The 114,282-nt window shown below is 41.1% G+C and overlaps 1 protein-coding gene across 7 annotated transcripts; it reads left to right on the top strand.

Moving 5' to 3' along the window:
- The first annotated feature begins 35,431 nt into the window (after positions 1–35,431).
- Positions 35,432–101,799, top strand: HAPLN1 (hyaluronan and proteoglycan link protein 1). Of its 7 annotated transcripts, none has more exons than XM_030968867.1 (6): positions 35,432–35,560; positions 35,797–35,882; positions 65,158–65,283; positions 78,805–79,179; positions 89,618–89,920; positions 97,459–101,799. In XM_030968867.1, exons 3-6 carry the CDS (start codon positions 65,184–65,186, stop codon positions 97,746–97,748), a joined length of 1,068 nt encoding a protein of 355 aa, XP_030824727.1. In that variant the 5' UTR covers positions 35,432–35,560; positions 35,797–35,882; positions 65,158–65,183; the 3' UTR covers positions 97,749–101,799. The 7 variants fall into 7 exon arrangements, with proteins under 7 accessions (XP_030824727.1, XP_030824723.1, XP_030824725.1 ...); XM_030968863.1 differs by having other exon boundaries at positions 35,433–35,560; positions 35,797–35,980; XM_030968865.1 differs by lacking the exon at positions 35,432–35,560 and adding an exon at positions 35,612–35,644 and having other exon boundaries at positions 35,797–35,980.
- Positions 101,800–114,282: the final 12,483 nt, after the last annotated feature.

Genomic DNA, 114,282 nt, shown 5'->3' on the forward strand with positions numbered 1-114,282 from the left:
AAAAAAATAGAAATAATCAGAATTTGTGTCCCACTCACAAAAAGAAAAGTGCATTGCATGGTTATTTAAAGGCAACCACAGAGGAATGTGACTGCATCCAGTTTTGGCAAGAAGCCGGGATTAGCACAAGGGAGCAATTCTGCACTTCAAAGAAAGCTTTAAGTGATAACAGGTTAAACCCTCCTTTGTCTAATCAGTTATTTAAATACTACTAATTACCTGGGCTATTGCCTAGCTCAACACCTATCATTTGAGGGCCTTAAATCTTATAAAGTACGAAGGGTCATTTTGTACTCAGATCAGCAGTTTTTATGTGCTTGCAAGTTACATAAATGGACTCCAAGGAAAGCCCACAAGTTTGCAACTTCTACTCCTTAAGAAGGGGCTGCACACTGAATACCTAAACTGCACATTTATAAAATTACAATTTCATACTTTAAGGAAGCTGCAAGCTGGGGAAAGCAGCCTGAAGCCAGGAATGCATCAATTAAGGTGTGTAGTAGTAATGTTAATTGAAAGCTCTTATGCAGGAGGGCAGAAGGAAAGGACCTAATTGAGTGGCCATAAGGCCATGGCTGTAATTCTGCATTAGTCTTTTTGTGTGCCTCTTTGTCTCCCATCTGCACCTTTTGAGTCCCCTCTGCTGTACCTGTACATCTGCTCCTGCACCTGAGCAAATCTGGTTTATGGGATGTTCCTAATTTAAGAAAATAGCCCTTCTTCCTATGCATCCCACAATAACATTTGGTGACTGATAATTCTGTGTTCTAGCTCACCACATGAGGGTACAAGAAACTAGAAACCTGAAAAATAAAAAAAAAAAAAATAGTTAAGGTTTATTCACATATTGCTGATGCAAATCAGAGCCTAAGGAATGAGGAAGCAGAACTCTTATTAAGAAAGATTAAATACTTTTGTCATTTAATTCCAGTGTGGAGGAAACAGCTGGAGACTGAGTGCACTAGCACCAGTAACCACCTTTAATAAAAGCAGCAGGAAGATTTGGGTGGGGAACTGAGATTATTCCAGAGCCCTGGGGCTGTTTGCAGGAGCAGCCTCTCTCACAAGACAGGTGAGGAGGGAGACAGAAAGGTAAGACTAATAATTGTCTCTGTCCTTTTAGAATCAGCAACACATCCTTCTATTTTTGTCAGAGCCTCTTTACAGAAAATTCAGAAAGGTAAAAAATTTCATCTACAGCTGAGCCTTCCACGGAAGCCACAGAATTTTAAAGGATAATCCACCGGTGATGAGAAAGGCCTGAGAATGAAGAGGCAACAAAAGCTGCCAGGATAAGATTCAAAGACAAATTCCCAAACATCTGGAGATATGACTGCTCCCACATGATTCTATTATCATCACAAAGGTTTACAGTGATGTATCTCCAAAGACCTCTGCAAGGATGCAAGAGTGGATCACTCTTATATCCTGAGCTCCTAAAAATGGATGTGCCCAATTCCCTACAGTTTAGAGTTGGTATTTTATTCTTGCTATGAGGAAATTTCCCAATTTCCCTTCTGCCTATTCTGGCACCATATGCAACCAAATATTGATGACTAAAATACACTGCTGTTTGCAGCAGGTGGCAATGCCTGTCACAATGCCAGTGGCAGTAAAAATGGACCATGATGCGAGGAAAACTAAATACCTTGTAATATGTTCAGGGCAAAAATACAATTCAGATCATAAAAAATACTGGAAATCTATTCCAGCTGTATCCATACAGTATGTGAAGATCAGAGAGCTTTATGATGTAACCTTTGGCTGATGAATTTTGATTTAATTGGTTGTCTTCAACCAATTGGTTGAAGACAATAAAAGGACCTTCCTGCAGCAGCCTGTAATGAATTTCCACTCACTGCAATCACTGCCATAACCTTACCCTACTCACAAAAGAAATTCTTGGCCTGTGATGCCCCTTTGAACCAAAGAGCTGGGATTTTAAAGTTTTGTCTCCTACAGGGAGGGTTAAAAATGTAGCACTGAGTAGAGAATCCCACTAGCGCTTATTTATAAAGGATGTTTTGATTATTTCTAGATTTAAATTTGCTCAAAACCTTTGACAAGAGTTTTTTCTTGGGGATATTATGCTGGCTTTTCTGTGTTCTAAAACTTTTGTTTTCCTTCTATATCCACGTGGGAGTCTCATCTCTCCTCTCACAGGTGCGTGTGTTTCCACCTGTGTTCTATCTCTGCTTCCTACTTTGTCAATCACCAAAGAAGAATAAAATCAATCACCCAGCTGACCTGCTCAAAACTTTCCTCTTGAGCGTGAATGTGAGCCTGATTGTCATGGGGAATTTTCCCCACTCACCTGCAATTTACTTATTTTTTACTTATTTATTTTTAAGATACGCCTAAAGCTGGACCATGTTACAGTTAATGGGTGAAACTGCTTTGAAAGATCAAGTCAGAATTCGAAATTATATCAAATAAGAAGATTTTTTAAAAATCCAGGAAAGAATTCAGCTTGGCAGAGGACCCCAAATTCACAAATACCAAATGTGGGCAAAGCAACTACCGTGAGTCAAGTGGCAGAAAAGATCCCTGGGGTTATAGGCAGACCACAAATTTATAACTACGCTTTAAAATTATGTTTTATACTAACACTGCATTCTTTTGCAGAGGATGTAAAACCCAATTACTCTGCTCTAGAGTGATTAGTAAACTCTCAGATGGGATGCTGGCTGTTGTATCCTGCATTAAAGAAGAGTTAGACGCATCTCAGAGAGGGAACCACTGCACTGTGGCAGGGAAATACCTGTCTTGGGAGGTTTAAATAACTTCAGCTAATCTCAGTGCATGGAAACAGACTGTATCTCTCCTTGAGCTCCTTCTTCAGCCCTTTATAGACTTAAAATTACACATTCTAAATCTAGAAGGAGTAAAAGTAGAGAAAAAAAGCCGTGGCTCCACTGTTTCACGATAAGTCCTGGCAGATGCATCCTGTGGTGTTGAATTTTAACCTCTAAAACGTGGTTTCAGATGTGGCAAGCTAAGGGACTGCCTCTTGTGTCACCCTCCACAGCTGTAATTCATAGCAGTGGAGATGGTTCAAAGTAAATTTAAAATACCCACAGGCTGTCTCCTGCTGCAGTCAGAGAGCTCTGATGCCTTAATCCTCTAGGTAAGAAGCCAGCTTCCTCTATTTTTCCTCTCACTGGGGTGGGGTGGGTGCAAGCCTGGAGTGAATTGACTTTTCTTGCCTTCAGTGGGGACTGTGTGAGTTTTCTGACTGCTATGAAGAGGCCTTTTATAACTGTGATGGCTGAAGCATGCATTTATTTGGTGTTGGGGGAATTTTGTTCGCTAGGAATGTATAGCTGAGTTCCTGAGGAGCGCAGTTTATTGCATAAAATCTGAATAAACACACATTAAAAGCAGGGTGGTGTTCTGCATTCATTTAATTTTGCTGCACATTCTTAAGGCCCCTGAACTTGAAGGACATTTGGTCAGCCTTGGAGTACAATATGAGAATTAATTCATCATTCTTCAAGCGCTTTGATAATGAAGGTCATATTTTTCAAAAAAAAAAAAAAGAGAGAGCTCAAGCCATGGAGCGAAAAGTGACCTCACTTTGAGAAAAAAAAAAAAAAGCCAAACTCAGACTCAAAAAGTTAATCCAGAAATGTGATTGTTACCAATTAATTTCCTTATGACATTAACTGAAATAAGAGACTGGCTGTTCAAGTATCAACAAGAATGAGTGTTATTCTAGGCCATTATTCTCATCTTCTTGCAGAAGACTCAATCACAATGACAAATGTCCATTAACTGCTGCAAAAATCACATCACACTCTATCTGGAAAAGCAGATGACCTCTATATGCAGTTTAAACGAATTTATTCTCATCAGCTTTAATCAACTATCAAATTAGTTCATAATGTTTGGGATAGTATTACTGAACTCAGGGAAGCCGAGTTCACTGAACAGTGTCACATAATCATTACCTTCTGGAGCATAATGAAACCTGAGGTGCTGGGAAACAGCCCACAAAGGTGATAGAAGTCAATACTTTCTGCGCTAAAGAAACTATCACAAACACACAAATCTCTCCTTTTTCATCTGGAGCAAGATTTTGACTTGAAAAGGAACGCCAGAGGCTGGCTGTTTTCTGCCTTAGGTGGACCAGGGGAGCAACTTTGCATGTGCCTTCCCAGAGCAGGCAACACACCTGAGCTGTCAAGAGAGAACACTCAAATTTGACAGCTGAGTTTAGTGAAGGAGGATGCTTTTTCCTCATACAATTCAGCACAAGCAGGGTACAACCCATGCCAGCAAAGGCACAAAGAGCCCTCTCAGACAAGAGGTGAGATGAAACTTTTTCTTTTATGTAACTTGGTCTGAATTATAAGGTTTAAATTCAGATTCAGATCTGCTGGCTTAATTGTTCTGTGTAAGAAGAGAAACAACTGGGGACACACTAGGGAATCTTCCAGAAATAACATGTCAAAAGATGTCCCTGGGGCTGTGCTACCTTCTTGTGTTTTCTAAATTTTATTATTCAGAAGAACTGCTTTGAAAGCTTGTTGATTTGTTCCAGCAAGCCAAAAATTAGCAGTATTTCTTTGTGTCTAAGAGGCCAGTGTCAGACTCATTTTTAGGGTATAGCCAGAAATAGTAATAATTATAATAGTAATAATACTAATAGTAATACTACTAATATTTTACTCTGTGTGCAGCACAATATTTTATTTTAGCCCTAGCCAAGCCCATTGGAGCTGATTTTCCTGGGGCTGCTTTTCAGGGCACTCTGTGGCTGAGTGGCTCCTTAAAGCAAGCAGGGCTGGATCAGAGGGTAGGAAGTTTTACTCCACAGCACACCTTTCCCCATGGCCCTTTCTCCATGGACTGGAAACTCAGGAACACTGTCAAGGCATGATGATTTTTGCCACATTTCCTCTTGGAACGCCAGCTCGTGCTCAGATTTGAACTGAGGCGGAATGACGGGAGTTTGCTGAGCTTTTCCCTCATTCTTCCTCTCCTTGACACATCCACACTCCCAGCCACACGCCATTTGGAGGTGAAATATTTTTTCGTCCACGCAGGAAAGCAGGAAATGTTGGAAGAGTTTTCCCAAGCTGTCAATGGGGTGCACAGTACACCTGACACAAGCCCTGGCCTTGTGCGTTCGTCACGACACAAACGGCACCGGGTACCTCAGGGGACCCTCCTGGTATGTTCTAGTCCCCTCTGCCCAGAGATGAATTAGGGCATTTAAAGGAGAGCACAGAGGCTGCTTTCTGAGGCTCGGGCCTTAACTTTGTTCTTGGTCGCAGCTCAACTCACAGAAAGCATCATTCACACACGCACAGACACTCGCAGGCCCAGGTTTATGATTAATCCCACCGCAGTGTGCTCAATGCTCCCGTAACAAAAATGGTCCCTTTGTGGAAACCTGATGGATGGAACAAGGCGACAGTATATTCAGGGAGATTTTTTTTGACTACTAGGTAAAAAGTTCAAATTCAGCCCAAAAACTGAGGGATGACTCAAGTTTCGTGTTTGGACTTTCTGAAAATTTTCTCTGAAAACAGTGTGTGTGAGACAGTACACATGTACAGGAAAAAGTGATTACTGGAGATGAGGACGTAAAGAAGGAGCACATCCAGGAATTCCTAATGCACTTGCACTTCTGCTCATAACAGCACTGAAATGTCAGCATGTAATTATTATTTGCCTCCCTGATATCTCAGGGCAACATTCCCTTCAGCACCTCAATTTTGTTTTCTCTAAGCTTGAAGGTATGTTGGCACCAGCATTTGCCTAATTTGGTGCAGACAGGACATGGTACAGCGCAGGTTTACTATGCTGCAACAACAAATGAGGATTAAAAGCTGCAGGGCAGCACTGCATGAAGGCTCCAGTATTTCTCCTCCATTATAGGCCTTTCGGAAATGGATAATACAGGTATTTTGGTGGACATGCACATCTTTACCAGTCATTCCTCATATTGTGAACACTGCTAAGATAATTATTGTTGTGATTAATTAGCTGCTAAACCAAGATCACAGGCGTCAGTTCTTGAAGGAGGAGAAGAACAAAACAATGACAGGACAATTCACACTTTTCATACCTTTATGAACATATAAAGTGTCACTGAGAAAGAGTAAGTCAGAAAAGAAATGGAAAAGCAGAAAGAAGGCAAAACAACTGCATTGAAAGGTGCGTGGAAAGCACTCATGAAACGTTATTCTTCAGCAGAGGAACAATTACATGCACAAATAGTTTTTTTTAGTGTCAGTGGAAAGTCTGTTACTTCAGCAAAGCTGCAGCAGACACTGAAAATATATTTAACTAGTAAATAAGGTGCTTCATTCAGAGAAGAAGTGATTGCTAAACAGGAACAATATAGACTTGTCCCGAGACTCAATTTGTATGTTCTCTAAAAATAACAGGTTGAATTTCGTTAAGTTGCCCACAGAGCTCCTATAAATTCAGAGAAATGTCACGGAATGACATCAGTTTTATTATCTGAGCAGAAAGCAATTCTGTCAGTTGAGCTTGTGCTTTCTGAAACAATCAGACACTGACTTGTAATGGGCTGGCAGCAGACTCAGGCTCACCCCTCAGTGATCCTATTTAGTACCTGATTATGACAGCTTCAGTTTAGGCAGAAGACTGTGAGGATCACAGCCACGTCTTGCTGTTCTTATGCACAAGACAGGTCCTGTTGAATTCAGAGGAATGCTTGTACCTGGAAAGAGTGTAGAGCTCAATTCTCTTTGATTAGTGTCTCATAAACACACACAGCCAAACCAATCTCTCTTACAAGTGTATCCTTGCTCCTGTATGGATATCTCACTGATTTTTTTTTTTCAAGATGCCTGTGTGTGAAAAGCTGGTATGACTTAGCCTAGAGTAATCATAACCACCTTTATTTATTACACTTTTTATTCTGGGGCTGTCTGAAAGAAGTGCCACGTGTGGCTGTCTCGGGTGGCAATTCCGCAGTGCTGGTGATGCATTGGATCCCATGGGCTTTGCTGTCACTTCCTTCCAGGCTGAGCTGAGCTGAAATGACAACAAAAATCTGGGATTCTGCTGTGTCTGTGGGACCCTGCAATGCTGAGCTGATGCTACCCACAGCTGGCAGGATGAAACAGTGGCCTTGTGGCCATCAAGGACATTGTGTCACCTGCAATCCGAGCTGACACTTGGCTGTTCAAAAATAAGACCAAAAGAGGAAAGGGTGAAAAAAAACACCATATAAGGATATTTTTCACGATAATTGTTAAATACAGATTAACTTTCTGTCTGGCATAAAATCTGTAGATTTCTATCAATGCAATAAAGCTTGGATTAAAAGCCTTCAGGGTCTTCCTCTGACTTTGGCAATTTCGGGATGACCTTTATTCGAAATTATTGGGATCCCTAGAAACATCAGTGAGCAGCACACAAGAGTGTCTACAAGAGCTGCATGCTGTTCAGCTGCCTTTAAAGGGCTTCCAGTGGGCACTGAGATAAAACTTCAGAAGCCTGGAGACCTTCTGCAGGAGAGGTCACAGCCTTAAAGCGATGCTGAGGCTGCCGCTCCCCGGGAGAGGCAGGTGAGGATCACAGGAGATCAAAGGTTGTAACTTAGTGCCCAACCAACTTATCTACCTGAATTGTGTGTGGTTACTCCTTGACTCTTTAACTCTGCAAAGAGACTGCCATTTTTCATCTATCAAAGTCCCGGGTGCTTAGGCTTTGTCTCAATTAAATATCTATTCTCGTCAGTTTTACTCATCTATGATTTTCAGGGATTTTTTTTTTTTCTTTCAACTAGCAGAGGTTGAAAATATCATTTTGCTATTATACACACTGATGTGGATGACAATTTTTTACTCCCTACCATCAAAATGCATTAAGGAAACATAAAAGAAAAATTCACCATCTCTTTATCTCTGTGCATCTGCAGGAAGTTGAAAGAAAGTGATGAATGGCAAAACATAAGAGCAAGGGCTCCCAAAATGAAGAAAGTGGCATGATTAGGTTCTGTATTTTAAATTAGAAATAACTGCTCTGAATACATAAGTAATCAGACATACATTTATATCCTGGTTAGAATCTGAAGCTTTATTAATTGCAGTGGAATCACATACAAAATGAAGACTTCCTCCAAGAAAACCAGGCTCATTAAAAGAAAAACTTAATGTTTTATGGTAGTATTTTCCACATTAGAGTTCTGGCCATGGCTAAATCATCGTGGATAAACATACATATATTTAAACAGAGAAAGAATACACTCTTTTAGTCTAAAAACTGAGCCACAGAAAAACCACTAGACTGAATACTGATTATTCATATGAATCATTAGCCAAACAGAGGTGAGAACCCAAAATGTATGAGTTACTATTTCTATTTATAATGTTCAAGTTTACGTGGCATTTCTAAATGCCTTTTCTGTCACACCCAGTTTCTCCATGCTGTTAGAAATAGAGATGAAAATTAGATCAAAGGACAGTCTGTGCTGCTAGTACTCACCTAGTAAACATCCAGTCCCCTTTTCCTTTCAGTCATATCCTTTTTTTACACTAAATAAATCTGGGGTGACTCCTGTGTTTTTTACCATTTAGTTCATCACATGAATTCCACTGGAGGACGCAGCAAAATGAAGACAAACTCAGGATAAATATTCAGACAATCTGAATAAAGTACTGAATATCTAATATTTCACCCAAAAAAAAAAGTCTACATTTTATCACATTGTGAGAATACCCATAATTTACGTGTTCTGTCATCTACATTTTATGACACTATTCTGTATTCAAGAGAAACATGTACTTCTTATGACAAGTTATACAGTGTGATCATTGCAGTAGTTAATCTGTAGAAAAAATGAGCTAAAAATAACAGGCATGCTTGCTGAGCCATGTTAGCAATGAATGTGGGTTTTAACTTGAATCTTAAAGAAGTACAATATTTCTTCCTCATAATCCTGCCTGAAGTTTTGCAGAGCATGATTTGTTCTCCACTTACCACTTTTGCCATAGTCGGGATTTTTCCCCATTAAAAGTCCCTTCTAGTTTATCCAGGAACTTGAGAGAACCTTGACAACAAGGTTCATGAGGTTCATTTCTGCCTGCTCCATGAGGAAAGGCAGAAATAATAGAAAAGTTGAGCTCGCAATGACAACAAATCACTCATTAAGTGACAAACCAGATCTCCACTTCATTCACCCCTCTGCTGGTGTGGGTGTCTTTCTAAATAAAAAATGTGCATCACCGGTGTTCTCAGCAGCAGCAAACATTCTCCTACATAACAAAACTCCTCTCAGTTCGTGCTCGGGATATGCCCCTAACAAAAGCAATCTTAAAATGAGCCTTCTGTGGCTGATCCTTTTATTGTTTGCTACCCTCTGCTGGCTTTTTTCCTTTGTCACATCGAATTGAAGCTGCTGATTTTCACTGTGGGAGCCTTCCCATAAGGGTGGCTTACAAGGTTCACTAAATTCCATCTCCACTGGCATGGACAAGGACTTTCATGCAGATCACCAGTTTGGGCAAAAATTCTAAAACCCAAACACTGCCAGGAATGCAGAAATCAGACCTCCTCAGCTCTCCTATATGCAGTGAAAATTCATTGAGTCTGATGCTTAGATATAGCAACTATGCCTATTTTTCTGACTTCTTGAAAAATACAAAAAACCCCCCATAAATTTCCATGTGCCCTTGATCTCCACGTTCCTTTAAAACATTTTTTTTTTCATTCGTGATGTGTATGGATCTGAAGGAGGAGAAAAAAAAAAGTGAACATCTTATAGAAAATTAGGTAATCTTGACAGCAAACAGACCTTTCAATGCAAAACTGCAGGGGGGAAATATAGTTTGCAGCTGCAAATACATCACACTTGAAATCACAGGTAAAATCATTTCCCTGCACTGTATGGCTGTTCTCAGAAAATTGTGTTTAGCCCTGAGACTCTCATTATTGAGAAGAGTTGTAAATTTGAGAGAGGTCAGTGCAAAGCCACTGATATGATTAAAGTGGGCTGGAGGCTCTGACTTATGAAGGAAGATGAAAAGATCTAAATAAACATGGTCTGGCTGTGGAATGCTTTAAAGGCATCAAGATAACCATTAACAAATAGCTGAAGGATATGAAAAACTAAGCAGAGAAAAAAAGATATACCTCAGGTACCACAAAGGAGAATAACCAAAACTAATGAGATGAAAATTAAGCAAGGAATAATCTAAGCCAAGTGTCTGGATAAGCTCCTGGAAGTGGAATGCAGCATGCCATGGAGCACTCCCTCGGGTGTGATGAAAAACCTATGGGCTGAGACAAATAGAGCTGGAGAGTCAAAACTGGAGTGGTTGAACAAAGGGTTTAACCCTGCCTTTATAGAGAAGGAGGACAAAAAATGTACAAATTGGTCTTTTTCAGCTCTAATGTCTCTGAATTGCGGTGGAGGTACCCCAGCCATTAATGCCACTCTGTTGTGAATTAATCTGCTCGTGCCTGGCAGAGGAAGCACCATGGAGCCTGTGACTCAGGCTCACAGAAGTTCTGCGTCCATTGCAGCTGGGCAAAATGAGTCACGCCAAATTTTTCACTCACCAGTGTCCACAGAGGTTCTTCTTTGTAGGACTGTTCTCAGTTCATTCTTTCCCCTGTCTGAACCAGTACTGGGGATTGCCCTGACCCAGGTGCAGCATCTTCCACTCAGGGGTTACAGGTGGAGGAAGGTGAAGACCTGTGTTTTAATAAAGGGTCTGAGAGCAAGCCCTTCTCCCACACCCTTCCCTGAGGTCTCAGCTGTGTTCAAACAGCTCTGATATGGCACAGCTGCATAACCTGGGACCAGCCAGCTGTGAAAACAGCTGTGCTGCCAGAAATCCCTCTGGGAACCCCAACTGGGGCTGCCACCCTCGTCAGGAGCTGCCTTTCAGCTCAGACCTGTGTCCCTGGTCCTTGCAGGAGCAGGGGTGCTGGCAGCCTGGTGCCCAGCCTTCCTGCCTGCCACCCTGGGTGTTGGGATCTCTAGGTGGTCAGAGAGACCCCAAGAAAAGTTATAGAGTCTCTTTTCCTAGCCTGGCACTCGACGAAGGAGTCAGGGCTCTTCATTTCTTGGTCTCAAGGTTGTTTATTGTATCTTACCTATAAAAAATTTTCTCCTGCCCTGCCGAAGTCAGCTCAGCAGGACAGTTCCAGGCACTCTGCCTGCCCCGGGGAGGTGTTATCTTTTTATACTAAAAACTACGTGTACAATATTTACAGTGACTTCCCAATACCTGTCACCTGTGTTAGACAGTGAGCTTCTACTCTAGACAAATCCAAAAGTGCCACCATCACAGCAGAATATGGAGGCCAAGAAGAAGAAGAAGAAGGACTGGACACACCCAGATCCCTCCGTCTTGCCCCCTGAATCCCCATACCAAAAACCCTAAAATCTACTATTCACCCTGTGATAACTTTACTATCATTCTACTTAAACTGTTGTGGCCTGCAGATCTTCATCTAAGGTTGGTAACTTGCTCCATGGGTGATAATCAAACCCACAGGGGCATTCTGGGCTCTGTGCCAGGGTCTCTGAGGCCCCTGGCAGGGTCTGGGCTGCTCAGGACAGACAGAGGGATGTCCTGGCTCCTGGCACCTGAGACATCCCAAGGTGGTCACAGCCTGCTGGAGACACTGCGGCTGTGGGTAAGGTGTGTCCTTGGCAGGTGGCACAAGGCCTGGCCTTAATGGCTCCTGCCTTGCCGAGCATGCTGAAGCTCCCAGGGAAGGATGGAGACGTTTCTCAAGCAGAGAATTTCTCAAGACATTAATTCAGGCATAATTCTCAAGACGTAATTCAATCCTAATTCAATCCCTGTTCTACTTGTCACTTCAATGAAAACAATCGACAGAGGACTTGAGACTTTGGGGCCTTTGCACACAAATCCTCAGAGTTATGCTAAAGCTCAGCTTACAGTGTTTTCTGCGTGTTGTGCCCTCAGAAAATCCTGACCTAAGTGAATTGCCTAAGCTCAGGTGTGCACCCTGTTTTAGAGAGAGGACTTGACATTAACCTCACAGATCCCAACTCCCCAGTGGAGCCAGTGGACTTCCCTGTCTTTAAAATGAAAGACTGCCTTGATGTGAGCCTCAAAATGCTCCTCTCAGTCTCCTCATTATGTGCTGCGACTGTCAAATTAAATTTTTTGCAAACAGTGATGCGAGATGAATCTCGGTCTCCTTGTTGCAGTGACCCTTGGTGCTGTGATCAGAGAGATGCCCACACACTTTTTTACAGGATATCTGTTCTGAAAGCAGCATGCTTCCAGTGCAGAATCACAGAGCCAAAGGGGAAAGGGTAAGATGGCAATCTGCCAACTGGATTTAAAAAAAAAAAAAATCAACCCTTATCTATTATATACTGAAGTCATTATCTGTTTTACAGCTATAAAAAAAGTACATTAAAGTGTGCCAAGCTGCTCATAGCCAGGTCATGATTTGTTGGTGCCTGAGAGGCCAGCTCAGTGCAGCCTGGCAAGTGTTTAGGTCAGGGTGAAATACGACATCCGTACTCCCACTCAGGAGCTGGTACCAGCTCTGGATGATTTGCCAAATGAGGATCTATTTGCAAGGTTTTGGTTTTGACAGATGAATAGCCCATCCAAGGTTTTTCAGTGCTAGGCCCTCCAAGAGATTGCCCCATTTATGGTTGCTTTCTGCAACCCACAGGCATTTTAATCAGCTTTTACTGGCATTTTAATAAACCGGGTTTGCCTTTGGTATCTCAGACACTGAGATCTGCACACAACTTCAAAGCAGAAACAGGAGGAAAGAGAAAATGCAGAGCCCCACAAATTTCTCAGAGATGAAGTTATGCGCAATGAAACCATTCCAGAGTAAATGGCAGAATGAAAAGGTAATGAGATCCTGCAAACACCAACAAATTTATTAAAATTTTGCATCTTCAGTATGGATAAATATTTAAACTTCTGGTCCTCGTGCACCTAAGTCCACAAAGTCTGTTCCTCTCAGGCTGATCAGGCTCCAGATTATGCCTCTGTCTCTTGATTGTGACACTCTGAATGAAAGGTAGAAATCTTTGGAAAATAGAAAGCACCATTTAAATCAGAAAATACAATTCAACACTCTGTGGAAGCCCACAAGAAAGTACTTGGAAGTGCAGATGGATAGTGCAACACATGCATGAAATTAGGATTTCCCTCTATTCTTATAGGAAGTGGCCTGGTAATAAGAAAAATATTATATTTGTAGTGACACAGGGTCGTTTGCCATCAAATTGGAGCATTGAGGTCCTGCTGAAAGAACAAATTATCAAATACAAAAGACAGCTTTGCTGTGGTTTGTTTTGTTGTTTTGTTTTATTTTTAATTAAGAATTTCAAAGTATAAATAAGGATTAAGCCTCCTCCTACACTTTCTCTGGAGAACAACCAAGAGAGGGCTTTTTTCCATCTCTGTTTTCATTTGGAATTATTGGTAGATGGCCTGGTAAATAAACGGAAGTATATTCTCCCAGGAAAAAAATCACATCAAGTCCAGCGTATTAAATACCCCAGTTATACCAACAGAGTTAGAAAAAAAAGGGGAGAAAAGACTTCTCAGATGCAAATTTGGTTTTTATTTCAGGGAATCTGTATCGCTTCATCACACATGGTCAGTTTTAGCACTTTAACTCTTCTGACCCTCTCCCCATCCCACTGTGGGGAGTGCCTGAGCAGGTGGGCTGGGCTGAGCTCCTGGACAGGGTTAAACCAGGGCAGATGCTCAACCAGAGAGGTGTCAGACACAGCCCAGTGATTCCCTGCTTGCTACCAGGCCAATGTGAATGACCAAAGCCCTCTGAGTCCCAGCAGTACAACCAGGATTTGTGTCTGTCCCCCTGTCCATCCCTGAGACATGTCTGTCCACGGGGATGTGGGAGCAGTGACAATGAGTTGGGAAGGATGAAAGTTTGACAAGAAGGTCTCACAGATGTGTGTGCCTGGCAGAAAGATTTTTAAATGTAGAGTCTGATGAAGGAATAGAGATGGGAGCAAGTTTTGATACAGAAGAAAAGAATTGCTGAGCCAGTCTCACTGGCTAACCAAGGAGGCAAAGGGTGTGTTAGTTAGAAGGGGTTTTTATGGCTTAGAGCAAAGGGTAAACCCACCTCAAACAAGATGTTTTTACCAAGCAGAAAGAGAGCACAGGCAAACAAGGCAGCAAATGTGGCAAGTAGAAAAAAGGTCTCAGAATTTCCCACTGCAAGAAAACTGAAAAACAACTTCTAGCTTAAACTGTAATGTACTGACTGTTAGTGATTGGAGAGCAGTAACATGGATATGGTAATTACAGGAGTTATGATAGGCTGTAGATAATAGTTAAGGTGTAGATTGGTTCTGCTGTATGGAGATGCTCAGCAAAGAAAAGTCTATAATGCATTGTCGCCAAAAGAAAAGTCTATAATGCATTGTAACCAAACCCAAAGGGTCTCCAGGCCTGCCTGCAGCTGGAGCTGACAGCTGTGGGCACAGCTCTGTCACCCACAGCCCTGGGCTGCTGTAACACTTGGATGGAATAAACTGCATTTTGGAGAGCCCCTGCAGTCCCACATCCCGCATTTCAGCTCTTGCCCAGCCTCTGCCCCAGCCCAGACACAGACACCCTCTTCTGTCCCAGAGCCTGCAGCCGCCTCTCCCCAGCACACCAGGTGGCTCAGGGTGGTTTAACCCCTGCTGACAGCCCCAGGCCCCTCCATCCCACACCAGGAATGAGCTCCTGGCTTTCCCAGCAAGGCTGGCCAGCCTGGAGCTTCCCCTTCAGCCTTTTGGGATTTTTGGGACAGGGATGCAACCTTCACCTTTGTTTGGCCACCAGGGTCATCCCTGGGTGTCCCAGAGGTGACAGATGTCTCACCCTGCACAGGAACTGCAGGATGAAATCCATCCTGTCCATCCCATCCCACTGACCTGGGGGTGGTTGTCTCCAGCCAGATGTTGTCTCCAAGACTGATGTTGTCTCCACCCAAACCCTGAGCAGCCTGGTCCAGTGGGAAGCATCCCTGCTGATGGCAGAGGGAATTGGGACTGGATGTTCCTTGAGGTCCCTTCCAAGCCCTCAATGTTCCACGGCTCCGTGGCTCTGTGATTGAGTGCCTCTGCTTTCTGTGCCTGCTGTCACACCAAATCAATTAACGTCTTAATCACAGCATCAATAACTCAGCCACAGAACAAATGAGACCGCAGCATGTTTATTTCTCCCTCAGAAACAGAGATTAATAATAATTAAAATATTTCTTAATTGAGGGAAGAGTGATTTGGGGATGGAAGACTGTTAGTCTTCTTCTTAGAAACAGATGTACAGGAACTGTACAAACATATCCACTAAAACCATTAAATGGAAAAGACAGATCTGAATAAATACTGAACGATTTTTATCTTTAATTTACTGTATTTTGCATTATTTTGGGAGTTATTCCTCAATTTTTGCTAAGCAAACCTGCCTGAGTACTGCTCCAGATCCCCCTGGAATATTTGTATTAATGTCTGCCTCCAGAACAGCTGGACCAGGGCTACCACCAGCAGCATTCATCAATTGTTACTTAGGTTTCCTCACTTTATTTTTTTCCTGTGAGAGTCCACTCTTTACAATCTTTCACTTTTTTTTTGTAATTCATGGATCAAGAGAAACTTTAACTTTCACCCCATGTGAGGTGGTATTAATGTCATATATTTTCTAGTGCGTGGTAGTTTGGCACAGCTCAGTTACATATGTGGCTTTTCTCTTTCTTCCTTTTTTTTTGTCTCTAATCTCAATAGGTTTCCTCCACTCTGACACTTAAACTCTACTAATTTGCAATGGAATAAACTGGAAAAAACTCCACTTTTTACTATTTTTTAAATCACAGAAAAACAGCCTTCATATGTATATGAAGTAGTTACTTCATTTTAGGTCACTTGACTGACTTTTCTGAACATTAATTTTCCAATGCTGTAAATCTATTCTGACTCGGGGTCTGGCAGTACTTTTAACATCATCCTGACATGACAAATTCAAGATAATTGAATTTGTGGCAACAAACAGGAGCAGTTAGCATGATACCACATGTGTCAGCGCTGCCTTATCTGCCTAGGAGAGCTTCTGATCTTCAGATTACAGCAGTCCCCTCTCACTATTGACACAATTGCCTACCATGTACAATCATTTGTAAATTCTAACTCCACCCTTCCTTTGTCGAGGGTGCAAAACTGCTTGCTTAAAACACAAAAAAGAAGTCGATAACAAACTTGTCTCGGGGTTGATCGCTGATTTCTTTGGTCATTTTGAAACAAAAAGAATAAAAGCAGTTATATTTATTGAAGGGCCTTCAGGTACATTGTGGGCAGACCAAGTCCATCCAGGGCCTACACCCAGAAATGGACCATGGGTCACAGGTTTTCACACTTTTATAAGTTTGGTCCATTTGCATATTGGGGGTTAATCTAACAATTACAGCTTCAGCTAATGAAGTCATTTACCCCAAATTTGCCCACCCAACTCACTTTTGTTTAATTTCTGGGCCCTGAGGCAGTGAGGTGTCCTTGGTTGCCAGGCCTGGAGAGAATTGTTGTGTCTGCCCAAAATGGGACAGCAGCAGCTCACACTGAATTTGGAGTTCAGAGTTACACACTAAAGAACTGCAGGATAACAAATGTATTAAAAATATAAAAGCCAAAATCCTAAAGCATCACCTCCTGCAATGAAGCAGCTCCAAAGCCACATCCAGCTGAGGAGGAGGACTCAGTTCCCATGGGATGTGCAGCTTCCATCTCTCTTCCTTGCCAATACCTCCTGGGAAAGTAAAGATGCACAGATTCCAGGGGAAGAACAAAGTTCTCCTGTGCCAGGTGAAAAATTAATGTGGTTTTAGGCTGCCATCCCCACCATAATGGGATGCTCCTGAATTATACAGAAGGGAACAGTTCAAGTTCTGTCTCTCTACTGAATAACAATGATTGATTTACAAATTTATCTTTTGTCCTCAATATATAGGGAAACAATTCTGCCACACCTGTTCTCTACAAAATTATCCTTCCCACCTTGCTGACACAGGCCCCAGACTGAAATATTTGCTTCCTTTCAATGACCAATTCTTAATAACACAGACAGGACTGGATGAGCTTAAAGGTCTTTCCCAGCCTAAAAGAATGCATGATTTTATCCTATGAATTTTCCAAAGAATTAACTGTGTCCAGAAATACATCTTGAAGTGGGATGTGGAAGGTTTGAGCAGCAGAAATTTCCTTGCTCAAATCCGTCCCTCCACTACCTTGCCAAACATCCAGGTAACATGCTAAAAATAAAACATTATTAAGTTTGAAACTTAAGCATATACTAAGAAATAGCCCCAAATCAAGGGCTTATTAATGGAAAACATCATGCACCACACATCAAAATACCAAAAGATTCAGAAATTTGATGGCTGGGGATGGACATCCCTCACAAATATTCTGAAAGGCAGAATAAATGTTCCTTGTTGTCTCTAAATCTGACACCACTTTTTAATAGTGGTGAGAGCCTTGTTAAGGTGAATGTCCCCTGTATTTTCTGGGACACCACTGTAAAATAAAAAACAGCAGGAGAGGAGCTATTTCATGAAAATCTAAACAGGATGTGGAGAGTTAACAGGAAATGGGAGACAGCAGAGAGATTTAGCCCACAATGTCATTAGTCAAAATTCAGATCATCCTGATTTCTCTGCTCCAGAGGAAATAAAGACTTTTACCAAGACATTTACCATTTACCAAAAGTTTTATTTTAGGCCAATACCAGCTGTTCTGGTTTGCATTGATGTATTTTTCTTTGCATCTATATTTATTTTCCTCTTATAAATTAACAAAAAATAATAATTAATAAGAGAGGAGTGACTCATGAGCAGATGCCATTTTGGACATTAAAATCTCCTGAGAACACCAGAAATTTGGGAAGCAATTGCAAAGTCCTGACCAGGGTAGTGGCATTAACACCTTCAGCCTTCCTGAAAGGTTTTGCCATCTTTTCATTTCACTGAGCACCTCTCAGTTCTCCTGTGAGGAAAGGAAAGGGTCTCAGCTCCCTCTGTTGCTCCATCTTCTGGGGTTTTTTTTCCCCACTATGGCCACAATTCCTCTACACACTCAATAATTCAAACTTTTTCCATTGTTTCAAGCTCTCTCCATGTGAAAAATCCTCTGACACCTCAAATGATGTGCTTTGCACTTGAATCTTTATTTAAGACAGGATGACCTTAATATAAAGATTTTCTCTCACTTTTATTTATGATAGGGCTACGAGAGTTAATACTTGTTCAAGCTTTAAGCACTATTTTTATGTAATGAAAACAAGGCTATAAATAAAAATAAAACGAGCTGTCATTTCTCACCTTAAAAACCAAACAAAGGGTAGTCAGACACCAAGCTTGCGCACTTGCAGCATTTTCCCTGACATTCTGGAATTCCTGAAGCATTAAGAAAAGAAATAAAGATAATGCACAGCAGCAATGCTGGAATTTCAGCTTTGTTCTACACATTTTCCCTGATATAACCCAGCGAGTTCTTTGCTTCCTTGACCACCACGGCGCATCTGAGCAGATGTTCTCACTGAGTTTTTCCTCCTGTGAGGCACAGGCCTTCCTCCAGAGTGATCACAGCTAATTTATAACCCATCAAGGTGTATGAAAAATTCAGATGGTTCTTACCAGTGTTAAGCAAGCTTCCAAGAAGAAATACCTTTGGAATTCATCTGAGAACAGAGCTGGCATTATCTGATATTTCAGTGCCACGTTGCCAGCAGCTGTTTAATATTTTCATGTATGCCATTTGCCCTCAACAGAGCATTTGGCTTCCACTCTTCTGGTCTAATTACACAGGCTTTATATTTTGATTTTTTTTTAATATTTCAAGGTCAGTCATCTCTCGCATAGGATCTGTTCAGTCTGTTATTAAACTGATGCCACTTCAGTGCCTGTCTACAGAGGAAAACTACAACTGAGCCATTTCTAGTGCTGTAGCTGGCTTTCAAGTTGTTTCAAACAAAAAAAAAAAAAAATTCAAAGTATTTAATTTCTGTTAAATCACAGCTGTATTGAAGTCCAGCTACTGTGTGGAATATTGGAAATTGTAGAATTCTTCAAATCACCTTCCTCTTGTGACTGTGGGGACAAACCACTGTACCCAAACTCTGCCCTTCCTCTCCAAACCATCCCATGCTGCACAAATGACCAAACACCCACCAGGACAAACACCAGCACACAGAGGTTGCACCCAGACACCCAAGAGCCAGGAAAATTTTGTCCTTTTTCAATAAAACTGGAAAATAGAGGCAGATCCACATCTGTGCATGGGTGCCGCTGTTTTCATCAATGTTCTGACACTGCAATGCTTCTCTTTCCCAAAAAAAAAATACTGAAGCAGTTGGTGAGAGCAGACATGGGATTGTGTTAGCTGTGCTGAGAACACTCACCTGAGAGGTGTGAAAGCTTAATTATTTATTCAAAGCAGTAGGACTTCAATGGGAGACGTGAGCAGGCTCTTCTCCCTCCTCTTCCCTTGCTCTCCAGGGCAGGTTGCAATCATTGGTCAGGGAAATGCAGGAAATTTCACATCCTCCGGGAAATAAGAGAATTCCACTTGAGCATTTGCTCTACCCCAGCAGCACTTGGCATCTCCACCTGTTGACTTTAACCCACATTTCTTTCTTATTTTTGTAATTTCTTTCTTATTTGTAATTTCTTTTTTTTTTTTGTACTGTTGTCAAGAGTTACTTACAAATTTAAGCATTACTTACATTTTAGGCGTTACTGCCTAAAAATTTTAGGTTTTGTTTCTTCACATTGTCAGTAGGAAAGAAAAAGTTGTGGGGGGAGCAGATGTGTTCTGGAGGGTTTGTTTTGATTCTTACTACTTTTTTTTTTTTCTTTTAGTTACTGTTAATAAAATTTTCTTTATACCTTTTTAAAGTTTTAAACCTACTTTACCTTTCTCCTAATCCTATCTTCCTATCTCACAACAAAAAGTAAGTATATCAATAATTAACCAAAAATAAAACTCACCACACTCATCAACACACTAGTTGAGAATTAAAGAAAATCTTAAATTAACAAACCAAAAAGAGATCTTAAATTAACAGACCAAACAGACCAAAACCACTACACAAAATTAGTATTTGCACCCAGTTTTCAAACTAAAACCAGCACGTCTTCATAAAGTAATTTTGCAAGAGTGGAGCCTTTTCCTTCAGGGGAAGTGCAACAGATTATGGCTTCATTCACCATGACTTATTTTTTGCTCAAATTCCCACTTCAGAAGTCAAATTTAACCCTGCCACTGCTCATTCTTTTTCCACCTTCTCCCATTAAACCAACAAAAGCAGCAGATTTAGTAATCAAAAATTAATATCTGCTGACATATCTGCTATGGAATTTGCAATAAAAAATAATTTTTAACTGATACAGGATAGCCAAAAAGGAACCTTTGTAAACTCCATCTTATCTCCATGAAGCAGATGAACAACACAGGGCAATCAGTGCACGTTGTAAGTTCAGGTGTGAAAGTATGGGGGGGAAAATGGACCTGGTGTGAAAAATATCCTGAATAATTACAAAGCACAATCCCAGGAACAGCAGAAAAGGTCATGAATGATGCCTGCGAGAAGCCTCAATGCATTCAAACATTAAACACCATTTTTTCTTAACTGCAGTATGCAACAAGTGTTCTGTTCAACACTTCTTTGGGACACAAAACATTGGTGAAGTGCCTGGGGGAAGAGAAAGGTAGGGAGGGAAAAGGGTAAATTCAGCACTGTAACAGAACAGGGCTTGATATTTTCAAGGGAAATCAGCACAGAAGAGAAATGAGCCAGGAAAGTGACTGGGAAAGATTAAGGTTGGTGATCCAGAAAAGCCCACATATATTTGAAGTGAACGTCTGACCTGAGAGGGAGTAACTGCTCAAAGGAACAGAGCAGGGGGAAGGCAGGGGTGGGAAAATCCCTCTGACTGATTCTGAGATGCATCCTGTTGCTCATTATTAATTTCCAGCACGCCCATGCTGGGCGAACCTAAGCCAGCACCCAAAGTTGGCAAAGCTTCAAACATCACTGTCTGGAGTTTTCTCTTTGACATAAAGCAGGAACTTTAAGTGGATCTTGGAATTTCCAGGCACTTGTTGCAGAGCAAGGATGTCCACCCAGCTAGGCACAGACATGAGATGCTCCAGGTGCTGGGAGAACTTTAATTACAGAGTTCTCTCCAAACTAGAATTCCCTCTACAATGGCATACACAGCTTTTTTCTTTTTTTTTTTTGCTGGTTAACATGCCCAGCTCAGCAAAAGATGAGTCCTTGTGTGGGAAATAGTAAAGGTAAGAAGCTTTTTAGAAAGAGCAGAGACCTTAGAACTAGCTGCAGTTGAAAAGTCTGAAGGTAGAAAAAGTTACAACAGTATAGCAAGTAAGGACATCAAACAATAGCCTGAGTTTTATGACTGCAGAAAAATATGTTTAGTAAGATTTTAAGGTTTTAAGCTTAATAATGAAGTATTGTGTATCGTTAATAGAAAAAAGATGAGCATTGTGTGAAGTAAGTGTGTGTGTGCTTTTAGTGATTGGCTAGAACAATTGTCTGTAACCTTTAGCAAGATCCTATTGGCTAGAAAGCTTTTAAAATGCTCTGCAGCAAAGAAATCTTTGGTTGTTGCTGGCAGCACATGAGCTTTTGTCATCTTCCTATTGTCTCAGCCATGTAATAAAGCTGATTCTGCAATAAAAGCTCAAGGAACATCTCCAAGCACACTGCAGGGTGGCTGCACCTCCAAACCCTTCCACGCTCACAAATTCTGGCTCACTGCGAGCACAGACCTCCAGCTCCCATCCAGAGGTGCACATTTCCTTCCTGCCTCCCCTGGAATTTTTGGCAGTGTGCTGCTCCATGTGGGTTCACCCTGCTGGTGTCCCTCAGGAGAGAGCCACAGAGTTGAAATGGAGTGGGCAATCCTGCTCAGCAGCAATTCTGTCACCCGCTCCAAGGAAAATCACCTTCTGGCTGTTTGTCCATTGCTGGTTCTTGGCCGCTCCTTTCTGCCTCTGTCAGGGCTGGGGTTGAAGTGTTAGAGATGGTATTTGGTGTTCAGACTCAGATTTTTATTGTTTCCTATCTATATTACAATCCTACAAGTTGTGAGATTTACAGCATTTCACTAAAAAGCTACAAAAATGGCTAACTATCTTCCTATACAAGGTCTTTTAAGGAAAACCTGCCCAATTAAGAAATGACACCTAAATTATTTTTACTTTTAACACAATAACCAACCGCCTGTGGTCCACAATGAGGACTTTTTTATCCAATTACTCAAAACCACCCAAACCCATGGAGAAGGTAAAGCAAACCTCCATCTTAGCTCTATATTTATTGCTATTTTCTAAACGCTTAAACTCTAAGTTTTCCACGTTGTGATATCACACACTTCTATTCAAGCTCCACACCCACAATCCCAGTTCTGCCATTCCATTTTGGAAGTTTCTCCACAGCCTCAGGTCAATGCAGTATTCTCTTGGGGGTCAGCACAGAAAGCCCAAAATTCTCAGTATCCAACAAGAAAATAACACTCCTCTGTTGGTTTTCATGTGCAGCATCCAGACCTCTTTCACCTTTCCTTTTCCAAACCAAGCTGCTCTTAATTTCTCACCCTAATTTCTCACCTATAGACCATAAATTTCTCACCTATAGACCATAAATTTCTCACAGCAGATACTCAAGACCAGCTGATTCTGGAAGGATGAATATTTTCTCATACACAAAGATTTTAGCTACTGTGTTTAATTAAGTCAGTTTTTTTAACTAAGGTGTGAATTTGCTAAATTTTTTTTAAGTGCATTTGAAGCCATACTTTGGAGATTTTATTCAGACTGAATTTGTCTTGTTCTGTGAAAACTACTATGTTCATTTTCTTGTGAAATAAGTTCAATTTGCATCAATACCCTTTACAGGAAGTAAATCTGTGCGGGTCTCACAAAAAACATGGGAGCACCAATCTAATCTTAGCCAGCCCACACCAATTGCTCTTTTTGCCTTGAAATTGAGGCACCAAAATTACAGCATTTTATTTTATTCCATACTTAAAGATGACAACAGCAATTTGCTCGTCACCTTGAAAAAAAACCAACATTGTATGAGCAGGGGATATTTGATATAAGATTATGTGATAAAGCAAGTCCCAAGTCAGTGCTGTAGGTCCAAAAATAAAATACAGGTTAAATGTAGGTAGCTAAATTCAAATTCAGATGCCTATTAGATGGCAAATTCTACCTTCTCTACCTGCCCAAGCCCTCATTCTGACTTTCTGCTGCCTAATTCAAGCATTTGAATTTTCCCTCTCTGGATCACATCACAGAACTTGCCACTAAATCTATTCAGGGTGCATTTCACTGGTTGTGCACTCTCAGTTTACTGCGAATCATCATCAAATTGTGCACAGATAGATGTACTTTCCTCTGTATTTGTTGTTGTAGCTCTTTCAGGGTACTGCACAAGGAGCTAAGTGGCTTCAGAAGCAAAAATCTGGTTTTTAATGAGGAAATAATTAGGTAAATCTACAGAAAACATGGAAATCTTGAGATTATGTGTGCAAAAAACACAGAATTCTTTCACCGCTCTGGATCAGATCTGCCTATAAAATTTAATAATCCTGCTGCACCCAATGCCTCATAAACACTTCTTTTTTGAACAACATAATGTTCTGGTTCCCTAAAATGGAAATTAATAAAGAACTTCCTAAGAAACCTAGGATTTTTTATTTTTCTTTTTAATTAAGGCTCTTCCTTTGTAGTCCCCAACACTGGAAAGCTGCAACCAAGATCAGCAAAGTATTCTGACTAAAAGAGGCAGAAGAATTTTGGTTTATTGCTATATTCAAGGAATGTGGAGAAAATAAAATTCAATATCCAGAAATCTACTTCTTCCAGACTGAGTTTCTGCCAGGTGCATTGCACAGCTGCCCTAATCTGCAGGGCTGAAAATTCTCCTGGCAAGAAGAAAATAATGTAATAGTTAAATTATTCACTAAATACTTTAAAATACAACAATGCCGTCCTCATTGTTCATCCTTATTTTAAGAGTTTGTTGTAACCATAAAACTTTTTCGCTGCTGGAAAGAAGGATAATTCTTTTCACCCATTGTTTTGGTGGCGCTCTCTTGTCACAAAGGCCCCCTCAGAAAATTAAGACTCTAAAACAAATTGTTTAACCTCTCTTGGAATTACCCAATAATGCACAAAGAATTGGTAGCATGCGCAAAATTGGTAAAATGCACAAAAAGGTAATATTAGATCTACCCAAAATTAGTATATGATGCAGGAAAAAACTAAAGACAGGGGTTTTTTATTAATTGTGGCATTTTTCCACAGAATATTTAATTGGTGGGGACAGAAATACTGTCAGGTTCAAAAAAAGTTCACACACATATACATAGCAACTACTTTTAAAAGCACAAAAAACCCAAAAATGTTAAAGCTGGCTGTTTTAGGTATTTTAGGAAGGCATTTGGGTATTTATTTGTGATGCTATGAAAGCATTGCTGTGATTATTCACTGACACAAAATAGCATAAGAGCAACTTTTTTTTGTTTGTTTGTTTGGCTTGGGTGTTTTTTTTTTTTTTTTAAGTCTAAGCAGTTTTTTTTCCTACAGTTCATCCCCAGCTCAGCCAGTTATTTGCTGCTTGTGGTGAATGGTTCGTGGTGGAGCTCGAAAGGAGCAGAGACTCTGAAGATAGGAAACCATTTTTTTAAATACTCCAATCCTCTTTTTGGATCAGGGTGAGGGTCCCTGTGGCTGGAGCTCTACAGGGTTATAGCCTGAACTGCTATTTTAGTTTGTATCCTCCACAAGCGACACAACCCCTCTATTCATTCTGTGTTTTGGCCAGCAAGGCTTCATCAGCATTACTTTTAATTTTATTTTACCAGTTTTGATGTGTTTAACTCTGTTTCCTTTCTTCTAGATTCTCTGCAGAGCAATAATGTGCCTTTTAAAACAGATAAATTCTCGTGTTGCTAAGGACATACCTTCTGCATTTATTGCAAAAGTATGAGGAAGGCTGGGCTCAGCTGAAAGACTTTTACTATGTAGGACTTGATTTTTGTGGCATAGCTCACAACTGTAAAACTTCAGCATTCCAACAGCATTTGGTTCTCCTCATATGAATGGTTTCATAGATTATAACTCAGAATTTATGCAGGTGAAGTTAATTTCAGCACTGGTGAATAAGATTTTTTCTTCTCCCATTTAAATTGTTTTTCTTAAATAACCATCCTCATTTAAAAAGGAGAAATTCTCTGAATCTCTTTAAGGCTTCTTTTTCTAACTGTGCTCAGAAGACATATTTCCATATGAAAAGGTAAATCATCATTTTCTTATTACATTGATTTTCCACTTACTGTGACGGCAAAGATTTTTCAGTCTTCCTAAAAAAGAAAATAAAGAAGGATCAAAGTCAACACATTTTTATAACCTGATGAATATTTTCCACACTGAATCATTCAAGAAATTAAAACCAACAGCATTTAAAATCATGGTGAGAACACACCCCAGTGTACAACTGCTGCACTCCTGAACATTTAAATTCATTAAGCTCTTGGCAGCCCTATCCTATGTGTGCATATGTTTAATATATTTGTACTGACAGAGACTCCACTTCAAAATACTCCACCAGATAGGGATCACGAGATGGTATCAGAAGTGATTCACTGGGTCTTGTCACCAAGTCAGACGAGGTTTTCATCTCTTTTGACAATTTTTTTCCAAGAACGAGTAAACAGGAAATGAGAATAACTACATCCAGCTTTCCCTCAGCTACACTGATGGAAACCCTGCACAGAGGACAAGCAAAGTTATTTGTGTTGACCTATATGTATATATATATATATGTATATCTACTCAAATAATGAATTTTAATTCTAGCAAATCCCAAAATAAAAACCACCACGAAAGCCACACCTGCAGGTAGAAATACCGCTGTCAAAAACAAGGAGCATTCTATTACCACAGAAAATGTGTTAATGGGCTCAAAAGACAAAGTGACCGCTTCCTTTGCAGGGAATCATGCTATCCATCACTTCCAAGCAGCAGCACAATAAATTCCAACAGTAGGTATGGAATTGCCAGGACAGCTCATCACAACCCATCAAACTCCTTGGAGAAAATATTCCTGGATATCCAGGGCACAAAAACCTTAAGCAGAATTCAAGACAGCAATCAAAAAACGCCTTTTAAACTATGCAAATGGCAAAACCTCTAAGAAACCTTTCACAAGGTGTCTCTCATAAAATATTTTTCAGGTGTTAAGACCTCTCATTTGAGGCACATCCCATAAGAAAGCACAAAGCAGTACTCAAATAAGGAACTGATATCAGAGCTTCTCATGGTTATTAAAAGATATCCTAGCTGTAATTGAAGCCAGGGAGCTGCAATCAAGATGATCCTTATTAAAATAAACTAATGAGATTTGACAGAATATGAATTTAAGCCTAAATACCAACAATGTCACGCTGTCAGCAAATGAAATGTATTAACTGAAAACTGTTGCGTTTGATTTAAGGCCCTATCACACAAAACGAGAAAAGAGGTCACCCTAGGCCTTCGGGGAATCTGCTCTTACAGAAATTTTAATTTTGCTCACAACCCCTGGGAAGCAGAAATAATGAAGAGCCTTGCTCAGAGATGTAAGAGGTGCACCAGTCACACACTGACAGCGTTGCAGTTCACGTCTCCTCATCTCCCTACACGGAATACCCGGCTGAAAGAGCAGATAACTGGGACTAGTCAGCTCCTTTACTCATGCTGGAAATCCTGCTGCAGTGGGCCTGAGCAAGTGCTGATGATTTCCCCAAAATGAGTGGGACACCAAGCCTGTCTCTTGTTTCAGTCACATGCAGAAGGAATGGGGTTTGTGTGTTGCTACGTGTAATACAAGAGCTCCTTACAGAGCATGGAAGCTGTAAAATAAGGCACGGAGAGCCAGTGACTCTTTAAAGAAGTCTCTGGATCAGCTCCTGCTTGTAAATGCAGATGTCTGAGCCTTTTGGATGCAGTGGGAATGCCAAAAATATTCACCCATCCAAACCTCAGGCAGCATCCGTAAACCCAAGCAACCCCCTTTGTGATGGGGTTCCCAGGGGTTCTTGGAAGAGACAAGGATCTGACTCCATGTTTCAGAAGGCTTGATTTATTATTTTATGATATATATTACATTAAAACTATACTAAAAGAATAGAAGAGAAGGTTTCATCAGAAGGCTGGCTAAGAATAGAATAGGAAAGAATGATAACAAAGGTTTGTGGCTTGGACAGAGAGCCTGAGCCAGCTCAGTGTGATTGGCCATTGATTAGAAACAACCACATGAGACCAATCACAGATGCACCTGTTGCATTCCACAGCAGCAGATAACCATTGTTTACATTTTGTTCCTGAGGCCTCTCAGCTTCTCAGGAGGAAAAATCCTAAGGAAAGGATTTTCCATAAAAGATGCCTGCGACACCCCCTCACTAAGAAAAAGTGCCCCTAGAGCGTGTGGCAGTGTCAGTGCCAGCCATCCCTGGGCCAGCTGGCCTCAGAGTGTGAGCCTTGAGGGCTCTGCCTCTGGAAACCAGCTGGCTTTTGTGCCCTGGTGGCTGCTGGCTCCTGCCTGGGGTCCATGATCCAAACTCCTCCAAAGCTGAAATCCTTGGAGGCACCACAATCTGAGTGTAACCACGGCTCCCCACATTTCCACAGGGCTCAGAAAACACCACCCAGCACAGGAGAGGAGCCCTGCAAGCCCTGCAGGACCCTCCCAGGAGGTACAGAGAAAATATCCCTGGATATCCAGGACACAAAAACCTTAAGCAGAATTCAAGACAACAATCATAAAAAAAAAAAAAAAGCCTTTTAAACTATGCCAATGGCAAAACCTCTAAGAAACCTTTCACAAGGTGTCTCTCACAAAATATTTTTCAGGTGTTAAAACCTCTCATTTGAGGGACATCCCATAAGAAACCAGTAAAAGCAGTGCTCAAATGAGGAACTGATGTCAGAGCTTCTCATTGGTATTAAAAGATATCCTAGCTGTAATTGAAGCCAGGGAGCTGCAATCAAGATAATCCTTATTGTGTCTATTCTCATTTCTAGTGGCTTGGGCTGCCTTAGTTCAGTTATTAAAAGTGGTTTTTTTTCTTTCTGAATGGCTTGAAGGATGGTAGCACAGTCAGTTTAGCAGCATTTTATTCATGGTGGTCCAACGCTGAGTAGAAACCAGCTCTGTTTTCCATGTGAAAATGTCACTTCCTTGGAGTCACTTCTAAGCTTTGAGAGAGCCACAATTGCCTGAAATCATGTGGTTTGTGGTGTTAAACACCAAAAATCAGTCATGTTCATACAGACTGGAAAACGCCACCTACTCTGTGTGGGAGGGTACCTGTGATCTTTGTGGGATGATGCAGTCCCCACACATGGGGAATTCACTGATTTTCCAGCAGTCACAGTGGATATTCACTGATCCTGAGACTCAGCTGGCATTGCAGTCTATGTGTGGCTTTAAAAAAGGAGCAGTAAGGGCAAATCAAGTAATTTACAGGAACTGATTATTTTCTTTCAACTTACCTGAAAAATCAATGCTTAAGACTACAGAAAACAGAAGTTGGTAGTTTGCCTTTAAAAGTATCTTATCCACTACTGAGCCTGTTCAGTCCAAAGGTTGCCTTCAATATTTCCCTTTTATCGCTTCCTAAACCAGATTTCTGCTCTCTCATGGAATAAAACTCTCTCATTTCTGGGGTGTGCAGAGCCCAAACACTCATGAGACCTGTAAGAGCTGCAGAAAGTATGGTGAAAATGCAAAGTATTTTGCTAACTTGAGGGCTGGTGGCAGAAACTTTCCTGCTCCTGCTCCTACACTATTTAGTATAAATCCTTGATGCTCGTCATCTTCCTCCTTGGATTCTTGAGGATCACTCTCCATTTCTGCTCCACCAATTCACCCCCAGGGCCCATCAGGAAAACAGAAACCTAAAAATTAACATTTTGGGCTTGCAGGAGCAAAAGGAACAATCCTAGTCTGGCCCAGCTACTTGTCAGATGCAGAATCAACAGCAAAAGAATTCTCAGAAAAGCCTGGACTCGGGCCCAACAACAATGTGCTAATAAATCAAATCAGATTCCAGGGCAAGGCAGAGATAAGGCAGATCAGAAGACAAAAATCAATGAATATTCTGGAGAGGGCTGTGTAAAGATCGCGTGATGGAAGCGCCAAGTCAAAAAGTGTGTTTATATGAAAATCATTCTCCTGATACAATCAGGCAAGATGGAGACCGTGCAAATTCCTTCTGCAGAGCCCATCCATCCATCTCCAGAGAAAGTGATGTTAGGAGAGAGATAATCTGAATTTTTTTCCGTGAATTTTTTTTGTTGGTGTTCCATTTCTTAAGCCGTAGGAATGAGAATGCTGTGAAAAAGGAAAAGATTATGTAGACAGGAGTATTAAAGAGCCACAAATATCTCACTGAAACCTGACAACCAGTCTGAAGAAAACAACCTCATAGTGTAAAAAGCCCAACTTGTAAAAGAGAAGGAGAAAACTCTGTAGACTGAGAATCTATAAATAATCTCAAATGGAAAGCTGACTGTTCAGCTGGCATAAAATAATTTCCTTTCTTTTCAGTCAGTTTGGAAAACCAGTCCTTTCATATATTTTCTTTTGACTAAATAATTTTTGATGGGTGTTACTTTATTTGTCACCATATTTGTACCTCCCTTCTGTGTTTTTTTTTCCTTCTTTTCAGTAAAAAATTTGCATGAATGTGTAGGCTGGTTTCCAGAAAAAAAAAAATCATAAATAAAAAGAGTATGTTCTGCTGCCTTTTATTTTTTTCTCCTGCAGATTTCAGTAGCTTTATACCAGTGACTCATAGCGTCCACCCTGCTGAATTTTCCAAGCAGAGGAAGTGCATAACTCACATTTTTCATCATATTCTTAGCTTTTACCTCACATCTTCCTCAGTGGGATCAAGTGTGCTTCATTTCTGCTACCTGAATCCTTTCCTTTTCCTGGATTCAGAGTGAGCACCTCCCTGAAAATGAAATTCAGGGTGAGTGGCCGCAGGAAGGGTGAAGGAGGAGATGTCTGGGGTGCCTTGGGGACCAGCAGCAGATCCACCACTGGTCTGCAAGACGAGTGCAGGAGGAATAATTGTGAAACTTGAAGGCATCTGGCAATAAAAGAGGTGCTAAAAGCAGTTGCACAGAGAAAATGGACTGTGCATTTCATGTAGGACAATAATCTTCCTGCAGGAAGACGTGCCTGCCAACACCTGATTTTTCTGACAAACCCTAAATGCACCAAGCTGTCTCACTAAAGAAGTCTAATTTTTATATCAGTTGTGTATGTTTATGGTTTTATCTCCTTTTTGTCTTGCCCCCCCACAAAAAATCCTGATGGGCACCAACTGTGATTGGAAAATTTCTAAGAATTTCAGGGTGGCAGGACTTTTACAAGCTTTAAAAGCAAGTCCCTCAAGAAGTGAGCAATGTAAAATCAGATAAACCTGTTAAAAGCAAACCCCTGAAACTCTTCCTCCCCTGATTTTTTAGGTTCATTTGGAAGATTATGCTTTAGGTGCTGTTTTCCCAGTGTCCTTCTCCTCCAAGCCTGAAAAATAGCCAATTTTAAGTGGCAACTGTGGGAGTTTCCAAAATGTTTTTCCATTGTAGTCCAGTGCAACACGAATGACAAGACTTCCTTTGGCAGAGGATGCCATTTTTGCATCCATATTAAAAAGGAAAATTCAAATATCTTTCACAAAATGGTACTGAATGTTCGGTTTTGGTTTGTTTTTTTTTTTTTTTTGAGTTGTTGCTGTGGTCTGAGGTGCCAGGAATAATAATCAGCAGGCCTGTGAAGCTGCCTGTGGTGACAATGCTCCTAGGTAAAAGCAAACCCCATATCTATTCATCTTATCTGAGCTGGGTTTAAGCAAACAGCTTTCACTCTGCACCCTTTCATGGTCAGATACTGGGAGGGGAAGGAAAAAATCACACCTAAACTCTGCTTGGAAGAAAGGCAGTGAGCAACCCTGATCACTGTCATAGATATGGTTATTTAATGTTTCGGGATGTGCACGGAGCAGCACTCTGCACGTGGAGTGGCTCTTCAGCAGGAGTTAGCTCCACATCTCTCAAAAATCCCTCCACAGGGCTGACACTGAAACATCACCATCGAGATATGCAGATTAGGCCTCCAGAAGTGTCAGAACTATGTGAAATCAGGGGGTTTTGTTGGTTTTTTTTTAACCTCTGTTGAGTGCTAATCAGGCAGGTTCCTTTGAGACAGTGCAGCAGCTCGTGTCATGCTGAGCAGAGACTTTGGGTTTGACCCAAAACTCATGCAGAATTGCATTTCCCTCCTCAAACAAAGCTCATAATTAACATTCTGCTTGTTTTGAACCCTAACCCTTTGGTCAACAAAATGATAACACACATATTGCCCCAAAATGACATTTCTGAGCCCAGCATCTGGCTCAGCAGTGTTCAGTGGTGGGGGCCTGAAGGATGACTATGGAAAAGCCAGGAAAAAAAGAACTTCACACAGATCTATCCTCTTGGTATCCAGCAGCTCCATTAGCTGGTCTTCAAACCTCCACAGGGTGCTAGAATTAATTTTAAGATTTACAAGAAGGCTTTATTTTAAGACTCCGTGACGTTTCACCGTCTTAGTTACCTGAACCTGACTTATAACAGAAACCACACAGGTTCACTTTGCCGTTCCTTTCGGTTTACTCTGTCTAATAAACCAAAAAGAGAGCCTCTAAACCAAAAATAGGGCTCCTAAAAGCCTTGCTGACCCAAACCCCACAGCACAGGGTGTGGATGACCTGGAGTCTCTCAGCCCAAACCCGCTGCAAATAAAACAAGTAAACAACCCGAGGAAGAGCACCGGGGAAACAAACACCATGAAACATGAGTGAAAAAACTCGGCGAAATGCCCATTTCTGGTCACTTTCATGGCTCTCCCCGCGGCATCACGCCTCGTTGGGGAGGGACAGGGTGGGGACAGCGAGGCGAGAAGGGCCCCGAGGGCAGGAACGGGAGGGGGACGCTGTCCCAGCCCCTCTCACCCGGGTGTGCCCGGAGCTCTGTGCTGAGCCACCGCTGCCCGCATCCCACCCACATCCTACCCTGCATCCCGCATCCCAGCCCACATCCTGCATCCTGCCCTGCATCCAAATCCCGCATCCCGTCCTGCATCCTGCCCCGCGCACCGCCCTGCATCCTGGGCCTCCTCCCACATCCTGCCCCGCATCCCTCCCCGCATCCTGCTCTGCATCCCATATCTCATCCCACCCGGCATCCCTCCCTGAATCCCACATCCTGCCCCGCATCCGCATCCCACTCCTCATCCCGCATCCCATCCCGCATCCTGCTCCACATCCTGCCCCGCACACCGCCATGCATCCTGCCTCTCATCCCATATCCTGCCTCCTGCATCCTGCCTGCATCCCGCCCCACATCCTGCTCCCCGTCCCTCATCCCGCATCCTGCTTCCCATCCCATCCCACATGCTGCCCCGTATTCTGCCTCCGGCATCCTGCCTGCATCCATCTTCCCATCCCGCATCCCACATTGCGCTCCCCATCCTGCATCCCTCATCCTGCTCCCCATCCCACATCCTCTCCCGTATCCTGCCTCCCACATCCTGCCTGCATCCCGCTCCCCATCCTGCTCCTCATCCCACATCCCGCTCCCCATCCTGCTCCCCATCCCACACCCGCTCCCCATCCCACTCCCCATCCCGCATCCTGCATCCCGCATCCCGCATTCCACATCCCGCTCCCCATTCCACTCCCCATCCCGCATCCCGCCCTCGTCCCGCATCCCACATCCCTCATCCCGCTCCCCATCCCACATCCTGTCCCGTATCCTGCCTCCTGCATCCTCCCTGAATCCCGCTTCCCATCCCACATCCCGCATCCCGCACCCGCATCCCGCACCCGCATCCCGCACCCACATCCCTCATCCCGCTCCCCATCCCTCATCCCGCCCTCATCCCTCATCCCGCCCTCATCCCTCATCCCGCTCCCCATCCCGCTCCCCGTCCCGCATCCCGCTCCCCATCCCACATCCCGTATCCCGCTCCCCATCCCACATCCAGTATCCCGCTCCCCATCCCACATCCAGTATCCCGCTTCCCATCCCACATCCCGCCCTCACCCACCCGCCCGCAGGGCCCCCCCAGCCCCTCCGGCCCTCCCGCCCTGGCCCCGCCGCCGGAGCTGAGTTTTCTCGCCGTGCCCCATCAAAGCCCCCTCTGTCATTGAAATCCGAGCCCGCTTCCTCCGCGGCGGAGGCGGGGACGGACGGACGGACGGACGGGCGGACGGGTGGGCCGCGTTCCCGCCGCCCCGAAGAATCGCCCCTTTGTTCGGCCGGGAGGGGCCGGTGCCGCCCCAGCCGGGACTCCGCGCACCCCCTCGGCCCCTCGGAGGGCGGGCAGCCCCCGCCCGACCCCCGGGGTGCCCCAGCTCCGTGTCCCCGGGATGGGGACCCAGCCCCGGCCGTGTCTGAGCATCCTTGCTCGGTGCCCCCGGGATGGGGACCCAGCCCCGGCCGTGTCTGAGCATCCTTGGCTCAGTGCCCCCGGGATGGGGACCCAACCCCGGCTGTGTTTGAGCATCCTTGGCTCGGTGTTTCGGGGATGGGGACCCAACCCCCGGTTTTACCTCACATCTTCCCCAGTGGGATCAAGTGTGCTTCATTTCTGCTACCTGAATCCTTCCCTTTTCCTGTGTTCAGAGTGAGCACCTCCCTGAAAATGAAATTCAGGGTGAGCGGCCGCAGGAAGGGTGAAGGAGGAGATGTCTGGGGTGTCTTGGGGACCAGCAGCAGATCCACCACTGGTCTGCAAGACGAGTGCAGGAGGAATAATTGTGGAATTTGAAGACAGCTGGCAAAAAAAGAGGTGCTAAAAGCAGTTGCACAAAGAAAAGGAACTATGAATTTAATGTAGGACAATAATCATGGCCGTGTCCGAGCATCCTTGGCTCGGTGTCCCCGGGATGGAGACCCAACACCAGCCATGTCTGAGCATCCTTGGTCCCTAAACACCATCCCTGAGGCCACCTGCACCTCGATATTTCACTGCACAGAAGTGCATTGCATGCCTTTTGGTGTGTTTCCACCACCCCCGAATTTTATTAATAGCCCCAAACCGATACCCTGATCCTTCTTTGTGGGATTGTCGGGGTGTCCTGTGAAGCTGGGCTTCCATGATCCTTATGGTTCCTTTCCATGTCAGGACGCTGCATGATTCCAGACAGAGCCGTGTTTATTTGCCCGGGGTTTGTTTTATTTTCGTTTTCTTTTCCCTTCCAGTGGGCTCTGCTGGAAGGAGCCCGTGTCCCCTCTCAGATGTGCCTCGGCTCCGGGATGTGTCCGGCTCTGGCATTTCCTGGATTGATGGCCTGCAGCCTCTTTTGATGGCGAGGGCTGAGAGTTCTGACACCCACCACGATAAAAGCTGAGCAGGGTCCCGGCTGGAAAATGATGTTGGGGATTTGCAGTGGGTGTGACACGGCCACATTCTTCTGCTCAGCATCAGAGAAGGAGAGGGGGAAGGGGAAAGGATAAAATTCATCCACAGGACCAAGTTGGCTGGACCGCCTGTGCTTTTTAACCTAGCAAATTGGAGGGGTTAAGAACTCCACATTTATTTCCTGCTGGTGCTGGGAGATTTAGACATCAAGAACTTCATTTTTCTCTAACGGAGTAAAAACCAACACCTGTTTTACACAAGTGACATGATTTGAGCCCGAACTTGCCAACACGTAGCGCACCAACAAGGCTTGGCCTTTCCCCCCCACCCTGTTCCTTTCATCTGCTGCTGTTCGATTTGGGGCTTTGCTTTTGGTTGGTTGCTTTTTTTGATTTAGATACGTTCAGAGATGCAACACCATCCTCACCTTCTGCCTCCAGTAGTCAGGTGTAAGATTTGACTCTGTGTGTGCTTTTCATGCCTTGGCATTTAAGGGGTTAAAGCCACACGCTTTGTGGATTTTGGCAGATCCCTTTGGGGCTGCGTGTCTCACGATGTGTAGGGGACAGCAGCACAGAAATTTTTGGTGCTGGAGGAACACTTTGGCCTGGGGCGGCGTTCAGGAATTGCACAAAGTCTTGGGATTTAGGGATGCCAGGGCCCTGAGCAAGGTGTGTTCTGGTTTTGGGGTGTGATAAGAGAAGGTGGGTTTGTTTCCTGGGTTTATAACCCTGCTGGAAGTTGGGGGTGAAGGAAGAACAGGAGGGGATCCTGTTGGGTCCAGCTGCTCCCACCCCCGCGCAGCTTTCCTGCATCACTCCCTCGGATCAACGGGAGTGTGGGGGTTAAAAAAGGAAAAAAGGAGCGGGGGCTGGGACGCAAGTGGTCAGAAAAGTGTCATGTTTCTCACCCTAAATCCCTAAATTCAATGGTCTCTTCATGAGGAACACACTACCAACTTCTTTCTTCTCTGTCCCCTTTTTATTTTTTTTGTTTTAATTTTTTTTTAAGTCGCGCGTAGTTTTTAGCTCAGGACTTGCAGTGGAGTTTGAGAGAGGCTTTTTTAGGTGCGGATCTGGGCGGGCAGGACCCGAGGGGCGAGGACAGGGACCTGGAGGGAGAGAGGGCATCCTGCTGCTCCGGGCGTTTGGGTGTGTGCGAGCCGCAGGGAAAAAAACCGCGATCCTGCGGGTTTTATTTCCCCCCCTCTCATTCCTGGGAGCACGTTGGGCTGTAATTAAGACATCTTGGAGGCGTACTTAACTCATGACGTGTTGCTTTTCTTTTCCTCTCGGTGAGAAAGTGGCTCTCCCTTGCCTGGATCAGGTCCACAAAGAGACACTCGGGACATAGACACGGACCCACACACACACACAACTCTGACTTAAGGTGAGCACCAAAAACTTCCTCCTGCGCTTCTCTGCCCTCCGTTCCCAGCTGCTGGAGAGTCCTGAGAGCATCTCAACTCGCAGGGAGCTCCGCGCAAGGTAAAGGGGAGGAAAAAAAAAAAAAAAAAAGGGAAAAAACCAAACTTTTGGGAAAGTTTTTTTTCCACTGTTTTGCTGCTCCGAGTGGGATGGGGACCCGTCGAGCAGTGCCTGTGGCATCAGCTGCGGGGCTGCCTGCTCTGGAGGGGTTTTTGGGAGTTCTGATTTGGCAGCTGAGGAGGGTGAAAGGCGGATTGAAGCCGGCTAAACTTCAGCGTCTTTGACTTTTAAGCGCTCTGTGTTACCATGCAGGGATCATGTTGCAGGCTGCAGAAAGACAAAAAGTTCTGCTCTGTGGCTTCCTCCTGTGGGATTGTTCTCCTCACAGAGATTTGTCCTTTCCTTATTTTTTTTTTTTTGGTTGTTGTTGTTTATTTTTTGTTTGTTTGTTTTTTGTTTTGCTCTTTAAGTGTTTCTCCATCATTCAGATGCTTTTAGAAGTTTTCAGGGAAAAGGAGCATGGTAGACTGGAAAAAAAAAGTTTCAGGGGCTGGAAGCAGAATGTGCAGAAAGTTCTGCCCATCCAAAGTTAGAAGCAAGAGGGTTTTGATAAGATGTGATATGTTACATACTGATGTCATTTTTGGCTATTTATTGTCAAGGGAAGCCTGAATAAGGTTTGGCACAGGTTCCTGCACCATCTCCACTCCCTGATAAAATTGGGATGCCTCAGCTTTATCATTTTACAGATGTACATTTTACAGATGTAGCTTCACATGAGCTGGTCCAGGGCTCTGAGAGCTGCATCATTTTGCTGCCTGTTTATTTGGGGTCAAACCCATAGAGAGGTGCCATTCAGGACTTGTTTATTCATGGCAAAACTCCCTGTGTGGTAGGTTTAGATAGCAAGGGCTGGAGAGCTTTTTGTGTGTTTGAATCAAGGGGGTTTATTGCTGTTTGTGTATAATTAGTGAGGGTTTAATTGCTCCTGGGGCATAAAGGGCAGAAAGTGCTGCCATATATGTTGGTGCTCGGTGTCCTGGGGGTGATGAGCAGCAATGAATTTCTGTTTATATCTATTTCAATGCCTAATTGTGGGAAGAGGGAGCTCTGAAAAGAGCCCTGTTATTGTCAGGATTGTGTGTGATGTGGTAGATGACAGCACAGATGAATTTAGGTCGTGTGGATGTGGGCACAGACCCCCTCCATAAACACAGCTTCTAGGGACAGGTGGGGAAATACAGATCACAATCAGCAAAAAAATCATCACTGGCAGCTGTGAGGAAGGGATCTGCAGTGCCAAGGTGTGGCAAAACCCTCCTGTCACACACGCAGGCATGAGCTTTTCTAGTTTTCTTGGGGTTTTGGGTCTGCTGGGGCCACAAAACCTCAGCTCTGTAAAGCGCAGCTCAGCAAAGTTGTTCTGAGCGCATCACCTGGGACCCCAACCCTTACACACCTGCCAAGGGGAAAGGGAAGGAGGAAGAATGCAAGAGGGAACAAAAGAAATTAAAAACAAAAACCCAAAACAAAACAGTTTGTGATGGTTTTCAACACTTTAAAATGAAGTAGGATGGGAAAGATGTGGATGGAGAGGCAGCTTTTACAAGTTAAGCCCCGCTAAAAAATAAATGTAATAATGAAGACACTGCCAGTCCTCACTGAAATTTTGCCAAAAGGCCAGTGTTTGATGAGATTCCTGGATGTGTCAGCAGATTCCAATAGGAAAGAGGAAAAAAGGCCATCAGGGAGAAAAGTGTTGTCCCTGCCAGAGGCTCACAGCACAGCCCAGAGCAGAGCATCCTCTCATCCCAAACCCAGGGGCTTCAGCTCCTCCCCATGCCACTGAGCCTGGTTAAAACAACCCAAATACTAAGAAACAAAAGAAACCTTAAAAGCCAACGAAACAAAACCCTAGGGAACTTCAAAAGCTTGGGGCAGAGGGAGAAAAGTTTTCAGGGAAGGATGGAGGGTTTATGTTGCATTACACTTTGTAAAATTGGTAAGAAGTGTGTTTTCTACTGTATGTCCCCAATATTTATGATTTTTATGCTGATATGTGACTAAAAGGAATATTTTTGTCGCAGCTTGAGGCCAAAAGGACAGTTGTCAATACTTAATGAAGTCACTTAACATCTTTTTGCCCCTCAGCAAAAGATCTGGAACCAGTATGGACCACCCCTTGAAAGGTGTTCTGAGATCCTCAAGTAGAGGGAGAATTTTCAATTGCTTACATTTAAATACATTTAAAGTTTTCCAATTCACTGCAAGGATTAAGGTGCGAAAGCTGGAATTAATATTTTCTGCTTTTCATTTGCTTTTTTTCACTGAAGCAGCGCTCAAACCATTCCTGGAAGTTGAAATATTTAGCATTTCTGTTTCGTTGTAAACCTGACGGTGTATTTCGTTGCTCGAACTCTATGGAAATGAAAAATATTTTGTGGGGAATAGAAAAAAAAAAAAGTTATTTTCACATGACAAGCTGCTTCTGTTGCTGGTGAGGAAGTATTAGACATTCTGTCTCCTCTGGTAGGAACTGTAGCACACAGTGCTGCGCCTGAAAAGGCAGCTTGTAACTTGTAGGTAACAAAATGTTCTTTGGGGTAGGGGAAAAAAAAATTAAAAATAAAAAAAAAGCAAAATAAAAAAAAAAATTAAAAACTCTGAATATACTTAGGATTTCAATCAATGGTGTTTAAGGAGGATTAGAGGAAGCAGCTGGCTAAACAAATATTAGGTGTAGAGGGGATGCAGTGGTATAAATTAATAATGCAGCTCTTTATCTGCGGTATGAATGGGAGGTTTTGTGGAGATAAGGCGGCCCAAACGCGGTCGCTGGATGCCACCTAGTGGATATTGCCGAGTCTTTTGGCAGAATTTTCTTAAATTCTCAACATCTGTAACTAATTCAGGCGCAGTTTAACTGTAAGTGGTTAGTTTTATTCACGTTTACCATTAAAAACCAAAATCAGCTGGTAATTTGGGGGTAATTTTAAATTATATTTTTTTGGGGGAGGTTGTCTCTGTGTTTTGAGTGCCCATTAGATATGCCAAAAATCAGTTTGGCTTCTATTTATAAATTGCCACTAACATCTATTTGCAGAGACTTTTTAAACCACTCTGTCAAAAAAAAAAAAGCCACAAATTAACAATCAGTTTGATGTGCTGGGCTGTTAGTGTACAAGTGAGGAAATTTCTGCACAAATATTGTGTCAGGAGAAGCAAGGATTTCAAAGCTCCCTCCAAAAGTCCTTGATCACATAGGATGTGCTTTTCTTAATTCCCTTTGTGGTTTTTTCCCTGAATATTGTGTCAATGATAAGTATAGATGAAGAAATATATTATTTCTAATATTCTATGAAAGCTCATAAACTTTTTTTTTCACCAGCTTTTTTTTACACCTTCCTCAGGTGGAAGCTATGAGTCAGACACACTTATAGCTTAAATTGTCTTTTTTAATGGGAAAAGGAAAATTGTTTATTCAACCATTATAAAGATTGTTTATTCAGTGGCAGGTATTCAGGTGCTGTCAGTTCTCATAGCTGTAAAAATGATCCCATCCACGGCAAAGTTTTAGGCAGGCAAACATGCATCTGGATGTACTTTGTGATGGGATTTATGGAATCTGGCCAGCTCACAGGCTTCTACTTCCTCAGCTTGTTTTTTTTTAATGCCACCATCAACACTGCACATCACCCAAACGAGGTGAATGCATGGTTCTGATCCTACAAATTTAAAATAAGTGCCACAGTGGCTTATTGGAGCAAAAGAGTCATTATGGTACACGGCAAATTCAAGCTCCCTGTGCTTAACTTTCTCCTCGGTTTTCATCACTGAGCAGGAAATCAAATGGCAACGTCACACTCAGCAGAACAGACAATTCCTGCGCCCTTCTCGTTCTGTCAGCTTGGAAAACACTTTTTTTTTGTTTGTTTGCTTGTTTTGTTTAGATTAGGACAACGGGCTGGGTGTCTCAAACATGATCAATAGCTCAAAAAAAAATATTAAAAAAACCCCAAACATTTAAAACTTTTCCCAAGGCTCACATGAAATATTGCCACAGGAGGTTGTTAACAAAATGGTGAGTTAATGGCCAAAGCCTGCCTTCCCATTAATCAGGAAAAGTTTATGAATTACAGACTAGGAAGGCAAAATATCACAGCAGCAAATGAGCTAATTGGCTCAGTCCTGTGCTTCATAGGTGGCTTTACCCTTCCCTTCAGCTCTGCCCAGCCTGGTGCTGTGAATCACAAGGGAAAGAAACACAAACTTTATTAATCAGGGGCTCTGCAAGGCTCCTGGGACCAAGTTTTCCACTGGCACACAGAGCCACTGCCACTCCAGGGCACATCAGGGCAAAATCTGCATCATTAATGGCTTGGCATAGCAGAAAAAAAAAAAAAAAAAGGCGTGAGACAGAAGAATGTCCCTGGATAAATGTGTCTTGCTGCAAAAAATGTCATCTTGGCATTTGCCTCACTGCAGGAGACCATTATCTTGAGACATCTTTCCATTAATAACAGCTTCTAATTACCTTAAGCAAGGAAATATATCTAATGCAAGGAAAATGTGGGCCATTGGAGGCAGGTTAGAATGGAAATGGGCTTGTCAGAAATGTTTGGTGGTGAGAAACAAAAAGTTTCAAATTTCTCCAGTCCAAAAAGAAGGAAAAGTTAGAGACATGGAATTATTTGGGTTGGAAGGGGAACGTAAAGGTGATCTAGTTCCAGCTCCTCTGCCATGGGGTTTCTCAGAGATAGCTCAAATTTGGGTTTGATCAGTTTTGCTCGGGTGTATTAAGGAGTTTTTGCATGCCATATGTTAATTTGCATTACCTGATAATTCAGCTGGTACATAAATTGTGTCAACAAGTGAACCCTGCCATGGAGAATCCCTAAATTTACTGTGATTAACACTTTTTAATGCTCAGAATCCCTTTCCTGCAGTGCTGCCTGCACACAGGGAGAAGGGGCAGCCTGTGTGCATCCTCTGCTCTGGGAGATTCTGGTCCAGAAAAAACACAAATAATCAACATTTCTCACGTCAGTGACTGGGTGGAATCAATGGAAACTCAAACAGCCCTCATTGAATTAAACTTTTCATCTATTCGCATACACACATGGCTGATCAGGAAGCAGCTCATAAAGCCCCAAATCTGCTGAGATTTTATAGATGTGAGTACCTATAAGGTGATGTCAATAAAGCATTCAGCAAAGCTCTGCACATTTGCAAAGAGTAGAGGAACCAAGGCCTGCACCTATGGAAGAAGGACATGATTAGTGTAGGAAAAAAGAATTTTCATTGCCAAAATAACTTCCCAAACTCTCCAACTGAAAACTAACTACCCACCTATTCATTAACATGCTACACTCCAATTTATTTATGTGATTGCTGGTTGGGTTTGGTTGTTTTTTTTTTCCATACACTTATTTTTGGGCAAAAGAAAAAACCACCCCAAGCCACATAAAAATAACACTGCCTAGAGATAGGAAAAGCACAGTGAAAAATGTGAAAACACTGGAGTGTTGGGCCCAGTCAAAAGATTTATAAGAACCATATCAGAGAAAAATAATGTTACAGGATGTGTGGTGGTTTTCCTACTGAAATTTCAGTGATGCACACGAGGTGCAACTGCAGCAGACCATGGTGGTGGCACCACTTTCTGATCGTGCTGCTCATGGCCTGAGGTGGTTTGCTCAGCTTTTTTAACCCCCAAGGTGCTGCACGCACAGCAGGGAAGGTCTGGGATTTTAATTTCACGCTTAACCTGAAGGATTTATGCAAGCACTAATATTTTCAGAAAAGCTACATTTCTGGATATTCAAATATGTGAGGCAAAATGTCAAGTTTTGCTGAGTCTTTGTGACTTGTTTTTCTGATAGCTTTGATTTTATAGACCTAAAATATGTGCACAAAGCATGACTCAGCTTTTATCAGCACATCAGGCAGGCAGAGAGATCTTTTGGGTTGGATTGGGTTTTTCCAGCCGTTGCTGTATTTATTCCTTTTCTGGTTTCATTAGAACCCATTCACAAGTAAATAAACTTGGTGGTCCTGAAGTTCTTCTCCAAGTTAAGTCATTCTGGGAGCTGTGTAAATGCAGTGTCTGTGCTCGGTGCAGCCTGTGCCTGGTCACATTTATCATCCTGTGTCACTTTGCTGTGCTGTGGGGACTTGGTGGCCATCTCTGTGAGCCAAGATCCAAGAAAAAACAGCAAAGATGTTGATCTCCTAAAGATTTTCTAGATTTTGCCCAGCTGAAAAAGCAGATAAGGAGACCACTAATTCAGCTGTTGTTGCTGATGTAGAAAATATAGACAATTCTTGGGTTGTTGCTCCCAGTTTCCAGGCATTTCATCTGTTTTCTCCCCACGAGCAGGCCAAGAAAAACATGCAGATATTGCTTTTATTTTTTTAAATTTTTTCTTGCCAAAGCAACCCCCATAGCTGGCTCCATCTGCATTTTAATGTGAGCTCTGCTCTGATCAAACCAGACAAAAAGAAAAGCTTTCCAGCCCAGCAGGGCATTTCCCCAGCAGGACGGAAGAACAGCAGTGGCAAGTTTAACATCTTCATGCGGGAGCTGGGGAGATGTTTTCTTGGCAAAACTAGTGTGACATGTTTTCAAAAGTGGTTAGGAAATAAATGGCTCACTGTGACAATAGAGGCACGTTTCAAATGGGGTTTTGCCAGGGCTAGTCAGCATTGGTGCCCTCCAAGATTTTTCATTTTCTATTCCTTGGAAAAGGGAATAGAAAATATGCAAAGGTTTCTAGAAATATGCAAAGCGGGAAGAGACTGATTTTTTATTTCCTTTTAAGTTTTTTTTTTTTTTTTTTCTTTAAATGGTTTTGCCTGACTGGAGAAATAAAATAAATTTTTAAAAAAAAGAAAATAATGTTTTCACAAAACAAAATGGGGTAGACTGAGGCACCAATAGAACGACCTACAAAGATACTTTGGCACCTAAAAAAGCAGTAAAATATTTAACAAAATCTGAAGAGGAAAATGACAGTTCACACTTTGCGGCCCAAATCATAACTGTTCTTAAACAAAGTAATTCAAATTCAAGATCTCTGCAGGAACAGTTCACCCCAATCTCGCTTCAAAACTCATTTGGGCACTCAAAACTTAAAGATTACTTATTTTCAATCACATTCTGCACATCTGAGACAGAAGAGGCATCCTCACTTGTGAATGTTACTGTGCAGAGTGATCCATTTTGCATACCAAGCTGATAGAAATTTCAGATTTACTCCTTTTCAAGACCTATCAGGCAGCAAATTATGCAGAGAATTATGAGATAATGTCCCATAAATAGGACTTTTCCAAGGAATAATGGTTGCCTATAAAAAGTTAAACTGCCACACTTAGGGAAAACTCTCTAAGTGTCAAGAGAAAGCACAGACATTTATTTCCAGATCAGGAGACACAGATTCTGTCAAGCCATATTTCAGGAGTGACTTATTTCGGCTGCATCTGGTGATTGATAGAGATTCTTTTGTTTTATCTGAGGAACACTGGTTGATCTCTGCTACTGAATTATTGCAATTTTTTTTTTTGGACTTCAGCCTTTCCCTGACATGGTGCTGGGGAAATGTGGCTTTATTTCCAGCTGATTACGGCTTCCTGTAAATCTGTATTTGTTCCTGTGACTTTGCAGTGTGCAAAGCAGTGTGCAAAATAACCAGGCCAGACAATGACCTCCTTCCACACACAATGATATTCATCAACTCTTCATTATTATAACTTCAGAATTATGGAATAGAATGATGATTGACAAGTTTAATGCTTTTTTATATATATATATATATATATAAATCTCTGTGTGTGTGTGTATACATATATATATATATGTATGTATATATATTATACATGTATATATACATATCCATATCCATATATATATATGTATGTATGTATGTATGTATATATATGTAGCAACTTTACATTTGTATCAAGTTTACCACATAAAATAAAACAAAATCTTATGATTTTAAGTATAAAGATGGTGGCCACATGGTGGAGGGCAAGAGCTCACCCTGAAAAATACCTAAAGAGAGGGAGGTGGAGTTTCTTCTACACCAAACAGGCAATTTGACCTTTTTTTTCTTTTTCTTTGTGGATTTTTTTTTTTTTGTTGTTTCTTTGGGTTTTTTGTTTTGTGGGTTTTTTTTGTTTTCTTTTGTTTTGTGTCTGGCTTGAATATTCCCTAAAGCTCTATCTATTTTGGCTTTCTGTTTGTGCCACCTATGAGGAATGGCTCTTTTGCCCATGGATTCACACCCCCATTATCAGGGAAATTTATAGATGGAAGTTTGTTATCTGGAGGAAAACAAGAAGAAGGATACTCCTTTTGCAACTAAATATTTGCAGTTTCAGTTAAAATGTGCAGATAAAAAATGAGCAAAAGGACAAATTAAATGCTCTTCCAGTCAAGAGACATAACTTTTTATTCTCTTTTTATTCTCATAAATACTGCCACGAAAAAGGCAATTCTGATTCTCTGCAGGTACATAAACTCTTCCCAGACTTTAGTAAGGACAGCAGAACACACAGGAAATACAAGTGGGTTTATCTCAAGAAAAATTTGGTTCATGCTCCTCTGCCATGGAAGCTTAAATATGGCAGGTGGCCTAGAAAATATTAAAAAAAATTCTCATAACATTTTGTGGGTTTGTTTTATTAAGTCATCAGTTTTGAAGCCATAATATCAGATAAGAGCCCTGACTCCCAGTAGGAAAAGTCTTCTGGCCTTTGTGCTTGCAATGGAAAGCCCAAATATATGAACTGCAGGAGTAAACTGGGGAGAATGAAGAATAAAAAAAGGAGAAGATATTACAAAATGAGGCCAAAGGTCCAGTTTAGCTAGCTGTGTTTTCTAGAGCCTTTCAAGGAAAAAGGAAGGTAAAAATAGTGGGGGGAAAGCTAAATGTATCAAAATCCTTATATTGCTTTTTCATCCAACAAGAACAGAGGGGTGTGAGGGGGAAGCTCAGCTCTTCTGTGCATGGTAGTTTAAAAGTCTTATCAGAACTGTGTTTAACTGAAAGTAAGGAAGGAAAAAAGGCAGGACAGAATGCAGAAAACACAGGGCTCATTTTCAGAGTCCTCCATTTCCCGTCACCCAGCCCTTAATTGCTCCTGACTTTGACCTTTAGCGCAATTCTCCAGCCCTGAGATGATCATCTTCTCCAGACAGGCTCAGGGAGCTGTGGGTGCTTGATTCAGTGCTGGGAGAGCCTCCTGGGGTGCTGTATCTCATCCCAAAATCACCTGGGATAAATTCCAGGGAATGCTCTGCTGAGACAGTGAGGGATGAGCCAGCAGCAGGCTGTAGTGCTGGCCTTTGCTTCCCTTTTCCTGAAATGAAACCACAGAGAGGACAGCCAGAGGTGCACAGAATTGTGAATAAATCCCTGCTGCATCCCTCCAATGCAGTTTTATCATTCCTGCAGGAATTCTGGGGTGATTGCAACTCAGGCAGCTTTACTGAGAAGCTGAATCCCAGCACTTTGCTGCTGAAATCTTGTGGGAAATGGAAAGATGGGAACTTCCACAGACACAGGAGAGTTTGATGTGCAGCCTTGGGAGAAGCTTGGATTGATGTAAAAATAAAAGGACACAGAAATTAAGCAGAGAAATCATAAACTTATGTTTCTATAGTTGTAAGTAAGATTATGCCTTCAGTAAAAAACTGTATTAGGTAAGATGGTGAAAGTTTTTATAGTGCAGTAATGCAATTATACAGAGTAAGCTAAGAGTTTAGATGTTATAATAGAGGCATTTGTGTGTACCTGTAATAATACATAGTAGCCCATTGGATAAAAGTAGACACATTGCAGTAGAATTAAGAAAAATTGATAAGTTAGAAAAGCAAAACAAACTTTGTAGCAACTGTCCATTAGCTTAAAAAGTCAAATACTGTAACGAAGGATTTATGACCACTTTAAGCTATAGCCAGCTACTCGCTCTCTTAAATCTCACAGCCATTAAAACTGATATTTATCTGAGAAATAAATAATTTTTAACCCGACTGTAGTCTCATCCCTTCATTAAAAACAGTGATGATGATGATGATGATGATGATGATGATGATGATAATAATAATAATAATAATAATAATAATAATAATAATAATAATAATAATAATAATAATATCCCACTGCCACTCAGAACAACATTTCAATGCATAATGGAGAGCCCACAGAGGATTTCCAGGGATCATTATTGCCATCCTAACTCCTCCCTTTTCCAAGGAAAGAACTTGCTGTGCCAGCAGACAACATGGCACAGCATCATTTTGAGATCCAGGCACCTGAAAAACCAATATTAACTGTTGCCTTTTAACTATGTATTGCTTTTAATAGGAGAGAGAGGGTTGCTGAGTAGTTAGGACACTTTCCTGTATGGATATTTTACTGTTGCTGGTGGAGCATTGCTTCAGTCCCCTGCTCAGACCTAAATCCTTCTGTGACTTTGAATAAGTTGGAGGCTCTTAGTTCTCCATCTCTCCACCTACCAAAATGAGATGATAAAACTTCCCCTGCTCACAGGGATGGTGTGGGGACACAGATATTCCTGCAGGCAGCCTCAGCAGTTTATCTGGCACGTGTGAAATGTGTCTGTGCAGCCAGCTGGGTCAAGCAAGGCCAGTTTTGCCTTTCATCCCAGGGAAATGTTTATTTCTCACGGCATTGCCCCTTGTCCCATCCTCTTCCTGCAAGCCAGTCTGGTCCTGGCCACCTCCAATGGCTTTGGGAGGGATTATCAGGGAGGCATCCAGAGGAGCTGCATGGGAAGTGCATCTCTGTCATCAATCTCTGCTCACTTGGTACCACATCACTCTTTTTTTATATAAACTCACTTTTTTTTTTATTTCAAACTCGTGGTTTGTGAGCTTTGGTGAGATGCTGAGCCCCTGAGCCCAAAGCAGCAATTCCTTTAGAAAATGGAGTTTTGGGCTACCATCTTCAAATAGGCATTACTCCAAATTCAGGAGAGATGTCTGAGTGTTGCAGACTGCAGTGAAAGTGAATGGGAGTGAAATAAAAGGATCTAGGCTGCCTGAGAGTACTGGGAATCATCTAGGGGGAAAAAAAATAAATTCAACTTTCCAACTAGCTTCCAGGAAAAAATACAGATTATACAGGGAAGGTGTGGAAACAAAGAGAAAACCTACCTAAAATTCATGAAGATTGCCCCTTATAAATGACATATTTTAGTGAACAAAATTAAAACTTAAAAAAATGCATCTAATAATAGAAATTATATATGGAAATCAGTGCATCTTTTTGAATGCAAGGAAAACCCGCCTTATTCACTTTGCTGAAGATGTATGTGAATGCTGTGCACTTACTTTACCAAGATAAATAAATTTCTGCATGAGTCAAAGGAAAATAAAAAGCTGGTCAAAACGCCTTGAGCAATGAGGTTATTGTTCTTTCTGCAGAAGACAAAAAAGGCAGTTCTGGCTCCAGCTTTGTTGAAGACAGTCGTGCAGCTTTCCACTATTTACTTTTCTAAAGGTTAATACAGCAGCCTGAAAAATCTGGAGTAATTACAGTGAGGGCTATGTGTGCTAATGTCTTCTGACTCATTGACTCAGAGGCCAATAATATTTCGTTTGATTTTCTGACTTCATTTTCCTGTTAAAAGTATGGATAGCCTCTGAAATTATTGATTTATAGATCTGTAGGCATCATCTGAAGGATTTTAAGTACTTTTTATTCAAAGCAGGTAAAATTATTTCATGTGCTGGCCCCTTGCTCTGCTGATTTTTCTGTGGGTATGTGCTTGATAAAAGATATCACGAAGTAAAAATCACTTTTATTTATTGCAGGAGGAGATGCTACAGATTTTAGATAATTTGGGGTTTTCCAGATTTTGGCACGTGGGATTTTGGCACATTTCTGGCCTTGGTGATTCAGGAAAGCCAATGTGAACTTTGACATACAGCTTGGAAAAGATATTCCCCATGAAGGCATTAATTATGTTGCATTTAAACAGCAAATTGCTACACTTCTGACATTATATTTTCAGGCTTTAAAACAAATAGGAGCTGTGGGACTGTCTGAGAAATGGCAGAGTATTGCAGTGTCCTCCAGCAACCTTGCCGTAGCTCATCCTCAGGAGGATTCCTTCAGAACCATGAACATAATATGAGGCTCTTGCAAATTGCTTTTCATTCATTCCTGCATCTTAAATGCCAAAAGAGAGATGGCAGCCAGCATCAAGTAGTCTAAGTGGACTCAAAGTTAAAATTATATATATATATATATATATATATTTATATTTATATTTATATTTATATTTATATTTATATTTATATTTATATTTATATTTAGATTTAGATTTATAGATTTATAGATTTATAGATTTATATAGATTTATATAGATTCTGATTTATATACATATATAAATATATATAAATGTATATAAATATAAAATTGTATATAAATATAAATTTGTATATAAATATAACTATAATGGATAACTATAGAAATAAATATACCTATAATATACCTATAATATAAATATAAATATAAATATAAATATAAATATAAATATAAATATAAATATAAATATAAATATAAATATAAATATAAATATAGTTATTTATTTAAAATTAAACCTGGTGTTCTGAACACCTTCAGCAGCTACAAATCAAACAGAAATCTTGTGATTTTTTTTTTTTCCTGTACAAACCCACAATGCAGAGAACCATAAATACACATTTATATATTCAAGGAAAAGCCCAGCAAGGAACACTTGGGCCAGAAAACATTTCCAAGTGAGGATATTCCCCCCATCTACCTTGCAACTGCTGAAGGTGTTTCTTGAATTTGCAGCTGTGGATGACTCTTGTGAAGTTAATATCTTTGCTCCAGTGACCAGGAACCATAGACAGTGTTGCTTAACCTCTCATTTTGCCTGCTGAAAACTAAACAATATTTATCTTTGGCAGCACCCACTGCACTGTTTTGCCAGTGCTACAAAATTAAGTTACTTCTCCTTTCCTTTCTGATGGCCAGCAAAAGGAAAACTGGGCCTTGACAGCTTTATCCTTAAAATATTAAAATATTTAAAATATTAAAACCCAGAAGTCTCAAATAACTTTGCATACTTCCAAAATATTTTCATTAGTTTGGGGGTTTTTTGTTGTTTTTAATTTTTTTCCTCTGTGTGTTTTTTTGGCAGATTTGTTTTTCATACAGATTTGGTTTGAGAATTTTTTCAGGTTTTCATGGTTTTTTTCAGGTTTCAGCATTATCCCAGGTGTCTTAGGACATCTAGAGGAACAATTTGTAGATGTCCTGGTGGATGCCAGGTTATTAGATCTTATTCTCTTGTATCCTTAACATCCAAGCACAAGAAAGGAGAGTTTTGAGAATCTTTTCCAGCTTTGAATGTCCCTTTGAAAGGAGGGGAGCACACAGGTGGGAGGACAGTGCAAAATATTTACAACTTCTCATGAAGGCAAGGAGACCTGAGGAGAGGTTAAAAAAAATCATTTTGGCTGAAATTAAAAATAATTAAGAAATTATAGGTGCTTCACAGCTGCAGAAGTTTGAAGTGAGCAGGGAGAGGTTGGATCCTGGGCCATGGTCCTGGATTTATTTTTTTCTTTCCTGGGATTTTCTGCTTGCTCTGCCATGGAAGAGCAGGGAACTGCTCTGTGTCCCTCCCTGAGCTGAAAACAAATCTTATCCCCAGAAGAACAAGACAGAAAATAGATTCTTACAAAATTTTTTTGTTTTTTAAATAAATAAATAAATAATAAATAAGTGCTAGAATTTATTTATATAGAATTATAAAGAAAGAAATCAGCTGAAGTCCAAATATTGTTTCTGAATTCAGAGCGCATAGGGAAAATCTGAGTTGTAGTGGAGGTGCTATTTATAGCTTTTATGTTCAGAGTTTATAGTAGAAATGAGTTTATAATGGAAAGTATGTCAGGTTATGAGTGTGCCAGTGCCTTTTTTTCCCAACAAAATCTAATTTGAGACATTTAAACAGAGGTGCTTGGAGTGGAAGACTAGCATCAAAAGCTTTTCTCTTTTTTTCCTTCCTTTTCTGATGACCAACGTGAAATCCTTCATAAAATATGTGTGCCAGTCCTTTTATAGTAATAATGAGGGGAATCTCTGGGTTTTTAAATAGCATCTGATTTTAGAGCCTTTGAAATAAAGGTCACCCAGTACCTCAGACAAAAACTGTGAGGGAAGGAGCCACAGCACATCCCCAGTTCCTCTGATTTGGGCTTTTGCTCTCACTCCACAATGAGAACTGAGGTCCCAATCAGATGCCCAGAATTTGTTTTTCTCCTCTCCCCTCCAGCTCCTCACCCACATTCTTGTAGTTAAAAAAAACAAAAACAAAAAAACCTTTTCTTTTTTTGTTGCCAAAATTGCTGTCCCCTTCCCATGGCAGGGAAGGTGTCGCATTTCTGTAATCGATTTTCCCTATCTGGGACTCTGTGACTCCCTGAACCTGGAATGCCTCTGGTACCTCAAGGCAGGGATTGTCCCAGCCTGGCACCAGCAAAGATCAAAGCCAAATGCCTCAAGTTAGCCTGGAAGCGCCAGGGAAATGGTCCCTTGCATAAAACACACCCGTGGCTGCATCTCAAAAGATGAGTTGTATGAATCTGAGATTAAAACAGCAGGGCTCAAAGGCATTATTTCTATCTGGTGTAATCTTCTAGTGGCACGTTGGAGGTGAGAAATTTATCTCCACTGAATGCAGGGTTTAAATGCATTTTCTCATGTCTGTGTCAGATCTAATTAGAGCAACGACCTTATTTTTTGGGGGGGAAGAGATTTCTACTGTCTACAGCCTTTCCAGTGAGACTAGACCATTAAAAAGCTCATCAACTGTATTTATTCCTCTCAGATGATCTCATTTTTATGCTAGGAAACTGCTTTTTAAAGAGTATCCATTTCCTCAAAATGACCAAAATTCAGGAATATTTTCCATTATTCCCTTAATGTATCAGCTAATGGAATCCTATTTTCTAATCTTCTGTTGTCAGTGACGTTTTCTTTGCTACTTTTTGCTGTATTAACAGCTGTGGCCCCTGACACGAGCAGATATTCTCCCCTTGGATATGCAGCTCCTGTGAGAATGTTGAAGTGGCTGTTCCATGTGAATAACCCACTTCAGGAACGGATTAACCATCAGCCAGGTTTTGAAGGAGGGGTGGGCATGGAGGTTGCACCTGGGGTCTGCTCAAGCCCAGGTTCCAGTCCCAGAGAACAGGAGGTTAATAGATATAAAGTTTATAAATAAGTTTATAAATAAATGTTCACTTTCTGCCTGGGACCCACAGTAGCTGCATGAGCAGTCATTCTTTCTCCAGAGCAGATAACAACATATATTGATGCCTCAAGAGTGAAAAACAGAGGGAAATTTATTTTTATTGCAGTTTTCATGTTGGGCAACTTCCCTCCAGAGAGAGGAAGAACAAATTCCTGAGCACTGGTTATTCTAACCAGCTTTCACTGGTGCAGTCATGTCAGTCAAAAACGTATCTTTCTTTATCAGGGTGTTATCAGCAAGCCAAGCTGGGATGGCCATCCACACATGTGTAATATAAGATAAACATGTTTTCTACAATTAGCATTCATTTTGCTAATTAGTAGTCTACAATTGACAGGTATTATTAATGATGGAGTAATAAGAAGAAGAAGAAGAAGAAGAAGAAGAAGAAGAAGAAGAAGAAGAAGTTAAAATATTATAGTAAATTTTATATATTATTATATTATAATATATTAATGTGTTATATTATTATATATTTTGCATGTAATAGTATAATATATAATATAACATATATTAACATGTTATACTAATAATAAAAACCAATAATGATTCATATAATAATAGAAAATAAATCTAATTATTTTATTATGTTTAAATATAATAATAAAATCTTGTATATTATTATGTTATAATAAATTAATATATTATATATTAATATATTTTAGAAATTAATATAATGTAATATAATGTAATATAATATAATATAATATAATATAATATAATATAATATAATATAATATAATATAATATAATATAATATAATATAATATAATATAATATAATATAATGTAATATAATATAATATAATATAATATAATATAATATAATATAATATAATATAATATAATATAATATAATATAATATAATATAATGTATATATATTGTAATATAATATATTTATATTTATATATAACTATAATATGAATAATAATATAACCTGATAATAAATATAATTATATAATACAGTAAATATAAATATATAAATAAATAAAATAGTAAAATAATTTCCCTCTCTTTTTCACTCCTGAACCATCCATATATGTTATTATCTGCTCTGAAGAAAGAATGACTACTAATTCAACTGCTATCAATTATGCTCTTGGAGGGTTTTTTCCCCCTCTACAGCAGGACTAACCTGTCAGCCTCTCCCTACCCATCCAGCTAAACCAACAAACCCTCTCTAGTGTAGATTAAACTTAATTAGGGATTAGCACAGCTCCCAGTTCTGTCAGGCAGCCCTCAGGCTGGGAGGTGGAGCTGGGCTGGGCTTGGTTTATTTAGGCCTGCCCAGGATAGGTTTGGGCATTTGGGTTTCTTATTTTTTTTAACCCCTGCTATTTGACTCTTTAAAAACCCTGGAGAACAGCATTTAGAGTGCAAAACCTGACTTTTGGATGTCAGGGAACCTGAGCCTTTGCCCTGAAATGAAGCTGAGCTGACCCCACAAAATTTAAGCTTCTGGTAAGTGAGAGATCCTGGAACAGGGGTCCCGTGCCGCACGTGCACTTTTTGTAGCTTGGGGAATTTATGTGTGTCACTGAGATGAAAGCTGGCCTAAGCAGGAGCCAGTACCTCAAGGTGATTTATTTGGTAATTTATGGTCCTGGCGGAAAATCACAACTCTAACTTCTAAAAGCAGTAAGGGAATTTTAAGCTTTGATGGTGCACGGATCCCTCATGGTCTGACAAATACCTGAGGCAGGGGATGCTGCATGGGGTGTGGAGAAAAATGACAATTTTCCCATTACTGTGGAGAATCTGGGAGGAAATGAGCAGAAATATCAGCTTCTCAGGGAAATCCTCAGCAGATCCTCCTGCTCTCCCCTCTTTCCTTTGGGGCTACAATCCCTGCCATAAGCACATCAAAATAAAACCAAAACAAAACCAATCCTTTTCCCAAAAGCAGCACTTTGGGGCAGGGATTCTCCTGGCAGGCAGTTTTGGAGATGCACTGTTCCTACTGCTTTTGGGTTCTTCACCCCAGGCCACAGTTTTTAACAGCCCTGTTTGCAGTCAGTGGAACTTACAATGGAAATTTTCTCCTTGTGTCTGGTGCAGGTGTTTGGTGTAAAAGCTCAGTGAAGCTTTGGTAACTGAAAGAAAAAAAATAAATAAAAACAGAGAATGTCTATAATGCATCAAGGCTAAAGTCATCCTTGCTCTGTGACCAGTGATCCCCTGTAATTGTTTAAGGATAGAATTAAAAAAAAAAAAAATAGATAGGATGAGTGCAGACCTTCTATCCTGTGTATCTCTGTGAGAGATCCCTGTCTGTTGTAGGGATGTCACCCTCCTGAGTGTGACAATCCCTTCCTCAGGAGCGTGAGGATGTGGATTTGAGGTGTTCAAAAGCCCTGGCAGGTGCTTTTGGGGCACCTGGAATAATGTCTGTGAGGCTGAAAAAGAGCCTGCATAGTCCTGAGGACATGAAAGCCCAGACAAAAGCCTGGGGTTTATTCTGGATTATTGCAGAACTGCTGATCCCTGTAATTAACTAAGTTTGGAGGAACCTGCAAAAAAAAAAAAAAAAAAAAAAAAAAAAAGAAGTAAGTGAATCCTATTCATTTGCCATTAATTTAATCTTTGAAACACAACTCGCTTTCAGCCTGCTAACGCGGGTATTCTTGTTGACTAAGCAAGCATATAACCTCATCTGGCTTAAACAAAATCAATACAATTTCCTTGTTAATTGAGTTTCCCAGTTCAGAGATTGTCAAGAGAACCTGCTCTTGGGTTAAAGTTTTGGTTTGGCTTGCTTTTGAGTTTTTTTACTGAAATCTGCACAGGTTTACTTTATCTTCAGGACTGACCACAAGCCAGCAGATATTGCTGGCAGACAAAAATAAGTCTCAAGCCAGTCCATTTACCAATTACATCAATGTTTTTTTTTAATGTCTTCTGTTTCATGTCACAGCTCCACAAATTAAACCCTGTCCTGGGACTTTGGCTCTCTCAAACTCTGTGTATGCTAAACATAATTCTCTCCTGTTTCTGGACTTCTACTCATTATTTCTCCAAATATAAGTCACTTTTCTCTTCAGAATGGGTCACCTAGGCACAGACTCTTCAGTCATGCCTTCCTACATCTGAATGAACCTAAAATATGATGCACTTTTGTAATTGTACAAGGTGCACTGAACTGCCTGCTCTGCAAGCCTTTATGCTTACACAGCTTCAGAGGTTTTTATTTGCCATGATATGTTCTGCATCATGATTTTATCAAGCAGTTGCAAATTGTCCAGTTAATCCTCTGCTTTGTATTTTCTCACATTTCCTCCGACCATTGTGGTTTTCCATTATTTCCAATATTCCATTTTGAATCAGGGTGGTTTGTTCAGGGGAGTCCCTGCTTTTTTCTCTTCATGTTACACCTTTGATTTACAAGCATGCGCTGAAATTATCTTTATTTTCACAACTTAATACCCTGAACCACTCCTAGACATCCAGAGTGGAAACAGAGCTGCCATTTTCCCTTTCTTTCTGCCACATCCCTGAGATACAAGGGTGGAAAATTCACATTTTGCAGGTAACCACTGCAGCAGGCAGGCAGAAACCTCCTGCATGACCAAGCACTTCAGCAGCCAAGCCATTTAAGCCAGCCACAAGTGCCTCCATTTCATTTGCAGATATTTAATGGTCCTTATCAGGGGGAACAGATCTGCTGCTGCTGTTTAAAGCAGAGAGTCCACTTAGGACATTATTGGAGTCAGGCACCGTGAGAGAAGCCCAGAGATGAGAAAGGTGCTTTGCTGGCAGTGCTGAGAGTTACTGGGAGCAGGTTTGTAGGATCAATAGGAAGCTATTCCATCTGAATGGGTTGGATTCTGTCATTAGGAGCATCAGCCAGGAGAGCTTGGACCTGCCATGAGGGGGAAGGAAAAGAGTACTGCCTGAATTAGGAATCAATTGTCCTATTTATATTGAGGTTTTTGCCAAAAATCAGGCATACAGGAACAAAAAAAAAAAGGGATCCCCTGTGTCATAACCTGGTCCTCTCCTATCCACATTCCCCTTCATCCAAGACAGTTTCTCATAGACCAGGCAAAATGTGATCTAAAACTAGCTGTGTTTCTTTCCTCCACCCTAAAAATGTCTTTATGAAGGCTGTGAAGTTTTCCTACAGCTAAAAATGATATCATTTCCAGCTTAAACTCATTTATGGCCCCACCAGTTCTGTTCCCAGGTCTTAGCTGAAATATCCTTTAGCTTCTCAGGCATTTGATCTGTGATATATTTATAGAGAGTAATTATAACTTTACTGAGGTGTGTTTTGCCAGAGTAACCAAGTCGAGCTCTTTTGGCCTCTTTTTATAAATGGGTTTTCCTTTCCTCTGGTTGCAGCCATAAACCTTTGCCTTGTCCAGTTTTAAGGCACTCCATCCCCATCCCAGGGACCAGGAGCTTGGGAATTCTGCCTGAGGGAGCTGCCAGTGGCTGGGAGAGGGAGGAGAGGTTGACAAGGTGGTGCTGAAACCCAGTGGCCACTCCAGCTCTTTGATGCTCCTCCCTGTTGCCAAAAATCTTCTTTTTCAGCACCTCTGGAGGCCAGGCAGCCACCCACCCACTAATTCTGGTGCCACATTGCTGGTTCCCTCCCCTGGACTCCTCTGTGGAAAAGTTCTGAGGTTTAGCACAGCTAAAATCACCCATTATTTTTAAAATTCTTTGCCTCCTTAAACCCAGTCTCTTCCTCCTCTATCCCAAGTGATAATGCCTGATGCTGAGTCACCAGCAATGTTCTGATGCTTTCCTTTTCAAGTCCTTATCTCGACACCTTTTCACCTTATCAGAACTTTTCTGGTGCTATCTGCCTCTGGTGAAGCTTTTCTCCACTGGCTGTTCACGTGTTGTGAGCAATATATTTGTTTATTTATTATTAAATTCCCTCACAGAGGTATTTCTGCAGCACTGTCAGTTTGCAGCATCAGTTTTCAAATTATTGTCCTTTCCTCTGGAGCTCAGTAAATCCTTTTCCCATTTCTTTCTAGTTCTGCTGTTGGCTTATTTAGTTCAAAATGCAGAACTGCTGTCTTTCATGTCAGCATCTGCAACTGCAGATACAGAGAGTCTGGACATTTGAAAAAATATTAATTTCTGTCATCTTTCTCACATCTGACTGACCAAGGATGGCTGTGTAAATCTCTGTTATCATTGCTGTAAACCAGTAAAGAACTTTTTTTCTTTTTCCTTTCAAATAAATGAGTCATGCACGCATGTCTGGACCCAAAACAAAAAGTGATTTTCAGATAGCTTGAATTTGGTGTTTTCTTACTATTGTTGATTCTTTTGTAAATCAAACCCCAAAAAAAAAAAAAAAAAAAAGGTGTATGCATAATACTGAGGTGACACTGTTTACTTTAAAACTTTGAAAGGCTTGTCTTTATCTGGAAATATTTTCTTACACACATCCACAGTCTTAAAATTGTTTATTATTTGTTTTCAACTGAATTTAGCTAACAAGACTTTAACTAAACAAGCATATGACTCATGTGTTTTTCCAGTGTTCTCAGGCATAAGATACTGCAATGAAAAGATACTTAAGAAAAGCAGGGAAGGGAGGGAAATGGCACAAGTGGACATCTGAATGTTCTCCTGTGTGTAAACACATGGTCAGCTATCACACAGGGCCTCAGCATGTGGAAATATTTGGGTTTTTTTAGTGGCGGGCTCATGAAAAACCCCAAATCTGTTCTAGGTGCTGATAAAGTGTCATTGCAGCCATGTTGCTGCTCCTTCTAACCCTAAAAATATTTAAAAAATATTCAAAAAATAATTTCCATGATTTTTAAGCAACAAAAAAGATCATCATGGTGCCACCAAAAGGGAGTTTAGGAAAGAAAATTAATCCTCCTTCCACCTTCGCCCCGCGAAGGGTTGAACTCATGTCCCCCCAAAACCTGAACCCATGGCCTGACCCCGAGACCTCCCCCGTCTGCAAAGCCACTGATCTCAGTAGAAAGTATGTTTTGCCATCAACTGCAGATTAATTCAATTATGGAAATTGCTGGAAGAGTTGTGCTTTCACAAGTGATCCCCACATGGCTTTGATCTGGCTGCACCCCCAGCCAATTCCCCACCACCAAACACCCAAAGAAAACTCAAGTTCATTTGCAGATGTTTGATCAAAACAGTTCTGTTGTGAAGTTAAAGTGTTTTCCTTCTCAGAAGCAGTGATTCTGCTGGGACTTGCATTGGCAACATAGAAATATTTTCAAATTTTCAATGTGAAAACATGCAGGGTATTGTACCATTGGTATTATTTCTTCATGAAAGTGAGTGGCTTCTTAAAGTCTTTCTCAATGACATTGAGAGTGCAGACAGTGCAGTTCTCAGGCCACAAGACAAAAAAAAATGCAAAGAGGGAGGACAGGAGTGAGTTCTCATGGCTGGCTGGACAAGGAGTCCTGTTTTATGCTCTGCACCAGGACCCATGACAAAAATATTTTACTGCCTGTAATTCCTTGCAGCAGGCTGGCACCAGCCCCTGCTCAGAAAGTCTGGCAGTGCATCTGTTCTCTCACAGAGTGGCATCCTTGAAGGGTGTGAAGGCACTGTTAATGTTTTAAATTTCAATTTTTATATTTCTGGTACAGCCAGCTTGGCTGGGGGAGAAAGAATGGAGACTCCACCACATACAATGTGGGTCAGGAAGGAGATGCTGCTGAAGGGAGCAGAGATCACCTGGCCCATTTGCAGATCTCAGATTAATATCATTGCATGGACAGTTCCTTACCATTCCTATGACTTTTACAATATTTCCCAAGCAAAAAATCTGGGAGTAAATTGGAAGTGATGGTCAGAGATGGGTTTGGAAACCAGCAGCCTGCAGTGAATTTAAACACAGAATTTAACACCGAGTGACCTTGAACACAGACACAGAATTTATACACAGAGTGTCACTTGGTGGTTTACCTGTCTGCTTTTGAACCAATTAATTTGTGCCATGTTCCAGAAAATAAACTTTTCTCTGTCCTTTTCTGGGGGGAGTGGGGCTTGTTGGTTTTTGAGGCTAATTTTCTTTTGCACGTGCAATAACACTTTTTCCACCAAGGATTTACATATTTTTGGTGGGAACTGGAGCAGGTTTAGATTGTGCAGATTCATCTTTTAGGTCTGGCTCAAGGCCCCATCATAATTTCAGTGGCCAGGAGGTCTCTGGGGGGAGACATGACATGGGTTGTGGGAGGGATGAGCAACCACCCACCACAAAAAACTATTCAATGGGACTACAATTTAGAAAAAAAAACATTTCTTGTCATCCTGGGTGCTGTGCCTGGCAGAATCTAGAGGGTGGTGCTGCTGTGGTGCCCAGTAACCTGAAAATTGATAGTGGGAACTAACACTAATTAATTAAATTTCCAACTGTCCACCAGCCTGAATGGACTTTGAGTAAATTATTTGCCTTTTCACTGCACACAAAAACCTTAAAATTCTGTCTGACCAATTAGAAAAGGTGGGTGGACTGGACTAATTATTCAGTTTAAAGCATGAAATCTGGCATAACTGGTTTAGGTACAGAAAGGCAGTTCAAGCTCACAAAGACAGCAATTATAATGATAACATAATAATAATATTATTGTTAATAATATGATCATATTGTAAAGAAATTAAAAGAACAGTTTGTAAGAAACTGCCTAATGTTATGTGATAGATGAGGTTTTCTTAAATTGTCTAAAGACAGGCACCCAGCTTATGTTCGCCTTTGGCAGGGGGATAGAGCACTAGAAAATTAAAACATTTATGACCCTGTAGAAATCCAAGCATGCAGGAAAGAACAGGCAGAACCAGAAACACCCAAAACCCTGGCAGAAATTCCCAATTCCTTGCAGGGCAGTGGGAAATATTCCTACCACCAAGAAATCAACTTGAGGAACTGTGTGGGTAATTTTACAGGGTCTGGGGAGAAGAAAAGCCCTGAGGAAAAGCCAGTTTTGTAAATATGACCAAAAGGCAAAAAAATTGAGGGGGACAGATCAAGTTTTCTACTGACTCTCACTGACCTCCATGCTTGTGTGCTAAAAAAGAGCTTTTTGCTGAAGACAGTGTCAGAATACAAACACAATCTGTCTGGAAAAAGACAGCTCTCAATTTGTTTGAAGACCACTGATAAATGGAGATTGAAGAAAAATCTTCCTCTAAAGGAAGGGACTGCAAAAAATATATGTCCAATTTTTAACACGAAAAGAAAATTTGCCTTTCTGTGTTATCGAAGAACATCCCACTGCCATACAGAAAGCAAAAAAAAATCGAAATTCCTGAACTAAAAATATGTTTATTCAGAGCATTATTGATAAAATTTTAAAAACCAAAACAAAACCAAACAAAAAAAAAAAAACACAAGAAAAAACAAACAAACAAACAAACAAACAAAACAAAAAAAAAAAAAAAACCAAAACAAAAAAAAAAAAGAGAGAAAAACTCCAAGAAAACTCAAGAAATAAAACCAATGGAGTCACTGAGTGAACACTATTCCTTCCAGGTTAGATCCTAAAGCACATTTGCTTTATCCCTGATTGTATTTAAAACCTAGAGCACCAAATTTTCTACATCTACCCTACAAGTAATGACAGAAGTGCCTTTACCTTGTGTTTCTGGAATAAATTCTGGAATAAATTCCATACCTGGTGCAAGGCAGCCCTTCAAAGGCACGTAAAGGCCATTTTCTTTCTCCCTGCCAGCCATTTATCAGCATTCCTCCTGGGAAATTGCTGGGCTGCAGAGGATTCCAGACGTGCTTGGGGTGTCCTGCTGCTTTTTTGCACTGAGCTGCTCTGCCCAGGGCTGGAGAGCCACGAGCACAACCTGTTCTCCAGACAGCCACTGTCTGCCACCTCAGATGGCCCCAGATCCCACAAAAATTGCCTTAAAAACTGAAGTACCAAGGGAGGAGGAGGCCTTGGAATGCGACCTTTAAGTCATCCTAATAGAGGATGTAAATATTGTCATTCCCATGCCACCAAATTGCTCTTTCTGTTTCACCGTGGCACCAGCAAATTTTATTTTGCAAGAAAAATTTAGCAATTTGGGGATCATTCTGCTGAGTCTGTCCTTGATTCCATCACTCTGGGGGACTTTTGTAAGGAGAAAAATTATCTTAGCAAAATGAGTGAGAAGCAGAATCCAGAGCAGGCGTTGTAAGGGTAGCCATGGCAAGAAGTGGATTTTCATCAGATTTGGGGGACTGAGGTCTCAAGTCTGTAGCTGGAAATGAAAGTTTTACTTTTGCCTTTGGAGAATGGAAGGTTTCTGGAGGAGATGGAGTTTATTAAAAAAAAAAAAAAAACCCAACAAAATGAATGGACAAAAGGCATCCTAGGTCAGTCAGACACACACCTCCCTTCCACTGACCACGCTGACCAGCTACAAACTGACTGTGACAATGGTCTGAGCGGGATGTAAACATTTTGTGCACAGACAAAACAGCTCAAGTGCCCACAATCTGGAGCTGAATTCCATTCTCGTGGTTTGACCCAGCTGCCGAAGCCCAGGGGCTTACACACACAGATAAGATTTGATCTTTAGCAGCCTTGGGACTGAGCAGGAAATCTGTTTAATCAGCTGGATTGAAGTGTTCTGCTCCAAGTCACCAGTTTTAAGAAAAGCTGCTGAAGTGAGTGTGTGAGTATTGCCCGGACTGGTCCTCTTCTTATTCTATCACCCACCAGAAGTGCCTAAAGATGGGAGACCCTTCATTACTGCTGCTGGCACCATCTCCCTGTAAATGCGCATATTTTGTTCTGTTAAATAGATATTTCTCTCTGTTTAACACCAGGTCCCAGGTGGATCTGAGCTCCACAAAGAGGACTCTATAAAGGTTTATATTATACAGTAGGTTTGTGTGAATAATAACAGATTTGGGGGTTATTTCATCCCCAAATTATCAAGACTGATTTTATGTATTCTGTTCCCTGGTTTAGGTGCTACTGATTCCTTTAGTTGCTGAGCCTAATTTTACTAAATTTAGAATACTCCACGGAAAGGCAGAAAGTTTCATTAGGAAGCCTCCTGTTTCTGCCCAAGGAGTTTGGGTTTCTCCTGTGCCATTTTCTCTTCAGGCTTCCACAGGTCTTGCAACGCAGGGAAACAAGCATTTGATATAAGACATCATCACCTCTTCACACAAGACAAAAATTAACTCCTGTTAACAAAAAAATCTTTCCACTTTAAAGGCTTTTAACTACTGCCAGAGAGAGAATATTGAGGTAGGTGGCCCTTGTCCTGACACAGTGGATGTTTGCACATTCTGCAGCTAGACAGCAGTTGCAAAAGGAAATAAGAAATATGTTCCTCTATTCAAAACAGACATTGGTGGGTAATGCTGCTTTTCAGTGCTCTGCCCTTCAGAGAGATGCTTGTCACTAAAGCAGCCAAACTGCTTGAAAGCATTCTGTAAACTCTCAGATTATTGTGTTAAAATACAAAAATGGGTGCTTTACAGCCTTTTAGCTATGCCAGTAGTAGATTAATTAAGTCTACGTAAGTATTGAAAAATGGTGATTAATGTCAGAACTTAAAAATGTATCTGAGCATTAGCCATTCTGGAGAATTTAAACACTGAGTGACCTTGAGCACTTCCCTGAACCTTGAGGTTCTCCCTTTAAAACTCCTTCCCAGCTCCTTTGTGTGCCTGTATGGGGAGATAGCAGATTCATAACCTGCAGTAATTGAAACCAGCGTGAATTTCTTGAGTATGACTAATCTTTACCATTCCTTACCAAAAAAAAAAAAAAAAAAAAAAATCACCCAGTCCCAGCCAAGACTTTATTAATTTTAATATGAAAACATCCACACCTATCATGTCTCCCCTGAGGTCCTCCCAGGCTGCTGCAGAAATGGAGTCTGACTTCTATTGCTTTGGCTAGAGGCTGAGGATGTGAATTCCTCTGGCTAATTGCCTTTTTGGATAACCTACAAAGCACCAGGGGTCAGATTCTTGGCCTGGTAACGTTGCCTTGGCTCAGTGCCCCCACTCCCATCGTGGGGAATCCCAGGAGGAGAGAGGTACCAGGTCACTCCTCACAGTCTCTGCCTTTTAACAAATCTAAAAATGCCACCAAATTGGGTAAATCCCCCCCCCCCCCAAAAAAAAAAACCTGTGTGGTAATGTTTAGCCATGTCTGTGACATGTGGGATTGGTCAGCTGGACACTGAGGGAAAGGAAAAACAGAATTCCGGGTCAGCACTGGCCGGCCTGTCACCCTGCCTGTGTGATGCTATCACATAAACACTCCAAAATCAGATCATACCTGCCTGGATGTACCAGGCAAATATCCCCAAAAGGTGTATCCTTCATCCTGGAATTATTTGCTCTGGAAATCAGCACCAGATGGTGCTGCATAGAGGAGTTTTTCCCATCAGCAGGGAAGGAAAGGGAGGCACATGTGGAGCTCTCCATCCATTTTACCAGGAGGTGAAATATTCCTCACTCCTCAGCAGGGCCTGTGCACACAGTGCTTGGAATAGAGGGGGTTGCTGTCCCCAAGAAAATCCCTGTGATTGTTTTTTTTGTCACAGAAAAGGGCAGATTTGTGGCTAGAAGTCAAAATGAGCTGATCTGCAGAGCCCCTGTGGGCTTCTCCTCACTCACAGGGCCCAGAGGTTTTGCCTCCAAGCTGGAATACTCCCACAGGCCTTGCCTTCCCAACCAAAGCTCTTTTGTTAAACAGGCCACGTCTAAATCAATAAAAATCATTAATAAAAAAGAATTGTCAGATGTTAGCCAACAGCCAAAAAGAAAAAAAAAAAAAAAAAAACAACAAAACACCCCAGATCCCAAACTTACAGGATTTTGGAGTCTGAGAGGGAACACACGGTGTGGGGTTTGTGAGGGACAGGGCAGGGCAGTGTCACACCCTGCAGGAGTGAGGCCTTGGAGTGGCTGCCTGGAACAGAGGCTGGACAAAATTAAGAAAATAAAGCGGGTGTTTATTAAAGGCCTTCAAAAGGTGCATCTTGGGCTGTCAGAAGCCTCCCAGAGGCTACACCCAAGATGGACAATGGACCCGAGTTTTTTACACAATTATTTTTCACACAATCAAGTTTGGTCCATTTGCATTTCAGGGGTTAATCCTCCAATTCCAGCTTCAGGTAATGAAGTAATTTATCCCCAGTTTGTTCCCCCCAAACCCACTTTTGTTTTTACTTTTGGAGACTGAGGCTGTCCTTGAACTTCAGGCCCAGAGGGATTTTGTCTGACCAATATGTGAAGACAGCAACTAACACTATATATGGAGCTTAGAGTTATCCACTAATTCAGCACAGGATTTGATAAATATAAATGCTTGAATCTTAAGGCATTCAGAAGGAGCACCCAGGTGCCCTGGAGTGACCCTCCCTGAGCCCAGGCTGGGGCTGATGTGCTCTAGAGGGAGCCACATCTGTCCTTGCTGTCCCAGATGGAGGTCACCACCCTCCATCCAGGCTTTCCAGGAAAGAGGGAGTGGCCGAGGCTGGAGTCACTGAGCCTGGACCACCTGGGAAAGAGAGTGCAGCCAGCACTTGTCCTCCACCTCTAGGCACTCCACAGGAAGGATTAAGGGATGCTGAGTTGGTTTTGAGCTCCCCACCCCAAGCTGGCTGTGAAGAAATGGAAGGGCAGGCAAGTAAACGTGCATGTTCTGATATGGAAAAATGGCAATTTTTTTTTTTCCAGTCTGCAGCAGAGGTTGGTTCAGGTTACAGCGTTTAGATCTGGACTTGAAGCACTTCAGGCTTTGTGTCTGTCTGGCGGTAGGGGACTGCTTTTAGGACTCACACCTAGACCCTGGTTTTGACTGAGTATTCTGCAAATTTTGTGTGTTTCTAGCTCTGATGGGGAAAAAAAAAGGAGGAAAGAATTATCTCTGTGCATTTGAGAAAAAAAAATCACATATTTGTTATGGGAAGGAGGAATCCTACTCTCTTTAAAGGCAAAGTTGGAAAACAGCTACCTTTTATTTCAAGGAGTCAGATTCACAAAAACTACAGCCATAAAACACAACAGCAGCCCAAAAAACCACACAAAACCCTCTTGTACTTTATGCCTCCTCTTCTATTTCAGGTCCTCATTTGCCTAATTACTTCTCAGAGGCTGGCAGAGATTTTCCCTGCAGCGCTGGGCTCTGCTGACTGCAGAGACCCTACCTGGCACACTCAGCCAGTGCGTCAGCATTTTGGGTGGAAATGAATGAAAAATCAATCAGGGCAGCTGCAGTGGTAGCATTTTCAACTCTAACCTACTTTGTGCACGGTTTCAAACATTTCATTGTGTGTTCAGGGTTTTTTGTTTGTTTGTTTGTTTGTTTTTTAATGGTAAGTGGATCTGAAGTAAAATTTATCTTCCTTAGTCAGCCTAATAAATGTTTTGTCATCTTTGCTGCTTAACTCGAGCAGATTTGCCACCCTGACTGTTAAGCTAAGCTGAAGACTTGATTGAAATGCCAAAACCTACAAGAAGATTGTTTCAATCTTGAGAACCTGTCACCAGCAGATTGCATCATGCAGTGGATAGAGATACAGTGATAGAGCTTTGATTGTTTTAATTGCATTTGCAGACCAGAAATAGAGTAGGTCTGGAAAATCAAAAGTACACCAGAACCTCTTTTGAAGCACAGGTACTGCTTATGTGTGGTCTTGCAAGGAGTTTGGCTTAGCAATATTGGTCTGTACACTTTTTTTTTTTCTTGTTGCATTCCTGCATAGGCAGAGTTAAATATGGATTTGTAGTTTCACTTAGTTAAAGTCCACGATAAAGTGGTCCAATATTCATGCCAAAAAAATTAGCAGCTGTTGTAACTTCTGCCAGCTGAGTGCGTTCAATACATTAAAAAAAATTTAAAAACCCTCATAAGATTGCTGCTCTAACAAGTTGAGCAGTGCAACCCTGTAAAAGGTTTCCCAAAATTCATAATCCTCTTTGTGTATGATGCCCTTACAGTGAAGAAGATTCTTTTGGCTGTAAAGATGAAGACTCTACTTTTCCTGGTGCTGATCTCTGCCTGTGGGGCTGAACCTCACCCTGGCAACTCAAGTCTGGAGCATGAAAGAATTGTTCACATTCAAGGTAAGGAAATAAGTGAGAAAATACCAATATCTTCATATTGCTGAAGGACACAGAATAATGTGTTTAATGATCCTTAATTTACTTTTTTTAAAAAATATTTATGCTGTCACAGTGTTTTTTAAGTACTTGTATTGCTGCTGACCAAATGTTTTCTTTTCTGGTTCTGTTGCATTATTATTTCTCCTAAGAAAAGTCAAAAAGAGAAAGTTGCACTGTTTAATAGCACTTATTCACAACCTTGCAAAGGTTAGTGAGTAAAGGACAGCATGATTAGAGACAAAGAGAAAAAGCATGCATCCTAAAGTAACGAACAACTGCAGTGGGTTGAAATACTTCAGTTTATTGTAGAATAGATTTGATTTTAAGAATCAAATACCATACACAGCTCTCCACAGCTCAGATATTTAAGGCTGTGGTTCATTTAAAAAGGCTCAGCACATCAGAGATCATAACTGGGCAATGTAAACCGGTTAAAAAAAATAAAAGATGCAACTTACCCTGAAAGAAATGTGCCTTTCCTCATACCTTTAATTCACACTAAATATTATTCTGGCCTTCTGCAAAATCCTGTTTGAGTCCCAGAGATTATAGCTGTGGCAGGATTTGAGCCTGCAGCACAATGCAGCAGTTTTTCCAGTCCCAGCTTCAGTCCTTGAGGGTTATCCTGCACGAGAAAAATCAGGGGTTTGTGCAGTAAGGACAGGCAGAATGAACAGGGATTCTCCTGCTTTCACCGCTACCTTCCCTGAGCCTGGCTAAAATTAAGTTTGCAAAATTAAGGAATGCAGAATTACTGCCCCTCCTCTCTCACTGTCTCTCTCTCGCCCCCCCTCTCTTTTTAAAGTTTGATTTATTTCTCTCAACAGCCAGAAAATCGTGCTGTTTGTGTAAATATTAATTACCAGGCTAGAGCAGGGTACCAGGAAGGGCTGAACGTTCAGGAGTTCACAGGAGAGGCAGAGAAGTTAAAGGCACCCTGCACGTATTAAAACAGGGATTGTCAAGGTCAGGCAAGGAGTAGCAGACAGCTGCTCTCCCTCTGAGGATGAAGGTCAAAGGAATGTGTTGTCAAATGTAAAATGAGGATCTATCACTGCTCTGAGTGATAGATCTTCATTTTACTTGTTTGCCAGGGCAAATTTCAAATCAGACATCGATGTCTAATAAACACATATTTCACCTTTCCTTCTGTAATGCAGATTTTTGTCTCTGAGCTTGACTTTTTTGGAAAATGAAATTAGTGTGATATCCAGCACTTTAGTGTAATTCAGGAGTCATGCATGTCAATTGTCACTAACCCAACCAGTTCAAAGCAGACAGAAGTTTCCAGGTGAGCCCTTCTCCCTCCCTGTGAAAACTCACCTGTACCTCAAGAGTTTATTCCTTGAAGGAGAGCTGGATAAAGATTTAAATTTGAGCTCTACCACAAGCCCTCTCCTCCAGCTGGTTCAGGCTCTGAAATGCACAGGCAGACCACAAATCAAAGGGAGTGGAACTGCTGGGGATGTGGCATTTCTGCTTCTGATTTTTGCCATTCCTCTCTGCATTGTGGAACCCCACCAGGGCTGGGATCCATCTCTTCCCAGTGCTGGGAAAAAAAAAAAATTAAAATTATAAGAAAATCTACACCTGGAGATGGGATCAGAGAACACTGTAGAAGATGTGCAGGTGTTTTTAATCACATTAACAAAATCCAGCATCCCTCTCCACAGCTGAAATCCAGGAGATATGTGGCTAAACTCTGCCAGGGTTGCCTGCCTGGGAATGCCTTGGAATTACAGAAGGTGTGAAAGGGATTTCCTGAGGCAGAGAAGGAAACTGTGTTATATTCCCCATTCTTTACATCATGTGATCTCCTGTAGGCTCAGTTTCGTTTGTTGAAAAGCTGGGTTTCAGGTCTTCTTACTGCAGAAGGGTTCTGCACCCTACTTTTCTGACATGGAAAACACCCTCCTAATCCTCCACATTTATTTTATGGTCTTATTCTTCTAAAGCTGCTATTCTTTGGCTTCCAATAATATTTTCTCTTCCTTGAGGTTCACTTTAGAACATCAATAACACCATATCCCCACTGCTACCATTTGAGTGTGTTTCTTCAAATTCTTCTCCAAGTGTATCATCTCCTGATTTCTGTCCTAATTGGATATTGCAACCTGTTAATATCAGGATTTCATCTTTACACTTGTTCTGAATTCTTACTCCCTGAGTGCATCCAGCCCGGACTTTATTCCAGATAAAAATTTATTTTATTCCAGATAAAATCCTCATTTGGCCTCAGCATTTCTGTTTTCCAGTTTCCATGCTTGGTTCTTCAGTCCTTGGATCAAATTTGCTGCTCCCAGCTGAGCTGCAGTGCTGATCAATAGTCTGTGGTGATAGACAGAATTTAGCAGTCAGTCTCCCTCACTGCCACTTGAAATGAACAACTACAAGCTCTGTATCAATAATTTTTCATCCTAGACCTCAAAAAGCTGAGTTTTGCGTTCAGCATTAAATGTTATACTACTTTTTCCACCCTTCTTTCTTCAAATGTTTCAAATGCACTCTTCTCCCCTCAGTGCTGCTTAATGAGCCACGTGAAAATTTTATTTATCCAAAAGTCACAATTACTTTACAAGATAAAATTAGTGGAAATATTAGAGAAATTGTACTGAAGGCAGTTCACTGGCCTTTTTATATATATTTTTTCCACATCATTCAACTCCCTAAGCTCCAAGCAAATGATACATCACATTCCTCAGCCTTATACATTTGTTTTTGTTACATACCTGATATCAGATTGCTCTGACTTTCTTTGGCAAATATCTGCTTAACCTTATCCCTCTTTCTAGTACTGCCTCTATTCCTGTTGCTCAAAAACTTACCTCCCAAATTGTTAAAAAACTTACCTCTAAAGTCCTGTTTGTTGCTGAGGTCAGGCTAATTAACTGGTTCATGGTTTAATTACTTCCTTTACATGAATTTGTTATTTTGCTGCTGTCCAGAAACACTTTAGGTACTGTCCTAAAGTGACAGGTGAGGCCACAGCAGTGCCAGTGGGTCTGGGTGCCCCAATTTTCTGCCCCTCCATCAGTGTAAAATCTCCTGACACCCCCCTCAAACTCAATATTTGTCTACCAGAACAAACAGTGTTTCATAAATTGTTATTGTTCTGCAATTATACTTTGCCTTCAAAGACACAGAGCTCTGCCTTTCAGATGTCCACTCTCTGGAAAAGAGAATTTTGTTTATTTTTACTAAACACTTTCCCAGTCTCTAACACTGCAGCAGACATAGTTCTGTGTCCATGTTCTCTTTTAAATATTTCATTTCTTCTCTAGAAATGATTTGCTGGTTTCATCAGCAGCTCTGCTGACAATGTCAGTTCTAGCTCTTGGTTCTCTCCTTGTTGGTTAATACAGTTAATTTGGGCTTAAGCCACAACTTAAACAACTGCAAGATAGTTTTACCTCCCTACTTTTCACAGTTTTTTCAACTTATTTCCTCTGTCCCAGTTGCTTTTTTAATTATTTTTTTCTCCTTTGGTTTTATTCCACTATGTAGAAAATTCATCAATTTATAAAATTTATATTTTGTATGAAAAATTTATATTTCATGTCTTCTGCTGCTTTATTCTTTGCTGAATCCTGTGGTGGATTTCATGGTTTTGCTCTTTTATCCAGGCTGCTTGACCCTATCCCCTTCCTCTCACAGTTTGTCATTCCAGTCTCACTTTTGGGGATAAAAAAATAAAAACCCCAGAAACTCCACACCCCAGAAAAACCCCATGTGCCTCAGGGAGACACCAGTTTCACTCTTCAGAAAAAGCCACAACCATAAATGAAATAGTCTGGGGAGTGTAAAAATGGGACTGAAGCATCTCCACACCACATGGACATCCACAAGAAAACAACATTTCCCCAGCGCAGCAAGGTAATTAGAAACTCAGATTTTTCTCCTGAACCACCTGCAAAGTCTCCCTGAGTTTTGAGAGAGGGTGGCTCCTTTCAGTGCTCATTTTGTCCATCTCCCTGCGCTGCTCGTGGTGCTGTCCACTGACCCATTATCCAAAAAAGACAGAACTCCCCTCAGAGATAAATTATCCAAAATATACAGGCACTCCCCTGGGTGTAGCTACTCTGAAAAATAATCAAAATTGATTAAGCCACCACAGTAATTCCTGAATTAATTACCCAAAGAGAGCCAAACCTTTAACACAATTCCAGTTTGTTCAGGTTGTAGAAGCACAAGAAAAGGCAGAGATGGGAACACAAAATTTGGTTCATGGAGCATCAAATTTAACATTTTAGCTTTCCTCTGAACGTAAGAAATTCATATTCATATTGATTCATTTTGCTGTGTTAGAGCTGCAGGTATGCACCCCTTTGCCTATCAAGATCCCTGCACAGATTTATTTGTGCATACCCAAAAATATTTCAACAAGGAACGAACAGAAAACTTTTTAATGCTGCCCAATTGGAGCAAACAAGCAACAACAAAAACCTAAGCACACACAAATGTGTTAAATCAATTAACCAATAACAAAAGCAGGGGAAATCTTTGACCAACTTATTCTCCAGTATAATGATTTTTATTTACAGTCCACTTCTTTTCCTTCAAATCAAATCAGCACCAACAGAGAGTAAGAATCTGAACAGAGTTTCTGGACCAGTCAAAAACATGATAAAAGATTAAATGCACTGCTTATCTGACCTCTTAATTTATTTCTTATCTCCTCAAGATAATCTTGATTATCTTCATCCTTTCCCATTTTACTTTTGCCTTCTTTCCTTCTTTCCACCTTTCTGCATGTTTCCATTTTCCATGACACTGACATTTCTTTCCATTTCCTTGCCTTTGTGTTTTCGGCTTTATGTCTGGCTCTTTTTTGTTGTGGTTTTTTTTTTTTCCTTGCCCTTTTGTTTTGCCATTCAGAATAATTTTGATCATGCCACGATGCATTTTCCTGTCTCTTGTTGCAATTTTCTTTTATTTCTACAAAATCAAAGCTTTTTCTTTGATTTCCACACAACCTGCTTCCCTCCTCAGGTCATGGCCTGGTGCAACTGCAGGGGATAGAAAAGTCAGCAGAGAGCAGAAATTCCACCTCCAGAAATTCCACACACACACACAAAAAAAAACCCACCAAAAAAACCAAAATACAAAAACCAAAAACAAAAATTAAAACAGAAGTGTGCTCTCTCCTTGAAGGCATCCTGGGCAGCATCTTCTGGAACAGACCTTAACTTATGGGTGCCAGGTTATTTGAGTTATTAAAAAAATATAATTGCAGAAACACAAGGGTTCACGTGGAACATGAATTTAAATCATTAATTTCCCTTTGCTGGTTATGTCAGTGGAATTCCATATTTATAAATAGCATTTGGGGGTGATTAAGGGACTGGAAGGGCTCAATGCAGTTTCTGTGTAATATTTTGGTTTTGTCAAACAGTCCTCATGCCACCCATGAAGATTTACTTCTGTGAGGAAGGAGAGCAGAGACTTTGCCTTGATTTCTGCTCTGCTCTGCTCTGTGACACCTGATCTCCATGAAATTTATCTACACCCAAGCAAAACACACTTAGAAGTTATTTAAGACAATAATTTAGGAGAGATGAAGTTTGTTATTTCCCTGATGGTTTTATGTGCTCTTAAGTCTCCTAGAAACCTAAACCTGTGTTACTATGTCCTCTTTAACAATTCCCTCTCCAAGATGAGGAGATGGAATCAGCAGAAAAATGTTTTATCTCAGCCTTTGTTACAAAGACAGATTTCTTCTCTGTCATATATGAACCAGGTATTTTGAGCTGTACTATTATTTGGAAACTGAAGCTTCTAAATAAGATTTATCTAGCATTTCTCTTATCAGTTTTATATCAAAACTTAAAAATGTGTTGGGGGTGTTCCATGCTGTCTCTTTAGAGGCAGGAACACGGGAGATGGATCTTTGCCTTTTCTTTCTCATGACACAGCAAAACTGCATTAGTTCTTGAGCCAGAAAAAACCCCCGTATTTTACCAGTCCTGCAGATGATATATAAAAGATTTTATATTTTTTTTTCCCAAAAGCAGAAGGAAAAAGGTAATTAGTTAAAATACATATAGAAAAAATGTGCACTATGTGCCAAATGTGTGTGTGATTCTCCCTCATGTTTTTCCTCAGTATTCTTTGAGTGATACACCCATATAAGAGTTCATCAATTATGCACTCCTCTACATATTATAGAAAACTGGAACCATTGTTGTCACAGAAAATATTTATTAATTTTAAGTAACATTTTAGATTTTAAAAAATTGAGGGTAGCATCTAGCCACTGCTGTGGGAAGAGTGAGGATATTTTAGCATGAGCTCAAATCCCTGTAAACCCTACAGGAAAGCCAGCAACAACTCTGTTTATTTAAAACATAATGGCACAGGATGATATTAAGCTAGGGGCTTGATAACAATGTGGAACATTTAGGAAATACATTAATTTATCTGACAAAACACTTCTGTAACGCCATCTTGGTGGGTTATGATTTTGTTTTTCCTGTCTGTAAAAATGCACATATTTTCCTCCACTGTGAGGCATTCCATGAAAATGCTGGAATAATCAATTTCTGTGGCCAGCTCAGCATAAGACAGTGGATACTCCTGGTGGATAAAGCAGATAAAGGTGTTTGCCAAGGGTTGTGGTGTGACTCATCCTCTCTGCCCCACACTCTGTTCTTGGCCCCCTCCAAGCCTGGCTTGCCATCCTTCTGGTGTGCAGAACCCAGTTAAGGGAGGAGAATAAGAAAAGGAAACCAGGAGAAAACCCCTCAGCAAAAGTATAGTTAAAACACACCAAAAAAGAGGCAAAAAAAAACCCCAAAACCAAAACCAAAACCAACAAAACAAAACAAAAAAAAACCAAAAAAGCCCCAAAAACCAAAAACAAAAAACCCAACCAAAAACATTAAAAAAACCAAAAACCAAAAAACTCCTCAAACAAAAACACCAAAAAACCCATTAAAAATAAGCAAAAACCAAAAAACTGCACAAACAAAAAAACCTAAAAAACAAAAACAAAACCAAAACAAAAAAGAAAACAAAATCAACAAAGAAACAACAACAAAAAAACCAAAAACAACCCAAAACACAAAAAAAAACCAACCAACCAAACAGAAAACAAACACACACACACACAAAAAAACCAAAATATCACAAGACAACCCAACAATCAGTCCACAACTAAAATGACAAAAAAACCCTTAAAACATGTCCAGCAGTAAAATTTGGAGCTAAGCCAATAAGGCAGCAGGTGAGGGTGAAGTGAGAGCTCCAACAGAGCAAATTCCCCATGCTGTCCTTGGAATGGGCATCACACTGGCCAACACCAGGGCTAGAAACGGAGAAAGCAATGACCACCAGAGCAGGAGAGCTCATTGAGCAGCTCTCAGGCTGGGGAGGCAGAGAGGAGGATGAGGAGGATGAGGATGACAGAACAGGTGCTCAGCCTGTGCCTTTTCATTTAAGGTAGCAAAACATCCTTTCCCTTGCAGCTCATACCAGATTTGGCAGCGCTGAGATACAGCAAAGCCAGCCCAAAAATCAACTTTTTGAGTGAGTTTTGATTTCTGTCAGGCAGCCTTTCCCTACAGCTTGGGGAAAGCAGCTCCCAGAGTCGTGTTCTGTCCTGGACCAGCTCTGTTCCCTGTGCTGCCCTGGTCATCCTTCTAAGTGCTCCAAGAGGATTAGCAAAAGGCCACAATCTGTCAGAATCAGCAGCAGAGAAGCAGGAGTGGAAAAAATGCTGCAAATTAGTCACCAGTGGGGTCTGGGTCTGTACTAACAGCTCGGCTGCTGCCAGCCTGACCATGCAAAATGTGCCTGGAAGGGTGGAAAGCCCCACCTGGGAAATCTTTCTCATCCCAATGCTGCCCTTGCAGCTGAGTCCAGATATCGCTGGCTGGGGTCTGTGTACAAATCCCAAACAGGACAGGGCTGCTGTGGAAGGTGCCTTGAGCTGTTTGATTTTCCAGCATCACTCTCATTCCATGGTGATGACAATGGGAAGCTGCCAGCAGCTCACATCCCAGGCAGCAGACACAGAACTCAATGGCACAACTCACTTGATGAGTTTTTTGCCCAATCACACAAAGCAAAAGCACACTGACAGTATTTATATCTGTACAGTATCTATTCTATATTGACAGTAGTTCTGTCCAACCACTGTAAGCACAGGTACCTGTGGTTAAACAATGCTTGCTTATTTCAAATGCAATACCTGCTTGTGAGCCTTCAAACACAACACACAGAGCTCCATTATTAAGCTTCAAACTTCCTAATATCTTGCTAGATAAACTTTCTGTAGCTTAGGGAGTTATTCTAGGCAAGCATTAATACACAGACCATTGCTCTATTTGCCCTTGCTTTTCCGCTTTTTACATAATTTTTCTGCTGACCAATCTCACGGCTGGTGCTTAGCTCCAATCCCAGTTCTGCTGTCTCTGAGCCTTTTGCAGCTTTCCCAAAAACCCTTTGATTTTGTGGATTCCCACATCCAGAGGCAGCCACCAGGGTGTTGCCACCTCTGTGCCCAGCAGAAGGAGCAGCTGGGAGCTGCACCATCTGAGGCTCAGGAGGGGCACACCTGAGCTGCCTTGTCCCCAGCCAAGATCCAGATTGTGCTGTTTGCAAGGACAGCTCCTCAATGAGGGTCAAACCCTCCCTAATCCAGGGGTTTCAGAGTTCACAGCTGTTTGGCTGTTCACCTCACAAGTTCTCTGATGGCATTTCTGAAGGAAGCAGTTCTGGTGAAAATGTGTTTTCTTCCTCAAGTGACTACACCTGGGTGTCCCATCCTGTTTCCTTCTTGCAGGCACCTTCCAGATATTCCTGCCATTCAGAGAAATAAATAATTTTATTTACAAGGACCAGCCTTGCCAGAATGCCCATGAGGAGAGCAGCCAGGGAGCCACCACCCTTCAAACCCGTGGTTCCTCCATCTCCCATCACTGTTTCACAACAGATCAGTCTTTGTTTCACTAACATAACCCAGGAAGAAGAATGCATTGCTCATTTGAGCTGAGTTTCACAACAGTAAAACCAGAGACAGTTGCATATTTTAAATGAAGGAATTCTGCTTTGCTCTCTTTTTGGTTTCTTGGGGGTTTGGGTGTTTTCTTAATTTATCAGCTCCAGCAGGAGCGAGACCATTCATTGCCCCACAGTCCCAAAAATGTTCAGTTTAGGTAGATTTGGCCCTGGCTCTCACTGGCTACTGGATAATGAAGACCTCAGGCCTCTTGCCAAACCCCTGTCATCTCATTTTCAATCCCAAGTCCCTGCTGCCCTCATGTCTTGTAGCCCATGCTGTGCCTCATTCCCCAGCCTGACTTCTACTTCTCCTCGAAAGCCAGGGATCCTTCCTCCTCTCCCAGATCTGGGAGAAGCAGCAGCAGTAATGTCATTTTCTGCCTCACTGTCTTTCCAGTGAGAAGGGCACATCATCCCATTTTCTGTAAAAAGAGAGCTGGCTTTTGCAAAACTTGTGAGTGGAGGCACATTTCAGGTGTCACATCTCCCTTGGAACCTCCAGGGTCAAAAGAGATATTCCAGGCTGAGAATAAACATATTTTCCTTTTCCTTTTCCTTTTCCTCTTCCTTTGCCTTTTCTCCTTTCCTTTCCTTTCCTTTCCTTTCCTTTCCTTTCCTTTCCTTTCCTTTCCTTTCCTTTCCTTTCCTTTCCTTTCCTTTCCTTTCCTTTCCTTTCCTTTCCTTTCCTTTCCTTTCCTTTTCCTTTCCTTTCCTTTCCTTTCCTTTCCTTTCCTTTCCTTTCCTTTCCTTTCCTTTCCTTTCCTTCCCTTCCCTTCCCTTCCCTGAACTTCCCTGAACTTCCCTGAACTTCCCTTCCCTTTCCCCTTTCCTTTCCCCTTTCCTTTCCCCTTTCCTTTCTCCTTTTTTTCCTTTCCTCTTTCCTTTCCTCTTTCCCTTCCTCTTTTCTTTCCTCTTGCCTTTCCTTTTTTTTCCCTTTTTCCTTTCCTTTTTTTTCCTTTCCTTTTCCCTTTCCTTTTTCCCTTCCCATGCTACCATCCCCTCTGTCTCTCTACACCTACTCAGACCAGCTCGTGGCTGCTGCAGAGCGCCAGAGGAGGCGGAAGGCAGCCAGCAGGGAGGAACATCCCCAAATTAGGGTGCTGCTGCTGGAGTCAGAGGTGACAGTGCTCTGGGAAAGCCTCCAGGCCCTGCTGGCACAGCCACAGTTGTTAGAAAGAGTGAGTATTAACAGCCTTGAGTCACAGCCTCCCAGCCCTTTCTGCTAAATATTTATTAACTTGACTATTTCAGTATTAAAAGCCCAACATAGCTGAGCTCTGAGTCAGATTTCTTGGTAATAACCACCCCAAAGCATAACATTTCTCCTCCCAAGGTGGACAGAGCGCTGTGGAACGTCTTTGTCCCCAAAGGAAACAGGAAAATTTGCAGACAAACTGTGCTGGCTGTCTTCACTTTCCTCCTTCTCCTCCTCCTCCTCCTCCTCCTGTGGAAACTGCTGGTAAAGCTTTCCATGGTGCCTTGCCTCAGATCACCTCTCTCCTCGGATGCTCTCCTCAGGAATGGATTATTGGAGCATCCCTGAGCCTCTGGAAAGGAGGGCAGTGAAAAAGAACATCATTTAAAAGGGGCTGTAGGCAACCTGCTCTGCAGCTTTGTTTTTTCACCAGGCAGGAAGGTCTCTCACCCTGGCAAAACACCTTGCAGCACTCAAATTTGTCCATTTTTGAGGAAGCTGGAGCCCTGACCTGTGCAGGGAACAGCCATGCTCTGGACACAGCACCTCCCAACCAGGAGCTGTACGTTTGGGATACCTGTTTTCCCCAAGCAGATGCACATTTGCACTCAGCAAACCTGTCTTTGCAATTACCACCCTCATTTTGTGTTTGCATAAACACAGAATCCTGCATTCCCTGGGGCGCAGCTCAGTGCAGTAGTGAGCAGAGGGGGAAATCCAGCTGAGGCTGCAGTTTGGGCAGATATTTCCTTTAACCACAGATCTGTCACCAGGCCTCAGAAGCCTGGGACTGTCTGGAGGGATCCAAAAGTCTCCCTGCATGCCCCTCATGCTGTGGACACACCACAGATTCCTGCAGTGCTGTGGACAGACAGCTGGAGGGGTGGGATAGACGCTCCGCATCCATCCCAGTCCTTCCCTCCTCCAGCCACCCACATCTCCCTGGCCGATGACATTTTTTCATCCGTTTTGTCTGAACCATCACAGAAAATTGCTGCCAGCCTTCACAGGGCCACCCTCTCAGCAGCCTCTGTGGTTTTTTAGGAGCTCACCCACAGCTTTTGCTGCATTGAGAGGGAGCCAGGCCGAGCCTCAGAGTGGGGAATCGCAATTTTGGGCCGCCACATCGACCTGCTGAACATGCACAGGGGGTTGCAAAGTCTCTTTTCACAGCCTGTGAGTGCAGAGGGAGGTTGGTGGTGCTTTCCCAGCAAGCTGGTGATTTTTGGGGGGGTTTTGGTCACTATCTCAGAGGTCAAGGACAAAATGCCCAACAGGAGTGCTGAGCTTGCTCAGCCAGTTTTGCAAACTTCGCCTGAGGAATGAGGCAAGAGGTACTGAAATGAGGCAAAACTCTCACTTTTGGGTACGTCTGCTGACTAGTACATGAAATCTGCATTTCCCAGGGTTTTCCCAAGGCAGCACAGCCTGTGAAATCCCCAGAGATTCAGGGCTGGAAGAGAGCACCTGCCCCAGCTGACTGTCCTAAGCAAAATTATTTCACAGGGCAACATCTGCTGCTAGAGGGAAGAAAAGCTGGGGTGAGGAGGAGAGGAGACAGGCAGTCACATACAGGTTTGCATGAAAAGTGAGATCAAAATATAAAAGACAAAGTTTTAAGGAGGTCAAAAAAAAAAAAAAACCACATTGGGATGATGAAGAGGGTGGATAGCAGAGGAGCAGATTTCACGTTTGAAGAGTAACTGGACTTCCTTACTCTGGTCAGAAGAGGAATTTACATGCAAAAGTTAGAAAAAAATACAAATACAAATGCCTAAAATAGCTACTTTAGTATTTTGCTGACACTTTTCATGTCAGTATAAATAATGCTGTTTGATGCATTAATGGTTTTTCTGCTTTGTGAGTGGGATTCTCTGCATCCCAGACTGTGAGGAGCTTTGTGTGCTGCTGCCTGAATAAGCCGAATCCCTCCAGAAAAATTGAATTATGAAAATGAAAAATAAAGCATTGATATACAACTCTTGAACAAGAAAAATATGGGAATGTGTTTTGGAGCCTTTTATGGCATTCATTCATCAGCAATAGAACTCTGTAAATCTATTTATACAACTCCCTCTTCATGAGTATAGGATGGTCTCTGCCTGTGTGAGGGGCACTGAGATGCTTTGTGCACAAATAATTAAATAATAAATAAGAATATGTAATACATATTACAATTTTCAATGTTTTATTATCATAATTAAATAATAATGACAAATACTTATTTACAACTGGTTTATAAACCTTGTTACTGAATAGGTCCAAAATGATTGCAGGGTGGTGATCCTGCAGATGCAGCTGGTGAAGGCTGACCTAGAACAGAGGCTGGACAGAGCTAAAGACTAAAGCAGGGATTTATCTAAAGGATCTCCTCCATGGATGCACCTTGGGCAGCACAAGAGCCCAGCCAGGGCTGCACCCAAGATGAACCAAAATGGCCCCAAAATGCACGAGTGCTCACAGGGTCTCTCACTTTGATCAGTTCTGCTCTATTTGCATATTGGGGTTCATTATCCAATTATGGCTTTAGCCCATGAAGTCCCACCATTGTTTTTCTCTCTTCAATTTACTGTAGTTAATAATTTTTGGGCCAGGAGCTTGTAACTGTTGTCTTTGGTCAAGCTGGAAAAGGAATTGTTTTCCATTTCCAAGGAAAAGGAAAAAACAAGTCCAAGGAATTGTTTTCCTTTTCCTCCCTACCCTGGGAGGAGAACTTGCTAACACTAAACATGAAGCTCTGAGCTACACACTAAAGCAGCACAGAATCTGAAAAATATAAAAACTAAAACTTGAGATACCAACAGCATTGACCACACCCATTGTGTAAAAGGAAGACTGCAAACCAATTCTTGGAGAGAGGGTTGTCACAGACATATTTAATGAAAAATCCTTTTGCCAGGATCTTTTCTCCTGAGAAGCTGAGAAGCTTCAGCTTCTCCATGTTTTGCTGCTTTGGAATGTGGAGAATTGTTTACCCACCATGTGAATTGCTTTTAGTTGATGACCAACGACAGCCACGTGTTGTCAAGGCTGTGAACAGTCACAAGATTTTATTATCATCCTTTTCTTTCCTTTTGCTAGCTTTCTGATGTCTCTTTTCTTTTAGTATGGTCTTAGCATATAATTTTCTTTTAATATAATATCTATCATAAAATAATAAATCAGCCTTCTGAAACACGGAGTCAAGATTCTCATCTCTTCCCTCATCCCGGCACCCCTGCAAACACCACCACAGTGGGTGTTGGTTTTTTTGGTTTTTTTTACCTTTTCCTCCTTAAATCCCACAGAAAACGGGCCCCGTCTCCTGGTGGTAGCAGAGCAAGCCAAGATCTTCTCCCACCGTGGTGGCAACGTGACACTGCCATGCAAATTCTACCACGAGCACTCCTCTGCCGCCACCAGCTCAGGAACACACAGAATCCGCGTCAAGTGGACCAAACTCACCTACGATTACCTCAAGGAGGTGGATGTGTTCGTGGCCATGGGGCACCACAGGAAGAGCTACGGGGGCTACCAGGGCAGGGTGTCCCTGCGAGAGAGCAGCGAGAATGATGCCTCGCTCGTCATCACCAACATCAGGCTGGAGGACTATGGCAGGTACAAGTGCGAGGTGATCGAGGGGCTGGAGGATGACACGGCAGTGGTGACCCTCAATTTGGAAGGTAAGTGACGCCCTGGGACATGCCTTGAGTGGGATTGATGTGGTGTGAGGGAATTGCTGGGGTTTTTTTTCCCTTCTGCTGATGTTGCATCATCAAATACTGCGTTATCACTGATGTTGCGTTATCGGCGATGTTGTGTTACCACTGATTTTTTCTTATCTCTGATTTTGTCTTATCTCTGATTTTGTGTTATCACTGAGTGTGTCACCACTGATTTTGCGTGTTATCAGTGATAACAGCAAGCTGAGGAAGCAGGATTCATTGTGCTCTGGGGAATCCTGGCCTGACAACAATCATAAATTGGAACATCGTCATGGCTACTGTAACTTACGCTGGCCTATGGCGTGTCCAAATTCCAGCCAGACCTGGTGCAAGAGGAACCAAGAAAGGATGAGCAAATACAGTGTTGAGAGTTCCATGTGGTTTTGATTTTCTCCTGTCATTTTGCAGAAGCAGCTGCATCTTTTTACCTAGGTGAAATTGTATAAAATTCCCCCCCCAATGGTAATTTTACAAAACTTTGGGGTATTTTAGATTATCAGGCAAATGCAAATCTTCTTGTAAGGATAAAAAAAGTTACAGTAGTTATCCAGAGACAGTGGGTTTGCATTTTTCCAGCCTTATAATTAGATAAATTAGATCTTTATATTGTCTGCCAGGACAACTCCTACATGTAGGGTCCAGTCATTTTCTTCAGCATTATTCTTGAAAACAGTAGAGTGAAAAAGTAATGAAACAGGTTTAAAGAGGACAAAATTTCAGCTTTCCTTAATTCTTATGCAATTCAGATACATTTTATCAGTTTCAATACATGTAAAAGAGTGTTTGAACCTTTCTCTTTTTTTCCCAAAGCACTGCATTGAACACAGAGATAAACAAAAATTTCATGAGGACATATCACACATACACTTACACTCACCAGCAAGTGTATGCCAGAGGGATCCTGAGAAAGGGAGAGGAAAAAGAAAAAAAGAGAGAGAAAAAAGAGGGAAAGAGAAAGTGGGGGAAAAGGGGAGAAAGAAAAAAAGGAGGAAAAGAGAAAAAGGGAAAAGTAGAGAAAGGGAGAAAGGAGGAAAGAGAAGGAGAAGGAGAAAAGGAAAAGAGAAAAGGAAAAGCAGAAAATAAAATGGAAAAGGAGGAAAGGAGGAAAGAAAGAAAGAAGGAAAGCAAGCAAGAAAGAAAGAAAGAAAGGAAAAGGGGTAAAGAAAAAGGGAAGGAAAAGGAAAAAGGAAAAAGGATACAGCTGCCCTGCACAATAAGAATGTCTCAGGGGTTCTTGGAAGCAAGAAAACATAAAGGGCTTATTTTACTTCTTGACATCTATTCTTTGATTCCTGGCTGGAGGCCACAGAAACTTCCCTTTTGGATTGCAGGAAAACCCTGCCCAGTTTCCATGCCAGTGGGGTAGTGCATTTAGGTTGTTCCACCCCACATAATTCATCTTTAACAAGAATGAACCCTGTTCTTTCCAAACTTATGAGATAAAGAGAACTGGGCATTTACATGTTTCGCTTAAGTTCTCTAAAGCAGTTATGAATGAAGACAGAAATCAGCTGGAGGATAAAAATCTTTATTTTTCTCTGCTGGCCACAAACTCTCATGTGTTCAGCCTCCCCTCCACTGGGGCAGGCTCTGCAGGGGCTGCTCAGCCCCTGAAGGGAGAAAATTCCTCTTGGCAGGCTCAGAGTTACCTGAGTGAATCAGCTCTCCCCACCTGCCCCAGCTCTTGCGTCCTCTGCAGCAAAAGTTCGTTATTTTTCTGCTGTGAAAAGCAAGGGAATTGTGCTGTGAGTGCTTCCTGCTGTGCCTGGGAAGGGGAGATGCTGAGGGATGTGGAAGCAGAGCAAGTTTGCCTGAAGCTTGTTACAAATTGTTGTGCACATGCAGAAGTCCATCCCTGAAATTCATTATTTAAATGAATTATTAAAGCTGCAGTGAGAAAGCAGTGAGGAATCATTTCTTTGCTCTATGCAATAACACAAGGGAGATTTATTTTTAAAAAGGAAATTTTCTACCTCTTTTACTGTCACTGTTTTGTAATACAGCACCAGCCTTGGATACAAAGTCAGGGTCCCTCCTCCAAAATAAGGAAATTCATAAGTAGAGGAGGAATCATATTTCCTCAGCCAAGTGTGTTCCAACCTGTTCTCAAATGAAATTTTATGTATTTTAACCAGTGTCTGGCTAACATAAGTAACAATGTATTTTTCAGTGATTTTTGTCACACATGGGACAGGTGTAATATTAATTTCTGATATTGTGGTGTTTCTTAAACTGGAAAGAACATTTTCTTTGCAAAACCTCATGGTAAAATGTAACTTTTCAAGTAAGATAAGAGTGGTGAGAGCTCAGTGCCAGCCCTACTTGTGTTGCCTAAACCCAGTAATTCTGGGTCTATGGCACGCTGAAATTTCCTAATAAAAAGATAAGTATTAAAATATAATAATATTACAGTGGAGATATATAACTGATAGAATATATTCCTCTGTTTGCATGGCCCTGTGCTTATTTTTCCAACAGCCTTGCAGCTTTATGTAGTTCTGGCATTAATTTCCATTTCGTGTATTTGTGCAAAGCAGAAGAGACCAGGGAAGGGGAAAAAACCCACAATATTTGTGACAAAAATTAAAATATATCAGCCCATCCCAACATTCTACAGTCTGGTACAAATAATCAGGTTAATCTCGCAGTGGGAGTGATTTGCATCAGCAGCCTGATGTCCTGAGTTGGTGGCCTCAAGGATGTTAATTGGCAGCAGGAAAAAGCCATTTACACCCAGGGATGCCCAAGAGCAGTGCAAAGCAGCTGATGGCTCCCTGTGCAAAACCCATGGGCCTGTATCAATACCAAAATTCTTGACCTCCACGGACCTTTTTTCTTCTCCCACTGTGATAGCATTTTATTTTTTCCAGCCTTAAAGGCCTCCTGGGGGTGTTATTAAATAAACCATTCATAATAACTGGGCACTTTTAGCTTTGGAAAAAGACTCTGAAGATAGAGTCAGTCTGAATTTGTTACATACCTTACATTTTTGTGATATGCTTTCTTCATTTTTATTAATTGGGAACCACAGCATTTTTTTCCCCTAGACCAGAGAGATTGTTCTGAGCACCAGCTAAAGCTCAGACCTGGAACCCACTGCAGTTTTCCACAACCACCAGCTTTAGGATCTGTTCATGTCCTAAATCATGTCCTGATTTTCAGCCTGAAGTAGCAGGACTGGCCTGAGGGCTGGTCAGGGTTGGTCTGGGCTCAGCAAGAAGTGTCAAGTACTTAGAAAAGCAGAATATTCTTTATGGAGAACCAACCTCATCACCAAAGCCATCTCTCTCTGAAATGGCCTTACTCTCCTCCTGCCATAAAATATGGATCATGAGTTTTACACTCTTTGTTCAGTGCCCTGAAAGTCAAAAGCCTGATATATTAAAAGGTCTCTGACAGCAGCCAGATATTGTTGTCTGAGTCGTGAGCAAAAAAAAGGAATCCTCAGCTCACATTAAATTTTATTTACGGCAGCTTTTTACAGTCCTACACTAAATTTTCTTTATGTTTGCGCTTTGCTAGTTTATTTCCTCATGAATACCTGGCACTGTGATGAATCTCACTGCTCCAGGTCTGTGGGTTTTGCCTCCCAGGCTCCAGCCCTCAGGTGCTGCTCAGGCACAGGAGAGCCAGGGCAGGGGTGGCAGAGAAAGTGGGGCAATGCTAAACAGCCAGAGGCAGGATTTTACCAAATTAAATTATTGTTTAATAATTAAATATTTTAAATAATTAAATAAATTATTATTTTAAATAAATAAATAAATAAATAAATAAAATTTTAATAGTTTCTCTCTTCAAAGAGAGGTGAGAGTTGAACACAATAAGTTCGCAATACAGGCTATAAAATAATTAACTTTTACATCCAACGCTACTGGGAATTTGAAGATCTGGGTAAAATCATTAAAAGCCTCTGTAGAAAGCAGCTTCTAGATAGAACCTAACTCTTTGTGTGGCCCTCCAAGAACCAAAAACCACCAGTATTCATGTTCTTGCTTTGAGGTTTGTTGGCCTTTAGGTCCAAGAAAAAAAAAAAACAAAAACAAAAACAGGCATCTCTTTCAAAACCAGACTCTTTAGTTCAAAATGGCTCAAGCAGATCCATAAGCTTCATGTAAACAAATTTTTTCAAACTGTCAAAACAATCATTTTTAATCTGTTCATTTGGTCTTCAGCTGGATGTAAGCAATGGGGAATTCAGAGTTGAAACCAACAGGAAATCAACTCCATGCTCTCAAGAGCAGGAGAAATCAGATTTAGCCTAATAACATCATATTTGTTTTTTCTGTGTGTTGCTGTTCCATCCATACACACACCAAAAAAACCCACATATTTCTAATATCCTCTGTGTGATGATCTGTTCTACTCTCTGAAAAGCTGATTTTATAGGACACACTTTTTGTGGGTGCCTGGAACAAAAACCAAAGAGGGGCTGTCAAGAGTGAGCCATGGCAGACCAATGTAATTCCTTCTGTGACAGGGCCTTGCAGACAGAGCTGTGGTTGCACATGCTCCAAGAAATGGTCCTTGAATGATGCAGATAAAACAAAAAGTTTAAAAAATTATCTGAAAAATGATGACACAAAAGGAAACTGTCAAAAAAATTTAGGAGTAATTCAGCTAAGAAGAGAAGAGCAAGGCAACGGTCCCCAAATTTTTGATAAAGGCTGTAGAAATACAAGGGAATAATCTACCCTGGGCCAGATCAGTGTATTTTATATGTTTTTATTGGTTAGAAGCCAGCAACCCCACTGACAGTTATGGGATGCTGGAGGGACAATATTTCAGGGTTGAGTTTCATTTTTAGGGAGATTGATGCCTGAGATTGACAGCCAGTGGCTGGATGATCAGACACCTGAAAGTTCTGACAGGCAGGAAAATGGAGGTGGAGACTCTGTGAAAATGAGGGGCTCACCAGTTTTTATGGAATTTTAGGAATCCAGCAAGGAAAATTTTGCCACTGAGTGTATGAACTTGCCACCATCAAACTGTGCCCTACAACACAGTAAAATAGCAAAACCTACTGTTGCCCTATGTTTGCATTGGCTGTGAGAAAACTTACTTTTCAGTTTAGGCTAAAACTTAAGAAAACCTACTTGTTTACTGGCTGTGAAAAAAAAGTTGGGTTTTTTTTCCCCCATATGGATCAACAGAAATTTGTGTTATTCTGTTTCCATGTGTCAATACTCTTGAAACTGCTAATTGTGCGTGGTGCTGGCTTAATTAACACCCATAAATCATTACAGGGGTTGAACTTTCTGAGGTTATTTCCTCACCTTGTTGCCCTGGGTAAGTGCTCCAGCTCCTTGCCATGACAGTGTGTGTGAAGTGAATTCACTTGCACTGAATTTTAGGGGTTCATGTGAGGGTACATATAAGACTGAAATACAAATAAAACAAACACACTCCCAAAAAAACACAGCAAGTGGAGAAGAGTTGTACATTTGCTCACTTGAATGAGAAATCCGTAGAAATACTGGTGTTGCTGTGAGGAGGATATATAATACATCCATTTTTGGTAGAAATCCCAATTTCCATTAGAGGATTCATTTTCCAAGCAGCAGTTGCTTGGTCACAGGTGCATGCATCCCCTCATTTCTCACTGACAGATTCATTCTCTGCTGAGCTGATGTGTCTCAGGCTCTTGCTGTCTCTTTTGGGAGCAAGGAGGTCCTTCCCTGGGGGCAGAACCTTTTCCAGAGAACCGTGGATTTGGGAGAGCAGCCACACCGCGATTCCTTATAATGGAAATTAATATCCCCACTCAGCCTCCACATGGGTAGGGATTGGAATCACCAAGGTCAAGCTAAGGCTCTGCCTTCCCACAAGGTAATCAGATTTTAACCTTCTGAGGCTGGAAGTTTTTTGCCTCCCTCCCTTTCTTTAAGCTGAATTTGTTAAGGTTTGGGAGCGGGTGTTTTGTCTAGTGGCAGAGCATGGGGCTGGAGTCAGAAATTGAGGCTCAGCCTGTGCTTTGGGAACAGCAAGGAGCCTCAGGACAGCTTTTGTGCATTCAGGAACAGATGGGATGGATTATACTTTGATGGGTTTGTAAGGTCCAGGACTGAGGAAGACGCCCTGCCATTAACTAAAGATCAGCACTGCTAAAGTGTAAAAGGAAGGCGAGATGAATATCGAGCTCTCACTATGAATTTCAGCAAGGTTTGATAAGGAAGTGAAGGAAAAAAAAATAACAAAATTGCAAGGAAATTCAAAGCTGCACAAAGCAAATACCCAGTACATTTTTCTCAGCAAAACCAGCCCTGGCCACCCCAGCTGCAGGGTGAAATTAATGCTAATCAGTTGCAGGCTTGTACTGCAGATGAACTCCAGCAAAAAATCAGCTTCTATGCAGTCTGCTCCGATATAGCCCAAAGTTAATATTACAGTTTAGTGCATATTTATATTATAAAAACATTATATCCCAAACTGTCAAACTCAGATTTGTAACACATTTACATGCACAGTTTAGCCCCTTTTGAAAAGTGATTTTGGAAACCTTAAGGAATCAAATCTGTTTAAATAGTTATCAACTAGTTGCTGCTCAGTTTTAGAAGTATGTAAGTTTATATCTTGATCTTTCCTACTTGTAGGGTGTTTTTCTAATGTATATGCAAATCAAACACATGTACTGGAAAAGGAGTCTGTTGTCTGGGGAAATGTAGTTCTGAAAAAAAAATAAGTATTAGATTTCTAATAAAGTAAAAAGGCTTGGGTTCCTGTTGAATTTGCTAAATTTTTATTATACCCAGTGATATTTCAATCCATTAGCACTGACGAGGAATGGATATTTTTTAACAAAGATGTGATGAAGGAAAAACAGAAATCCAGAAAAATAGGAAATATCTTCAATGTCTTGTTTATGAAGTTGAATTTAACACACATTGTGTTACATTACATTCATACACTGCAGTTCAGAACATCACATAACAGAAAAGCCCTTTAACAAAGGATTTACAAAAGGAAAGAACTGAAGCAGACTCTCCAGCTAATTGATGAAGCAGAGCAAAATACTGTTTATTATTACCCTGCCAAGTTTACATTTGCATGCTTTATTTTCTTGGACCAAGTCACTGAGGTTTGGTAATAGCAAAGATTTTGTTAAACAAAAATAACACTTGGACAACAGAAGGGTCAGGGAGAGGAGAGGAAGCAAGGGGACTTTAGGAAACTGGTGGAATAGATACAGAAATGGGTTAGAATGTTCTGAAAGAAGATTGGCTTCATCACAAGGTGTCTGCCTTGCTTGACCACTGGATAATTTCTCCATCCTTTTCTGCACTGCCCTGAGGACAAAGAAATTGTTGTAGGCAAGAGGATCCAACAGCAGTAAAAGAGTAAAAAGGATGGTGGATATTTATACCAGTGCAAAGTTTTTGGCTCATGTGTTATCTTGTCTCCAGTCCCCCCGAGTCCTACAGCACTTAGTTCTACAGAGATGTCTGAGGATAAACATTCTGAGCTGGATCTTCTCTAATACCACTTTATTTCAGCTTATTATGAGACTGGGCTAAAGCCAACTGTAAAATTTAGGTCTGGGTTAAGTTTCCAAGCCCTGCCAAAGATTAGGGTGGTCTGATCCAAACTTTTGTTTCAAGTCTCTCTTTTCTTGTTTTATCAAACCCACGTGGGGAGGTGGTTCTTCAGTGCTTTCTGCTTTCATGCTCCAAGGAAATACATTTAACTTCTGATATTTTCCATAAAACAAGCAGAAAAAAAAAATTCAAAAAAAAGTGTCAGGTAAGGGCAGTGACTGTGATTTGATGTCACTTTTGAAACCATCCTGGAGGTGTCCCCACGTTTCCCAGCCCCTCTTGGATGTCCTCTATTCTGAGGTCCCCCCGCTGTACTTGTCTGGGCAGGGATGAGCACCAGACAGGGCTTGGGGACAAGGCTGTGTCCTTTAAAACCTCAGGATGCTAAAATTGAGCCTCCTCCCAGATTAGCCATGAAACGCTGTTGTAAAGGCAGACATTATTCCTGGAATAATGTGAAATTTAAAAACTTTAAAAAAAAAAAAAAGCCGCCCAAAAAAACCCACAAAAAGTGCAAACAAAAAGCAACTGTCTTGAACCTCTCAGGAAATCTTGGCAAGAGCTCATGCAAAGAACACGATGCTCTTGTATGTAGATCAAAACATTTCATATTAATGTCTGTGAGTCAAAAGAAATAATTCATAGAAATTCAACGATTAATTCAACAATTTCTTCTTTCTAAATAGCTGCCAGGAACTCCCCTACTCCCATTCAAAAAACCCACCAAACCAACCAAGCAACAAACAAACACACACACACACACAAAAAAAAAAAACCAACAAACAAACAAAAAAAAAAACAACAACAAAAACCCAACTCAAAACAAAAAACCAAACCCAAACCAAAGCAAAACAAAGGAACAAAAGAAACAATCACCCAAACAAATACAATTAAAATAAGCAAAGAAAACCAGCCCCAAACAAACAAACAAATTCAAAAGGTAAAGCTATGCTCAGGTTTAATTGACTCTCTTTAAAATGAGAAATTGACCTTACAATGGATCAATGGAAAATTTCCATGAAAAACGTGTAGTTGCATAACTCCAGCTATCTCTGCTCCTCCTTAAGCACTGTGAGAGGAGGGCACTGAGCCCAGCTTGGTGACAGCAAGGTGCAGGTGGGACCAGCATGCAGACCTGGCAGGATTCCCATTGGGAAGGGGATGAGGCCATGGGGAGATGATCCATCTAGGTAAGGCAGCACAGAATCACAGAATTAATCACAGAATGAGCCAGGTTGGGAAAGACCTTTAAGATCCTCTAGTCCAACCCATGACCCAACACCTCCTCATCAACTAAACCCTGGCACCCAGTGCCACATGCAGTCTTTTTTAAGCCAATCCAGGGATGGTGACTCCACCACCTCCCTGGGCAGCCCATTCCGGTGCCCAATCCCTCTTTGAGTGAAGAATTTCTTTCTAACATCTGACCCAAACTGTCCTTGGCACAGCTGAAGAGGTAAGGCAGCAGCCCTAACCTCTTTGTGGTATTTGCTGGGTCCCCAGGATGAAAGAGGAATTGATGAATTTGACTCCACGTTCTTAGAAGGCTAATTTATTATTATATTATATTATATTATATTATATTATATTATATTATATTATATTATATTATATTATATTATATTATATTATATTATATTATATTATATTATATTATATTATATTATATTATATTATATTATACTAAAACTATGCTAAAGAATAGAGAAAGGATACAGACAGAAGGCTACAAAGAATGATCATGAAAACTCATGACTACTTCCAGAGTCCCAACACAGCTGGATGGTGATTGGTCATTAAGTAAAAACAATTCACATGAAACCAATCAAACAATCACCTGTTGGATAAACAATCTCCAGCCACATTCCAAAGCAGCAAAACACAGGAGAAGCAAATGAGATAATTATTGTTTTCATTTTTTCCCCCCTGAGGCTTCTCAGCTTCCCAGGAGAAGAATCCTGGGCAAAGAAATTTTTCAGAAAATATGACGGTGACACCTCTTCCCAAAACCAGAGCTGCTGCACGGCTGATGGGGCATTTTCCCCCCCAAAAAAATCAACACTGCCACACATCATGGATCCAACCTTTACCTCCCCTTTACTCCTTCTCCTTCTGGCTGCCAAAGCTGTTCCCCTTCTCCCTGCCATCTTGATTTATTAAAAATACGGATATTGATCTAGTACCAATATCCCACTGTGATGGACAAAGACTCTCTAACAGTTTAAAGTTAGAAAGTGTATCTTTATTGCAAGGCTGGGCAGCGTGCAGGATAGCTCCCAAATACACACTGTGATTTACAGGTGATCACAGAGTCCTTTTATCTATACCAGTATTGAAGACCCAAAATACAAATGCATATTCATCACTTTGGTACATCTCATTCCTCGCTTCGTATGGTAATTAGTTCAAAAGCCATTAAGCAGGCGTAGTTTGTTCCTTGAAATGGGTCGGTGGTCCTTTTCATGGGGAGGGGTCTCAAAATGAGGAAGTAAATGAAGTCTTCCTCATTCTGACATATTTTCAATGCAAATATGACAAATGAACCCTTGGTAGAACTCCCATTCCCGTCTTCAATTGGTTTCAGAACAGAGGAGGCCACAATTGTCTTTTGTTCCCAAAAGCTATTGATCAGTTTCTATATTCTTCATTATAAACCCAGCTAACCAAACATTGTGTTGACAAGCAATCAATTATCTGTTGACTACTAACTCTTAACTTCATCGAGGCCTACTCATTTATTTTGATTAACTCCAATAAAGCTTATCCCTAACTAAAACCTCAGCTCCTAAAAAATCCCTAAATTCTTTAAAGTTTATGCCACAGTCTCAGTGCCTGGTAACTCTCTCTCTCTCCCCCTGTCACAGGTGTGGTGTTCCCCTACTCCCCGCGGCTGGGGCGGTACAACCTGAACTTCCACGAGGCGCAGCGGGCGTGCGCGGAGCAGGACTCGGTGATGGCCTCCTTTGACCAGCTCTACGACGCCTGGAGGTCGGGGCTGGACTGGTGCAACGCCGGCTGGCTCAGCGATGGCTCCGTGCAGTACCCCATCACCAAGCCCAGGGAGCCCTGTGGGGGCAGGAACACCGTGCCCGGGGTCAGGAATTACGGGTTCTGGGACAAGGACAAGAGCCACTACGACGTCTTCTGCTTCACGTCCAACTTCAACGGTGAGAGCGTTTCCTTGGCCCTTCCCTCGTAAAATGGCTGTGCTTAGGCAAGGTGCTCCAGGGGCAGAAAGGGATGTTTGGTTTGTCAAAGCTTGTGTTAAACCTGGAAGATGCTAGGATTAATCAAGGTAATAAAATCATTGTGGAATTTTCAAGGGTACACGCGCGGAGTAAAGTCGTGTTTGCCACATGGCCACATAGATAGTTTTTACAACTCAGGACTTGTGCTGGCAGGATTTTCTAATGTCTCCCCTTTCACCCCTTGAAAATTTATACATATCCTTTATACATACCCCATTAAAATTTCCACACACCCCTCTTTTAATGCTGGTGTGTAACCAGTTTAATTCAGTTCAGCCTTCAAACCTGCAGTTTGTTAATTAAGGTTTCCCGTTGAAGTCAATAATTCTGCTCCTATTGCTAAAATCTGTCAGCAAAACAAAATTTTGATCACCACTGCACCTATTCTGCAGTGTCCAGCAGCTCCTGCTCATGTACCAGGTCTAATAAGACTAATAGTTCCTTATCAGCAGACCTATTTCTAGATTTATTCATAATTTAGATTTCTAATCTTAGTACACTGCCAAGCCACTGATGATTTTTGCTCTGAGGTTGGACCTCTGTAAACCTTACTTTAGCAACTGCAAGCTTTTTTTTGCTATTAGTTGATTTTTTTTTTCAGGTATGACATAAAATTAAATGACCCAATCTCAGCGTGCTATCATATCAGGGTTTACCTAGTGTCAGGAAAAGATTTAGAGAGCATTGCTGGGAATGTCCAATCCTCTACAGCATCCTACTTGTGCATAATTCCTACACAATTCTGCACAGGTTTGGCTTGCAGCCCACTCAGACCATGGAGTGTGGCCTTTTTATATTTATGCACAGATTGCTTAGCCACAGTGAAGCAGTTTTGTCCTACAGCAGAGCAAAAAATAAACATAAGCCTTAGTTTCAGATATGCTCCAGTGCTAAGTCTGCACCACCCTCCACAGAAAACGACCTGTCCAAAAAAAAAAAAAAAGAAACGAAACAAACAAAAAAAAGTATCCTCCCAAAACAAAAATTAAAAAACAGAAAAAAAAAACCACCAGAAAATAAAAAAATACACACAAGAATAAAACCCCCACCAAAAAAAAAACCAACAGGAATATTAAACAATCAATCAGAAATAATTAAAATGTGATAGCTGCACTTTTTTCTAACACTTGCAGAGTAAAACCTTGTGACTACTGCCCAGTGATCACCGACCTTTTACACACCAGGTGCTGAGCAGCATCTTTTAAGGAACAAAAAGCATAATTTCTGGGGAAAAGAAAGGATAATAAGTACTGACTTAGAGAAATATTAGAAAAAGAGAGAGACAAAGAGAAAGTGTAGATAGATAGATAGATAAAGAGATAGAGATATATAGATGCTATATAGATATATAGATACATAGATATATAAATATATAGATATATAGATATAGATATATAGATATAGATACTATAGATAAGGTATAGATGCTATAGATAAGATATAGATATAGATATAGATATAGATGATATAGATATAGATTAGATATAGATATATATAGATATAGATTAGATATAGATAGATATTCCCCACAATTCAGTGTCAAATGTCACTCATGACATCAGCTGAAAATCCAGATTTCTGCTTCTCTCAGCTTCCACTCCCTTAATTCACCAGATTGCACTTTCCTCACATGTCCCTGCTGTGTTCTCCACTGCTGCTTGTCCCAGGCTCACCTCCATAACCACAATTAACCCAGACACTCTGCCAGCTCCCTGTTTTCAGCACAGCATTTTGCATAAAGTGTGTTTAATGGCATATGTTGGCTATCTCACTGCAGAGGGAAAAGGTTAAAATTACCCATTTTGCCACCAGGCTGGGATTGGCATTTGCCAAAAATTGTGCCTGCAGGCGGGAAAAAAAAAAAAACAAAAAACCAAAAAACCAAACCAAACCAAACCAAAAAAAAAAAAAAAAAAAAAAAAAAACCACCAAAAAAAACCCCAAAAAACAACTCACCAAAACCAGGGAAAAAAAAGGAAAAGAAAAAAAAAACACCAAAAGGGAAAAAAAAAAAACCCTATTACTGCAAAACCCAATATTGATTCTCTCAGCTCAGGAACAGCCAAGGAAAATGAGAGGTGGTTGGGACACAGTGCATTCCCAGTGGCTGCTGGAGTCTCCTGATAGTAGGAAACAGAGGAGCCTTCAACTTTATGTAATGGAGATGGCACAATTCCAGGGCCACAGGAGCAGGGAAGGATAAGGAGAATTTTAAAAAAAGTTGTGGGAGCTTCTATAAAAAAAGAGTCAGGTTCAGATACCTTCTAAATGGTTTCTCTGTAGGGAAAAAAAATCCCCCAAATAGATTATGACCTCAGGGATTATTACAAAAAAAATATTCAATTTCAAATAACTCAGCCATAAAAGCAAAATATCTTGGTCTGAAATACATGCAAAGCTTGTTTTTTATCTGAAGAAGAAAGGTAAAAGCCATGGTATTTAGCCATTTGGGTAAAAAAATGAAATTGTAATAATCAATGCAGTGAATCCAAATTCAGGTTCAGTGTTTTCCCTGTGGAATCATCATATCCCAACTGTGATGACCTGGATACACAAAAAAATAATGGCTCAAAATGAAGGCATTATACCATTAGTAAAAAAAAATTACATGCTTTTCTGTTACCTGCACAAGGAAATAGCTTGAGCAAAGCTGCAATATCAAATAATCTTGTTACTTTATGAAATTATCCTCCATGATGACTTTTCGTAGAATAAGGCAAATACAACACACAATTTCTTCTGCCTGTTTTTTACTGATTTGTACTCAAATTAGCCAATTTATACCCAGATCTTTCTGTTGGTTCATACAAGATTTGTTCATGTTTTGCACCCAAGAGCATGAAATCATTTCATACCCTTTATATCGAATAGTACCAGCAATCTGCCAGTTTATAAAGGTATATATAGTGATGTGTTTCATGAAACAAAGCAAAGAATAACACCAGCCTGATGCTGTCTGTGAAATCCATCAAGATATTTTGAAATAACAAAATATTTTCTGCCTGCAGTGGGTGGCAATATGTTCCCCAATCTGTTTTTACATTCCTTGTGCTGATAAAGGCTGAAAATGAATGTACACGTGTGGGGAGGGCCTAACTTAAATTTGAATATTCCACATTGGAATTTCCTGGTGTCTGAGGGCTCGGCTTTCCTCTCTCACAGCCAATTTCTCCCTCACTTGTCCTGCCCAATGGAAGCCACTCCAGTCCATGTCACCTTCAGAAAAGCTCAGGTGATCCAAAGTTTTTCCAGGGCTGCAGATCGCCCAAATTTCTCTCCTTTCCCTGTCCCAAGGAATGGGGATGCTCCTCCCCCATGCAATCTCTCCAGATGATCATTTTGGGGAAATAAATGCAGATAAATGCTTTTGTTACATTCTTCCCCACTGAGCCTAACAGCCATAAACCAAGGAATGTATAATGGAAGAGCTGAGTGAGTATTCTTTATTTATTTTCAAAGGTCTTCTGAAGGACAACAGTTCTTTTTTTTTTTATTAAAGAAAATCCCTGAGAATCTTTCGCACTGAAAAGTGCTAAAAGAGCTAAATGTAAATGTATTTCTCAGGTCCTCTACAATTAAGCATTTTAAAAGAAAATAAAGCACAAGTACAGCTTGCATTCACACTTTCCCCTCAATAACATGCATTTTATTATATACTTTTTCCACAGAAACATAGTGCATAATTTATCTTTCATCAGCTGTATGAGAATCAAGTAAAAAACTTGTTTTAACAGAGTTAAGAACACGAGGAATACATTTTTGAGAGCATGTTAAAAGCACAGCTGTGAGCCACCTGTTTATTACAGCAGTGCATGCGACAAGCAATTGTCACATTTAAATGGGAGAAAACTGTGGAAAGTCCTGTCTGAATAATGCTGACTGCTCATTTGACTATTTCAGAGTATTTTATCACTGGGAACATGTAGCAACTGTTCCAAAAAGAGAAATAGAACCCAAAATAAAATCACACACCCTTTATTAGCAGAGGTTGCTTCTGACTTACCAGAGTCATTACTGGTATTGGTATGTTTAATTTTTTTTCCTCACATATTTAATTCAAAATCAGTTATTTGAGGGGATCACTGGATGTCAAAATATTTACCAGGTCTTAAATATCTCGCTCCTTTTTTTTTTTATTTTTAAATAAGAGAAACTTACTAATAAGCCTCTCAACTGAGCACTAAGCTTGAGGAAATCTCCAAGTGTGATTCATCCCTCAAACTTCCACAGCCACAAGGGTGTGGGGTGTGTGGGTCAGTGGCTGGAGTTTCCCTCTTTCAGCTGTTCTGTTACACACAAAAATCTTAAAATAGCTGTTATAGATGGGGTTTGGGCAGGTTTGAACAAACCCTGTGCCCCATGGTTTGGGTGTGAGGAGTCAAATCAGGCAGGATCCTCTGCAGAAGTGACCCGACCGCCAAGCACTAATGAGACAGAAAATTCCTCCATATCCTTCCACATCAATTAACAAATTCTGAGATGGAACAGTCAGGAACCCTTCCCAACTAACATCGGGGGAAACTGCAAATCTGCACAGAGTTTATTAATGGGATTTTATGTAATCAGACATTCTGGATACATATTGCACCCTTGTGGGGTTTACTATTAAATTTCTCTTGTTTGAGGGAGGAGCAGAGTATAGGATTTTTTTATTATTGATGTCATATGTCAAAAGCCCGACCTTACTGCAATCCCTAGGAAATTACATTCCATTGACATATGGCTTGAAGAGGAACTCATAAACCAGGTGAAGTTTACCCACTATCAGTCCAAACCCCTGTTCCCCTAAATCAGAAATCCTGTTTTCTTTGGGGAAACCTCTTAAGAGTGTATCAGTAACAGGATTCCATTTAGTAAACATTTCCTTTAGCAGCACGTTGTGAATGCTCTCAGCTTGCCAAAACAGAGTTTTAAAAAGTGTTCTACAGAGGGATGATTACCTGTGCTCAAGAGTTTTCAATGGAAATTCTGTAGATACTGTCTCTGACATCAATGAAATTTTTTAAAAGTTCCTTTTCCACCACAGCTGCAATGCAAGTGCCTTTTTTTAAACTGTTTTTGTCTTGATATACAATTTCCAACCTTTAGACAGGGTTAATTCAATTCCCTTTTATTGTGATCTGACCTGACTTTCTTTTATTTAGAAAAAAAAATCTGTTTGATTTTTGCAGGAATATGAAGCTGATATAACTCTTAACTTGCTCACCACTTTTTCTTCGTACTAGGCATAGTTCTATGTGTCTACCTGATTTTTGTGAGGCAGAAAGTGGAGTCGTGGAGTACATTCTTAATTAATCAGTAAAGAGTGTGTTCTGGAATTAGAAGGTGCTCAGAAGAATAAAAAAAAAATCCTTTTTTTCACCTAACTCTCCTCTTCAGGAGCAGGCAGATTGAAAAGTTGTGAATTTATTTGGAAATTACTGAATGCCTTCAAAGAAACACGATTCTTCTGCAGTCCACTTGGCTGCCAAAGCAGTGATGATAAATAACCACAAGTACAATGAATGAAATGCTCACAATGAATGTTTATTGCCTTGATAAATGGAATCAATACCAATATTATTGCTGTGTATGGATTAGTAGGGTAGACTTTGCTTTTTGGGCTCTCTTTTCTGGCATATATTTTCATTACCTTGAGACAGGGAACATTTTTCTCAGCAGCACTATCAGTTCAGTCTCGTGTTGTGCTGAGGATATTCCCTTTGATGCCTAAAGAGAAACAGAGCTGCAGAACTGCTGGTGAAGACTTACAACAGACATAATTTTGCTCCACCACAGGCTCAAACTGTCCTTCTGAGAAGCTGTTGGATACCTTGGCTTTGTCAAAAAAAAAAATTTTTTTGTTGTATTTAATCAGAAACAAGGTCACCACCTTGTCAGAGAGCAAAAGAGCTGATACCTGGAGCTGCCTGCCCCTAAATGCTATCACTGAATGTGACTTCAGGTGGAGGCGCCATACTTTGATATTAGAAGAAACAAATATAGCATTGCCTTTTGTTTTGGGGTTTTTGGGGGTTTTTTTGAGGTTTGGTGGGGTTTTTCTGTTTGTTTTTTTTTTTTTTTTTTTTTTTTTTTTGTTGTTGTTGTTGTTGTTTTTTTTTTTGGTTTTTTGGTTGGTTTGGGTTGTTGTTTTTTTTTTTTGGTTGGTGGGGTTTTTTTTGTTCCAATAGTCTGTTTTCTGTACCTCTGCTGTTTCTTGGGTGAGTGCTTTTTTCCTCATGACACTTATCAATTCATACAAAAAATCACAATGTTTTCAACAACACAACATCCAACTGGCACAGACCCTAATTAACCACTGTTTCACACGATCCTTCAACAGAACATCTCCATTTCTCCTCGAAAGTCAATGTTATTGTATTGTTGCCTGAAATCAAAGCAGGAAAAAAGCCTTGCCACAGTATTAAAATGGTAAGATAAAAAAGAAGCTCCTTATTGGAAGCTTCCAGGTGTATCCATAGTCATGGGCTATGGGCACAATGGTATTGAATTTCTACAGTTTTATAAGGTTATTTAATTAGGATATCTAAGAGGTACATCCAATAGGAGATTCAATTGCCCCTTGGGTTGGTGCAAGGACTTCTATGCCCCAATTCCTGTTATGTCTTCTTATAGGTTCTCTCCTTGACAATAAGACCAAAAAGTATTTCAGGAATGTGCTGAAAGGTCATCCTATTACTCTAAAATCTTAGAGAAAGGGTAGGAAAAATACCAGGAGCTGTATAACTGGAATACAGAGCAGTGGATGTATGAAAAGTGCATGAAAAGTGCATAAAAACTGAAAATCTTTAGGCAACACCACTGAGGTCACAGAATCACCTGAAACGTGGTTGTGCTCAGGTTGGGTTGGTCTCTTTCTCCAGGCAGCACTGACAGAACCAGAGAAGACAGTCTCAAGATCTCCAATGGAAATATAGGTTGGATATCAGGAAAAAGTGTTTTAGAGGAAGAGTCATAAAGTTCTGGAATGTTCTGCCCAGGGAGGTGGTGGAGTCACCATCCCTGGGTGTGTTTAACAAAGCCTGGATGTGGCACTGGGTGCCAGGGTTTAGCTGAGGTGCTGGGGCTGGGTTGGACTCGATGGTCTTAAAGGTCTCCTCCAACCTGGAATTCTGTGGTTGGACTCGATGATCTTGAAGGTCTCTTCCAACCTGGAATTCTGTGTTTGGACTCGATGATCTAGAAGGTCTCTTCAATCTGGAATTCTGTGGTTGGACTTGATGATCCTGAAGGTCTCCTCCAACATGGAATTCTGTGGTTGGACTCGATGACCTTGAAGGTCTCTTCCAACCTGGTCATTCTGTGGTTGGTTGGACTCGATGACCTTGAAGGTCTCTTCCAACCTGGAATTCTGTGATTCTGTGATCACAAGATTTAAGCCTGCAAAACACCTCCAGCACCGCCAACACCCAACCTCTGCACTGCTAACACCTCCGCCTTTCCCCCTTTCTCCCCAGGTCGCTTCTACTACCTGATCCACCCCACCAAGCTGACCTACGACGAGGCCGTGCAGGCCTGCCTGAAGGACGGCTCCCAGATCGCCAAGGTGGGGCAGATCTTCGCGGCCTGGAAGCTGCTGGGCTACGACCGCTGCGACGCGGGCTGGCTGGCGGACGGCAGCGTGCGCTACCCCATCTCGCGGCCGCGCAAGCGCTGCAGCCCCAGCGAGGCTGCTGTGCGCTTCGTTGGCTTCCCCGACAAGAAGCACAAGCTCTACGGCGTCTACTGCTTCAGGGCCTACAACTGAGAGGGTACACCTAGAGTGTGAAAATTTTTTTTGTTTTTTTTTTTTAAGTGTGAAAGATGTCTTGTTGTTTGTTTTTTTTTGTTGTTTTGTTTTTTTTGGTTTTTGGGGTTTTTTTTTGGTATGAACTCATGCAAGCTGCCAAAACTGTGATAAACCTCTTTTACTTACTGTAAAGAGTCATTTTCGGAGACACTCCCTCCCCCAAACCCATTGGTTTGGTTTTTGTTTTGTTGTAGTGTTTTGCTTTCTTGATTTTTTTTTTTTTGGTGAGAATATCATTCCATAGATATTTTAAATTAATATAATTTAATGGGAGCTCTAGGTAAGGAACTTTTTAGATTCCAATTCTTTACGCTATGTCATCCCAAAAAAAGTTATAGTTTTCGTGAATGGGGCATGCAATAGAGCTTGACAATTGCTAGGGCACAATTATGGAGTGTAAGGCTACTCAAAGCAGAAGCTTTTAAAAGCACAGATTTTACATATTTGTACCAGTTTGAGAAACACTGCAAATTGATTATGACAGGAATTTTAAAATAAAACAATCTTTTTGTTAAAGGGGATCAGTGAGGTTTCGGAAAGAAATCTCACAACAATATATGTTAGCAAATAACTGTTTTCACTGGTTCACATGGGAACAACAGAGTGTTTAACAAAAGCAGCTAAAACGGTCCACAAAAATAGGACTAGTTTTACAATTTCAAACCTTGCCTTTCTGAAAAATAAGCTCATGGTCCCATGCATAGGAAGAAGCACAATTAGTTCTCCTGAACATTTCAATTGTGTTTTCGTTGTGTATAAATCATTGAGTGAATAATTAACTGACGAGAAAACTCTTCTTTTCTTCTTCTCTCCAATTAAAGATGCCTGAGAAGTGTTGTATTACCTTTGAGTAGCTTTACTGAGCTATTTTTAAACTCTTAAAGGCCATTTGCTAAGCAGCATAATAGCATCTACTCAGGGCAGTTGCATAAATGAACTGCTGGACAGAGAAATTGTAAACTTTAGCAGCTTGATTTTACATTAGCCTTTGAAATGTTATTGTCTTAATTAAAGAACATTACAGTATTTAATATTTCTTAGCTATTTACACATCACAAGAAACAAAAATTAGAAAAAAATATTTAAAATGGTGAAGTCTTAGACTGTTAGACAAAATCTGAAACCAGCCATTAAGTTTTAGAAGAGAAAAAGGAAAAAAACACTTCATTTCCTTACATCTTATTTGTATCTAAAAAATACATCTGTTTTTTAAACTATCAGTGAGATAACATAGTATCGCTAGCCCTGAATTATTTAGTTAGTCCTCCTTAGAGTTAAGAGAAAATAAAGCTATTGAAATACTTCTTTTCACTAAATCTGCAGTGGTCTAGGTGGAAGATGTTTACCTAAATCTGCCAGTGTCAGAGAAAAACACACACTATGCATGGTGCCTAGGATTTTCAGAGCTGCCTAAAGCACTAGGTCCTCCCTAAGTACCAGTTTGAGGGAATTTGGGGTTTCTAATGCAAACTCACTTTGGATGCAGCAATTCTTGGTGCTCATCTTCAGCTACCTTAATGCAACCAGTTTTTCAGAGAGCAGGTGCTCGAGGCTTTCTGAAACTTTACTCCACTTATGGTGTCTCAAGCTGGATATCCAAAATAATAATAAATAAAAAAAGGCAGAGAGACCACTGATTAAAAATATCTTGGTCTCGGGTAATCTCTTCAGCGTTTTTTGATGTTCTCTATCCAGTATTGGTTCTACCACTTAAAAATGGAGAACTCTTTTTCCTACTCTACTCTTGCTGACTACGAAGAACTCAGAGGACCAACATTTGTATTTACACCAAGTTTTATAGCTGCCCACTGTTTCCATAATTTAAACAAGGTATAGTGGTGTTTATCCAACTAGGACACAACCTGTATGCTTTCATGGATCATTTGGTGTAGCTATTTTCCCATGGATGTGAGTAAATAAATCTCTTTCCCAGAGTGGTTGTGGTCCATTTTTAAGACTCTGTGAGCAAGCCAGGCACAAGATATGGAAAGGGGCTCTAGCATAAGGTGTATTTTATTGGAGTTCATTCCCACTGAACTCAGAAGCAAATTTCCATCCTTCTGGGGATATTTGCATCCTCTATGGATATCTGTTCATGCTTTACTGATGGAGCAATCTCAGTGCCAAACCCCCTCCTTTTTTTAAATCCACCAGGAATTGGATTTTCTGAAAACAATATCCCTTAACTATAAATAGAGACTTACTACAGGTCAAGTCCCTAAAACCATGCAACTTTTCTTGAACAGCCATTTCTTAAATCCATGCCCATTTCATACATTTTCCCAGGCCATTCACAGCCTTCTCTGAAACCTTTGGAGAAAAAAACTGGAAATGGAAATAGAAATGTTAAGTACCCAACAAAGAAAAGGAGTGGGGTATGCAAGAGTGGACCATGATCAAGAGGAATACATGTCATTCCTCCATCCAACCTTCAGAAAATTTGAAAAAATGCAAACTATTCCACAGTTTTTCTTCTGAAGTTTGGACAGGAAGGTTGTGGGGTGGGAAAAGCTGTAGAGAATATCCAAGTAATTACCACAGCTAGATCCAGAGGTGCTGTAAAGAGGGGAGCCTTACGTAGCTTGCTCTACCCTCCCCAAAGATCTGCTACATCTGGAGGAGGCTGCATGGTTTTCTTATTGCACAGAGGTGAGGAGACGCTCATGAATTTTTTTTTTGTACCTCTCCAAAGAAACCCCCAGAGGGTTTCACCCAGATGCATCACCTTTTTTTTTTTTCTTTTTTTTTTTTTGTTTTTTTTGCAGGAATGGGGATTATATTTTGCCTGCATTAAAAAAAAAAATAAACAATGTACACATCCAACCCACTCGTGGGGCTGGCTGAAGTGCCCTCACTGCTAGACCAAAGGCACTGCTGGAAAGGCCAAGCTCAGCCTTTCACCAACTTTGCAACGCTCTGGAGATGGCTGGTCAGGTCCTAAATCACAGCAATCTCAGGCTTGCTCTTGTTTTTTGCCTTCTATGTCCACACCTTCCCCAGGCCGGCCACAGTCCGGGCGTAGCATCCCCTGACCCTGCCCTGCTTCCAGCATCCCCCAAACCCCAGCACAACCCCAGGAAGGTGGCTGAGCAGGCTCTGCACCACCCACCCAGGGGTCTCCCCCTGTCTTGGCAGCACAAGGAGGGCAACGAGGGGTCAGGGTGTCCAGAGGGACGCCGAGCTGACCGCAGATGGCTGAATTTTACCAAAACCGCTGGTTTTCGCTGCCTGTAACCCTGCGTGGGAGACGCCGCTTGCTTGGGGTGGTAAATTCCACGTGTGGAGTCACAGGGTGTGGGCTCACACCCGCCGTGTTGCCCACCAGGAGCTCGGTAGTCTAATTTGGGATCAGGCTAGATTTAGGTCCATGTATCAATATACAATGCTATTATAACAGCTAACCGGACAGTCTGGTGAAAATGCATTTGCACCGGAAAAAAGTATAAGTGTGTAAAAAAAAAAATAATTAGTTCTAATGTAAGCAGGTGTAAAAACCATATGAAATGTGTATGATTACCTGAGAAGTGGGCACAAATAGACAAAAAGACACGAATTGTATTTATTTTTACAGCTAATGACTCCATTTCCTTTTGTAATGTCAAATGTCAGGATGTTTTCTTATTTTCAACTAAGCTAGCTAGGTGCTTGAATAAAAACTTTGAAAAGCAGCTTAATAACTGGATTAAAGCCTGTGCTATTTTCTGTTCATGAGAGAATATTGTTAGCATCATGTTCTCAGTCATTATCTTCTATTTCACAATGTATCAGAATTTTAATGCCCATGAATTAACAACAATTAAATCACGTTGTTCTTTCCAATATCATGATTTCTCCTTATTGACTGACCATTCTTCTCCTTCTGTCTCAGAAAACACAAATAGAGAAAATCAAAACATGAAAATATTTACTTTGCCATATTAAACAACATGATTATGAAACTAAGGGGTGGGAGGGGAAAGACTACTCTGTGAATGATTCACAAAGAAAATAAAGAGAACTGTATTCCAAATCTTTTGTTTTATGCTTCTTTGAAGCATTTTTTAAAGTAGAAGTGCAAGTACCATTTTCTTCTTTGTGTTTTCTGCCATCTTCTAAAATAAAATAAACCATAAATAAAGAAGGTGCTTTTTAAATTATTTTCATAGTTATGGTTGATATGACACTGCACATCCATCTCTAGAAATTGGATGCAGAACAGTGTTTCGTGTATGAGAAAATTCATTAAATTATTTATATAATCCTCCAGCCTTAGAAATTAAAACCCAACAAAAATCTCTCTTTGTAAAGTGAAACAAGAAAAATTTCCAGCATCAAGCAAGAATTAATTATTCAAAGCAGTTGGCCAGCTTTTCAGCTTCTGTAATCACACCATTTCTGCATTCTTTTATTGATCTGTGCCAGAAAGTTAACCCTGAAACTTGCCTGCACTGCACCATTTTGCTGGGAAACACTAATATTCCATAAAGTTTCAGTACTTTGGTCATGTTGAGAAACAGGACAAAAAGACCTTTGGAAAATTTCTCACTCAGAACAGGGGAAACCTGTGTTATCATTTATATATGGTTGAGATTAATATCCTTTACTTTCTAACAATTTAGTTTAAAAAAAAAATTAAAACTTGCAACATTTTCACTTCACAACATTATTAAAACTGCCTTTTGAATAAACAGTCACTCAGTAATAAGGATTTTAATTAATAGCAACAGACTCCCTGCAATGATATTTTGCTGTTCAAAATAGAGTCACTGTCTTGTGCTTGGAAGAGGCTGGATTTAAGACTTGATGGAATTACCTCAAAACCAGAAATGTGAAGATTTTCACCCAAACTCTCAGAAAATGAAGAAGACTGCCATGGTGCTTAGCCCTTCTCTCATTTAATAAGGAATTATACCAGCAGCTTTCTAATATACAACACCCAGTCATCCTTCTTGAAGGTTTCAAGAAGACAAATTTTACACATTTCTTAGCCATTTTTCCCTTTTTCAGAAGCAGTTACAACAGATTAAGAAACACATGGTGGAGCAGAAAAATTTCAATGCCAGGGAATTTGTTATATAAAGAGATAAGATTTCTCTGGCTTTCAAATTAAAAAAGGAGAATTAAAACCAAAAGGTATTAAAAAGAAAAAAAATAAACCCAAAAAAACCAACCAACCAACCACACAAAAAAACAACAAACCAAAAAAGCCCCACAACCACCACTACTGAAAAATATTTAATGATAACAACTGAAAAATAATTTCTCCTTTTCCTATGCCATGAACAGTGATGTTCCCTTTAAAACATGCAGGCTCCTGGAAGGCTCTTGAAGAAGAAGACAACAGAAAATAATAATTTAGTTCCCCATCTTTCACACAGAGCATGTTATATTTTGTCTAATAATAATTATTGGGTTACATATTTAATGATGTAATTTTTTTAAAAAACCCATCCAGATCAATAGTAAATCAAGACTTTGGAAGGTATTTCTTCTTTTTCTTTGCCAAGCCTTGATCTGGAGGAATTTTTTGGGGGGAGGGATCTAAGAATGTCTCAATCCATAAAGCTACACCAGTGTAAACTGTAAAGCCCATCTATTTCTTCAATATTTTGCCAGAGGCAAGAACTTGTTTAACAAAAGACAAGAGCCCTAACAGAGGCCTCAGCTGATGAATTATTCACTGGTATATATTCCAATACACCCAGTGGGTATTTAATGGATTAATTTTTGTTGAAATGCCAGAAAAACAAACCTAAAATGGTATTTCTTGGTACTGAATAAGGACAGTTTGGGGTTTGTTCTTTGCTTAAAAGATACATTGTAAGGCATTTCAGCTCCTTACTTCCTACACAGATATTCACTGTACTTACATACATGGTGCTGTTTGCTTGCCACTTAATTTCATCCTGATTTCTTTAATAGCTGGAAGAAATTTAAGTTCCTTGTTTCCTTTTATGTAGAAAAAGGTCACGTTTAAAAATTTTGGCGTTCCAGCTCAAACACAAGAGAGACAGATTGAGAAACCTTCTTTGCAGCAGAACTGGGCCTGCCTCTTACAATTAATTAGGAAATACCCAGAGCATGAAATTAATTTACATTCCATGTTAGCAAACATGAGCCATCAGTGATGCTGCACTTCCCTCACTTTCAAGGATGTTTTTCCATGAGGTTTTAGCTCTTTGTTAGCACTCCTGGTTTGGAATCTTTGATTTTCACCAGGAACAAGAAAACCATGACTTGAAAACCACACCTAAAAAAGCCCCACACCTCAAAAAAAAACCAAAAAAAACCCCACATCGCAAAAAAACCACACCTCAAGAATAAGAGGGAAGGATGACAGGAAGAAACCAACAGCATTTCTGTCAGGTTGAAATTCACATTTATGTCATTAATGTTCTCTAGTGGCAGAAGTACTTAAAGTGATCACTTGACCCTGCTTAGCCCTTCCTTGGACTTAAACATCTGCTAGCTAAGTGTTTCTAAATGTTTGATTATAACAAAAATAACAGTGATCTCCCTCGTTGGCTGACAATTTAAATGCTGTGTACACAGGTTAAGGTCAGCTACATATGTGCATTTAAAAAAATCAGTGCAATTAATTGAGGGCAGCTCTGTGGTTTTGAATTGCAGCTCCCAATGAACTCCACCTTTTTGCCCTTGGCCTTGTTTAATACAGTTTTTGTGCTTGTTATTTAGGTTTTCTTTGGAAGAAACTAAATTTGAAGCTCAGGATGAGATGGGACATAAATGCATCCCATCTATAAGGGGAATAGAGCAGCCTGATCCAATCCTTGAGCCCTGGGGACATTTTCATCCATGGCGTGGATTTTTGTATCAGGGCCTGAACTAAAATGCAACCTGATGAAAAAAAAGCCCAAAACTCAACACTGTGCAGATGCAGATGTGTCTGGCTGTGGTCAGCGCTGAAAATCCAGTTGCTCCAGCTTGGAGGGCAATCCAAAGAGCCTGCTCTCCTTTCCAAGCCCTCCCATGGAGAGGTGTTGGGTTTGGGATTTGATGGCAGTGCTTGGACACTGAGTGCACCTAAAAACACTTAGCCAATAACCAGGGCACCCCAAAAAATTCCATTTTAAACGGGGGCTTTTGCAACCTGCCAAAGCAAAGATTAAAAAAAAAAAAAAAAAAAGGTTTCAGAGTTGCTTTTGAGCTCATTGACTGTGTCGCAAGCTGGCAGCACTAAACTGCAATCATCCCACTTTCATCAAGCCTCCACACCCTAATCAGCTCCAAAAGATCCAGGTAATCTGGTTTCTGTCCATTCTTTATGGGAAACCAACAAAACATTTCTTTGTGCAGAGATCAGCGCAGCACAGTGTGATTAGCATGCACCCAGCGTTGCTTTTGTGCAAAGCCAGTTAAAATAAGATTTTATGCTGTTACTGACTGCAATCAAGTGTAGCTCAGCTTTACTGCATCAGCTTGTCTCAGGGGAGTTTCTGGGGATATTTAGTTCTGGAAAATAGAGTGCTCAGCACAAAACTAACATTTGGGGTATTTTTAACCCTTTTTTTTTTCCATTTCTCTGCATCTTGGTTCCACAGTAACACCTTCACCTTTTTTACCCCAAGAGGTGGCACACAAAAGCACAAGGATATCCCCAAAATACAGAGCTACAAAAAAGGTCTTCAATTCTCACAGCCTCTACAAACACTTCTCAAGTTTTCTCAGGGACAGTTATCAAAAAAGGGCTGTGTCAAGGATGGTGCCAGGAAAAACTGACTTTCCCATCTTTAAAACATGACCCTCAAGGCTGAATACTTCCAGAAAAGTTGATACCTACCCTTACAAATTTCTAAAGATAGCATGTAAGTCTCAAACTTCTCGGCAAAAAGGAAAATAAATTGTAAATAAAAAACTATTTTAAAAAAACCCTAAAAAAACCCCAACCCCAAACAAATAAATAAAAAAAAAACAGAAAGAAAAACCCCTGCAAAATAAGCACACTCCTAGAGCTTTTTTATGATAATTCTTAATCACAATTAACATTATTTATGGAGACGTTCATCTTTCCAATGCATTTTTCAAGGATAAAGTTTCAGCACTGACCCACAATAGAGATGAATTTGATAATTTTCAGCCAATCCTGTGGCGAGTTCTTTAAAAAGGCTTTTCTGGGGTATGTTAAAGCTGCAGCAGCAATGCAGTAATCATTCAAGCAAGGTTAACTGTACAAGGAATTCAGCAGGATTTCAATGGGGATTTTTTCATTTCTCACAGACTAGAAGATTTTTCATTTTACCTGTACTGTATTTCATTTAGAAATTTCGGCAACAAGGGGATCAATATAATTGCTAATGTGAATTTTCATTTGGATTGTCCTCACTTTTAAAACACAATTAGGGCTCAAAAAAATTAAGAGCAGAGGAACTTGTCATGGAGAGTCACACAGGAACTAGAGCATTTCTGCTGCCCCAGGTGGGGCAGTAACAACAAAAAAAAGATAAAATATATAAAAATATATAACCCTATGGATGCTCTGGATGCCTACAGAGGAAGGTTTTTCTTAAAATACAACTTAAGCAGGAGGAGTTGCAATGAGCAGTGTGGATGAAGTATTTCCCCATTTTATAGTTTTTTCAGTCTCTGATGGCCACTGGAGATTAAATTATAAAAATTTTGTTTGAGGAAGAGCCATCAAGGCAGTCAGCCCAGCCCACAGCACTATCAGCGGATTTGGTGCTAAGAGAAAACCTAATTTTCTGTCTTTTTTCCTAAAGATCCCATGGAAATTGGGAGCAAAGAGTCAGGGGCAGTCACTCCCTGCTGAGGGGGTGAGGATGGAGGTGGCTGAACACAATCCTGCATGCACATGTTGGTAGTGCCAAGGCTCTCTGCCCAGGCATTGGACCTGCCCAAAATGCCTTCTTTAGGACTGGATGGAACTGCCTCAAAACCAGAAACATGAAGATTTTCACCCAAACCCTCAGGAAATCAAGAACACTGCCATGGGGTTTAGCCATCCTCTCATTTAATCAGGAATGATACCAGCAGCCTTCTGTTCAACAACAGCCAGTCATCCTTCTTGAAGGTCTCAAGAAGATTAATTTTACCCATTTTCAGCCATTTTCTCTCTTTTTCAGAAGTCACAACTTTTCCAAGGTGTTAATTCAAGCAGCTGTGGCTGCCCCTGGATCCCTGGCAGTGCCCAAGGTCTGGTGGAACGGGGCTTGGAACACCCTGGGATAGTGGAAGGTGCCCCTGCCATGGCAGGGAGTGGACTGGATACAGGTTTCTTTCAAGCCAAACTCTTGTCTGACTTCAAGAAAAATATAAATGAGATTTTGGGGTCACATCTGGACTTGTCAAGCTTCACCCAGTGCATATCCAGGATATTGCTCAGTGCAGCTGCTGCGGGGCAGCCTCTGAGTGCAGCCACTCCCAGCTCAGCCTCCTGCAGAAAAGTCCTCTGCTCAGAGGCTGTTTCAGCAAAAATTGTGAGACCTGGCACCCCACAATCACCACAGAACCATGATTTGGGTGCACCTATATTGCATTTGTGGGGTGCCCCGATGAAGGAAGGAATGATGAATCTGACTCCATGCTCTCAGAAGTTAATTTATTATTTTATGATACTATATTATATTAAAGAATACTATGCTATACTGAAGAATACAGAAAGGATACTTACACAATGCTGAAAAGATAATAATGCAAACTCGTGACCCTCTCCAGAGCCCCAACACAGCTTGGCACTGATTGGCCAATGAGTCAAAATAATTCACACCAGGATCCAATGGAACCTGTGGGTAAACAACCTCCAAACACATTCCACATGAGCACAACACAGGAGAAGCAAATGAGATAGGAATTGTTTTCATTTTCTCTAAGGCTCCTCAGCTTCCCAGGAGGAAAATCCTGGGTGAAGGGATTTTTTCAGAGGATGTGAATGCCACACACCTAGTAGTCTGCCTTGTGACAAAATTTATGCATGTCAGTGGGAAGAGGAGGCCCTGACCAATCAGCAATTCACATCTGCTCTTGCATAGCTTTCTAAATTTCATTTCCATTACAAATTAAGAAATCATTCCAGTCCAGCTTTCACACAGAAGTCCATCTAAAGCCATATCCTAAAACATAAACACTTTTATCAAAGCCTTTGCCTGAATCTTTTTTAGCAGGCTAAAATTATGTCCAGGAAATGTGACTTAGATTTATGAAGGAGAACTCTGAGATCAAATATCTGAACAGCACTGTGCAATATTTCCAGCATGGCAGGGATTAAAAGTCCACATTAATAAATCCACCACATCTCCCAAATGCAAAGCAAAGCTTTATTAATCAGAACTCTTCAGTACAAAAAAACCTGCTGCAACTATTTGCCCTAAAGTTGTAAAATTTGCTCTGCTGTTCAAGGATTCTCCCTCCATTTGGTAAATGCCTATTTATAAGCATTAAAAATCTAAAACTGTGTGTGTATTTAATTTTTAATTATTTTTTTCCCTCTGAAGCTGTGACCTAACTCACTGAGTGAAAGAAAACCAAGGACTCTGAGGTATTTCTGCTCCACCAGAAATTATTCACACCTTTAGCACGGATGCAGCCAAGGCAGTGCCCGCCCAGCTGGAGAAAACCATCAGATAAAACCTAAGAGACACTGCAAGGGTCACATTTTCACTGCCCACTTGTCCAGCAACACCCCCAGAGCCACACTTCTATCCCAAAATCACTCCCACTGGACGTTTCTACAGGTCCTGGATGGACCATTGAGATTTTCAGCCAGAAAATGAAGTATTTGAGGTTTAAGTGCTCAAAAAGCAATTTTAATGAGCTATGGTGAACAGAAGCAGCCGCTTTGCACCTCTTCCAGGCTAACATTGCTTTTCATCCTATCTCCAGGGGTCCTGAGGAGGGATTCTGCTTCATTTCCCTGGGTAATGGCAGTGCAGATTCACAATCTGAACACAAACCTCCAGATGGAATAAAAGGCGTCGCCTCCTTTTGGGATGTGAACACCCAGGGATTCTTGCAGCTTACAGAGATCTCAGATAGGGAGGGATGATTTAGGGCTCGCTGACAGCTGCTAATTGGCTAATTACACTGAGCAATTTAGGGCTGATTAAAGCAGATAGGCTGGACTCTGGGTTTCTGAGAGGAAGAGCTAACTGCAGAGTGGTGCTTCAGCACATGCAGGGAACTCAGAGAGGGATTGGTGCTGCCCCATCCTCCCCACTCACCCCAAACCAGCTCACGCAGAAGAAGGGTCCCAAAATGCTGGGAACAAACACCTCTCATCTCATTATTACAGCCCACTAAGCTGTGGGTTTTGTTAAGACATTTTCCTACAGTGTTGCTATAATTTTATTTGGCATTAAAATCCTTGGCACTGGGCTAAATATAGAGGATTATATTTAAATTCAGTTTAAATAGAATATATTAAAATGACAATCTATTAAATATATATTATATATTATCATTATAAATATAAATAATGTATGTAAACATATAAAGATATTTCTATATTAATATCATATATTATTTATATAAAATATATTTATATATAATAAATATAAATAATCTATAATATATATTGATATATTATATATTATTTATGTATATAATCTTGTCTATTATTTATATATATTTCAATATGATATATTGTTATATATATTATATATTATATATACATGTATATATAATATATAAGATATATTATTTATATATTATATGTATAATTATTTATAAATAATATATTATTTATATAATATATAAATATAAGTAAATATAGATAAATATAGAAATATATTTTTATATATTTATATATCTTATATATTATATTTATATAATATATATGTATTGGATAAATAAATAAATAAATAAATTTATTTATTTGTTTATTTGTTTCTTTATATAAAAGTTTGCCTAGAATTACAGATTTTTTTGCCAAACTCTTCTGGGACTTGTGTCCACCTTATAGGGCCACCATCAAAATAGTGACCTCAGCTGTGATGGTGATGTCAGGATGAGCAGTGAGGCCTTAATTCCTTTACTCCTCGCTTTCTCAGGTGCTTAACCAGGAGTGGTTAAGTCAGAGTGCCTGCATGATGGGAACACAGTGAAAAACAGGAGTTCCCCTGCAGAACAAAGCCAAAATTTACTGTTTTAAAGGATGCTTCTGTCCACTTTCAGGTAAATGATGCATTAGATTTGTGTCCTTAGTTTTAAACCAGGACATCACCAGGGCTGGTCCCAGGGCAAGAAGGGTAAAAGAAGGGCAAGAATGTGCAAGAAGGGTAAACCCAGGGCAGGGATTGTGCTCCAGCCTCAGCTCTGTCCTCCCACAGCAGAGAAAGCTCCAGCTGAGGCACTGGCAAAGTGGCCACAGGATAATTATGAGGCTTAACCCAAACCAGGGACAGGTCTAACTCCAGTGCTCAACTCAGATGAAGAAGTTTTTATTTACAACACACTGTAAATGCATTTATTTGTTTATTTGTGTTTCCCCAAGCTGAAAGTTGCTAAAGATACATAACATGAGGAGTGAGATGTGCATTTTTGGCGCTCATCCAGACATCATGCTTCATCCCAGTGACGGGGACATTTCTCACCTTAGGTTAACAATTACAGAGTGCTTGGAGATCCCTCAACACAAAAACCATCGTGTAAAAAGTACAGAAAATTATCCTTGCTGATAATGTGGCCTTCCTGAATACTTCCTCCCCATCAGCAGTATTATACTGGGAAAAGACATTCTACAATTTGGCTTAATGCAAGAATTAATTAGTATAAGGTGAACACTTGAGGGGCACGTTCCTGTTTGTTTTTTCCCCTTTGCTGGCTTAGGAGGGGATGGCACAGCAAGAGCTGGGCGATATGCAGCAAACCCAAACCTTACAATCCTGTTACAAAAGGCCCTTTTATTCTTGAAGCAAGTGCCTGTCCTGTGATCCCTTATACATCCCCTTTGTGTCTGTGGTGCTGTGCAATTTTTTCCCCCTTGGATAGGGTGTCCTTTCACTATTCTTCTGCTTTTCAGCGAGGAGGAGGTGGGCAAGGACAGCAGGCTTATTTAAAGTGCTCTCCCAAGGCAGTAGAGCGTTTCCTCCTCTCCTTTTCCAGTGGCTGGTGAGTAACAGAGACAGTTTGTGAGGATGTAGTCAAAGGAAACCTCAGGGTTTTCTGTGGGGCCGTTTGTTCGACTCCAAACCCACGGCGTGTGCCAAGCCCACGGCATCGTGTCCAGGAGCCAGAAAATTTAATGGAAATTGTTTTAGGGTTTTATTTCCTGCCACAGGCCTTCTGAAGCGCTCTCAGAATTTTCCTTTCAGGTTAGGCTAGAGCTGTTCTGTATAAATATTTATGTTAGGGTGTGAAGGGGGAATCACCTTCCGCGCTCCACCCAACAAAAATGTTGGAAAAAATGATGCATTTTTGGTAGTCCATTTCAAACATGTGGACAAGGGCAGCCTTTGACTGTATTTTACTTACTTTCTGGCTGGCATACACTGCAGTCTTTGCCAAAATCAAAAAATACAGAAAATATTATATTTTTTAGAAGCTAAGGGAGAAAATATTTTCTCTGACCCCCTCCCTCCCCTGCCCCCTTTTTTTTTCCCTAAGTTTAAATGAACAGCGTTCTGTAAAAGTATGTCTTCTGCTCAGGAAGTCAGATCTAGACACGAGGAAAACACTGCCCCAATCAATTGAAAGAAAAATGCCTTTCAATGATGTTTCCACACTGGAAAAATAAAACAGGCTGATTCTGTAGTGTGCTTTAGCAGTCAGAGATTCCTTTTTTGCCTGTTTCTCTCTGATTTATCAGAACACAAGGAAGGAACGACTCATCCTTAGGGTCCAAAGGGCCAAGCAGATATCTTTTCTGGTAAGGAAGGAGAAACCAGAGGCCAGTTTCGCACATTTATTTTGAGCTCGAGGTCTGGGGAGTCCAGGATCCTTACATTTCTGTCTCCATACTTTGACTCCTAACCTGTTTTACCTCCAGTTTTCTTTAGGTTGGAAGCATCAACACAATGATTTTGTTGACTGCACCTTCTTCACCCAACCAGCCAAAAGATTTGGGTCGCAGGAGTTCTCACGAGACAAACACAAGCCACGGAACCACAGAATGGTTTGGGTTGGAAAGGACAATAAATCTCATTTTGTCCCACCCCCTGCCACGGCAGGGACACCTGCCCCTGTCCCAGGTGCTCCCAGCCCCAGTGTCCAGCCTGGCCTTGGACATTTCCATGGATCCAGGGGCAGCCACAGCTGCTCTGGGCACCCTTCAAAGCAAGATCACCACTGCCCCCAGCACTCTGACATCCTCCAAACTGGCCCTGAAATCACTTTTTTTTTTTATTTATAGGAGGGGAATTTGGGAATAAAACTGGTAATTGTGGTTGCCAGATGACACCACCCAGGTGGCTTTGAAGCCCTGTGTTTTCTGTCACCACATTTACCCTGCACAGGACAAGTTTGAGTTACTGATGTTCAGAATCTGTGGCTGGAACACAAATTTGGTGAGACACAGTCAGATTCTGACTGAGCAGAGCCATGGTTTAGTCCTGTGACCTTCCTGAAGGACAGCAGAGTCACAACTGCTGCTCTGCTTTCTCCCACCAGGCCTGTCCAACATTTTTCCCCTCACAGAGAGAGGGAAAAACACACGCACTGAGGCTAATGAGCAAAAGAATGAATGAAAACTGAGTCAGGATGTGCCATTTAATTCCCACACTTCATTTATTGGCTTAATTTATTTTTGAACTTACACGGCTAAAACTCTACGCCAGTTCATGCTCATAATGAGTTTAGATCAGTATTTAAGAACTCGCTTTGGACACATTTGAAACTCCTGTTATGTTGAGTTTATGTTGAATTAGTGACTGACTTGCAGCATAAAAAGCAATTATAATGAAAACCTGGCTGTACAGCACCACAGTCTGAGGCAGGACTTCACAAAAGAGGCCATTCATTCTCCCCTAACTTATCCATAAAAACAAACATTAGGCCAAAAAACTTCTGAAGCATTGTTTCAATCGGGCTGAAACCGATGAGTTTGATGGAGTTTGTCATTTGTGGAAGTCCTCCATCAGTTTCAATTAATTTCCTAGCCTTTAAATAAAGACCAGATGACTTCTTAACAAACAGCACTTAGCAAATAATTGGGATAGAACTAAAAGCCACTGGGTGAAATTTACAGTTCTGTGGAGCCCAAATTCTGCATGAAAGGTAATGGAAATTGTCCATTCTGAATTGCAGAGAGCCCTGTAGCCCTAATGAAGTTCATGAAGGCCCCAGACATTTCTCAGCTGGCATTTTTCTGACCAGCTCTGGGGTTCTCCAGCCCTATCATGTATTCACAAGGACTAAGTGAAAAATACACTGGAAATCTGTCAGGACTGGGACAAAAGAAAGGGCCTCAATGACAAGGAAAGTCTGCAGGGAGCATTGGCCTCATTAGAACAGACAATGTAGCTGCTTTCCTGCCCTAAAAGTTCCAAAATAAAAGCTTAATTCATTCAGTCTGGATCCACATTGCCATATCTGGTACAGGCAATTGGAGAAGAGCTATTTCTTTGCAATGACATTTTTTTTTCCAACGTGCTGCATGCATCTTGCAGCACAGAGAAGACCTGAGCTGGCACAGTCCAAAATGGAAATAAAAAGGGATGGGGACGAAGGTTCATGAATCAGCTTGTTTTATTTTTATTTTTTTTTAAGGAAAAAAAAAAAAACCATGAAGCTATTCTTGTTTTCAGGAACAATTGAACTTTTCAAACTCCAACTTTCTCACTCCCTTCCTTCCCATTTAGGGAATTCATCCTGGCGGGGGTGGGGGAAAGGCTGCCATGACTTTTTTTTCCAGTCCATTTGGAAGGGCACATGTTTACTACAAACTCATCTGTGTGAAGGTGTCTCCAGATTTGTTGTGCTGACTCTCACACAGTCCCAGGGCTTGTGCACGTCCTTATCTCTCCTGGGCTGCAGATGATTCCCTTCACTGCGTGCTCCTGCAGAGCTCTGTGCTGCACACAGCTCCAAGGGGTTGAGCAATCCCCAGCCCCGTGCCAAGGAGAGGAGGGAGGAGGGAAGGGGCAGCATTTCCCATCCCATTTTACAGCATTTGCATCACATTTCAGGGGCCATCTCTCACAGACTGGTCCTTAGGTGTAAGACCTGAAATGCGGGATGTGGGACTGCAGGGGCTCTCCAAAATGCAGTTTATTCCATCCAAGAGTTACAGCAATCCAGGGCTGTGGGTGACAGAGCTGTGCCCACAGCTGTCAGCTCCAGCTGCAGGCAGCCCTGGAGACCCTTTGGGTTTGGTTACAGTGCATTATAGACTTTTCTTTTGGCGACAATGCATTATAGACTTTTCTTTGCTGAGCATCTCCATACAGCAGAACCAATCTACACCTTAACTATTATCTACAGCCTATCATAACTCCTGTAATTACCATATTCATGTTACTGTTCTCCAATCACTAAAAGTCAGTACATTACAGTTTTAGCTAGAAGTTGTTTTTCAGTTTTCTTGCAGTGGGAAATTCTGAGA

Source organism: Camarhynchus parvulus, chromosome Z, assembly GCF_901933205.1.
Source record: "Camarhynchus parvulus chromosome Z, STF_HiC, whole genome shotgun sequence".
NCBI classification, from domain to species: Eukaryota; Metazoa; Chordata; class Aves; order Passeriformes; family Thraupidae; genus Camarhynchus; species Camarhynchus parvulus.

Bases quoted from the DNA above. Each gene is read 5' to 3' on its own strand.
- HAPLN1 (XM_030968867.1), top strand. From the start codon at position 65,184: ATGAAGACTCTACTTTTCCTGGTGCTGATCTCTGCCTGTGGGGCTGAA. The intron at 65,284-78,804 runs GTAAGGAAATAA...TAAATCCCACAG, and splicing joins AAGAATTGTTCACATTCAAG to AAAACGGGCCCCGTCTCCTG. The intron at 89,921-97,458 runs GTGAGAGCGTTT...CTTTCTCCCCAG, and splicing joins CTTCACGTCCAACTTCAACG to GTCGCTTCTACTACCTGATC.